This window comes from Passer montanus, unplaced genomic scaffold (genome assembly GCF_014805655.1).
Source record: "Passer montanus isolate IOZ18808 unplaced genomic scaffold, ASM1480565v1 scaffold43, whole genome shotgun sequence".
Taxonomy (NCBI): domain Eukaryota; kingdom Metazoa; phylum Chordata; class Aves; order Passeriformes; family Passeridae; genus Passer; species Passer montanus.
The window spans coordinates 6,544,968-6,682,357 of NW_024369151.1; the positions used below are offsets into that span (position 1 = coordinate 6,544,968).

The following is a 137,390-nucleotide window of genomic DNA, read 5'->3' on the forward strand; positions in this document are numbered from 1 at the left end:
GGGCATGGCACCGTGCCAGGCTGCCTCTCTCCCTGTTTGATGTCACCCTCCTGCCACCACGGGTCAGATCTGGAGGGTTCCATGGTCCCCAGAGGGATTCCCCTGGCACGGACTGTAATTAGCATTAGCTGAGAGCTGCTAATGAGGTCTGGTGATGATCTGGCTTTGCCACCCCATGGAGATGCCTCCACAGGAAGGTGCCCTGACTCGGGTCCAGGGGACTGGGCTGGCTCAGGGCAACAGGAAGGGATGGGACCCCCCACTGGAGGGTCCTGGTGTGGAGGAGTTGGGGTGTCACAGACCCACAACCCAGGCAGGCTGGTGTAAGCAGGAGAGCAGTTAATGCCCCCCATAAATCAGGGTGGGGTGAAGAAGGTGCTGAATCTCTTTCAAAGCCTTTCCCTATTCTCCTCTTGATTTTGGGGCTGCAAGAAAAGCTGTGACCCCTACAAACTGAAGGAAAAAAGCCTCATGCGAGGCACCACAAGCTCATTCCCAGGGCTGAGAAATGGAGGAGCTCAGCTGTGCCCACACAGCTGAAGACGCAAATCCCCAGTCCACAAAGCAATGGAATTGTTTTGGGGATGGAGCACCGGATGGTCCCATCCCCTCTGCCTGGGCACGAGGATGTCCTGCGGGGATCCCAAACTCCACAGCTCTGCCTCACACACGAACATTTCGACATTCCCAGCAGCTTCCACAAGATGGACCTCGGAGCGAGAGGAGGTGCCGGGCAGGGGGACCCGTCCCATCCCATCCCACCCCGTCCCATCCCATCCCGTCCCGTCCCGCCTGCTGCCGCCCTGCCATCCAGAGGAGGCTCAGAGAGAGCCGGGAGAGGCGCGGCATGGCACGGCCTCCCGGGCTCTGCCTGCTGGCCCTGCTGGCCCTGGGGGCGGGGGGCTCGTCCCCGTGCTGGGACCCTCGGGGGCAGCCCCGCCGCTGCATGCCCGTCTTCGAGAACGCCGCCTTCGGCCGGGCCGTCCAGGCCACCAACACGTGCGGGTCGCCCCCGGAGGATTATTGCCTGCACATGGGCACCCAGCACGCCAGCGCCCTGTGCCACCGCTGCGACGCCAGCGACCCCCGGCGCCACCACAACGCCTCCCTCCTCACCGACTTCCACAGCCAGGAGGAGAGCACCTGGTGGCAGAGCCAGTCCATGGCCTTTGGCATCCAGTACCCCAACTCCGTGAACATCACCCTGCGCCTGGGTAAGTGCCAGCAGGAGCCAGTGAATCGAGAGCGGGGGGCAGAGATGGGGGTGGGTGCTGCTGCACCCTGCAGCTCTTCCTGCCAGCGCTGGATTAAGGGCAGGACCCTCCCCAGGGCTTTTTAGGGGGTGTGTGGAGGGAGCTGCTCTCTGCAGAGCACTGAAAGGACTCGGGGAGGGTCTGCCCTGTCCATCAGCCGAGCCCCGGGATGCCAGGAGCTGTGCCTGTGCTGCTTCCCAGCCAGCCATGCTCGGAGTGCCTGCTCCCCCCTTCACCCCAGGCTGCTCTTTCCCCTGATTTTGGAAGTCTGCGGAGCAGGAGCAGATGGTTCCCACCCTGGGAGAGCCTTGCCCGGGGAGGGTGACTGCCATGGGTGCCAAGCCGCTCCTGTTTCTCCCCCGTGCCTGGTATGGCTCAGGGTGCCGAGCTCCAGACACACCGTGCAATCCCAGCAGGTTTCCCCAGCTGGCGTCCGACCCCCTGTGTTTTAAATACCGTGCAAGCCGCCCACCTGGAGGGTACCTAAACCCAAGGGGCATGCCTGGCATTTTAAAAAGGTTTTATAACATTTTCCTGCCATCTAAACCCTCCTGGCTGCTGGCCAGCGCTGTAAAATCTTCATTCTCTGCAGTCTCCTGCCATCTGCATGCCGAAGGCGGGTAGTGGAGGGGCTGCGGCTGGAGCTGCTGAGGGCACAGCTGGGTGTCGGGGTGGCACTGAGCCCTGCTGCTGGCACCCAGCATGGTCGGAGTAGCTGTGGAGGGTCCCGGCAGTGATGGGAGATCCCCGGCTGGGTGAGGTCGCTGCTTTCCCAGCCCCCTGCGGGACCAGGACATCTGGTGCTGTCCCCGGGCTCCATCCTCAGCCTGCCATCCTCGCTCCCTGCTCCTGCCAGCCTCACAGAGGGCATTTGCCGGCCTCTTGTCCACCCAAGGCAGGCTGTCAGATTGTCCCGAACCCGCTGGTGGGTGACCCGGGGCACAGACCACCCGAGTGCAGCCTGTGTGGCTGAGCCAGCAGCTGCCGGGCGACTTTGTGGCCACCAGTCCCAGCTCGGCACAGCGACATGTGCGGGCTCTGCAAGCCCCGGGGCTTCTTTCCCATTCTCTGTCCTTCCTCCAGCTCTTCCCTGGCTCCTCTGTGGTCCTTCTTGGACCCCACACTGGTGTTTCCAGTGGAGCCCAGTCCCTGTGACTGCCCTGCTGTGTCTGTCTGTTAACACAGCCAAGGCTCAAGCATTGCACCATGCTCATCTCCCAGCCTGTCCCTATAGCCCTTCGTGAGCTGGAGCATCTCTGCCATTGTACCCTTCTTCCTGCATGGCTCCTGCATCTTGCCATGCTAAAAAATACCCTCTTGGTGCTTGGCACCTCACTGTCTGACCTTTCCCACAGTTGCCAGGCCCTGCTCTTGTCCCAGCCACAGATGATTTTATTGCAGCCTTAATGCTTTCACTTGGGTTAAGCAGGAAAAGTCCAGCTGCAGTCCCCTGGAATGCAGCCTGGGCTGAGTCCTTGCTCCTGAGCTGCACCAAGTAATTGGGTGTTCCATCCCATGTAGTGTGTCCCCTCAGCCTGCCTGTCTTGCTCAGTCACACCTCTTGTAAGTTCTCCAGCGTGGTTGCCTGGGGAGCTTATTAAATAAGACATGGGATGACTTGGACAAGACCCGTGTTTACCTGCATGTTGTTGATTGGCGTTAATTAGATTGTGCTCCTTTAAATCTCCTCTCTCCATGAGGTTCCAGCCATGGTGCAGTGGGCTCGCAGCTGGTCGATCATCCCAAGTGTCCACAGCTCTTGTATTTGCCCTGTCAGACGTCAGGAAGGAGCCCAAAATATCCGTGGCTTGCAAAGGCAACAGACACCAGGGCTCCTCAGGAAGCAATCTGAATGCCAATGGCTCGTTTTGGAGTGTCTAGATCAGGCACTATCTGTGTCTGTGACTCTGATTTTCCTGTGGGACTAGAGATGACAGGACACATAGGTGACATGACTGTCCCACATGCTCCTTTCCTCCTCTCCAGAATTCTCTTCTTGGAGCCCCAGAGCAGTACAAGCTGCAGTTTGGGCTCAGGGGAAGGCAGGTGCACACTTTGTTCAGGTGAAGCACAGCTGGGAGAGCACCCAGGGGTCCTGGTGCTGCCTGTGCACCCTTCCCAGCATCTGTCCAGCAGCACATCTGGCTTTGGGACATGTCACACCTGAGCAGCAAAGAGGAGACAATCAGCCTGGTTTATTTTCTGGATCTTTGGGGTTTTTTTCCTTAGGAGAAATCGGCTGATTAAAAAGCCTGTCTGGGAAAAGCACATGAAAATTCTCAGACAGGCTTTTTAATCCGCCAAATTTCTCCTCTCACGAAAATTCCTTGGAAAAGTGAATCTGCTCCAGCCCAGCTGGAGGCACCAACATGGGGCTCCCCCAGCGTGGCCGTCCCCTCCCCTCGCACGGGGCCACTTGGGGCAGGGGCAGTTTGTTGACACAGCCCTGCCTTCCCTTCCTCTCCCAGAGGAAACTGCTCGGGAGGTGACGGCCCCGACCTCGCTGTTTTGGTAACAGCCCCCTTGGGACGGCGCTGTCTGGGAACCGGCGCCTGCCAGGCGTGCCCCCTGCGCTGGGTGCAGGACAGGGCCACCCCCCTGCCACCAGCTGGAGCGGTCCCAGAGGCAGGGGAGAAGCACAAGGCAAGGGTGGGACAGCCCCTTCTTGGCCCTCGTCACCTCCGGGTGGGCTGGGAGTGGGTCTGTCCCCCTCTCCGGGCGCTTCCTGCATCCCTGATGGGACGCAGCTGCTTTTCCCAGCGCTGGTAGCCGGCTGCCTCGGCTCCCCCGCAGCAAAGTCGCAGCACATACGCGACAGTATTCATATGGGCCCAATTAAAGGCTTGTTTTCCTAGTCCCGGAATAACCCCTCTAACATTCCCAACTCATTATCTTTTCAAATAAAGCCAAAACCTTGCAGCTAATTGTTTTGTGCTGTCAGGAGTGGTGCTGTTATGGAGCAATTCGGGCTTTGAGCTGGTCCTTCATCTCTGGCAATTAAGTGGGTCTGATGTTCACTTTGGTGTTTTCTCTTTTCCTTTCTGCTAATCCTTTCAAGCTCTTTCAGAGCTCGCCGGACGCCCCAAGGATTGGTGGCTTCTCTTTGTCTCCATCCCAGCAAGGATGGAAGCGATGCCAGGTCCTGGCATGCAGGTCCCTGGGAAGGCATTGGCCTTGACCTTTTCCAGCTCTCCATCCCTAAAGCTCCACCACCCTGGGGATGCTTTCAGTGCTGTGGGCCTTACTCTGCCCAACAGCTGCTGGATGGAGCTTGGATTTAGAACTGCTCTTTGCCCATGCAACCCACCCAGTGCACCACACAAGGGGTGGGCCCTGCACTGGGGCGAGCCAGCTTGGATCTGGACAAGGGTTTGGGCTGCAGCAAGGAGGAGCTGGTGGAGGGCAGCAGGGCGGGGGTGGCGAGTTGTCCATTTTTAGCTGAGGTGGGTGCTGCAGGAGGCTGTTGGGATGACCCAGGCTGCGGTGCCCACCGGGTGGCCAGCAGAGGGTCGCAGCACGGCGTGCCCATCCCCAGGCAAAGCCTACGAGATCACCTATGTGAGGCTGAAGTTCCACACCAGCCGCCCCGAGAGCTTCTCCATCTACAAGCGCAGCCGCGCCGAGGGGCCCTGGGTGCCCTTCCAGTTCTACAGTGCCTCCTGCCAGAAAACCTACGGGAAGCAGCCCCGGCAGTACCTGCGGCCGGGCGAGGACGAGCAGGTGGCCTTCTGCAGCGACGAGTTCAGCGACATCTCCCCCCTCAGCGGGGGCAACGTGGCCTTCTCCACCCTGGAGGGACGGCCCAGCGCCTACAATTTTGATGGAAGCCCAGCACTGCAGGTGCCACTGGGGTGGGAGGGGATGTGGTGCATGGAGCCTTGGGATCAAGGGCATTATTGCACCCAGCCGGGGTAGAAGTGCTGGTGGTGCTGTTGGGATAATCCAGGCTGTGGTGCCCACTGGGTGGCCGGCAGAGGGTTGCAGCATGGTGGGTCTGTCTCCAGGCAAAGCCTACGAGATGCATCCCTGCTTGAAAAGTTGCAGGATGTGTCCCTGTTGGGCTGGGAGCTGGTGGCCCAGACCTCTCCACCAAGGTGGCTTTCCCATGTCCCCTGCAGGAGTGGGTGACAGTCACTGACCTGCTCATCTCCTTGAACCGGCTCAACACGTTTGGGGATGACATCTTCAAGGACCCCAAGGTGTTGCAGTCGTACTACTATGCCATATCTGACTTCTCCGTTGGTGGCAGGTGAGGGGCAGCCAGGCAGAAGTGTGGGGATCTTCTTGGGGCTGCAGGACTGGGGCAGCTGCGCCCCACCTCAGTCTTGTCTGAATTGGGATTTTGGGGCAAACTGCTCAGATGTGGCTTCCTCCATGTGTAAAATGGAGCTGGAAGTGCAGAGATGGGTGATTAAACCTTGGAAACCTCCCATCTGTGCAGAAAGATTTCCCTTTGCCCACTGCCCCACTCCATGTGCCACCAGCTGTATTTGCTTTGTTCTCTCCCAGCCCAATGGCTTTTAATGACACTGGGGCTTGTGTTGCTCCTCCTGTGACCCTGCTGGTTCCTGGGCACTGCAAAAGGGGAGCCATGGGGTTCTAGTGGAAAGATGACCTGAAGCTGCAGAGGCTGCTGGAGGAGCTTGGAGTCAGCATGGCCAGAGAAGCTGGACCAGCTGCCAGCAGGAAAGGGCAGCAGATGTGGGATAGAGATGCAGGTGGCACCCTCCTGGTGCTGCCTCCAGGCTGTGCTGCACATGCCCTTCCCCAGCTGGGACAAGTGGAAAATTTTCCCATCCCTGAGAGTGCTGTCTGCCCCAGGCAGATCTGTAGCTGCTGTCCCACCTCTGGGGTCAGCAGCTGCAGCTGGTTAGCACAGGCCACCCTCAGCGTGTCACCTCCCGACTGCCCAGGCTGGGAGAGCCTCAGGGACATGATGGGTGTCCTCAAGGCCAGCACAGCCCCAGCTGCTCCCACCCCACAGCCAGCCCAGCAGCAGGGTCACACACTGCACAGCCTGGGCACCGTCCCACTGCTGCTGCTGCTGCCCACACTGGTGCTCAGAGCAGCTGCCCCGTGCTGGGGTCTCACTGCAGGTGCAAATGCAATGGCCATGCCAGCGAGTGCGCGCCGGACGAGGCCGGGCAGCTGGTCTGTGTGTGCCAGCACCACACGGCTGGCACCGACTGCGAGCGCTGCCAGCCCTTCTACCAGGACCGGCCCTGGGCGCGCGGCACGGCCGAGGCTGCCAACGAGTGCCTCCGTGAGTATCCCGGGTGGCTCCGTGGCCACAGCCGTGGCTGGCCCCGATGGGCTGTGCTGGTGCTGCATCAGCTCCTCTGGCACCTCCTGCCCTTCCTGCACCTGCTCCGTTTTGGGAGGGATTTGTACCCCAGGGCTCCCCTTCACTGCAGCACCCCGAGTATTTCCATTCCCTTTACCCCACGAGTGCAGCCATCTGCTTTGTACTGCACCCATGTCTGCATCCAAGGGCAGAGGCACCTCTGAAAGCTCTCGCTGCTGAGCCAAGGGGTCCCACCCGGCCAATCCGACCCTACAGGAGGTTGCCATAACCTCCAGTGCCCTCCAGGAGCTCATCCGTCCTCCCTCCTTTCCCGCAGCCTGCAACTGCAGCGGCCGCTCCGAGGAGTGTTTCTACGACCGGGAGCTGTTCCGGCGCAGCGGGCACGGGGGACACTGCCGCAACTGCCGCGACAACACGGCCGGGCCCCACTGCGAGAGCTGCCGGCAGAACTATTACCGCTGGGAGCCGCAGGGAGCCTGCCAGCCCTGCCACTGCCACCCCGCAGGTGCGTGCCAAGCTCCGGCTGCAAAACTACTGCCCCAGCTGGAGTTTGCTGGAGGGATGGTTTTGGTGGATTCTGTCTTGCTCGGGGTTTCCCCATTTTTCTCGGTCTCTCCCCGGCTGGGGTTGAGCCTCAGGGATGGCCTGGGTCCCCGCAGGTTCCCTGCAGCCCCAGTGTGACAACTCGGGGACCTGCGTCTGCAAAGCCAACGTGACGGGCTGGAAGTGCGAGCGCTGCAAGGACGGCTACCACAGCCTCAGCGAGGGTGGCTGCAGGTGAGGAGGAGCCCGGCCCTGGGCAAGGGCAGCGGGATGGGACCGGGGCTCACCTCCTGCCCTCATCTCACCCCATCCAGACCCTGCACCTGTGACCCCGCGGGCAGCGTGGGCACCTGCGACCCCAACACGGGGCACTGCACCTGCAAGGAGAGGGTGGAGGGGCATTTGTGCAACAGGTGAGCACTGTGGCCATCGCATGAGGACAGGAACACTGTCCCTTTCTAGTCCTGAAATTGGTGGCAAGGCTGTGGGGCTGCATTCCTCTGGACCACCGGGACTGGGCTCAGAGGAGCTGTCACCAGTGTCCCACCCAGAGACACTGCCGTGGTTCCCTGCAGCTCTGCCTGCCCTGTTTCCTCCCCGTGTCCAGGTGCCAGCCAGGCTGGTTTAACCTGCAGCCCCACAACCCCATCGGCTGCAGCAGCTGCTTCTGTTACGGCCACTCCAGCGCCTGCAGGGCGGCAGATGGCTACGAGGAGACCCACATCCGCTCCGACTTCAGCCAAGGTAACCACCCAGATGAAACGGAGGGCACTGCTCTGCCAGTTTCAGCCAAAAATGTTTGGGAAGGATGTGGCGGAATGTCCCTCTTTGGGGCTGAGCATCTCCCTTTGGAGCTAACCGGTGATGATGGGTGGAGAGGGATTTCTCTGGCTCGCCCCTGTTTTACTGTTAAACCTCTGCTTCTGCCCCCAGCTCCACGGGGACAGGGTGTCCGTGACCCCTCCATGCCAACCTGCTCCTGGGGCTGTGCGTGGCTCAGGGAGGGCTGTGGGGCCAGGCATGGACATTGCACCACACCAGGGACTGCAGGAGCACTAAAGACCAGCTCAGAAATACAAAAAAAAAAAAAATAGTCCGGAGCCTGCTGGGAACTCCCCCAATCATTCCCTCCTCTCCCCACGCTCGGCGGGGATGCGGCAGCGCGGCTGGACGGGCGGGAGGGAGGTGGTGCTTTTGCCCGGCTGCTGGCAGGGCTGGATGCTGGGGATGCTGGGGAAACCCTGCCATCTGCCGCGCACTCCGGGTGTGCAGCCCGGCTGCGGGGACACCGCGGGACGGGCACCCACGGCGGGCACCCGCTCCGCCTCGCTCTTCCCACATGGGTACGGCTGCGCCAGGCACGGGTGGACCTTAATTGCCTTTAAATCGCGCTGCCAATTGCTGCGCTGCTGGAATGTCTTCCACGGCCTTGAAGCCGAGCCAGGATTTAAAACGAGTCTTTTTTTCCGTCCTCCACGCAGCCAGTCTGGGGCTGCTCCTTTGGGGTCTGGTTTGGCAGTTTCTGAGCTGAGATGTGGCCACAGCACCCTCCTAAATCCCAGCTCCCCAGTCCACAGTGGAGGGGGATCAGATGGAATTTTCTTATACTGGGTGAAAGTATAAATTTGGGATAATTTGATAATAGAGCACAGCCCACTTGAGAGATTTCCAAGTGTTTGTCCTGCAGGGCTGGAAGAAATAACTAACCCTGCAGAGTGAGGGGGAGTTTAACTGGTTTCTTAAGGAAACCAACTTAATGCAAGTATGGCCTGCCTCTTCTGGGCTTCTCCAGCATTCTCCTCGGGCTTCCTGTCCTTTCCAGCCCACAGTAATGTTAGAATGGCAGCACAGGCAGGAGGGCAAAAGTTTAAAGATAATAATTTCCTCCAAATCTAAGAAAATAAATAGATGAGGGGTGGTTAAGGCCACATTCCAGTGCGTGAGAACACAGAGCCCAAGTGGGGCAGGGTGTTACAAAGTGCTGGCCCCTTCCAAGACTCCAGAGAGTGTCGGGAGGAGGCACAGAGCCCCTGAAAGCAGCACCCTGCTGGTGCTGTGCTGGCAGGGACTCTCTGCTCCTTTAGCTGTGCCTGTCACTGTATGCTGTCACACAGGGCTGGAGGGCTGGGCTGCCACAGCTCCAGGCACCACAGACCTGCCTCTGCGCTGGGCTGGCCGGGAGATCATCACCGAGTGGGACGGAGAGGAGCTGGTGGATTTTCTTGCACCAGGTATTGTGTGTGCTGGGTCCCTGGGGGGCTGCTCTGCCGGGAGGACCCCCTGGTGCTCTCATCCCACTGCCATGCTGGTGCAGGAGGCACTGGGCTCCATTCCAGAGCTGAGCATGTTTCTGTAGCTGAGGACAGTGGGGGTATTGGAACAGTGGACCAGGATCCCAGGAGGGCAGGTTGGAGCTGGCACCACTCTAGGAGGGTGACTGTGGCTCCTGCTGGTGGTGGGAATAGAACTGCACTGGCAGTCCTGGCAGAGCTGGTGCCTCCATGTCCTACAGACTTTGCTCCTCTCTGCCCTCACAGAGAAGTTTCTGCAGAACCAGCGCCTCAGTTACGGGCAGCTCCTGTCCCTGCTGCTGGGAGTGGAGAACGGGACAAGAACAGAACGTGGGGTGCCCCTGCTGCAGGTCCAGCTGCTGCTGGAGGGTGAGGGGATGAAGGTCACCATGTCCAGCAGCAAGAGCCAGCTCCAGCATGGAAAGCAGGCTGTCACCTTCAGGTACCCATCACAGAGTTTTGGAAAGACTCAGTGGAATTTAGGGCTCAGTGCCTGATTTGTCTGGGCTGCCCTTTACTGCTCTCTGCCCCACTCAGGGATTTAACTGGCAGTGCCTGGGTGCCAGCCAGGAGCTGAGCTGTCCCACAGCACCCAGCTCAGGCTGGCCCTGTCCTGTCCCCCCCACTCCCTCTCCAACAGGCTGCACGAGGCAGAGGAGGGTGCAGAGCCTTTGCTGTCGGCCTTCAGCTTCCAGCGCCTGCTCTCCAACCTGAGCTCCCTCCGCCTCCGTGTGAGCCGCGGCCCCGTCAGAGGTGGGTGGCTCCACAGAACGTCCCCAGGGGGACAACCTGGGGTGGGACTGGAGACATCAATGCAGCAGCAGGCTCTCGAGGATGAGAGGGATTGTCGGGGGTGTTTTGGGGCAGGGGTTGCCTCCTCTCTGTGAACACCCCTGGGCTCTCAAGGAGGGGTTTTGGGGTCTCCTGTGCCTGTCTGGAGCATTTCAGAGCAGAGCAGGGGATGCACCATCCCATTCCCACACCGTTCTCCCTCTCACAGGCAGGCTGTCCCTGAGCAAGGTCCAGCTCACATCTGCTCGCCCCGGGCCAGGCACACGGGCGGGCTGGGTGGAGGAGTGCACGTGTCCCATGGGATACACCGGGCAGTTCTGCCAGTCCTGTGCACCTGGATTCAAGAGGGAGATCCCATTTGGCGGCCCCTTCGTCAGCTGCGTGCCCTGCACCTGCAACCAGCACGGGCACTGCCACCCCCTCACAGGTGTGCACCCCTCCCCGCCACTCACCTGCTGCTCCTGCGGGGGTGGAACAAATCCGTGCCTTTGCTTGTTCTGAGGGAGCCATTGGTGAGGTTGTGGTTCCCAAAATTTGCAAGTTGAATCGCTTGGGTGGTTCTAGGGACAGGGTTCGTGACTGCAAAGATAGAGATGATTAATTAAGTGCAATAATGGTGGTAATTTATAATTAGAGGAGCATTTTTCATGATACTTTATGACCTCTAAGGAGAAGGGAAGGGTGTTGGTGCTTAGAGTAGGGGAGCAGGGGTCAGGGCAGCAGAGAGGGTTTTGCTAGGCTGGGTCTCACAGGCAGCTTCACAGCCCAATGAGAGGAGCCGGACTGGGTGCAGCTCTGGAATCTGCAAACTGAGGGTTAACCTGATCAGAGAAACAAGGAAAAAAGCAGGAAAACACAGAGGAAAGACACCAGAGGAGCCAGCTCTTGTGCTGCCAGCCCAAACCCTCGGTGGCTGGCTCTCCTCAATAAACGATGCACGGCGGGGATGGAGAGGGCTGGAGGAGGCAGAGTGCTCGGCGAATGCCCCTGCCCTGCCCACAAAACCACGGCAGCAGCTCTGCAAAGCCGCCCTCACTCCGCAGAGCGGGGCTGGCGCCGCCGGCTGCACAATCCCCAGGGATGGGGCCAGACTTTTGATGTTCCGGCCCGGGCGCTGCCAGCCTGCGCACTTCCTTTAGTTCCTTCAGTTTATTTTTCCACTTCTTCCTGCCACCCGCTTTTTCTTTATTTTCCATCGTCTGACTCTGCCTGGATGTGGGGAAAATGGAATAACACCCCCTCCTGCGCAGCCTTCCTGGTATGACCCGACCCCACAGAACTCGGGGGGAAATCCTCCCCCTGACTCCTTTCTCTCCAGTGAAGCAGAGCATCTGCCTGGAGGCGGGGGGTTCCTGGAGCACTCTTCCTCCTCTTCCTCCCTCTCCTGCTCACAGCCGATTTCGGGAGGCTGACTCACGGGCTCGGCTCGCTCTGGAGGAGATGCTCCCCGGTGGGTGCCGGCCCGGCTGCTCGTGTTTTCCAGGGCGGGCTGGAAAGGACGCGCCTCGACGCTCAGAAATGTGTTGTGGATTACGGCAGGCGCCGGCAGCCTCCGCACACATTGATGGTGCTGTCTGTGCCAGCGCTGCCTCGTCCCTGCATCGCCTCCGTGTCCTCTCCAAAACCTTCTCCTTCCACCAAAGACAGGGCGAGGAGGGAAAATATCCCGAGTACTGGTTGGAGATGTGCGACCCCTCGCTTGGAGCTGCACATCCGGCTCTCCATCCCTCCCGCAGTCCCTGCTGTTACTCGGGGTTGGGTTTTCGCGGACCCCCAGCTCTGTTTTCCTCCCCGCAGGGCACTGCCAGTGCTTGCACAACACCGAGGGTCCCTCCTGCGAGCGCTGCAGCCCCGGCTTTTACGGCAACCCCTTCCTCGGGCGCCCTGATGACTGCCAGCCCTGCCCCTGCCCTGGCCGCTCGCCCTGCACCGAGGTGCCCGGCAGTGGGGAGGTGGTCTGCACCCACTGCCCCCCGGGGCAGAGAGGTGAGCCTGGGGCTGCGTGGGCGCAGGGGCTGTGGGCAGCGTGGGCACGGCTGGATCATCCCCACCTTTCCGCCTTCCCCAGGAAAACGCTGTGAGCTCTGTGATGACGGGTTTTTCGGGGACCCCCTGGGGCAGAGAGGCGCCGTGCATCCCTGTGAGCCCTGCCAGTGCCACGGGAACGTGGATCCCAACGCCGTGGGGAACTGTGACCCCGTGTCCGGCCGGTGCCTGCGCTGCCTCCACAACACAATGGGCGACCACTGCCAGAGGTGCCGGCCGGGCTTCTACGGGGATGCGCTGGCTCCCAGCCCTGCTGGGAAGTGTGCACGTACGTACAGGCCCCGGGCACAGCTCACTTGCAGCCAAAATCCTCCCAGCAGTGAAGGCAGAGGGTGGAAGGGGATGCCCAGCAGGTTTAGGGGCTGATGGATGGTCCAGGTTACCCCCACGTGTTCCCCTTTGCCCTCTTGCTCTACTGCCATCCTTCCCCAGATACTCTGGCCTGCAGAGGCTCTTTGGAGCCTTGGCTGATGGGGGAACGTGGTTCTACAGGCCCCAGTGCCCCATTCCTGCAGTCCCATCCACCAGCCCCATGCTGGGATTTAAGGGTTGTTTTGTGTCCCACAGCTTGTGATTGCAACCCCAGTGGCTCAGACCCGAGGCTGGAGGGCTGTGATCCTGGCACGGGCCAGTGCCACTGCCTCCCACACGTGACAGGCAGAGCCTGTGGGCAGTGCCAGCCCGGCTACTACGGCCTGGAGCCCACTGTGGGGTGCAAGAGGTATGTGGGGCATGGCATGGGCTGCCAGGGAGTGGCTCCATGTTCCCAGCTCTGCTCTCTGCATTCATTGCCTGCTCATGACCCTCCACTTCTCATGCCAGCTGTGAGTGCCACCCAACAGGGTCACAGGAGAGCGGGTGCCACGCGCTGACAGGACAGTGCTCCTGCCAACCTGGTGTCACAGGGAAGAAATGTGATCGATGCCAGCACGGCTTCTTCGGCTTCTCTGCCAGGGGCTGCCGAGGTAACGGGAATGGCACTGTGTCTGTGTCCCTAAAGCAGGGCTGGCAGCCACAGTGTGATGTCTTTCTGCCACCACTGCAGCCTGCAACTGCTCCCCGCTGGGCTCCGTCACCCCGCAGTGCCACGAGAACAGCACCTGCCTCTGCCACCCTGGCTTTGTGGGCTACAAGTGTGACCGCTGCCAGGCCAACTTCTTCCTTGAGCCACTGAGCTCCCGCTGCCAGCAGTGTCCTGCCTGCTACGGGCTGGTGAAGGACGAGGTACAGCCTGTGCACTGCTGAGGCAGGCACAGCACCCCACCCCTGCAGTGCCTCACTGTCCCCCCGTGTCCCCCCTGCCCTGCCAGGCTGACCGCCTGAAGGCCAGGCTGCAGGAGATGGAGGAATGGCTGCAGAAGCCAGGCTGTGATGCCCACCCAGGACAGTCTGCCATGCTGGGAGATGCACCCCGTGGAGATGGGCTGCCCAGCTCACACCTCCTGAGAGGTACAGGGGACTCTCCTTCCTTCCGCCTGTTTCACTCTCTGCTCCCTCAGGGTGCTGTGACATGGTGCGGGGGTGCAAGGAGGTCCCAGGTGGGTGCTGGCCTCAGTGTGGTGTGACTAGGGGGGAGGGCAGTGGAGGGGACAATTCTTTTTGGGAGGACAGAGCACTGCAGGATGCTCACACCACTGAGGTCTTGGAGCAGGCAGTGATGGGTGCTACGGGGGGCTGAGCACCAACACATGGGTACCCTTTGGGTGCTGAATTCCTGGGTCCCTCCTGAGCACTAGAAGGGCTGTATTTCCATTTCATTAGTAGGTGTTAGGCAAGGGATGGAGCATGGGGCAGCTCCACAGGGAAGCAGTGAGCCCCGAGCAACCCCAATGGGCAACGAGATGCTTGTGCTGCCCACAGGTGCCTGGGCCACCCTCTTGGTACAGGTGGGGCAGCTGGCAGGGGCACTGAACACTGCACAAGGCCGTCTCACCAACGCCAGCCGAGCCACCAGATGCTCTGAGCATGGACCCCCCAAGACCTGCACCCTGCTCTCGGAGATCGGGGCCGTGCTGCAGTCGGCTCAGCAGGAGATCCTGCACGCTGCAGACACCCTGGCTACCACGGTGGGGGCTCTCAGTGGCCCTGGGCTCCTGAGGGGGGTGGTGGCAATCCTGGGGGGCACTGGGATGTGCTTCCCAGGTCTGTTGGGGTGGGATGTGAGCAGCAGAGTGGGTGAGTGGGAAAGCCTGGGGTCCATGTGGGTATAGCCCTCCTTGCAGGTGAGTCAAGAGGAGGTATTTTCCTTGCTCTAGCCCTTTGGGAGGTTCTTGGTGGTGCTGGGCTGGCAGGGTCCAGGGGTGCCTGCTCCCTGCCAGGGTCTCAATGCTGCTGTTTGCATTCCAAGGAAATTCCTCAGGAAATCCCATGGCAGCCCACAAACTGGAGCCACTGGGCACTGGAGGCTCAGGCTCTGTCCAAGAGGTAAGAGTTGAACAGGCAGAGGAACCTGTCAGCCCAGCTGGGGGTGCAGGGGGCACTCCTTTGCCAGGAGGCCAATCCTGATTTCCTGTCTGGGTGTCCTTGTCCCTGCAGCCACAAGGACTCCGTGGCACAGGTGGAGGCCGTGGTCAGGAGAGCACTGCGTGCCTCCAACGCCAGCTCCGAGCTCCTGCAGCACCTGCTGGAGAGGAACACCACACAGGAGATGCAGAATGAGCTGGAGGCCGGGTGAGGGGCTGGCAGGGCACCCAAGCCCCTTTCCTCTGGCCAGGTCCTTGTTACAGGGCTCAGTCACAGGGACTGGGCACCTGCCAACAGGCACGTGCTGAGCACCTTCAAACTCATCACACCACAGTGCTGTAAAGCAGAGGGACAGGCTGCTGTGTGCTGGGAGGTTCAGGAAAAGGCCCCAGAATTTCCTGCTACATCCATGTCCAGGGCCAAGTTGTCCTCTCCATCCTCCAAGGGACCAGAGGGCCCCAGCTGACAGCAGTGTCCTGTCTGTGCAGGTATGAGGAGATCCAGCGGGCACAGGAGGAGCTGGGTGCTGGCATGGCAAAGGTGGCAGTGGAGGCCAGCAGAGCTTTGACAGCCGTGGAACAGGCACATGCTGACCTGGCTGAGAGACTTTTGCAGGTGGCTGCTCTGAGGGAGGTGAGTAGCACCCAAGCTCCAGCTCCAGCTGGCATCCCTACCTCCTGCTTTACCAGTGCTGCCTTCTGAGCTGGGAGATGATCTCATGCAGCCTTTGGCACTCCTGATCCTGCAGCAGGTGCTGCCAAGGCAGGGTGGAGGCCTGGCACGGGAGCTGGCAGTGCTGGAGCAGGCAGCAGCAGCCCAGGAGCCGCTGGCTCAGCAGGCTGTGGAGGCATCCCGCACACTGGCAGCTGGATTGCACCTGGAGCTGCAAAGGACTCGTGGCTTCAAGCAGGTAAATGCTGCTCATAGGAATGGGGAGCCCCATCCCTGCTGCTTCAGAAACTGGAGGGACCATGCCTGCAGCCTGGGAGCTGGGAGAGGATGTTTTGGGAGACATCTTCCCTTGGGCTCCCAGACATCCCTAAGAGCTTGCCTCCCAAAAGGGACCAAGCTGAATCCCACATTTCCCAGCTGCCCAGCCTCATTTCTCCTCTCTTCTCCTCTCGCAGCTGCAGGACCAGGCTGGCTCTGCTCATGACACAGCCACCATGGCTGTCTCCCGAGGAAAAGCTGTGCTCTCCGAGGCCGAGTCCCTCCTGGCCAGCTTGGAAGGTAAAAGGCACCAGTCAGAGCATGTCCAGCCACAACCTGGCTCTCACAGGTGACAAGGGGAGAAGTGGACAGTTTGGTGATGGCCAGGTTGCTCCCATAGGCATGAAGAAGGCGCTGGGGCATCGGAAGAGTCAGGCTGCCCTGAGGAGGAGGATGGCCACTGTGAGGGACAGAGTGATGGTGGATGCTCAGAGGAAGATTAAACAGGCAGAGAAGACACTGGGAAACTCCCTGTCCATCTCCACCACAGCCCAGAGGACAGCTGGGGAGGCTGAGCAAGTCTCTGAGGAGAGTGCCAAGGTCCGAGCTGAGGGGTTGGGGTGGAGCTGCTGGGCATGGCCAGGCTGGCAGCCATCACCTACAGACCCAGGCTGCTGCAGGCAGGGCTGTGTGTCCCCAGGTGACTGATCCCACCTCTGTCCCTTTGCAGAGAGCACGGGCTGTGCTGCAGGAGAGCAAACAGGCCCTCAAACATGCCAGCCAGCTTGCCACGCGTGCCAATGAGACCCAGTGGGAGCTCTCCCGGCAGGAGCACATGGCTGAGAAGCTCAGGGGAGACCTGGAGGAGGCACAGCAGGTCAGTTGTGTTCCCATGGGCAGGTTGTGTCCTCCAGAGCATGGAAGCAGCTTTGCCCACAGCCCAAAGCATAGGCAACAACCCAGCTTGGGAGCTCCACTGTAGGGACAACACCTTGGGGATGCTCCTGGGATCTCCTCTACCATCCAGCCAAGGGTCACTGGTGTCCCTGATCTGGGTGTCTGTGTCTGTTGAAAGGTGGGGTCAGAGGTGAGTGAGATGGCAAAAAGTCTCCAGGAAGCCCGGGGCTCACTCATGTCGGACATCGAGACCCTGAACAACCTTCTGAACAGCCTAGGTGAGACCTGGGGGGAAATGGGGTGCAGGCTCCAGGGAGAGGGCTGGGCTCTCCTGCTCACTGGTCCTCCTGCTTGATGGCCATCCAGGCCGAGCTGGGTGCTCTTTGGCTGAGATCATCCATGGTCTCAGCAAGGCTTCTTTAAGGCTCCTGTCTTGAGGAAAACCTCATGAAAAATGAATTGGGGCTTGCTGAATGTGTGTGCTGATATTTGCTCTGGGTAAAATGATCTCCCTTGGGATCCTCAGGGGGAGCAAGGCTGGCAAAGTCCATTTGGAACTGAGGGCTGTGCTAGATTGGGTTTGCTCCTTGTTGCTGGTTGGTCTTGCTCCAGTTTCTCCTGCTTTTATCACATGTGTATATTTCTGAGCATTCCAGGACTCTTGCATCCAAGAAACTTTGCAAAAGGGTGGAAAGCATGACCCATTTGTAAGAGTGAGAAGTGCCAGGCCCTGCCTGGAGCCACAGTTCTGTTTGCTTATCTGTGATCAGTGAGAAGCTGCAAAGCCTCCATGCCCTGCTGCTCCCACTCCCTATAGTTTTCCTGATACCATGAAGTACATCCAGAACATCTCCTGTCCACCTCTCTGCTCTCATCCATGTCCTCTCTCTCCTTGCCCAGGTAACCTGGAGCAGGACAAGGAGGTGGACGCAGTGCTGAGCGCAGGGAGGCTGCAGCTGCAGCAGCTGTGGCTGCGCCTGGCCACGCCGGGTCCCCTGGCCAGCCAGCTCAGCCAGCTGCAGCAGGAGGCAGCACGGCAGCAGGAGAAGATCCAAGCATTTGAGAGCGACTTGGCTGAGATCCGGGCTGACAAGCAGAACTTGGAGGACATTTTGCGGAGCCTCCCTGAGAGCTGCGCGAAGTGACAGGTCGCTGGCTGCTGCCACATGTCCCCTGTGCCCACCCTGCAAGGGGAGTGGCAGAGGGAAGGACACTCTGCATTCAGCAGCATCAATCCCTCCCACCACTCCTCACACTGCCCTCTGTCCAGTATCACACCCCAGGTCCTTCTCCACACCCGTCCAGGCTCCACGTCTCAAGCACTCTGCAGCATGACTCCAGCCACCACCTCTGTCCTTGGGATGGGGGACACCCACCTACCAGGGGCACTGATGTTTCTGTGCAGGATATGGAGCCGTTCCAGGGTTGGTCTCTCACTGCAGAGTGAACAAAGAATCCTCACAGATCTCCTCCATCCCTCCTTTCCCACTGCAGCACAGCACACTGGGCAGGAACAGCTTACCAAGTATGCAATGTACCCAAGCTGTACTGCCCGGCACTCCCTCCTGCCCCAGGAGAAGAGAGAGGCTCTCACACGTGCTGGAAGCTGGTCCTGCTGCACAGCACCCTGCAGTGTCATGCTCATGGGCTGTGGTCACAGAGGGGCAGAGAGGAATCCTGGTGAAGCCAGGCAGAGAGCTGCTTGCCGGAGGGCACAGAGCTTGCCTGCTTCCCAAGGGAAGGGAGCTCACAGCAGGGAGGGCTAAATTAATGAGCAGAAACAAAGCAAAGATGGATCCTCACCCAGCTCCTGGAAGGCAGCTGGGACCTCCTCAGCCTGCTCCAATATAAGAGAAGCTCAGGTCTTGCTGTTCTCTTGCTCCAGGGTAAGACAAGGCCACAGCCAGCTCTGCTTGGCCCACTGAATGTCACCAGGCATGGCTACAAAACAGCCAATTGCCACCAATCCCAGGGGTTGGGTGGCAGAGATGCAGTCAAGGGAGGTGTCAGAGCAGCAGCACCCACAGCCCCACCAGCCCCACTGGAGAGGAGCTGGCTGATGGCAGCAGGCTGTGCAGCCAGTGTGGACTGGAGGGGGAACAGCTGGACACCCGCTCCTGCCTGTGTCACTCCCACGGGGTGGCAGAGGTCAGTGGCTGTATTGCCATTAAAGGAAAGGCATTTATGTTCCTCTGTGCTCCCATGTGGGCTGGGCTGCAGAACAAGCCAGGTCCTGGCTCAGCCCACCTTGTGCTGGCTGTGTTGTGACTCCAGGTAGCTGAAGTCACTCCCATGAGACCAGAAACGAGTCCCCAGGCTGGAGCTTGCTTCATTTTTTAACCGGTTTTACCTATGTTTTTTCTGCTCACAGTGCTGCAAATCAGGTTTGCTAAAGTCTTGTGTAATTTATGTAAAATTGCTGCCATCGATGTTGAGTTCCCCCAGCAACATCTCTGGTGGGTCCAGTGGCCTGGAAGGAACACAGGATTCTCCTACTGAAAGCAAAGCATACTGAAAGCAAAGCATCGTCCTTCTAATTCTGCACAAAAGCTGCCCAAGGAGCGGGGTGCCAGAGCTGCAGTGCTGTGGGAGTGTGATGGCAGGGGCTCCCCTGCTGCTGCCCAAGGACAGCTCTGGGAAAGCAAAACCATGGAACAGTGAGAGCACAGCGTGATCCGGCTTGGCCAGAGGCAGGGGGCCGGGGCCACTTACTGTCTCTCTGGGAGGACAATTACACATCTCCAGTGAGCACACAAATTTGCTGCTCTTACAGAAATGCCAAGCCTCTGCTGTGTGCCTGCTGCTGAAGATGTTCATGCTGCCTCCTGCTCTCCATGGAACTCTGTTTTTAGCTGGTGCCACCTGCCTAGAGCTGTATCCATTAAAAATTCTTAATATAACACACAGCTGTTCATCCAGGGTGTGCAGTGGCAGGAGAGCACACTGTACCTGCATTTGTTGCTTTTAAAGAGCAGTGGTTGAGATGAGGCGACGTTTGGGGTGGTGAGGGGCAAACGCCTGAAAATTCCCACTAAACTCCGCGTTAGTACATGATTTTAACATAAGGTGTCAGGCTGACACCGCGGGGGCGTGCGACCCTGGCGGGGACATCACCTCGGCCCATCCCTTTTCCCGCTGCTCGCACTGCAGGGTTAATGCAGCCTGGAAGCGGCTGTGCCATCCCGGCCCTGCCGCTCTGCCGCCGGCACCGGCGGGGCGATGCCGCTCCCAGGGCAGCTCCGCACGATCCCCGGCGTCCCGGGCGGTGCGGACAGAAGGAGCCGGTCCCGTCGCTCACTGCGGGAAGCCCAGAGGCGGCAGTGCCTCCCGCCGTGCTCGGGCACCTGGAGCCCGGCGCGGGGCGATGCGGGCTCCGCCGCCCGCCCGCTGGGGCGGGGAATGGGCGGAGGGCCCGGCCCGGCCCGGCCCTGCCCGCCCCTATTTAAGGCGGTGGCGGGCACGGGCAGGCTCGGTGCGATGGCGGCTCCGCGCCGGCCGAGCGGCGGGGGGCTGCGCAGGGCCCCGCAGGACGGGCGGCTGGAGGAGATCAACAAGGTGGGGCTGGGGCCGCCTCCCGAGCCGACCCCGCGGGAGTGGGGAGGGGGCTGCGGGCGGGGCAAGAGGAGGAGGAGGGGGGCGGTGGGTGCAGGCGGAGCTGGAGACCCCTCTGCCCAAACCCCTTTGGGGAGGGGATCCGGCCGCAGCAGGAAGCGGGGTTCCTGCGGGATCGCTCTCCATCCCCTGGTACTGCTCTCTCGGGCGGCTCTTTGCTCCCCGTGCATCGCGCATCGGCAGGTCCGAGCGGGCTGGTGGGCGCCCGGGGGCTGGCTGCTATGAAATTCCCTTTGGGAACGTGCTCCAGCAAGAATGGGGGCTATTGTTCTCCTGGAGGGTTTCTAGCTACTCTCTGCTGTATCGAGCGCTTCAACTTTTTCTTCCCGGAATGAGAAGTTTCTGCTGCTCGGAGCTGACTCCAGCCTTCCTAGCTTTTCATTGCAGCGGGTGAATGGGTTGCCCAGGATGGTTGGACGTCCCACAAGCCTCGGGCAGGGGGAATGGAACCTCTTGGATTAGTGCAAAGTGCACTGGGCTTCGTGCCCTTCATGCCAGGGTCAGGCAAGGTCCTCTCCCCGAGCTCCAGGCTTACCCCGTCCCTTGCTTGGCATGGTTGTGGGGGCAGTTCTGTTGGCATCCCTCCCAGCTAAGAGCAGTTCTGAGGGTGAAAAGAAGGTTTTAACCTTGAAGCAAACAGTGCTGGGATTTCTTGCACTTCTTAGGTGCTCCTTTAGTTAGTGACACCTTGGTGTTACAAGTGCAGAAATCAAATTGCTGTACAAGATGAGAGCCCAGAGGAGATGGGCTCGCCTTGCCCTCACACTGACTAAACTCTGAAAAGTGGCAATATGTTCCTCCAGTGAGACAGTAGAGGTGAAGTTTAGGTCACTGAGAGGGAATTAAGTCATTAGAAATTATTCAATTAACTAGAAATTAGGATGTGCTGCGGAAAAAGAGATGTCATGGCATAAGGTGTAGAATAAGAGCACTTGGTTAAAAAGGAGCCTTTGTAACTTGCTGCTGGACGACCGACACAGCACACCCTGCACCAAGGCGTGTAGCTGGGTCTAACACACCTCCCCTAGCCAAGGTGGTGCTGGCCCTTGGGCTGAGGCTCAGGGGACTGTGTTGTACCTACTGCTGCAGTTTCTGCCTCTCCAGAGCCGTCCCCCAGCATCACACAGGCACAAGGTGGATACACGAGCCTTCAGCTGGTAGGAGCTGTAGGACTGAGTCTGGGAAGCTGTGCTTCCTGGGATGCTGGGGTGTGCCACTGCTGTGTCCCGAGGCTCAGGGCTGTTCCCACGCAAGGGACAGGTTCCCTATCTCTCCCTTAAGCTGACATCACTTCTGGCCTTTTCTTTGGCTGAGGTTTGGGTGACAAAAATGAAACAAGCTACGTGACTTCCCACTGACAGAGCTGCTTGTTTGCATCCTTGCTGCCCCGTGTGCTGGCTCAGCACTACGAGATGGGGTTTGAGCAGCTGAAAACCAAGCTGCAGATAGCACGGGTGGCAGATGCCCATGGATCCTCAGAAGCCACTGTGCTCTGGGCAGCAACCCCCACGCTGCTGTGCTTTGCCAGCTCTGTGTGGCAATGGGGGAGTGCAGCAAACAGCCTCACACCTCCCTGACAAACAGCTGATACAGAAACTTGGGCTGATACTGTGGCTGGAGCCAGGGAGGGGGTTTCCCCAGCACTGAAGAGCCCTAAGTCTGTAAAACTGTCAAGTGCTCCTAATAAAACCTATCAGGCCAAATTCCTATCAGGCTTAATCTCATTGTCTCATCCTAACAATTAGCTCCCTCCAGCCCTGTTTTCCTGGCTGGTTTCTACCCCAGAGCTCTCTCTGGGATATGGGTCTGGCAGGCAGTAGACTGAGTGCACATGTGCTGCTGAAGGATAGCTGAGTCCTAGTGCTGGCTTCTCTCTTCCAGCCTGGAACTCTCTTCTGGGCTCCCCTCCTGGTTGTTCCTCTCTTTTCGGGCAATGCAATCACATTGTCCAGCCTCGTGCATCAAGGTGGCAGGTCTAATCCAGCACAGATTAGTTTCAACCTTGTTTTACCCTCTAATGCTCTGGGCTGTGGGGAAGGAATTCAGCCTGTTAGAGGGCAGGTGCCTGCTTCTCCCATCAAGGCAGGCACGAGCATCCCTCAACCCTTCCCAGCTCCTGCAGGCAGGGTGGCTGGCATTCAGCACTTAAACATCCCAGGGAGAGCTTGGCCTGCCAGTTGGAGTCACCTTTTTGGGGAGCAAGGATGGATCTGGCTTTGCTCAGGTTGTGGTGCAGGTAGCTGGGACTTGCCTGACTGAGTTTATTGGCTTAGAAAAGTCTCTCAAGAGCTCAAGAAAGGCTGTTCAGGGCAGGAGCGGGGGAGAGGCTTTTAAAGCAGTTCTTATTAATAGATCATTCCCCTTAAAATGGGAACTTAAGCAAAGGGCTTTAGGAGGAACTTCAGCCACTCTGAGTTTGAGTCACAGGCCCTGGGGACTGAATTCCTGTGTGCCATTGTGAGTGTTTTCCTTATCACAGTCACAGCCCAGCTCACACACAATGTGGAGATTGGAATGCCTTTCAAATACAGCCCCTTGTTGCTTCCTTGCACCTGGAGCAGAGCTGTGGTGCTGGTGGGCTCTCCAGCCCCCTGCAGTCGAAACACAAGGGAGCTGAATCCTAATCCTGTGTGCAGTGTCACCTGTGCTGCTCTGTGTCACGCTGCCAGGGGCTGCTGGGCTCCTGGCCATGTGTCCCTCAGCCATCACATATGGATGCATTCCCTTCAGTCTTCACCATTTCTGTGCTGCTTCTTGCTCCCAGAGAGACACTGTGCTGCTTCTTGCTTCCTCACATCCCCTGTCCTGCTGGGAGCTGGAAGCTGCTTGCTGCTCCTGCAGGGCAGCAATGAAGCTGTGACCAGGTGGCCAGGAGGTGTTTTGGCCCTGTTTTGGCTTTCAGTGATGTTTGCCTTCTCCAGAGGCTGTTCAGTGGTGATGGCAGCAGGTAACACTACTCTGGTCTCTGGTGACTCCTGCTGTGCCTGGGCCCAGGTCTCGAAGCTGAATTGTGCCCTTTGTGTTGGGCTGGTAAATGATACCCCTGGGTAGAAATAACTGAGCTAAATGAAACTGAGTTTGCAAAGGAGAGCAAAAGAAGGAACTGGAAATGTTGCTTTTCACCACAGCTCTCAATTTGAGTTGGTGACCATGGTGATGAGGGAAGCCAGTGTCACGCTGGTTTGGTGGCCATGGTCTCTCGTGTCCCATCTGGAGTTTCTGGGGTGGGAGGAGGGGGTGGCAGTCACTTCTGTCCTAGTGGACTTCCTACAAAACCCTAGTTCAGCTGCAGGGAAAAGACTTGCCATAGCAGGGTTAACTGGCAGTGAAGGTTTGAGGATTCCCTGAGCAGTCCGAGCTCCCCTGTCCCAGTGAGGAAGGAGGGAGAGCTCCAGGTGTGTGGGACCCAGAGCACAGGAGCACGATTAGGATGGCCAACAGTGATCAGCACACAAGGCTCTTAGTGACCCACTCCTGCTTTCCCCATGAGCACGGGGAGCAGTGGTGAGGAACACATTCCCAGAGTAGGGAACAGCCTCAGCCCTCCATCCACTAACCCCTCGAGGGGTTTGTCCTGGACAGCCCATGCATGAGCTGTGCAGATGTTAGTGATTTCTACACTGAAGAATGTGGTGTTGTTGCTGAACACAGATCGAGTCATGAAGCTGTGCTGGGCTGGAGCTGGGCGGTGTGGGAGGGCAGGGACAGGAGCAAGACCCTGCTGCTCACAGCTGTGGGGAGTGTTGCTGGCAGGGCACAGCAGAAGAGCTGGCTGTGCATGTTGTGGTCTGTTCTCTTGGGTATCTGAAGGTTTTTGAGATGGGGCTAGGGACAAGTGACCAGAAGTGATTCAGAGCTTCCTCTCCAGCCTGAGCAGGGTAGAGGGGGAAAATGGATATTTGGTAGAAGAGTTCCTAAGCTCAAAATACCAGTCCTCTTGGGCATATGACATTCTGCAAACTTTGCCTGCTCTATTTGCAAGCCCTGTGAGTTTATCTAAGAGTTTGAAATCACAGATAAGAGTGCTTTTTGCAAGGACTAGGAGCCCTTGCTGGAAACAAGTGCCCAATCCACATGCTAAATGTGCTTAAGCAGAGATGTGGGGAGCTGAAACCTTGGGTGAGCAAGAACAGGGGCTTTCATGCAGTTATTCCAAAGGCAGGTGGAGTCCAGTGCTCCCTTAAGCTGCTGGTAGGAAATCTGAGATATCAGAGGGATTCCCCTTGCACTGGAATGTTAATGGCAAGGTGTGGAGGGATTCAGCCCGTTTTCAAGTCTCCTGGTGCTGTTGCTCAGCTGTGACTCTGGGAATTGTGAGTCTTCTGGCTAATGCTGCCTTTAGAGGTGCCCTCTAGGGTGTTTTCCTTTGCATCTTTGACCTTGAGGCTATTTTTTCTGTTTTAGGAGTTTCTCTGTGACCCAAAGTTCAGTAATGAAAAAGACCTGGAGGAGAAGTTGGCAGTGTTCAAAGGTGAGAACTGGAGGGTCGCCCTGTCATTTGAGCCTTACTGTTTGCTCTGAAGCAGATTATTTTCCTCAGCACTTGGATCTCACCAGCCTGAGATTCTCTGCCAAATACAAGTGACTGAGCTGGGATGGATCTTCCCCCTTGCTTGTGGAACTTGGTGAGACTCTCTGGAGAGGTGTTTTCCACACAAGCCTTTGTGCTTCTCCTGCTTGCAGGGCAGGGACTTGTCACCCTACAGACATCCTGCCTGGCAGCTGCTGTTACTACAAAACCTGCTGTGTGGGCAAAACCCTGGGGAGCAGCCCAGGAGGATGGTTTCTGTCTAGTTATCCAGCAAGCAAACTTGCATATGGCATAATGGATGCAATAGCTGGAAACCTTTTTTTTTTTTTTCCAGTAAGAAGGAGGGCCTCATTCCAGAAAGCAGAAGTGTTAGCTGCTTTTTGGAGGAGTTGGGGACTTCCAAAAAGTTTTAGTTCTTTCCCACTCCCCTGACACCAGAGGGAACACAGCACTGATATGTCTAATTCTGGCCAAAGCCTGACTCCAGTGGGTCAGCAGATCTAGGGCTTAGATTTGGGCCTTTTGCTGGGACAGGGGATAGAAAAACAGCCCAAAAGCCTGGAGTCCTCTGGAGCTTGTCCCCAGACTGGTTACAGGACAAGATCTGGCAGGGTTATTCTGGTGTACCCACCTTCTTTCCAAGCAGTGGCTGAAGGCAGTTGGGAAAACATGCCTGCGTCACATTGCCTCGAGGCTTGTGCTCAGCCTGGCTCTAACCAAATAAAACCTGACCTTGCTTCCATTTCAGACATTGTCTGCTATTTCCCTTTGAATTTTGGCTTTGCAATCCAGCAAGGAAGAAGCTGGCTGGCGTTTTGTGATCCCTTACACTGCTGGGCACAGAGGAGCCTCCTGTGCTCCCCAATCTCTTTGTGTTGCCTTTTGTGTAGCTCTGGCTTTTGGCTGCAGCCCCGCATTATTTTTCCCATCACAATTGGGGCTCTTCAAACATTGCAACTGTAGGTCACAGGCGCAGAATTCCCTGTAACGAGAGCCTTTGGCATCTCTTGCTGCTGCCTCGTGAGTTTGTCTCCGTGGCCTGTCCCTCTCTCCAAGGCCTCCTCCAGCTCCCCCAACAATCAGCTCATTGTGTGATGATGGGGGGAATATTTCTTCTCTGCTGTCCTTCCCACTTCCCCCCCCCAGCCTGGGGGAGGCAAAGATGGAGCCCCCATGCAGGGTTTGTGTAAATGTATTTGTGAGGGAGAGACCATGCATAGTTTTTGCCCCACTATATCCCTGCTGCTGGGATGGGAGGGAAACATGAATGTGTGAGCTGAGGCTGATGTAAAGCTGCCTCTGTTCTCTGCACTGTTGGCTAAGTGTCAGCTCAGAAGAAAAGAAAACATGGGCTGGGCATGGACATGGCAGAGCAGGGTTTGTGCCCCAGGCATATGCAGAGGTGCCTGACCCTGGTGAGGGAGGTGGCAGATGAAATGCACAAGGTCATTCTGGTGAGGCAGAGTGTGGGGAGAGGCAGTCCCACATCAAGTATCACTCTGGCCCCTAAACATGTGTGTTACAGCCCCAATTTCTTCTAGGATTGGTTGCCTGATGCTTGAAGGGAGACATTTACTCCAGCCTGAAGCGTGAATATCTTTGGTTTGTACATGATATTTCCATATTCTGTCCTGGTCAGCTGATGGCAGCAGTAATCCATGGGCTGAGACCCAGGTGAAGCCAAGCCATTCCTTTGTCTCCTGCTCATCAGTCCAGTTAACCCAACAATTTCCTTTGGAAGCACAGGTTCTGGGAAGACTCTGTTGTGTGAAATAACCACTCTTCCCTTTGGCTCCTTAAATTAGCCTGCCACTTCTGTGTTCGTGCTCATATGCCTGCTGGTGTCCCTGGAGCAGAGGCAAAAGGTCTTTTCCATTTTCCTTCCCAGGGCAAAGGAGCAGCCTGGAAGGGCTTGGTTAATTTGAGTCCTCCAAGGCTGTTGTGGGGAGCAAGTGCTCACTGCAGGATGATTTCTCCAGCTCAGCATGAATGGATGGTGCCAGCAGGCATCTTGCTCTTTCCATTTAGTAGAGCTGAGGTGATGGGGGCCCCCTGTGGTGCTGGGAGCTGTATGGTCTGTAAGACAGACAAATCCTTGCCTGAAGAGCTTAAAGTCTAAATGGGGAACAGCTATCAAGGGGTGGGGGGTGTGTAGGAAGCTCAGGTGTGCCACTTCAAAGGGCAGAAACTGCACAGGACTGAATTCCTGAATTTTCTAACTCAAATCAGTGCTCTGCCTGTTAGAGCATGCAAGTTTTTGTCCTGCAAAGCTAACCAGACCTCCTGGAGCAGGCTCTGCCTCTCTCTGACAATGCTGGAGTTGCTCAAGTCAGCAGTGTTTGACAGCAGGCTGGAAGGGCAAACAACCTGCTCCAGCATCACTGTGCCCAGGCATGTTCTTGGCTTCACCCTCTTGATGTGGTCCTTGAGCATCTCTCCTGGCAGGTGCTGCTCTGGGAGGGAGCACAGTGACGGGAGCACTGTGGAGTCTGTCCCTCATTATTGCAGGCAACTGCGTCATTTAATCCCCCTTCTAATCCGATCAAGCTTCATCTCGGGAGTGCTCCGGGGTTTGTTTTCCTTGCTACTCCTTCTGGGAGCCTGTTCCAGAGCTTTGTTTTTCTGGCTGGAAACCTTTTAAGGCTGTTCATAGCCAGCTGATACCTTGTTCTCATGCCAGTGTTTTCCTTCAGCTTAAATGAAAAGCAGCCACAATTACAGAAAGCTTAACTCTAGAGCCCTAGAGTTGAGATAAGGGTGCTAAAACCAGGCCTTGAGATGGTCTCCCCCTCTGAACTTTGCAAATTCAGTATATCAATCTTATCACCAAATGCTTTATTTCAGTGCTGTAAGCAGGCAGTGCTCCAAAGCCCTGCCCACCCCCCTGCTCTAGAGTCCTGCTAACTTAATTCTGTGTCTCTTCCAGAGAAATACATGGAGTTTGACCTGAACAACCAAGGTGAAATCGGTGAGTGATTCTGAGGGATGCTGGGCTGCAAGAGCTACAGCCTGTCTGCTGCTGAATCTGCTGATTTGCTCTGCATTCATGGTGTTGAGGAGGAAAACTTGTGGGCTTTTCCTATGTCCAGCCTTGCTTGGATCTTCATTGCCAGCCAGGGGCTTCCTTGGCTCTTCCAGCCCCTGCCTCTCAGCTTCCTCAGTCTCTCCTTGCCTGTGTCAAGATCTAAGCTCTTCTCAGTGCTGTTCTCCTGAAGTTCTGTTGATCTCCTCCACTTCTTTCTGCTCTAAATACTTTTTTTCCTCCTCCCTTTTTCTCCACTGAGGCCTTCTTCTCAGTCCTCTGCTGCGAAGCTGGGAATTCAGAGCTGGGAAGCTGCAGTACTTGGACAATCCTAGGGCTTGTCTGGCTTGAGGCAGGAGCTGTAAAAATCCATGAGCACTTCTGGTGCAGAGAAGCTCTTTGTCTTGCAAGGAAGGGAGCAGAGGGAAGCCAAGGACCTGGGTGTGAGTCTGGCTCAGCTGAGCAGCCCTGCTCTGGGTTCAGAAAGCACCAGTTACACAAAGTTCCAGCCTCCTGCAGGCCTGGAGCTGACACTGAAGTGTAACCACTTGTGTGCTGTGCCCTTCTAGGAGGCAGCTGCCCCGTTCCCCTCCTCCACAAGTCTTCCAGCTGAAGTGAAGCCTGTGTGGAGCTGAAGAGGCCTGACTCAGGGCTTCCGGGAGGGAAGGGGCCCGCAGGTCTCAGCAGGCAGCAGTGCAATGGGAGGAAATGGCCTGTGGCGATGGGCAGGGGCGTCTGCTCCCCACAGCTTGTTTGTCTCCAGCTTTAACCCCGGTGTTGCTTCCCTCCTCCCCATCCTTGTGATTCTTGGCAACACAGTCCGAGCTAGAGAGCACCGTCCCCACGTGCCTCTGGAGCACTTGGAGAGTTGTCTCTCTTCTCTGAGTGTGTGGTGCTTTTATCTTGAGCTGCACAACTGGGAAGGGATGCTCTGTACTGGGCAGAGTGGCACTGAGCAGGGCTGGAAGGCTTCTAGTGGCTTTTGGCAACAGCTTAATGCTGTCAGCCACAGAGTCCATGGGTGAGATGGTCTCAGGTGGGAGCTCATGGCTCTGTCCCTAGGGTTGGTCTGTGCTCAGTGGGCTCACCCCTTGACAGTGGTGATTGCTCTTGTAGATTTGATGTCTGTCAAAAGGATGATGGAGAAGCTGGGGGCTCCGAAGACCCACCTAGAGCTGAAGAGGATGATCTCTGAGGTGACAGGAGGGGTCAGCGACACCATCTCCTACCAGGACTTTGTCAACGTGATGCTTGGGAAACGCTCTGCTGTGCTGAAACTGTGAGTGTCCCGGGGTGGAGCTGGGGAGAGCAGCAGCACCCGAGCTGCTCTGAGGGGAAAGGGGGAAGCACAGGCTGTTCTGTCTGCTGGAGCTGTGCACACTCAGGGTTCAGGGAGATGAGGACCCTTGTGCAGGGGAGTCTGCAGGGTGCCATGAGAGGGTGTACAAGCCCATGGTGAGGCTGAGCAGTGGCGAGTGCTCCCAGCAGAGCTGCCTGCTGTGTGTTAGCACAGGCTTCCTCCCACGTGCTCCATGGGAGCCATCCCCCTCCCTTCCCGAGGGTGGGCAGGCATTCAGCACTGCAGGACTTCTTCCCATCTCTTCCCTGAGGATCCTGCTGGCTTTGGGGACACAGACTTCTCCTGTGGCAGGACTTGAGAGAATGATGGTCCTGCCAGCACCGGTAGTGCTTCTGTATCCCACAGGATGCTCCATCCCTGCCTGATCTTGGAGGGATGGGCAGTAGATGGAGATGGGACACATGCTTGAAACAGCTGGCTCGTGCTGGGAGAGGTTTTCTGTGGTACAGGCTGCCAGCACTAGCCTCCCACGGCCCCCTCTGCCCTCTCAACAGAGCTCTGAAAGTGCTGCTCTAACAAATGGCTTCCAAACCCTTGCTTGGCTCCATCTCCATCGCATTGAAGCCTGGCATTTCCTTTCACAGCTCAGAGGCTGGCCTTGCTTTTGTGTCTGAAACCACCATGAATAGGATCTGATCCTCTCCATCCTCCTTACCCCTTTTTGAAGGCAGCTTTAGAAACACAGCCAGCTTTCCAGGCAGGTTGGGAGGAAGGATCTTGCACCCACCTCTCAAGTGGTTTCTCTAAGCTGGTACTCTGTTTGCTGGCAGATTCTCCCCACTGTGTGCTGTGTCTCTGTTGTGATGCTCTTCTTCCAAGCAGACACAGACTTCTGACATCCCTGCTCCTCCTTTTTCTCCACTGAACCAGACTGAGCCTGCAGCCTGTCGTGTATCTCCCATCCCTCCTCCCAGCTGCAGCAGCTTTCACAAACAGGTCCCTTCTCTTGCTAACAGACACCCCATTGTCTTTTGGATCCTGTAGAGCCGGAGCAGAAATGTAAAACTCGTCCTAAGAGCAGTACAGCCCTTTGATCCATCGAGGCAGCTGGCATTCCCAGCGTAGCTGCAGTCCTCAGGGAGGAAGACAGTGCTAGTGGTTACAAAATGCTTGAGATTCCTACAGGCAGTGCCTTGCTCCTTGTTTTTGCTCTCTCCCCTGGCTGTATTGCTGCTGCTCACTCGGTGTTGGCTTCTGAATGTTCTGTTGTGTGGTTATGTGCAAGGTGGGCCAGGAGTGGTATTTGCTTTTACGCATCAGGAGCACTTGGCATGCACTGAGTGCCCAGGGGATTTCGGAAGTGGCTGTCTAAATAAAATGTGCTAATCCTCTGGGCTCTGAGAGGAAAACCGGCAGAGACTTTGGGAACCCACTCCTGGTAGCTGCTGGAAAAGCCAGCCTGGCAGCACTGCCCTCTGTTGGCTTTTCCTGCTTTGTTAATTATCTGAGTGCCCTTTGTAGGGGAGCCAGATGCTCTTTTTCAGCAGAGAATGCCACCCCCATGATGGATAAATATACATTTGCTTTTTTTTTTTTTTTTTTTTTTTTTTAATTGGCAATATCTGTTGTGTTTTGCAGGGTCATGATGTTTGAAGGAAAAGCCAATGAAAGCAACCCAAAACCTTCTGGTCCACCTCCAGAGAGAGACATAGCCAGCCTCCCTTGAAGAGGACAGGCTGCAAAATGGGCACTGTTTGCTTTGCTGGTCTGTAACAGAGGTTACCTGTGCTTTGTTACTCTTTACTGTGGACAGTCCTAGTTTTCAACTAACCTGCCTTAGAGGAACAGCAAGGGAAGCTGGAGACCCCCAGCTCGTGTCTTTCTGCTGCATCCCTTAGCCAACTTGATCTGTTAGACAGAAGCTGTAGCACCAAGTGTAATGTGAGACCAAAAAGAACAAAAAATATCCTGTGATTTTACTCTTTTCTCTGCCCTTCCTGCATTTCTCAGACGAGGAGCTACTTTGTTCCCAGCATATGGATTCAGAGCTGTGCTTGTCACGACAGGTTCCTAAAGGTTCTTGCTGCCAGACGTGGACAAAGCCCCTGAGAGCAGCTTCATGGGTGCAAAGAAATAAGTGCCTTCTCTGCTCCATCCTCCTATTCCTACTTTGGACTTAGTTCTTCCCCTCCTGACCTCCCCAAAATGCAAGTCAGGCTCCCACATCTGTCTGATCATATGGGGAATGTGCTTGGACACAGAGGTCTGCCTGCACAGCCTGCTGGAGTGGGGACAGTTTCTGTCTGCTCTGGGGGCTCATCCTGCAGGCAGATCTCAGGGTCCAACACCAGCCACTGCAAGTGAGGATGGTTAATGCCACCTTGGGGATCGCCTTCCTCATAAATCCCAACTCGGGCCCCACCAGGAGTGTAACCTCTGGGCAGGTGGTTGTCTGTCCCATCCATGGAGTCCAGAAACAAGCTGTGATGCCTTTGCAGCCCCACAGGATTCCTGGGGCAAGTGAAACCTCCAGGTGAAAGGAAGCTGAGTGACCAAACTGAGCCTGGCCAGAGCAGCTGTAGATGAGGATCTGTCCTCAGGCAGCTGCTCTGTCCCTCTGATTTTTGCAGACCTCCCTGTATGAGTTTCAGCCTGGTGCCCTGGGACTATCCATTTCCCTGATGGATTCATCCTCAAATCTGCAAAATAAGAAGGGCTGTAAATATGGATTGTGAGCTGGGACTGTGCTATCCATGCTCTGGGTACTGTGGTGATTCTTGTTCCATATACAATTTCCGGAATTCAGGTGTTTGCTCTTTGGCCTTTCCCTCCTTTTTTCTTAAATGTTCTTGACAGCTTTTAACTTTTTAAAATAATGGTTTAGTAAGTACATTTTTTAAAGGAAATTGATTAACTCTACTAGGCTGATTGTTCCTGCCAAAAGCTGCACTTTTAAATAATTGAAAAAAACCAACAAAAATATTCTCACTACTGTTTGTGTGAAAACCAAAACTGTAACAGAGAAAAATTATGAGCAAAAGCAGCACCAGTCTACTTCAAGGACTGAAAATAAATCTTTTGAAGCTACACAGTGTGTCAGTGTTTACTGTTATCTCCTCTGAAGTTTGGTCCATATGACTGGTTGAAGATTAAGGGAGCTGGTTTCCAAGTCTGTTAATATAAACCCTTAAACAGATCCTGGAGATAGGTTTGGACTGTCTTGATCTGATCTTTATCTGTAATAACTGACTGAAACCATGGAGTTTGTGTGATGAAATATAGAGGCCACCTCCTGAAAACTGGTGCTTTTTTTCTGACTTACTGAAAAAGAGCAGGTGCCAGTGCTTGTTTTAACTAAGAACTTGTTTATTGAGAGCAGACACTTGCAATGCTTCTCCTGAAGGAAGGGTTTTCTTATTATTCTCTCTGCTTTTGAAGCAATTGCCCAAGGTTCTTGTCTGATGTGAATTATCTAAAGGAGAGACCAGGTTTCCCAGGGAATGACTGTGTGCACTTTTTCCATCTGTTTCTCAAAAGGACAGAATTTCCCTGAGATCACAGCCCCATGTCTGCTTTCTGCTGCCTCTGGGAATGCACCTGCTTTTCTTGGCTGCGTGTTGAAGCTGTTGTTCAGTTAGGAAATAAAGGAAGCATATTACACGAGGGAAACTTGGATGTGGCTTGCCACAGTTCAGGTCACTGCCCAAAGCCATGATTGCTTATCTCTGTGAAAATCCTTGCACTTTTAAGTCCTGGAAAAGAGAATGACCTGCTAGAGCTGGAAACAGCCCTTCTCAAAATGTCCCCATAGGGCTGAGTGCTGGTATTCTGTCTGAGTGGGAGCTGAGCCTCTCAAAACTTGAATAAGCAAAGAAATCGGGGACCTGCTATGATCAAGCCCCCACATTCTGCTTTTGTGTGGTCCTGAAGCACAATAAGGCTCCTCCAGCTCACTCTGTGTTTGCAGCTCAGCCACCCCACACTGGACCTGACCCAGAGCATCCCTGTGCTGCCACTGCAGCCCACACCAAGGATTTTAGCTGAGGGAAAGGATGAAACTGTGTCAGGGTAGGGTTAGGTTGGAATTAGGAAAAGGTTCTTCCCCCAGAGGGTGCTGGGCACTGCCCAGGGAATGGGCACGGCCCCGAGGCTGCCAGAGCTGCAGGATGTTTGGACATGGCTCTGAGGGACAGGGTGGGATTCTGCGGCTCTCCAGGGGTCAGGAGTTGTGGGGGCTCCTGCTCAGGAGCTGTGCAGCGTCAGGAGTTCCATTTAACGATCCTTGAGCGTTCCTTCCAACTCGGCAGTCTCTGATTCCTTAGCCCTTCAGCAACACTCCGATACAGGAGAAGCATCAAATGGGGAGTCTCCGTGATTCCTTAGCCCTTCAGCAACACTCCGATACAGGAGAAGCATCAAATCCCCTCACCAAGGGCTGGTGGCCGGGTGGAGCCGCCGGCCAGGCTCACCATGGCTCGGCAGGGACAGCCGGAGCCCCTGCCGGTTCAGCCGGATCCCCTGCCCGGTGTCAGCGGGGTCGCTCCCCTCAGGGCCGCTCCCCTCAGGGCGGAGCGGGGCACGGCCGTCCTGCGGCTCCCGGCGCCTCAGAACAAATGGAAAAACCAGGGCCAGAGCACACAGCGTTAAGCTCCGCCGGGGGGTTTAGTTTGGACACCGGGAGGGATTTCTTCACAGAAAGGGCGATTAGGTATCGGAACGGGCTGCCCAGAGGGGTGGTGGTCACGGTGCCTGGAGGTGTTGAAGGAACGACACTCTGTGCTGTGGGCTGGGTGACAAGGTGGTGTTGGGCCACAGGTTGGGCTCGATGGTGGCAGAGATATTTTCCCTTCTAACAGACTCTGTGCAAAGAGGGTTTATTAAGCACAGCAGCGGTAGGGGAGGAGCGGCTGGGAGGACCCGGAGCAGCGAGAGCCGCGGCCAGAGCGGCCCCGCCGGAAGCGGAAGCGGCGCGGGGCTCCCGGCGGAGCGCGGGCGGCGGGACCGCGGCCGCGGGGCCGCCATGGGGGACGACATGGACGTGATCCCCGAGCGGGAGATGAAGGTGAGGCACGGGGACAGCGCGGCTGTGAGGGCAGTCCCACGGGGGGAACGGTGGACAGGCTGTTTCACTCGGGCCGGGGGGCCTTGGCTTGGAGCCGGAGGGGAGCGGGGCTTGGAGAAGGCTCGGCCTGGGCTGCGGGAGTTGTGGGGCAGGCTTGGTTGGGACCGTGGGGCTGACGAACCGGGGGGTTCTGCTCAGGGTATGGCGGGGCTTTTTGAGACATCCTTGCAGTGTTTGTGAAACAGAACCGTGGGGTGGTCAGGCTGGAAGGGACCACGGGGGTTCAAAGCTCATCTGGTCAAAGCTGCCTGCTCAGACTGGTTCGTCCCGGAGCCACGGTACAGGATTGAGTCCAAACGGGTCTGGAATAAAAGGTCTGGAATATCTCCAGTGAGGGACGCTCCGCAGCCTTTCTGGGCAATCTTGAGGACTTTCTAGAGTACTATGGTACAATCCTGTGGAAAAGGGAAGGCTGGCATGGCCTTGGTGTGGAAGGATATTTAATGCCTGGGGAGGGAATTAAGATGGTTTGGGTTGGAAGGAACTGTAAAGTTCACATCATTCTAACCCCTGCCACGGGCAGGGACACCTTCCAGCAGACCATGTTGCTCCAAGCCTCATCCAGCCTGGCCTTGAGCAGTTTCAGGGATGAAGGAGAGTTGGAGGAGCCTTGTTTTGGAAGAAGAGTGATATGTTTCTAAATCCTCCCGTCAGCATGCCTTGTGCTGGCACCTCCTGGTCTGGGGGAGTGTGGCTGTGGGGCAGTGTGAGCTGGAGTGTTGCTGTGTAGTGCCAGCCTAGCCCGTCCTGTGTCACCCAGTGTTACTGTCAGCCTGGGTGAGAAGGGACATGGGGGAACAGATTCCTGCAGTGGTTATGGGTCTGTGTGCAGCTGCCTTCTGCCCTCACAGACAGGGTGGTTGGGCTGTTTGTTTTGCAGAAGTTTCTGAGTTCTTACATCCTCCTCAGATTGCAGGAATGTGCTTGTTTAGTGGCAGTTGTTTGGGAATAACTCAGGTGCTTGACTGAGTTACTGGCATGTAGCAAATGTGTGTGTGTGGCAGCAAGTTTTGTTCAGTCCTGTCCCATCTTTTCTTTATTCCTTTCTCTTTTCCTCTGTATCCCTTGGCTGGTTTTGGTGTGCTCCTAAAGTCAGATGTCCCAGGCAGATTTTATGAACACAAGCATTGGGTACAAGTGAGATTTAACCAATGAGGAAAAAAAAAAGTAGTTGATCTCAGTCTTTCATGGATGAGACAGAAAATGCAATGATGGATGAGACAGAAAAAGGCAGAGGCTCCTGCACTTGCTGTCTTAGAGAAGCCAAAGTAAACTGTTCCTCTTGGGCAGCACGTGAACAGCCCCTTCCCCACTCTCTCAAACAGGATTTTCAGTTCAGAGCACTGAAGAAGGTTCGCATCTTTGATGCTCCTGATGATCTTCCCAAAGAGCGCTCCAGCCTCCTCGCAGTGTCCAACAAATATGGGCTGGTCTTTGCTGGAGGGGGGACCAGCCTGCAGATCTTCCACGCCAGGGATCTTCTCATGCAGAAACAGCCGGGAGAAGATCCCAATAAAATTGGTAAGACACACTTGAAACTCATGGGTTTGGCAGAGACAGATTTATGGGGGTTTGTGACATGGAGCTCTTGGCTTCTGTTACAGTTACAGTCCATTCTGTGTCAGGCATTTGAGTTGCCACATTTTCTTGTGGGGGAAGGCAGGAACAATGGTTGGTAGCCATTCTTTGAGCTGTGAGTGCCTGGGATGTGTGAGAGTGGAGGGGACACACTGAGGGAGTTTTCACACTGAGTCACCCACTCTGACTAAATGACTGTCCAGGAGAGGGGAAGCAACCACTGTTCCACCACCTGAGTGCAAAATGGTTTTCATTCTCCTTAGTGGCTGTTCCACTCTCTACATACATAAATAAAGCCAAAAATCTTTCCACTTATTATTACTCAGCTTACTGAGGAAGGAAAGTGATGTTTTCTTTTCTTAGAAATTTGACAACTCTCAGGACTGTATTGATAGAGATGAAGGGATTTGCTTTCATTCAATTTTTGTGTGTTACCTTTGATAGCTGCTGTTAATGGGACTGAGGATTATTGCATAAATTTGTTGTCTCATTTTACAAAAGCAATTCCTGCTATTTAAATTTGTCCCCTTCATTCCATCTTCCTTTCCTTCTGTGTTTTAAGTGGAGAATATTCAGAGTACTGTGGTTCCCATGAAGTTTCCTATGCAGCACCTGGCTCTGAGCTGTGACAATCTCACCCTGTCTGTCTGTATGATGTCCAGTGAGGTCGGGTCCTTCATCAGCTTCTTTGATGTCCGCACATTCCTAAATCAGGTACAGCATGTGCCAAGTGGCTTTGCCTTGGGTTTGGGGCTTTTTTTAGAATACAGCAGAGGAGAAGTGTAGCTGGGGTGGGGTTTTCTGTCTCTGTGAGGGTTGTCTTGTAAAGGAGTGGCTCAAAATCTGCTTGTTTTTGTCAGTTGTTAATTTATAGGCGGGTCAAAACTGCTTTGAACTGTGGCTTCAGGAGAGTTTGGTTTTGTGCTCCACTTTGACTGTCTTGTGTGTTTGTCTTTCCTAAAAGGCAAAACAGCAGAAACATGCATTTGCTTGTCACAAGCTGGCCAAGGACTCAGGAAGTACAGCCATGGTCAACGACCTGAAGTGGAACCCTGCCAGTCCCACCATGGTGGCCATCTGCCTGTCCGATGGCAGCATCTCTGTCCTGCAGGTCACAGACTCTGTGAAGGTCTATGCCACACTCCCATCCTCTGCTGCTGTCACATCTGGTGAGTGGCAGCCTTGTGGGGCATGCAGAATGTTGGACACTAAAGAGGAAACACTGATTAAGTGGTGTATAAACACAGGTTGCTTGTCTCAGGAGGAGGTTTCTTAAAATTCTTCACAGAACAGAAGGGTTTAAACTCAGTGAGACTCAGAAAATGTGTTGGAATAGAATTGCTCTTTCCCAGTTGATTGAAGCAGCTGAGTCTTGTGAGTTACCAAACGTGCCAGCCTGTGGTTTGTGCTGTCTCAGGCTTGACTCATTTCCAGGAAAACATGCAAATAAGCATCATCACCTGTTGGGTTTTGACCTGTGTAGTTTTGCCTTCTCTGTGACCGGATGATGCCTTGTTTGATTCAAAGTCATGATTTTTTTCAGTGGAAAAAATAGCAGTTTTAATTTATTGGTCGTGTTTTTGTGGGGCCTCTCCAGTTCCTCAAGGCAAATGAAATTCTCTTTTTTTTTTTTTTTTTTGCCTAGTGTGTTGGAGCCCAAAGGGAAAACAACTGGCTGCAGGGAGGCAAAATGGCACTGTGGTGCAATATCTGCCTGTGAGTATTGGTGTGTTAAGGCCTTAGGAATTCAGGAGTTTAAAATACGGTACTTTGTTGGTTTGGGTTGTTGGTTGTGGGTTTTTTTGGTTGGTTGATTGGTTTTTAACCACACTACAGAATGTGGTTAGGTGGCACATAGTGTGAGCCATGTGATGCTACCCAAGTGCTTCAGTAATATTCAAGTGTCTTAGGCCAATATTTGGTTTAGATTAAGGTTTGCACTGGTCACTGAAGTCATGATTTCAGAGTGGCCCATGATTGTTAAAGAATGGGTGAGCTCTAAACCAGTTCTCTGGGCTTCCTGCAAAACTTGCAGTTGGGTTTGTTCATTGCCTTTTCTGTCTATTTAAGAGTTGTTTTATTTGCAGAATCTGCAGGAGAAGAAAGTAATCCCTTGTCCTCCCTTTTATGACTCGGACAGTCCTGTTAAAGGTGCATCTTTTTATTACTTTTTAATTTGTTTTCTCTTCAAAATTATTTTGCTTATTGTTCCCCCTGTTGTCTTTAGTTACAGCAGCTGTATAGCCCTGGTTATGAAATTACAGTGTGATTTTCTGTGATTCTTAAGCTTGGTAGTTTAGGAGTTAGTTGCCATTTGCTTGTCATGTCCTTTTGTGTGCTGTGCACAGTTAAAATCAACAAGAAGGTATTTGCTTTCTCTTTCAGTTTTGGATGTACTTTGGATTGGCACGTATGTCTTTGCCATCGTGTATGCAGAGGCTGATGGGACACTGGAGATGTCTCCACAAGTGGTCATAGCCATATTGCCTGTAAGTGCCAGCAGTCACAGTGACACAAGTGTCTGTTGCTTGTTCCTGACTTGTTCATGACAATGGAGAGTTGTTTTTGTTGTTGATATTGGCACCACATAGAATTTGAGTTTGGTACTGCTGTAAATCATGGGATTGAGGTTGGGGGATTAAGTGGAGGGAGTAGGATCCACCTGAAAATCAATGAGTAAATTATTCTCTGCTGAGATCCAATTGTGATGTTATTGGTGTGCCCTGATACTGTCAAATTTAAGCGAGTTTACTTGGATTGTGCATTGGAGGATAAATTATCAATGTTGATTCTACAGAAAAAGGAAGAGAAGCGACCAGAGAAGTTTGTGAATTTCATGGAGCCGTGCTACACGAGCTGCACTGAGAGACAGCATCATTACTTCCTCAATTTTGTGGAGGAATGGTGAGTGGCAGGAATCATGGCAAAGTCCTTCCCTTGGTATGCATATGCATGTCTGAGGAGCTTCTCCATAGATTTATGTTCCTCCTTTTTATAGACCTTGCAGTGGACAGTCATATTGGTTTTAACCTGTTTGTGTCCATGCTTACAGGGATTTAGTTCTGGCAGCTTCAGCAGCTTCCACAGAAGTCAGCATTCTTGCCAGGCAGGGGGATCAGGTAATATTTTCACTCAGTTTTGGAATATATTTTGTGTTGCATCTGTGCAAATGTACATTTTCTTTCTCCAAGTATAACCTATATAAGATCTGGAATACAATGAGATGATGATTTCTTTTTTAAGACATCCCAAAATTAAACAAGCTTCTAAATTGTACTTAATCTGAAGACAATTCTTAGATGAACAAGAGATGTGTGAACCAAGCACCAGCAGTCTTTTTTTCATTATTCACTTGGCAGTCTCAAAATTTGGTCAAACTCACTATAATAAAGTGACTGATGGGAGGTAATCACTTGAAGTTAAGCATTAAAAATGTCTGATCTCTGACATGCAGTGATATATGAGAAGTCACTTACAAATCTGTGAAGGACCCTGATCTTTCTGGCATTTGTTAATTTGACAAATTTAAGTAGATACTCTTTAGCTGGTGTTTCAGCTGTTGTAAGCTGGAGTGCTGAAGAGGGCTTGTCACAGCAAAGCAGTAGTTGATGTAAGAATAATTTTACTTTTTGCAGAACTGGGAATCGTGGGTTTTGGAGGACTCTAGCAGAGCAGAACTTCCTCTGACAGATAAAAGCGATGACACTCTGCCCGTTGGTGTTGCTGTGGACTACACCAGTAACATGCCCATTGTGATCAGTAAGTTTTGTTTACCTTTCTTGTGGAGTAGACCAAAAATCTAGGTATATTTGATATTTTTGAGGGGCAGCCTTGTGCTCAGAGTTCTGGAAGATCTTTCTAAAAGGCAGACTGACACAACTCCTGCTGTTTTAGTACCAAACCCACAGCACGTGGCTTTACTTCTGGGTAAGGATTCAGGGGTAAAGTGTTAAATACATTTTTTTTTCCTGGAGCTTTCTGCATTCTGGGATATGACAACAACAGACATGGCAAACAAAGCTCCTGAGTTACATCTGTCCTCAGAACTGGGATTTTAGTGAGTTTAAAGGTGTTGTGTTCTAACACTGGGGATTTCAGGCTGCCCATGAGGTGTTCTTTATTCTTGTCACTTATGTCCTTTTGCAGAACTGTTTTGTATCAAGTACATTTACATGGATCTAAAGGAAAAGTGGGTTGGTTTCAAAGCCAGAAACAGCAAAGATTGCTGAGGTGAATGCATAGGTTTTAATTCTGCATTAAAGCACAGGGTCTGTACTGCCTAAACCCTGCTGTGCTCTACATCTCAGCTGCATTATTGCTGTACCTTCTGTGCTGCCTGAAGGCCCTTCAAAGCACTTTGTCAAAGTCTGAAGCTACATCTGAGCTATTGTGTTGTATCTCAGTGAATTCTGAGAATTCTACCTTGAAGGCCAGAGACAGATGGAAATAGAGATGCCTTCAGGCAGAGTGGAAGGTACTGCAGTCAGGAGTTCCTGAAGAGCACAGGAGGGTGCCAGTTAACTGAGACCTTTACCTGAAAAAAACCCTACAGCAGGGAATTGAGGTCAAACATTGTACTTGAATGCCAAATTGAATTTGAAGCCTTTTCTCTGTTAATCTATACAGTTACTGGATTAAGAAATCAGTCAGGGCAGATTTTTTTAAAGCCTGTGTTGTGCTGCCTCAGAGTTTTTAAAAAGGTTTTTGGAGAAGCTTTTTGCTAACACATTTTCTGTGTTCTGACACAAGAGTTTGGCTACACATTAATTGGCTTTGCAGTTCACAGCAAGTTTAGGTTGCAGAGAAACCTGATTTGTCCTGGAGCTTGATCCCAAGTGGAACCTGCCCTTCCCTAGCATGGTTTTCCTGAAGAGCCAATAGTAAAGAAAAATGGCTGTTCACTGTGTTGCCTGACAAACAAAGCACCATGATTATAGCAGATTTTTCCGGCACTCTACATTTGTTGGGTTTGGGTTTTTGCTTGTAATTAGGCACAATTAACCATTACAGAATTTTAGAAATACAGAGAGTGTTCTGGGGCCTTTAACTGTTCTGAGAATTTTTTACTGAAGCAGACTCACAAAGCAGCTGCATAAAACACAAGTATTTTATATCAGTGGTTCAGATCACGAGGATATTTGTTTGATGTTGGCTTTCTTTAAAGTTAAAAAGCTTCCTATGTAGCAATTCCATTTTGTAGTTTATGCATATGAATGTTAATGAGGGGACAGAGCCCAATGGAATGTGGGGATTGCTGAAAGGAATTGAAGGAGGGAGCAGAATATCAGTGAGGAAAAATGACTGCTTCAAAATCTGAAAAAACTTGGCACAGGAATTGATGGGTGACAAAGTTGGGCTTTGTCATTCAGGAGATGACATTCAATTGTCAAATAACCCTTTTATGAAACATGAAGTCAGGAACATGAAGGAATACAAAAGGATAAAGAAAGAGATCTGAGCACTGACAGAAGCAAGGGAACAAAGATGTAAATGAAAGCAAGAAGATAGAAATGTAAAAAAATATTGTGTGAAGAGAATCACATGAAGATGGCAATTCCAGCAGGAACAGAATAGGAAGCTTTGACTGCAGGACTTACATGTGTGGTCTCTGGCAGGTGATGAGAAGATCCTTGCTCCAGCTCCAGTTCTGATCCTGCTCTCCACGGATGGTGTGCTCTGCCCATTTCACATGATCAACCAAAACCCAGGAGTCAGGTCACTTATTGTGACCCCGGAGCCGCTGCAGTTGGTGGGGGAGAGAGCTCCAAAGGCAGCAGGTGAGTGCTCCAGGGGCTTAGGGGCACTTGGATTTGTGGATCTTTGTCATACTGATCTGTCAGTTCAGTAGTCAGTCACATGTGGTCACAGAGAACTTTTTTTTCTGCATAATGATAATGGGGAGCAGTCCTTGGGTGTTTTGACTGTTCTCTGTCATTGTGTATGAGTGTGAAAATACCTAGTCCTGTTCACCAAATCACAGAATCATTTAGTTTGGAAAAGACCTTTAAGATCAACCTTTAAACCTGTTTGTTTGTGGGATCTCAAGCACTTTGCAGGCAGTGCACTTAGACTTTCCTGTGCAATCAGCCTTTGGAGAATAGGGCCAAACCAGTTTTAGGAAGTTCTTTGCCCAGCTCTGAGCATGGCCTGCACACTTCAGAGAGGTGATGGTTTTCCTCCATAGTTTTGCCACAGGAGGTCATGATATGAACTAAGGGGTTTGACTGCAGAAAAATCCTATTTAAACAAAATTCTATTTAAATCCTATTTAAAGCTTTCCTCAGCACTGTGAAAATTGTGTCAGCAGGTGAAGAGGAGTAGTTTTGTTTTAGTTATAGATGTGTTTCCCTGTGTAGTGTGATGTAGGCAGGTAAGATGATTGTTTTGCTTGTCTGCATTCATGGAGAAATAATTGCAAATGCACCATTTTCTTCCCTGTGTCCAAATTTGCTTCTCCTTTCCCAGCCAGAAGCTGTTTTTTGGCAGCCTGCCTTCCTGCAGTGCTGGCTACCTTGTATGCTTACTGCCTGTTTTATTTGAGATGGCAGGAACCTCATCAAAATCAATGGAGGAAGGTGAAGCTTTTTCACAGGAAACTGCAGACAACATTAATCTGAACAGATTGTTTTATTGATCAGGACTTTGTACAGTTTCTGTATCACTTGCTGGGATTGGGGACTGCAAGCCCAGCTCTCCCATCTCTCTTCCTCACTGTCCAGTGAGAGAAGCAGTGCTGAGCTGTCCATATCAAACAGACTTGGCCTTGCAATACCTTCTGCCATTACTCAGTGCAGCCAAATGAGCCTCCTCCTTTCCCATTTGTCTTCCTGCAGGGAGTGCTGCCACAAGTCCAACCACTCCTCCAACTTCTCTAAAGCCTGACACAGCACCAGCTGTTGCTCCCACTGTGCCCACCTCAAGTCAGCCTCCAGCAGGGAGTGGAGCAGCTGTTTTTTCCTTCATGCCCTCAGCTGTGAAGACTCCTGGCTCCACAGGCAGTGATCCTCCAGCATATTCCTTTGCCACTGATGCCTCCAAGCAAGCCCAGACTCCTGCTCTGACTGGAGCAGCAACATTCTCCTTCTCCTCTGCTTCTTCCAAGGCATCTGTGACTCCTGTTTCTGTAGGCAGCACTACAGCAGCTCCTGCCACCTCTTTTCCTTTTGGGTCCATGAACTTTAAGCCAGCTGCAGACAGCTCATCTGGGCCATTGCTCTCCACAGCTCCTGCTGCACAGAAGTCATCTTTTGCACCTTCAGCTTCTTCAGTCAAAGTGAACCTCAATGAGAAGTAAATACATTCAGCAGTGAATGCAGGGGCTGGATACTTGTTAAATTGCTGCAGGCATGGATAATGTGTGGTAGTTCTGAAGATGGTGTCTGGCTTTTTGCCCTTACAGAAGTTCCCCACATTCCCAGGAAAGCACTGAGGAAGCCCCTCTTTATCCAAGAGTGTTGTGGCTGTGGAAACCCTCAGTGCTTCCCATACCAGAGGTTTTGTTCTTGGGTACTAGTCAAGGGACAGTACCAAAAATTTAAAGTGATAAATTGCTAGAGACTTGGGTGGGGGTGGGTTATATCTTTGTTTCATAGGCATCAAACAGTGATTCTGTGCTTTGGTTTGATGCAAATCATGGCTAAGGACTGCTGGGAAATCCCTTCTGTCTGGGACTGTTTTAGTGGGCTGGTGATAGCACAAGGTTCTCTGACAGTTTATTGAAGGTTCCTTACCCCCAGCCTGAGAGGAAGCTGGAGCCACAGCTGATGGATTGCTTTGCCACTCTCTGTTCAGCAGAGAAGGTGCCAGACCTTTTGGTTCTGTTCTTAAATGGACACTTGCTCCCTGAGCAGAGGATCTGGAATCTTCAAAGCTTCTTCATGCTGACTGAAAAAAACTAATATTGATTAGAAACTTTGCAAAAAGGGTTTGAGTGTTCTCGGATGTCATATACTCACTCTTTCCTCCAACTCCTGAGACTGACTTGCTCTTTATTTTTAGAAAAAGTGGTTTAAAACACAGAGCTATGTTAATTGGAGCTGCTTTTTAAAGAGAAGAACTTTCATGTAAATGCACCATAAGAAGTTTATGATGGTTTAAATGATTATTTTTGAATTAGAGAAATCTTTACTACACCACAATCTGATGGGAGCTCTTAGGACTTTTTATATTTTGTGTATAAAGCAAATGATACACCAGTGAATTGGCTGAATATTTAAATTGGCTGCCTTGAGGAGCTGAGTTTGCAAATGAATAGAAATTCATATTTTCTTGCAGAATTTCTGCCTGAGCCTTACTCTGAGATGAGCACTGAAGGGCAGCTCAGATTTGCTATAGCTGGAACAAAATGATGAGGTGCATTTGAAGCAGGGTAGTGTTTTTTGCTGGCATTTAGCTTTTGCTCATGGGAGGATCTAAGACAGAAGTCCTTGTGGTTCCATGGATTCAGAAATTATCCTGAATGGCTCCTTCCCACTGTCTCCAGAAGCTACACTTGTGATTTTGTATCTGGAGCTTGAGTAGTTGCTGATCCCAGGGGTGTTCATTCATTCATTCATTCATTCATTCATTCATTCACTCATTCATTTATTCATTCTGTTGCAGGTTCAGTGCTGTAGACACCTCTTCTCCTTCAAGCAGCAGTGGGCAAAGCACCTCCACAATGTTTTCCTTCTCAACCAGCTCTAAAACTGCTCCTGGAGGTGCTCTGAGCCAGTCCATGCCTGCTGCAGCCCCTCCTACCACACCACTGAAGACTTCATCCCCTGTGCCTGCCACAGGTAGGAGTCTGATCCCTATTGTTGGGAATAATGCATTATGAAAAACATTCTAAAAGTTTTAGGACACAGGGAGCTTCATTTGATTTCTTGCTTGTTTTTCCTGTTGTTTTTCCTGCTCCAGAGGCCCTCTCTGATTGGCACACCATCATGATGTGAATCATTTTGTCTTGAAACTGAGCATTTTTTCCATTTGTGCTCTATTTCTCAGAGAGCCACATGTGAAATAATTATATTCAGCTGCTTAAGTTTGCCCAGAAGTTCTGGCATTTTCAGTGTTCTCAATGTTTCTGGGCAGCCACACAAATCAGTGCCTTACCTTCCATCTGCATTGACCAGAGTTCAAAGTAGTCACAAGAGAAGTTGAATGGAAGTGAAAAGGCACCTGAGGAAGGTTCTTGCACTGGGGCCCATAGCACTACTGCTGTTGGGTTTGATAGTGGTGATTGTTTTTGATCACAGCCTGTTTCCTCAAGCTTTATATAAATTACTGTTGTAATTGATCATTTACTGTTGTTCTTGTTAAATTCATCAATTACTGTTGTTCTTATTAAATTCCAGTGGCACGTCCTGCTCAAAATACTCCTTCAACTCCCTTGGTACAGAAGACACCCAAAATCACCCCATCACCAGCAAAGCCAAGCTCTGCTCAGGTAACAGGAACTTGGCTGGGTTCTTTGGAGGGTGAATGTTTTTCATGGCCCATGAATTACTTAGAATTCCTTGGACTGAACTAGTGTTCTTAGGTGAAAGAGTTAGCTAGTTCTGATTTTGAAACAGTAGCAAATCTGTGGTTCTAAACAATGTTCTCTGCATGTCTTTAGAGAGCTGTATTTTGACCTGTGTTATAATCAGGGTGTCTGAATGGAGTTTCTAACATCAGGCTTTTTTTAAATATTCTAAACTCCCTGTTGCAATGGATATATCCTTCATTTTGGTTTTGTCTTTTTTTTCCTCCAGGGCAAATCAGCACTCCCCAGCACAGCTCTAGAGAAACAGACTCACCAGTGGAAGGAGTCAGACCCTGTCATAGCAGGAATCAGGGAGGAGGTGAGATTTTCAAGCACTTCAGTTCAGCTGTGTTCTGATGGTATCTGTAAGTAGTTTAGGAATCTGAATGGAAATTTTTCCTAAGATGATCAGCCTGGTTTGTAGTTTTGTTTGTGTGGCCTGTTCAGTCATCTTCAGTCACTGTGTTGAGAAGATGGAGCATTCTTTCCTGTTAATGTTCAAGAAGAATTTCCTGCTTTGGCTGCAAAGTGACCAGTGTTTACGGTGTAGTTGAGGCATGATCCAAGAGCTGAGACATTTTTTCCAGAGCCTGCTGTGTTTTCAGTGGCTGCCCTTTCTTCCACTTGGCCTTGCAGATTGCCCATTTCCAAAAGGAGATGGAGGAGCTGAAGGCCCGGACTTCCAAAGCCTGTTTCCAAGTTGGAACTCCAGAGGAAATGAAGGTGCTGCGAACTGAGTCAGAGGATCTTCACACCTTCCTCTTGGAAATTAAAGAGACAACAGAGGTGAGCAGGCTATCTTCAAACTGTGAACCAGCAGAGACTGTTCCTCACCTGATGTTCCTCCTTAACCTGCTGCAGCTGAACTGTAGATGGAATATTTGACTTTGTGCTTTCAGGCAGATGCTTGCAGAAGCCCTTGTGCTAGAAGTGGAAATAGAAAATATTACCTTGAACCTTCTCCCATCTGTTCTATTTCACTTTGCAGTCACTTCATGGAGATATCAGTATTCTGAAGACAACCTTGCTGGAGGGATTTGCAGGGGTAGAAGAGGCCAAAGAACAGAACGAACAGAATCGTAGCTCGGGGTATTTACACTTGCTTTATAAGAAACCTTTGGATCCCAAGAGTGAAGCACAGCTTCAGGTATGAATCATGTCAGCCAACTTCTGATAGAGAGCTTTAAATAAAATAAAACTTATGCTTGTGTGTGCAAGTGCTCAGCATTGTTGTTCTGCCCTAAGTATTTGCTGTTTCAGTAAATAGTCTAGTAAATGTGTGGTGAGCTTTGGTTTCCATAAGATTGCAAGAGATGCTGGAAATCCTCTCCTGAAGCTCCTCTCTGTTGTTGCCATTTGCAGTGATGATTCAAAACTCCTTCTGAAGGGGATGTAGTTCACCTGAGATCCATGTCTATTCTAATCTTAGAATGTGGCTCTTGACATCCTGTTCCTTCTCAGCCTGTAGTGTTTGCTCAGGGATTTAGTTAAAAGAATGTTGGGTTTTTTCCTACACTTTATAGAAGAGTTCTTGGAATTATTTTTATCTTCAGCAAGTGCCTTATGGAACAATTTGAAGATTTATTATGACTTACAGAATTGTGTGGTTAATTTCATGGATGGTGGAGCATAAAGCTTAATGATATTCTGAAAGCTGGGGCACAAAGGAAAATAACCAGCAGTACATAAAGAGGCTTTCAAAGACAAGAAAGAAAGTAGGGGTGAAGCACTTTTTGTTACAGCTCTGGTGATGAAGGCTATTTAACCCTAAGCAAAGTAGAGTGAATGTGCCCTACAAATGATACTTGGTCTTTTATACACTGATAAGTTTCCCTCAAGAGGTTTGACTGGCAGGTTGAAGGCATAATTGAATGTCATCTTTGTGGCATTAGGTATCAAGACCATGCATGCAGTTACTAGAAATCAGCTGACACAAAGTAATTTCTTTTAGGTCTGATCTCTAATCTTCACCTGGATTCTGTTGATTGATTCACAGCATTAATTGCATGCCTGCTTTGATGTCCAGCGTGTCTGTGACATTTACAGCTTATGCTTGAGACTTCAGAGAGATGATAATCTTGAAGTATGTGTTTCACTGTGTAGAGAAAGGAACATGAGGAAAGAAGAACACAGTGGGAGAGAAGTGCAAGTGTATTTGAATGGAATGAGACAGCTTTTGGGTCAACTTTGTGGAAGTTTGCTTTGAGAAAGCTGTGTGCTGACTCTGAAATTTTGCTCAGTCTACATCATCCCCATTCTCCTGGGTGAGGAAAGCTCCCTTAGGCACCTTTGTGTCTTAATTTTCAATGAAGTTTTCAAGACCCTGAGACTTTTCTGATGTCTAGCTCTACCAGTTTGGTATCCAGAGAGTTGCTGCCACGTAGGTGCTGGGGAAAGGAAACCTGGGCTTGGCAGTATTTAACACTAAGCCCACAGCAGAACTGGGTTTGCTTTCAGGTTGGAGAGGTCCCACTAGAATTCCATGCTGTATCTTGAAAGCATTTGCAGTACAATTCTTCTCAAGCTGTGTTCCTTGGCTGCTTCATCGTATTTAGGTGAACATTCTGTTGAGATGAGTTGAAACCAGCTGCAGTTCCCATTTCCATTTTACTAGGTTGGAGTCCAAGCCAGGGCCGTGCCATGCCAGGCAGGAGGGATCACAGGAATGAGACTGAGCTCTGGGTTTGTTTAGGGAGCAGAGCTTGGGGCTGGAGGTCTCTGGCATAGCTGATGCAGTTGTGCAGCTGTGTGCTCATGGATAAGTCACTTTACTCTCTGTCCTTGCTTTTTTTTTTTTTAATTGTCCTACCTATAAAAGTCAAATTAATTCTTTGCCTTAATGTGGGAGGTGTGAGCATTTGTGAGTGCTTTCATGAATCATAGTCTGTGAATGCTAATATTCTAGAGCCCTGTGAGCAGCCTGCAAAGCTTTGATCACTTACAATTGTTAGAAGTTTCAGTGTTGTAAGATGGGACCAAATGACTCATGCTCTGGAAGTGGCATTTGAAATAAGGATTGTTTTGTATAATGCCTGGTGTTTGTAAAATCCTTTTTGTAAAAACCTGACAGTGTTTTGCAAATATTATGGACAGTATTTCTCTTAGTTGAGAGCTGAGGTGAAATGTCCAGGGCAAACCCTGGACAGTGTGTACCCTATTGATTGTTATATAAATTTTCACCATGTTGGGTTCTGTTTTGCTGGCAAAACTTTCCAGGCAGAAATACAGGCAAGTGCTCTATGGCTTGGATTGAATGAGCCCAAAGAGTCTTCATCTTCTTCAGCTGAAACTGGGATTTCTGAAATGAATTTAAAACTCCCTTATTTTGCGTGGCAGGAAATCCGGCGCTTGCACCAGTACGTGAAGTTTGCTGTTCAGGATGTGAACGACGTCCTGGATTTGGAGTGGGACCGGCACCTGGAGCAGAAGAGAAAGCAGAAGTAAGTAATTGAAACTGGAGTACAGAACTACATCTGTGAATTGGGAATTAGTCTATAATCAACAAAGACCTTTTTCTGTTTAACAGTATGACCTTTTTCAAGGGGTCTGGGAGTAAAGCTTGTCTCAGACACCTAATGGGAGCCATAGGTTCAGGCTCTCTGGCTTCGTACATGTTACAGGCTTGTTGTGTCTCTGTGCACAGTTCAAATAGTGCTTATAGAAAAACACTGTAAGCTTTGCAGAAATTCATTGATGGCAGCTAATGAAACCTTTCTAATAGATAAAAAATCTTAAAGCAAATGAGCTAAATAAGTAAACTGGCAGCACATTCAAAGGAGAAATCTGTATTTGAAATGAGCTGAACTGCTTTGGTGATTGACCTTAAGTTTCAGTAGCCAGAACCACTAAACCATTGGTGTTTTCTTGCCTGCCTGTGACCCAGATGCACAGAATGGTCCTTATCCCTGTCTCTTGATCTGATCTCTGCAGACGTCTGATAGTCCCTGAGCGAGAGACTTTGTTCAACACCCTGGCAAATAACCGGGAAATCATCAACCAGCAGAGGAAGAGACTGAACCACCTGGTGAACAGCCTGCAGCAGCTGCGCCTCTACAACCAGACATCCCAGTGGAGTGTTCCCAGTGATGCACCTCTGAACAGTGCTCAGAGGTGTGTGAAACATCAATTCCTCCCTCTCTCTTACCCCAGCAATGTGCAGGGGTCCATCCTCCAGAGAATGATGTGTTGTGGGCATGGTATGGGAGGACAGGATGTTCTAAAGATTATACTAAGCTGTGCCCAAGTAGTACAGAATCTCATTGGTTGGATTCTTGGGCACTGTTTGATGCTTAACAGAAATTTCCCCTAAAAGTTTAAAGAGTTTTTTTAGTAAATGGGGTAATAGAGGCTCCAGGCTGAGATACTGCTGGTTGTCTGTCTGACTTCAGGGGAAGAAGTAAATGACTACTGAAGTTTCCAAAATAGTTAAAGGTGCATCACGCGGTATCTAGAGGAACCAATTGTTCTTCCAGATATGCCAGTGGTTCTAGTGGCTACTTTGGCCTGATTTTGTTCCTGCTTTGGTTGGCTTCTTACTGCTGCTGCTGTTTTTTCACTGCTCTGCCTTGTCCCAGTTTTGACAGTGACCTTGAAAGCCTGCGCAACGATTTGATGAAAACTACTTTGAAATCACATGCCAAACCTCTGCCCAAAGCACCTGGTAATTTATTCTTTCTTCCTGCCATAAATGTGAATTACCTTTTTTTTTTTTTGACTTGCAGTTTGACTGTAGACTAATAACTGCCTTCCATTTTCCAGCTAAGTTATCCCCAGTGAAGCAGGCACAGTTGAGGAATTTTCTAGCCAAGAGGAAAACTCCACCAATTAGGTCTACAGCTCCAGGTAAACCTTTAGTGACTATAGAAGTCTGGTAAGATTTCTGGGAGGGTGACTTACTTGCTGTGGAACTGAGAACATGAGATTAGCTTTTGACTATTCAACCCCCACTTCTTTCCTGTTCTCCCATCTGCTCTCAGGAGGACTTGCCTTCACTTGCTGTCTGGTTGAAGGCTGCCTTTCCAGCAGTTAAGAAGGCAAATCCTATCAATGCATTAATAAAACAAGCCAATAAGAGACCATCCAAAATAGGGTGCATTTGTAATGTCTGTTACACTGGATAGTTCCCTCAATTAATACTGAATTTTGGTTTTGATGTTGCAGCAAATTTGTCCCGATCTGCCTTCTTGTCCACAAGATATTATGAAGATTTGGATGAAGTCAGCTCAACATCCTCAGTCTCCCAGTCACTGGAGAATGATGATTCCCAAGCAGTGGACCAGGAAGAAGAGGCTGCCCCAGTCCAAGTCCCTCGTCATGCTCCTGTGGTCCGAACTCCCTCAATCCAGCCTGGTTTGATGGCTCAGTCTCCATCCTTTGGGAAACAGCAGCTCTCCCTGGGTACTTTGTGTGAGTTGTGCTTGCAGTGTCTCTTCTCAATGTGGTCTTTGGGTAGCTTTAACTACTGTATTATCCATTGCCAGTGCTTCAGGCCCTGGAGAAATGAGATTGCAGGATACAGATTTACTTTGCCAGGTTCCCAGTAACAGAGTGGCTTTGTAACCTCATGAACTGGAGCTAAAGGCACTAAAACACCTTGACTCACTGATTGTGTTTTTGTGACAGCCTGGTTCTTTCAAATTGCAGTGGCCTAAAATACTGCCCAAAGACTAAGAAACTGAGTAATACTGCATCTGTGGCCAAGGTTAAGAGTTCTGAGCCCATCAAGTCTCAGTAAGAGCTGCATTTGCATACACTCAGTTTTCCTTGTGCAAGAGAGTTTTTTTTTAATCTCTGCAGCCAGAGAGAAAAATAAGGTGTCAGCAGAAGTGTCTGTTACAGCAAACTGGAAGTCTTCTAATGCATTGAAATGACATCTCTTGAGACTTACTAAATTCCTTGGGATATACCAAAATCTGCCATGGACAGATTGTGTTGATTGTTTGAATGGCCTGCACATGAGTCCTGTCAGATGGAAGCTGTGTACTTGGAAGAACTGCAGTTCAGCAAAGGCTTTCAAAGACTCCCTGATTTATAGAGGAACATTGAACTAATACTTTTGTTAATTTGTTTTTTTTTTAGTGCCTACATCTTCAACCAGAATCATCCCACAAGGGGCAGACAGTACAATGCTTGCAACAAAGACTGTGAAACATGGAGCCCCTGCTCCCACTGTCACTGTTCCAGCACCACAGGCAGCAGCTGCTGCTGCAGCTCTGCAGAGGCAGATGGCTGCTAACCAGTCCCCAGGTAAAAGGATGGCTAATTGCCCAAGTGACCTCTGAGCAGCTGAATGGAGCTTTCACAGGGGTTTAGTGCTCTCAGAGGAGGAGATCATCAAACAAAATGTGGCACACATCTGTAGTTGTTGCACCTCTGAGCTATCCAGTGTTCCTTTGTCTTCCTTTTTCCTGTAAGCTGCTAGTACAAAATACCTGAGAATACCATTTCTTTTAACAGAAGATGTTACAATGTTGGTGAGAGAGAGTTCATAATAATTAGATTTGGTCAGCAAGCAAAAAATGTACCAACTATATAGATTGCTGCCCACTTCTTTTGTCCTTAATGAAATCTGATGTTTCAGGCCAGGTACGCTATATGTGTTCTAGAATCATTCATGGATCATTTTGGAATTATTCAGGCTGTACTGAATGAAATTAAATGCTTAATACGGAGATTTTCTTTACATCTTTACATCGTTTTTTTCCCCTCTCTTTTTTTCTGTTCCTTAAAGCTGTGAGCACCTCCTTGACTGAATCAACTCTGAAGAACGTTCCTCAGGTGGTGAATGTTCGAGAACTCAAGTCTGGTACCCTGACCCCAGCAGTCTCTGCAGTAATAGGGTGAGTGCTGCCCTTCTTTCTGGTGGCCTTTGGTAGCATTTGCATTGGAGCACATCTGCCAGTGGGGAGCAGTAGCAGTGTTTTACTGAGTCTCTCTGTGTAAGACCTAAAATGAGTGCATTTTAGATTGGATTTGTGGATTGAAAGAAAGATCTTCTCAGGTCATTCAAGGAATTGCTAATGGCTTGTCCTGAACAAATGATGAGAGCAGTATTAACCTCCTTCTCCATTTGTCTGTGAAATGCATTTATGTGCATCCTCTCCTTTTGGGATTCAGTGGTTTTACTGCTAATATGAAATTTGGTCCTGGTATCTCTCAAATCACTACCTCTGTTCTGCCTTTTTCAGTGGGGGAATTGCAGCCCTCTGTCACTGAGTGTGGTCTGTGACTTCAGCCTGTCCAGATGTTTTCCTTCTACTTTGTCATCCTTTGCTGAGAGAACTTTATCTGGAGTTATGCCTTTTCTGTCAGTTCCCAGAGTCACCCCTGAAGGGAGGGAGAACTGTGTTCTGGCTTTTCTGGAAGCTTGTATCAAATGTTTTGACATCAGAATTTTGACTGAAGGGTTGGGTGTCACTGAGGGTCAGTCACTTTGGAATCTTACAGAGCTGCAGGGCTCTTCCTCAGGAGTAAACTAGGAACATTGACTTCTGGTATTTAACCTTGAATTTTTTACCATTTCTTGGAGTTAGCTGTAACACTTTGCTTCCCTACTCTGCTTCCTGCAGACAACAGCCAGCTCAGCTCATTCCAGAGATTTCTGCCTTATCACCAAGCTCTGTCACTAGCCTAGGACGAGGCTTTTTCCCTGTCATTGTAATGACCTTGGAAATGTCTTTGCTTGAAGTTCCTGCTGTTGCTTAAGACCAGGGCAGTGCATGGCCAGTTCTGGGCTGGGGAGGCAAGGGCAGCACTGAGAAGTCTGTACAAGGCTGGGCTTACTGCATGAAGAGGGATAAATTCACCACATATCTGATTATATATGGAGTTGCAAATGCTTTATCCATATAACTGTGAGCTGTATGTGCTCCTGGAACAATTGCTGTTGTTGCATCACCACTGGTTTTCACACATTTGTGTGTGCTATTCACTGTCAAAGAAAAAAAGGTGGAATTCCTTTGATTCAGCTTTTTTAAAAGGGTGCAGTCTCACAGTGGTGGTACTCAACTGGACACCTTGACATTTGCTTCATGGTTTCTTTTGCATTTTGAGAAATAGCTTGGGTGCTTTTTACTCTTTCGTTTCTTCCTAAAAGTGATAAACTGGATTGGGGAAGGGAATTGCTACAACTTTTGAAAATCAAATTTGCAGACAGCTCTACTTGGGAATTTTTTGGCTAAAAGTAGTGTTGTGACCAGGAAGAGTTTTCCATCCTCTATTTCATCAGAACTATGATGAAAAAAAGTAGAAAGTACTGACTGTGCACAGAGAGGGTTGTGAGTGAGCAAAATGTAATGAGATTGGTTTTCACTTGAACTGTAGTTAAAGACCTGCCTTACTTTCAAGGAGTTTTAGACTGGCAGTATTGATTGATCTCTCTAATTTATAGAGTACCAGCCAGCTTGATATCTTGGAGGCTTTCTACAGTTTTACTTTATAGCTGACCTCATAAAAATGTACTTTCTAAAAATTCTACCCAAATGAACCGTGCTTGCCAGTCAGATTCAGCACTAAAATGAAGAGCATTCACCCAGCAAAGTTAATTCACCAGTTTTTGCTACTTCAGACATCCTGGCTCTCTTTTGCTGCCACAGCACACTCTTTGGTTGGCAAGCAGGAATGATTTTTCAGTTGTTATCATTTGTTCAGTGGGCTGTGACTGGGTGTGTTGGTGGTCTCAGTCCAGTTACTAATACATAGTTGTCAATGAAAAAAAAAATCATTTCTCCACAACTGAAGTCAAACCCAGCATTTTCACAGCATTAAGTGATCTTGAGATCAAGTCCCACCCTCTCATGAATTTCACAGACTTTCTGTCATTTTCTTTTTTGTTCAGTATAAGCTTGAAATCTACAGCTGCACCATCCCACCACCAACTTTTTCCAGTGTTAATCTTGAAGTTTTCATTGTTGTACTTCTGCTTTGGGCAGAGGGCAAATCCAGGCCAGGCAATGTAGAGAGAGTACTCATGGCTGGAAGGATGGAAGGACTTTCTAGTAAAGCAAAGCTGTTTAAGGCACAAAACCATATCCAAGACCAAATGTCCATGCAAAATGTGTCGTATCAGTGTCCTCTTCCTTTAGAATATGGTAGAAAATTCCTGTGAATTAGCCTGCAGCTGACCAAAGAGTAAATGCAGTTTGGGAATCCTTTAGCAGACAGACAGGATGCCCAAGTTTGCTCACTGTCTGGGATTTGCAGCCTCAGCCAGAGATTGGTTTTTGCCTTAGGGAACTTCTGGTGTGAGTCAAGATGGAAACAACCTGCCTGGGTAAGAAAGCTGGGCTTTGCCACCAAGAGAGTGCAATCATGGTTGAATTTAAGCTTCTGAAATCTTCTGGCAGTGAAGCTCCTGAACCTGGTGGGCCACAGACTTGAGATGCTAAAACTGGTTGGCTGTTGCCAAGTTGCACTGATGTGATTTGTTAGTGCCCCACAGTGCCAAGGTCAGATCCTGCAGCCTGTGAGATGCTGCCATTCTGCAGCAGTTGTCTGGGGTTTTTTATTTCATGGTCAAAAATACCAAACTTACAATGTAGAATACAGGTTAATTTTATCATAGTTCTTTCCATGACTTTGTCAATGTTTATAGTACACTTCAAAGAAAGGAAATGCTCTCTCCACCCCCTCCCAACTTTGCCTCCTTACTCAGCATTTCTAAGCATTGTGTGTACGTGTCTGGACTCCACATTGTGAAGGAAGCTGCTTAAATTTGTTATCCACTAGGCATAAAATTGTAATCCCCTTACCTGCTGATTTTTCATCAACTCCCTGTGAAATAGAAAGCCCTGACTCTCTTCAGAGACAAGAGTGTCTGGAGAAGACTTGATCGTTTCAGTCTAGAGGTTTAAACACATTTACAGACTTCCTTTGTTAAATGTGGCTGATTCATTTAAGAGGTTTATTCTCTAATCAGATTTGTTCTTTTGGAGTTGTGTGTGGAATCTTTAATAGTGGCTCTCGTTCAAGGCTTCTGGTAGCTGTGCTTTCTGAGAGGAGAGGAAATCCTCTTTCAGACTACTTATTCATATAATTGTTTAATTTTTCTTTTTAAGATCATCTGTACCTCACTCTGCAGCCCAGGCAGTCCATCAAGTTTTGGCAACTGTTGCTACAAATCAAGCTAAACAGGTATTTTGATACAGAACCCTTTCCCTGTGGAATACTTACCTGAGCATGCTCAGCAGAGTTTGGGGGTTTAATTTTCATAGCTTGCCCTGCATTCTTGACAAACCATTTCTGTATCTGTGACCTTGACAGTGTGATGCCAGGCATGTCTATGTTATGTCTTGCCTTTTCTCACTTCTGGAGACATGCAGCTTTCTAATGGCCACAGCCTTGCTGCAGTGATGGCTGCAGCTAACAGCAAGGGAAGCTGTATTGGGTACCTACAACTAAATTTCACACCAAAAAAAAGAAAGTTTCAGGGAAGAGAGTTCTTTATTACCCTGTTATTCTACTGAAAATATTGCTTAATAGTTGACAAGCTGCTGAGTTTTGTATCTGTGCATCAAAAAAACCCAATGCAGAAGTCTTTGTCCTCTGCAATATTGAGCTGCTGCCCACGGAGGCTTGCTGACTTGTTGAAAAGGCTGAGGTCTGACCCTGTATTTAAGTGTCAAGACATAATGGGCCCAAGAGTGCAGAGCTCTTCTGAGTGCTGCAGCCACCCACCTCTACTTTATTCTCAAGTCACTGCATGACACTGATAATAGCAAACCAAAGTCAGAAGGACCTTTGTTAATGGACACGCTGCATTGACCTGAAGTGGTGCTGTGTTTTTAGACACCTCTGACAAGCTCAATGAAGAGCCAGACTCCACCTTCCTCTGTGTGTGCACCCTCTCCTATGGCATCCACAGCTGCTCCAACATCATCTGGCAAGATCTCAGGTAAGTTGTCCTCCTCTTGTGGAGATGGAAATAAGGCCTGGATGTCTCTTGCAAGTGTACACAGTCCAGAGAATGCCTCCACTGAGAGGTTGCTGTGCCAGTCCTGAGGGGGAGAATTTATAAAACAAAGGTGCAGAAGTGCAGGAGAGTGTTTTTCTATATTCCCTGTGTTTTGTCTGTTCCTGCATCTAGAATTTAGTGACACAATTCCTTGTTCAGAGTGCACTCAGGCCTTGTAACTCTTATCAGGAAATGCTGAAAGCACATCTTCCACAAGGCTGCTGTGGTTTAACAGCAAATTAAAAGCAGCTCCTTTGTTTTTAAAACATTAAAATCCTACTGATTTTAAACATTTTAAATGTGATTATTTGATTTTTAGACATACAGCTTTATAGGAGTACCTGAACAAGCTTGATCCGATTCCTGTGCAGGATCTGTTGAGCACTGAGCTGTAGGACCAACTTCAGAGCCAGCTCAGACACAGCATCAGTCTCATGGAGTTGGGAAGCTCCTGAAGAAAGGAATGCTCAGTTCACAACTGAACAGGGAAAGGGAAGCATTAGGGGAAGGAAGCAATTGATTTTTAATGTGTATTAGATAATAATGTTGGCATTGGACATGGTTTTATAAGCCTCTTGCATAAATGTCTGAAATCCATCTCTGTTGGTCTTTTGCCTTTAATCCGTGGATGTAGGTTGCCTCTTAGCCAGGGGTAAGAAGCAGTAAAAATAGCTAGGAATCATATTTGACTTGGCAAATGCTTCTTAAATTTTGGTTTATTGAAAATGTCAGCTCCTGAATTTGATAGCACTTCCTTTTTATTAGAAATTTATTAAATTATAGACTGTATGTGCAAGCTAATCCCTGCTTTTCTAATAGATAGATGACAGGGTGCTTTGTTTATTTGTTTTAATTTGTAATTTATTTTAAAAGTATATTTATTTGTTGTTCTTGTAACTTACAGGACAAGGGGCAGTAAAAACAGTTACAGCTGTTTCTTCTACTGTGACATCAGTGCAAGCAACAACTTCACAGCTTAACAAAACGTCCTTGTTTTCTTCTGCAGGGTCTGTATGAGCATTCAGATTTCTTTGTAGTTGACATTAAATTTGAGTATTGGCTGGTACAGCAGGTGTTGCCTACAAGCTGTGCAGTACTGTAAAATGGCACCTGCAGGTGTTGGACTGGGAGGGCAGGGGTTGTACCAGAGTCCTTTGAAGACCTTGTTTGTGGAAGCCTGAGTGAGGTCTGAAGGTCTGTGAGACTGGCACAATATCATGTTGCTGTGAGATTTTTCAGTGTATAACTAATCAAGAGTAAAGGATGACTGGCTTGCTTTTGGGGTTTATCTACAGTGTTGAGCAAGTTCCCTGCTAGGACGTGAGATATGTACTGATGGTCACACTCCCTGAATTACTTATTTATTTTAATGCAGCAGAACAAATTTTGTGTTTTGGCTTGGAAAAGTAATCAGTTCATGAAGGTGACAAGAGGGGCCCCAAGCCATCTGGTGATATCTGTTACATAACAATAACACAAAGCAAGGCACATGTTGTGAACATACAGTTACTTTGAAATCTCTCTTATGGAATGGTATTTCAGGGATGGCAGAAATGTTTATTTGATTATATCTTATGTTTAGGGGAGAGGGATAATTCCTTAGGAATGATTGTTTGAAATTCTGCATGTTTACTGGTCTAACACTCAAGTGAATTTCTCTAAGAAGTTGGCAACATTAAGTATTTCAGAATACACACACATTCAAATGGGTGGTTTCTTTCAGTCTCACCCATTTCTCTGCACGTTTTTTAAGTGGATGCTACCCAAATGCTTTGCTGGGCTCTTCAGAGGGCTACAAGACTCCTTTTGAGTGATGGAAATTCAGATTTAAAAAACAAACAACCCTGCCTTTGTCCCATGTGCAGTGCCTCAGTGTGTAAACCATATGCTAAATGCAGTGCTGTTGTCAGTGATGTCTTAGTCCCACGGCCTGACTTCTATATCAGCAGCTGGTCTTTGAGACTCAGAGAAAGCTTAAAAAGCCTCAGGGAATGAAGATCTCTGCAAGACTCATTATGAAAGATCACAGTGTTTTTGCAAGACAAAATATTTTCAGTGTAAAATAGTCATGATAACTTTTCATTTTTGTCTTGCTCTGAGTGATCTCCTTTTTGATGGATGGTTTTATCCAGTCATTCCCTTCTGCACATGCACTGATTCTTTCCTTTTAGCTCTTTCAGACTCTAGTTGCCCCTTTGTGGTTTCTCCTCTCACCAGTCTCCATCAGGTTTTGTTGCATGGGGAAGAAATACACAGCAGAAAGGAAAGAACATGCAAGGATGAGGGTGGTCAAAAGAACTTTGAACCCTGACTCTCTTTAACCCTCTGGAAGCCTTTTCAGAGAGGGAACAAATGGAGCACAGTGTGTGTGTGTGCTTCTCTCTTCCTGTTTAGCCCTTGGAGAAACTGCTCCTGTGTGCCTGGCTTTGTGCAAGTCTGTACTGGAAATCTGAGCCTCAGAGTTGTGTTCATCATATGGCTGGAAATTTCTGCACTTTGAGCTAAGTCATTCTTTCCCTTTCTCCCCTCTTCTCCTAGGTCTGTATTTAATTTTGGTGGTGTCACATCAGCTGCTTCATCACAGACGTTGCCCAGCCTCGCTCCCTCACAAGGTTAGTTTGGGAGAGTTGTGCAAACAGCATCCCTTCCCTCTTAACAGAGTGTTTACTCTGCCTAACCCATGTGGTTCTTGTTCTCTGTTGCACTTCTATTACTAAAATTGCAATAACATTTCATGCATATGCTGGGTTCTCCCCTGTAATACACAGAAATCTGGGCCACCCACCTATCAATTAAGCAAAATATTTGTTGCCAAGAACATGTAAGAGGCACTAGTTTATGAAAAGGGTAACATCTGTAGTCATTTCCTCTGCTGTTTTTAATCTGTAGATTTTAAGTTGCTGAGGTGGACTGACATAGAACTGTTATGCAGTGAGCATTTAGTAATCAGAGGGAAGTGCTTGGAATGGCTTTGTGTTGCTTCCAAAATTGAAGTGACAATCCATAAGCTGCCTTTTCATGCCCTTCTTGTTGAGTCTCATAAAAGGGAACTGATAAAATCTGCTGTGTAATATTTTGAAGCTTTCTGCCTTTAATTTCAGTCTTGCAGATGAGATCATACAGTCAAAAAATTTGCTCCCAGTGTTGTTGGTTCCTCTGATAAAAGATAGCACCTCTTCTTACACATCTTGGCTCATTTCTATCCTTAGACCATCACAGCTACAGTGATACTCTTGATGTTAAGCAGAGAGAATGAAGTGGGGTTAAAATTTGGAGATTAACATAAAAGCTTAGGTAAATAACACAGACAAAGCAGGAGTGGGAGGTACAGGAGGCAGATTTGTAAACCACAGCATTGTGTGAGGGCAGGTACTTCACTGTGTTCTGTGAACTGGGAGGAGCACCTTTGTCTCTGTAATTGGTAATGGAAGAACTACAGAATGTAATTTCAGGGCCTCAGGAGGGGAAAAAAAGCTACATTATTGAGTGTCAGTTACTTAGATATATTTAATATAGGGGAAAACACAAGGACAATATCAGATCTGGTAAGAAACTTTTGCTCTTTGTTGTTTGATCTCCATGCAGATTTTCTGTGCTTTGTCCAAACACCAGTGAAGTGTTTTCTAGTCAGAATTTGTTTGGTGCTCAGGAATGAAATGACAGTACATTAAATAAAACTAGCCCAGTCTCCCTTAAGACTTCAGGAGTTTCACACTGTTGGACAGCAGTGTAGGTTAGAAATGGAGCTGCTTTGGCAATTACATTTGAGAGTTTTTCTCTAGTTTTTCGAAGCTGAAAACAGGCTGTATCAAAACTGGTTGGTGGTCTATAAATAGCTGAATTTGTAAAGAAAGATTTGATTTTGTAGAAGACTCTTCAAGTGTCAGAAAGTATTTTTATGACCTTAACTGTTCTGAGCCATTAGTTTAAAAAGAAAGTGCTGTAGTAAATGTCAGGAATTTTTTACCTGAACCAAGTAAGAAGAGATGTAAGTGGTGTCAGTAGAAAATTACCTGTAATAACCAGGTCTTTCATGTTTTTATCAAACTGCTGAAAAAGAAATAGGAGCTGAAGGCTGGAGTTGTCTGTACTCAGAGAGAAGGATGGTTAAGTGGAGGCTGTGATGTGACAGTACCAGTGTTTGTCACTGCCACCCTGGCCATAAAGGCTTCAGGTGTCACTGTTGTGTCCTGAATGGAGATGAAGGTTGCAGTTACCTGATGGGCAGAAGCTTTATAGAGCAGTGACAGTCTGTGAAGCACTAAAATGGACCATTATTGCAAGAATGATAAATGAGCTTTGCATACCCTAACTCGATTTTTTACCTCTGTCTCTCTCACTGACAGCCCCTGCAAAAGAATCAGCCCAGCCAGACTCATTTTTGTTTGCTGGGAGTTCCAAACTTGGAGCAATTCCTGAGGGCTCCTTTGTGTTTGGGTCCCACAAATCAGCGAGTGCTCCAGGAGGTGGAGTAGGAGGTAGCTCCTCAGCAGATGGCACCCAGTCAACCAAAGCTGCTGCAGCATCATCTTCTGCTCCCCCCACAACCTCTGGCAAGCTGGATATTGCTCCATCCAAACCAGGAGATCACTTGTTTCAGGGCAGTCTAGCTGGGGAAACTCTTGGGAGCTTCTCAGGACTACGAGTTGGTCAAGTAGATGATAATGCCAAGACCACCAGTAAAGCACCATCTACCAGTGTTTCAGGAACACAGTCAACTAAAGTGTCTACAATAACTTCTGGGTTTACTTTTGCTGCTCCCCTGACTTCAGGAAAAGCTGGAGAAGCTGTTTCAACATCAGTCACGTCAGCTGGCACAGCATCCCTGTCCATCAGCACTAGTGCCACAGGCAGTCTCTTTGGCAATGTCCAGTTAACCAGCACAGGGTCTTCTGGGATGTTTAATCTTGGGGGCTCTGGTGGCAGCAAACCCACCTTTTCATTTGGGATTCAGCAAACAAACAGTATGAGCACTTCCACCTCTGCCCCTTCTACTCTCCCTGCTTCAACATCCCTCTCATTTGGAGGTTTCTCAAGTTCATCACAAACTGCTGTCCCTGCTGCAACTTCCAGCAAGTCTGCAGGGGATGCCAAATTACCACCTGGGTCAGAAAAACCATCTGAAAATGAAGCTGTAGCAGCTGGGTCTTCACCTCCAGTGCCACAGCCCCAGGCACAGCTCTCAGAGCCACTTAAAGAACCAGCCCTACCCCAGGCCACAGCTGGGGACGCCGTCCCAGAGGGCTCTGGCACCACAGTGGCACCACCTGCCCCTGACCCCGTGGCTGCTCCCACCTCCACCAGCGATCTGAAGGCCCCAGTGCCTCCCTCTGCCTCCACAGCCACCCCACCAGAGCAGAATGTCTCAGCAACAACCTCCACAGCAAGTGTTGCTTCTCCTGCAGAAGCCACAGGTGCTCTGGCTGCTACCTCTGATGTTACCACAGGTGTGCAGAGTCCAGCTGTTGGTGCCTCTGTGTTTGCCCCCACTTCTGCAGGCTCCTCAGTGTTCCCTCAGCCACCAAGTTCCAGCTCTTCTGGCTCAGCTTTTACCCAGCCTGCTGGGGAAGCAGCTGCCACTCCTTCCACACCACCCGTTTTTGGACAGCTCCCAGCAGGTACCACAGCATCCTCTCCTTTTGGGCAGCTCACCACCAGCACTCTGTCCACAGCCACTGCCACCACCCAGGCTGCCACCTCAGGCTTTGGTAGCTCTGCTTTTGGCACCACCACCACGGGAGGCTTTGGCCAGCCAGCCTTTGGGCAAGCACCAGTCTTTGGACAACCTGCAAGCAGTTCTTCAAGTGGCTTTACCTTCAGCCAGTCTGGGTTTGGGACAATGCCAGCCTTTGGCCAGCCAGCAGCTTCCACAGCAGCCTCGAGCAGTGGGAATGTTTTTGGAGCCCCAGCCAGCACCAACAGTGCCAGCTCCTTCTCCTTTGGCCAGCCAGCCAGCACGGGTGGGGTGCTCTTTGGGCAGAGCAGCCCTCCTGTGTTTGGGCAGAGCACTGGCTTTGGGCAGGGGGGATCTGTGTTTGGCAGCACTGCTGCTGTCACCACCACCACGTCCTCTGCTGGCTTCAGCTTCTGCCAGGCCTCAGGTAAGAGCAGAGTGTTGTCCCAGTGGCACTATCTGGCTTGGACAGAAAAGCAGGATTGCATTAATGCCTTTTTTTTCCCCCATGGCACCTGATGGGTCTCATTTTTTTGGTATGGTTTTGTTCTGTTTTGTTTTCAATTAGTAAGAGCAAGAGCTGCAGTGTATGTGAGAAGCAGACTAATGTTGGAGGCAAAAGAAGCTTTTGCTCTGCTTCATTATTCATCAGCAGGCCTCTGAATGTAGCCTTGTCATCCAATCCTGCCTTCATTTTATACTTACTAGTCTATCTTAATTTAATTTTGAATTGCATCTTGTCCTGCCTGTTGCACAATAACTGGAAGGGTTGTAAATTGTTGCACCAAAGGGGCAGAGCAGCTCTGAGACCATAACCAAGGCAATGAATAAACACAAGATGCAGCACTTCCTTCAGTGGCCTGCACTGAACACATGCAACAGTGCATGTCCAGCCAGTACACTGACACTAATTCTGTGTCATCAGCTAGGATGGCCAAAAAAAAATAAAAATTAAGCCCTCAAAGTGATGGGTTTGCAGGGAAAAATCTGTTAAATCTGCTTTTGCATTTGGAAACATCTCAAAATTAAACAGGAGCATCAGCTACCTGTCCACACAGTTAAATTGGATTCTTGCACAGACCAAACCTCCTTGGTCAGTCCCTTTTTGTTCTCCACATGCTCAGTGTATTGTTGGGGCTTTTCCAAAGGTTTTTCTGTACAGTCTTCAGAGAGCTCCCAGGGAAAAGTGATAAGTGCATAGTAATAATGGAGAGCATGTATTTCCAAGGAAGAAAAACTAATTAGGTTCATTTAATTAAAAATTATGGCACTGCAGGCAACTGCTTGCTCATTTTAACTACAGTAGCAGAGAACAGTTAAATTGTGGGAAGTGAACTCTGCTCGAGAAAGGTGTTCCTAATTATAGAGATGCAAGTTTTATTACAAAAGGCACATTTAAGTGAACTGGGAAATGGAAAGGGGAGTTCTTTTTTTAATCAAAACATTTCATTATCTTTAACAGGAGTCTTCAGGTAACAAAGCTCAGATCCTCTTTACACAAGGGCAATCAGAATGCTCCAGTCCTTGTGCACGACTTGCAGTATTATTGTAGCCATGTTAACAGAAATCCAATTCTCATAGTGTTAGCAACAGTCCCACAAGTGAAAAGGCCTTCTTCTGTCTGTTTTTAAGTTGGCCAAAGAGAGAATGAGAATGACTTTCATACAAACTTTCAGTGTAATTTATTATTTGTGTGTTGGCACATGCTTTGTACTTGTCCAGCCTAGGTATGTTTGGTAACATCATTTGTATCCCTGTGTTTTGGCATGGAAAACCTGTCCTTATCCTGTCCTGCTCTTACACTCTGGTAATAGTTTTGGTAGTTAATTTTTGTTCTTTCTCTTAGGTTTTGGTTCCAGTAACACAGGTTCTGTGTTTGGGCAAGCAGCAAATACTGGAGGAAGTGTCTTTGGCCAGGCAAGTGTTTATGGCTTTTTGTAGAAACAAAGGACTTTTACATGTGGGGGACTTGGTCAGGGTTCCCTATTTCTGATATATTTTTTAAAATCACAGTTTGATGTGTTAAATAAAATGTGTCCCAGTCTGTACTGGAGATATTGGCTGCTGTGGTAAGCACCAAAGCATCTGCATGAATACTCCAGGGGGTATGGAGACACAAACATTTTATCACATGCAAGATAAGATAGATGCAGTTAAGTCTCCTGCCTTTATTCCATGCTAAGTGGAAAGTAGGGCAAGTGTAGGGCAAGTCTCAAAGGCATTGTTCTGTGCTGTGGACAAGATTTAAGCAGACTTAAATAAAATTTCATGATATTCCATTTTGGAAGGTGATTGCTGGCTGGTTTGTCAGCCCCTTCAGACATCCAGAGAAAAGGCCCAGGCAGAGCAGCCTTGGGGGGAACACATGCTGCTTTGACTTTGCTTAAAATCCCTTTTTTGTCCTTTTTTTGTTCTAGCAGCCATCTTCTTCCAGTGGAAGCTTGTTTGGAGCTGGAAGTGGTGGGAGAGGTGGAGGCTTCTTCAGTGGTTTGGGAGGAAAGCCAAGCCAGGATGCAGCCAATAAGAATCCCTTCAGTTCCTCCAGTGGAGGATTTGGATCTGCAGCTTCTCAGAGTAAGTGAACAAAACAAGAATACAAAATGTGCTGTGATTTCCATCTGCTTTTGTGAGCCCATCTGCTTTTCTGCTGCTAATTGTTTTTGAGTAAATTCTGTGTTAATGTGAAAGGCTTTGAGGGAGTAACCGGAATACGTGTGATGTGTAATCCAGAATTTTCCTTCTAGGTTTATGGAGAGCAAGTAGGGAAGCCATTGAAACAAACAAGCAGATGCAAGAAGTGTGAATGATATCCATATTCTGTAGAAAATTCTTGTCTAAAATGAAGTACTCAAAATTCTTGTCACTGAATTTCTGCCTCCAACGTGGTTGGAAGTTAGAAAGCTTTGATCTTCTCTCATCGCCCTAAGACTACAAATTACAAAGAATCAATATGTGAGGGAGAGAATTTTTGTGAACCTCTGCCTAAAAATTAATCTCTTTATGCAGCACATGCAAAGTACTTTATCAAAATTTGCTGTGACATATGGATAGGCAGGTAGAAAACACAAAGGAGGGGAAGCAGGGGCTGAACATGAAAGTTGGGAAACAAAGGAAAGCTACAAAACTAGTGCTGCAAGTGGTTAGAAGTAGCACTTCAAGCCTTAAGAGAGAAAATCCATTTATTTTATTACATCTTTAATGATCCATTGGGATTAATGGTTGAAGTCAGTTTTCTAACCTTGCTAATTTAATCATTTAATGCAATTCTGGGGTTTGTGATGAAACAAAACAGATGGTTCACCAGAAAAAAGCTTTGGTTGTTCTGTGTCCTGCCTCTAGATGCAAAAACTCCCTGTGGGCTTATGAAGGATGAAGAAAATGAGTTATTTCTCAGTAAAGCTGGAGAAGTTTGGCTCCTACTTTAAGGTCCTGTTAGATAATCTTGTGTAGAAATACTGAGCATTGCCAAAACAGCTGAGAACCTTTAATTTGTGGTTTGCTGATATTTGTGTTGTCTGGAGAGACTGATTGTAGCTGCTGGGATTTCTCACTTGAGGAATTGTCTTTTTGTGACTGGGCCACAGGATGCATCTAAACAAATCATCCCTCCTGGTGATTTACTAGATTGCAGCAATAAAGGGTTGTTAGTGGTCTATCAGATCCAAAATGGATCTTGGTGCAACTACAAAGTCCTGTAGGAATTAGGGAAAACTTGGCTTCTCCCTGTGTTGTTTTCAGTGCGATGTTCATTGTCTGCTTGGGGGTTGTGGAAAGAAAAGTCATTTTCCTTTCTCCTGCTTCAGCTAATGAAGTGCAGTGTAGAATATTGTCTGCTCTGAGTATTGGCTGTTTATAAATATTGTTCATCTCCCCAGATTCTTCAAGCTTATTTGGAAACAGCGGAGCAAAGACTTTTGGCTTTGGCAGCTCCTCCTTTGGAGAGCAGAAGCCTACAGGCACTTTCAGCTCTGGTGGTGGAAGTGTGGCCTCCCAAGGCTTTGGGTTCTCCAGTCCAAACAAAGCAGGTACTTTGGGAATGCACCCACTAGGACAGCCCTCTCTGTCTGGGAGATATTTCCTGTTCCACTTTTAGCTGTCCACAGCCTGGACTTGGTGCATGGACAAGAATTGTCTCTGAACAATTAATAAAACATAATTAATGGCTGAGTGAATGGAGCTTTAGCTGGTGAGTCCAATGCAGAATTTTACTCTCTCTTATGCAGCATCCAATACACCACATCCTCAGGTGTTCATTCCAAAAATTCCCATTGCAATTTCAGAGCTGAGATCTGTGTCATGTAATTCTGGTCTTATGTTCTGTAAAGTCAAGAGTACAGAACATGGAACTGAATACATTTTTCCTATTTTAGATACTTCCTTGGAATATTATCTTACAAACTTTGCTCTGGGTTTTGTAACCTTTTTATCCCCATTTCAGTACTTAAAATAGTGGAGAAAGTAAAGTGAAACATGTTAATATGCTAAAGAGAATGTTTGCTGACCAAAGCTTCAGCCCCTGGGATAAATGCTCTTAAGTTCCTAGAGATAGAGGTAACAGAATATCTGATCTGCATTTAAATAATTCAGGCCTAGCATTTATTTTCTTTTCCAGACCTTTTGTATTTACAGCCAAACAGTATCCATTACCTTGGCATGGACTGGAATTTCACCCTGGGTATTAAAAGGTGCAGTGGTATCCCATCCTCATCCCTGGTCAAATAAAAGAGCAGGTGTCCTTCATGTTCCACAGTGAAACAGACCAATAATATCAGCAGATGAACATAGAAAAAAATAATCTGGGTAGGAATCCATTCAGAGCTGCAGGAGGCAGCCAACCCCTGAACAGAAATTGCCAGGAGCAGAAATAAGTTCTCAATTCCCTGCAGGCAGTTCCACTGACCTGGCATTTAATCCTTCCATTTTAGTTTCCACCACTTAAACCAGAATTAAATCATACCCTACCTCCTGAATCTTTGCATCCCTGAAGCACTTAAAACCCAAGTTTGCATCTACTCTCTGATCTTAAGAGATGGGGGAGACTTGCCAGTTGCAGTTTTCTTTCATGCATTCAGGCACTTCTCTTACCCATATCTCTTGCAACAAAACACCGTGCAGATTGGAATTAGTTCTATAAATTGGTGTCCATGTGGCAGGATGAACACCCCATGTTCTACCTGGAAAGCTGCTCTTTGTTTTCTTCTCTCTGCGTTATTGTTTATGTGATATTCTTGTCCCCTTTTTTGCCTCTGTTTTGCTCAGGTGGCTTCGGTGCTGCTCCAGTGTTTGGCAGCCCTCCCACTTTTGGGGGATCCCCTGGGTTTGGAGGGGTGCCAGCATTCGGTTCAGCCCCAACCTTTTCAAGCCCTCTGGGCTCAACGGGAGGCAAAGTGTTCGGCGAGGGGACGGCAGCAGCCAGCGCTGGAGGATTTGGGTAAGCCAGGGCAAAGAACCTTCTTGCATGACAAGGTTGTGCTTGCTTACCTCTGCTTTCACATCAGGGATATATTCTGTCATTGACTGGTAAGCTCCAAGTGTCCTTGGGTTTGTTTGTTTAAAAGACAAAAAAAATTAAGTATGAAATTAAAACTCGCGCCCCAAAGGAGAGAATGTGTGTGATCATTTTAATGCTGGTAACTCCTGTGTGGAATCTTTAGCTTTTGAGATGTCAGCTTGCAACTGTGTGAGGAAATGCAGGGGTATTTTCTCTGTGTGCATTTAGTGAGTGCAAATCTAGGACTACAAGCTATGCCTAGCAAAGAAAATAACAATTATTGTTATCTGTTACTCTGTCCAGACACTTTATCCTCTGGCTAGATTTGGGCTAGAGATGCTAATGAGAATTCAGGCTGTTCTCTCACCTGTGGGATGAGGCACTTGTAACAGTCTGTGCTCCCAGAGCTCTTTATATTTATCCCTCCCTGATTGTTTTTACCTGTTCCTGTATCCCCTAAGCCTGGGCTTGGCACCAGAGCAGACAGCACATCATTCCTTGCTTTGTTCAGCAAATACAAAATTCCAAACCTTGCCAAGCAGCTTCTGCAGGAGGCAGCAAATGCAGTTCTTCAGCTACCAGCCAGCAACACTCCTTCATGTCCTGCAGCTAGAGTCAGACTGAACAGAGCCAATTAAAAAGAGAAAAACTTCCAGTGAGGAGAGGAAACCGGATGTCTCCCCAATCTTGGTGTTTATATATTTCACAAGTGTTTGTGTCTCTGTCTGGTTTCAGGAGGAGCTGCCTTTATGTAAAGCACAGGGGAGCATCCAGAAGTGTAACTTGTTAATTCCTGTGAGGTGTGGGCAGGTACCCCTGAGCTGGGGCAGGCTTCAGCCAGGTGCTCCTGCTGTCCAGAATGCGCAGAGATTGAGGAGTCCCTCTGGAAAGGGTGAAAATACAGGCAGCTTAATCAAATCTTAGAAAAAGGATGTGTTTGTAGGGATGACTTAGCTTAAATCAGCTGCTGGTTTGTTCAGTTCCAACATCCAGCCATTGTGCTGCAGGATTTTGTACTGAGACTGGATCTGCTTAGTGACAACATGGAGAGCTTAAAGATGAAATGGGATTCAGAACAGGCAGCGTGTTGATGGAAAAGAGGTCTTGCATAAGCAGTCTGCAGACTCAAGAAAGATAACTCAGTGACTTCATTGTGGGAAGCTTTGACAATTTTTTCTGTACTAGAATGGTACAGACTTGATCTGATATTTTCAGAGTTCCCTGAGGATGTTGATTTTTAAAACTTTTAAAGAGTGTGCGAAATTCCCAGGCAGCTTTACAAAATTCCAAATCTCACCACAAAATGTTGGGTAATGGTTTAATTCTGCAGTATAATGTAGCATCTGTACAGGACTTCCATTTCTGCCTTTCTCTTGAAGTGAAACTTTAAAAATTCCAAAGAGGCTGCTTGCAAGTACATGGTGTTGTATTAGCTCCAAGTTCCTGAGAATACTCTGCTGACTTAAATACATGTGATTCATACTGCTTCAATTCTGAAAAATCTGCATCACTCAATAAATTATGGGGGTGTCAGAAATAGAAACCACTACACTTCTTCAGAGCCTGCAGTTCCAACTATTGGTGGGCAAATAATGTTTTGCTTTTATAAACTAACCTCAAGTGCATCTCAGTTGTGTTTTGCACAGCAGCTTTACAAAAGACCTGAAAATCTGGACAAGACAGGTTGGATGAAAATGTTACCAGGCAATGACTGCATTTCATGTCTTTTATGTGTATGGAAAAAAGATCTGTCCATGTTAAGCTGTTTCTTACTTAAACTGTGTGCAGCCTTTCCAACAGGCCTCTTGTTGCAGCTGAAAGGAGCAGTTTGAACCACAAATTTTCTTGTCACTATTTTCACCTCTTCCTTACACAAGGTAGACAGGATTTGTGTTGTAGCATGGTCCTGAGAAGATGGAGCACTCTAAAACCTCTTGTTCTAAACACATCACCCAATCTTGCTGCTTTTTAAAAAACTAAAAAAAAAAAAAAAATCTATTCTGCTTTTTCTGAGAAAACACATTTGTGGTTCTGAGTGCTGCCTGCAAGAGCAGAGTTGAGGAGCCAGAGGTGCAGAGTCACTGAGCTGCCCCTGGTATCTGCTGCTGTCTGTGAGAGCAGTGCACACTTGGCAGTGCCAGGGAGAGGAGAGGTGATGTCCTTTGCCAGGTGAATTGCTTGTCACATTGCTACAAGGGCTGTCTTTTGTCTGGAGTGATAGCTTTTGATGTAGGTCTGTGTTTTGGGTTTTTTAGTCTCCTAGATGTGGATGGATGGAGAGGTGGGTTAACGTGCTGTCAGGTTGTGTTTTAAGTGAGAAATGACAGGAGTTTGTGTGAGGCACAGCCTTGCAGGGAGGTGTCCAGCTCTGCTCAGGTTGCTGCTGGGTTTTAGGATTGTTGTGCACTTGCAGAGCTTGTCATTTGGCAATCTTGTGTCTGCATTTTGCCCAGTTTAAGTTAAACTTGAAGGTCGTTCTTTGAGAACATTTCTTATATTCAGAATGGAAAGAAGGGCAGAGAAACACTGCATGCCATGGTCTCATTAGTATGTCACACCAAGAGCTTTGTGCTGCCTGGTTGGACAGAGTGGGTGGAAAAAGACACATTTCCTTATATAAAAGTGTTTCTCATTTCAGTCCCCAAAGGCAATTAGGGAAGTGATTAGTTAGAGTTGGTGGGGAGAAGTGCCAGGTTGGTGCAGATCTTCAGGGAAGCACTGGAACCTTTTTTGGTTCAAAATGGGCTGGGGAGAGAAGGGAATTGAGAAATCTGCACATTTCTCTGGGCAGTGGGGAAGGTACCCTCTGAAATTTGGGAATCTGGGTTCTGTATCTGGGCTCTGCTTTGTGCTCTGGCTTTGAGCAGCTCACACCAATTCTGTGTTTGCTGCCCTGTTTGTGCAGCAAAACAATGCTGTGCTTTTGGTGAGAACCACACACAGGGGTGAATTAAAATATTCCATTTGATGGCTGGAGTGAGTATTTCCAAGCACCTGAAAACATACCCTGTGTAAGCATGAACATATTTACCTGGTGTGTGTCCAGAATGGGAGCTGAACAGACCTTGCTAGGTACAAAACTCTCTCCCAAAGCAGGCAATCTCTTTCCAAAATGAACAATTATTTATACCAGCTGGTCCCACCTTTAGATGTATCCTCATTTAAGGGGGGCACTGTTATCAGTGTAAGTGAGAAGATGTTTGCAAACTCAGATTTTCTCTTTAAAACCTGCAGGTTTGGTGGTACCAGTAACAACACGGCGTCGTTTGGCACCTTGGCAAACCAGAACACGCCCACATTTGGCTCCCTGTCCCAGCAGGGCACAGGCTTTGGCACACAAAGCAGTGGATTCTCAGCTTTTGGGACAGGTGGAGGAGGTAGGAGCAGCTAAAATCACCCTAACAGCCCCCATGTCTCTGGTTTTCCCTGGAAATGGGGTGGGACTCCTCAGCCCCCTGCCAAAAATCTGCCCAGTGCTGTAGGGAAGGGACCATGTCCAGGAGAATTGAGGTGCAGGGTGGGGTGCAGCACCTTCTCAGCCTTCAGCTCCTAATTCTATCACTGATCTGCTGGGTGCAATGTCAGCACATCACTACTGCTCTACACACCTCATCTCATCATTGCTTTTCCCCCCTTTTTGTGGAGTTGCTCTTTCTCCTCAAAGGAAAATACTGAGAAATAAGGAATATTTCTTCAGTGCTTGGGTATGTGTGCTGTAAGTACTTAGTGTTAGAGGAATATGCACTGAAAAATTGAGCTGGAACACCAACAGCCAGATGTTTTTCTGCTGCAGTTCAGTGAAGGCACAGTGATTTAGGCAGGGCTCAGAGCAGAGCCCTGCAAGGCCACGTTCCCTGGTGGCTGCCTGACACCAGGGGCCTGCATTCAGCACAAACCTCCTCCAGAAAGCAGCTCAGAGAGAGAGGAGCAAACCAGGCACGTTGTCTGCAGGGCTGCTAATGAATGACCTGGCTGATGAGCAGTGAAAGCCAAGCTCTCTTAGGAGGCAGGCAAGTCACTTCTCTTGTAGATGGAGATTTGACTTTCATTGTTTGCCCATCGCTTTTTTCCTGGCCTAAGGCAGGAAAGAAATATTTTTCAATCTGTGTGTAGGAGGGGACATTTACTACAAATTCTAAGCATTCATTTTCCCTTTTGCCAACTATTTTTCTATCTTGCTTTTCTTTCCAGGGTTTGGTTTTGGATCACCTAACACGTAAGTACCATTTTGTGTCTTAACTCTTCCTTAAAAATAGGAGTTGAATCAGAATGAAGAGTGGAATGGTTTACAAGAGCAAACTCTGAAAATAGCATTTAAATACTAGTTCTGATTTCCATTTTGGTGATGCTGCAGAGGCCAAAGTCCAGGCTCAGGGTGTGAGCTTTCCAGAGAGGTTTACCTGTCTCCTAAGAGAAAATTTCCACTTGGATCATGTTCCTTCTCCACCTCTCAGGGACATGATGTGTGTGAATCAGGAGTCTGCTCCATCTATCAGGTTGGAACAAGGAATGAAATAAATTGGTACTTTTGTGGCTGAAGTGAGATGATGATTTACAGTTAAAGGTTAACTCTGTCATCTGCTCTGCCTCTGCCTGGCTGGATCCCTTCCAGCAAGTTTCTTAAACTTTGTTTCCCTGTCAGATAGGGAGAACATGGATCTCTGCAGATGGCAGGCTCTAGAATAAGCACAATTATATCTAGTCAGTGTGTGTTGCTGCAGGCTCAGGTAAAAGAGGCTGGAAATACTTGTGTGTTCTCATAAAAAGCTCCTGGTACTAGGGAGACTGGAGGTTTGATTGAGAGATCTGCTGAATTAATGCTGCCTGAGGGAGGCTCTAGCACTCACTGCTGTGGTTTTCTTTTTCTCTTGCTCCACAGATCTTCCTCTGGATTTAGTGGATGGAGAAGCTAGGGACATCCTGAACTCTTCCTGCAGCTCCTGCATCCATGAGTCACCCACATGATCAATACCCAACCAGCTTTTCTTCTAAATACGACTTCTCAGACTTTTTTTTTTTTTTAAGAAAAAGATTTTGCTTATTTTTATGCAATACTTGCTCTTGCTCTATATTAAACTATTTTATCTGGCTTGATGTTTTCTGTGGTGGAAGGGTTTATTATCTCCCTGCATCAGGAGGAGATGGATGTGTGCTGAGCTCAGCTTTTTCTTGTCCATCCCTTGCCTACACAAAGGAGTAGCTCCCGTTGATTCCTGACATAAAGCAGCACATTTTTCATTAATAGAATCCCTGATTATCCCAGGCTCTGAAGAAGGGGCTGAGGTTTGCCCTGCTAATTTTAAGTCTAGGATGGGGCACATGCTTATCTCAGTGAAGTGCTGAAACTGAGTCATGTGTGAGCCAGAGGCTTAGTGGAGAAATAGGAAATTATCTGGGAAGAAGCTGGCAGTGTGCAGAGCACGTTCCCATGGCAGTAACATTCAGCAAAGAGGTGGGAAGTAAAAGCTCTCCTATTTTTACCTTTCTGTAAATCTTACAGAACTCAAAAAATGGAGCTCAGGTTCTGGGGAAAACTTCTGGCCCTGGAAGCAGACACATGACCTCCACCTAGAGCCATTAGTGATTTTGCTTTTTTTGGCTTTGGTTGTTGGATTCTACTGTTGGATACATTTATTTTTTTTCTAACAGTGATGAGATTGTGCTTTTTCCCTGTAGCTTTGGTTTTAGTCAATTTGGTTTCCCTTTTGGTTTTAGTCTATTTCATTTGTGAAATTCTCATGTGTTTATACTTGAACATACAACAAATGTTTTAAAGAGTGCCCCAAAGACTTCTGGCCAAACACTTTTTTCTCTTTGGAACCTCCATGAACCCTCCCAATGATACAGTCAGGTTTTGTTGCTCTGTGGATAACACATTTGAGAGGGCAGCTCCTGTGTTAGCTGGGTACATGCACATTGGGTGGGGTTTTCTCCTTGGTCCTATTAGGATGTTTTGGGGAGTTCTGCATTTTCTGTTTTCAGCAGATACATTTCTAATGTTTCTTTTTGTCTTTTCTGTCACCTGATACAATGACAGGTGACATTTTCTGGTTTGGTGGACATGTGATCATTTTTGGGAATTGCAAATAATTGGTAACTTCTTGTTTCCATATCCATTATAAACTACTTCTATTTTTCAACAGTTCCTGAAGAAATTGGTCTTTTTTTTTCAATTCATTTCAATTCAGCCTCAAAATGTTTTCCTAACTCCTGTCCTTGCTGAGCCAGGTGTCCTTCCTGTCTCTGCTCCTGGGAATTATCTTAGGCAGATTTCATTTAAAAATGAAGAAATGTGGGCAATTCGGTGTGCAAGGAGGGCTTATTTTTAGCTGTGGAGAAGCTTTGCAAGGCCATGGGCTCCAAGGCTTTTCCATATTCCCTGGATCTCACCCTGGTGTGCCATGGGTCATGTTAGAGGCAGCACTTCTGGGATTTGGGTGTGACATCCCAGCCCCTGTGGGGGAAGAGGGAGAGTTCTGGTGCTCCAGGGACCAGAGCACTGGCACAGAGAATACTCCCAGATGGCTGCTCTGGAGGTGAGGAAAAGCTAAGATGGATTGAGGCATGTCCTTCCCAGTGTGTTCTTGACAAGACAACATTTCTTAAGGCTAGAGGTGACACTGCTGTTGTGCTTTCTTTCCTCTTTATAAATAGCAGCTGGCCCAAACCATTGACCTTAAATTCTTTGCATTAATCTGCTCTCAGTGTGGCATGTGACACCTCCTGGGAGCCCATATCAGCTGTGCTCCCCCAGATAGCTCAGAAGCCTCCTGCTATGGAGAAGATTGGCTTGGCAAGAATGTGGGGCTGGCAGGCTGAGCCATTTAAAGTTTCCCTTTTGGAATGATGGGAGCAGTTGGGGGGTGTCCCTGCTCTGCTGCTTGCTACCTGTTTAACTCCTGGCAAGCCTTTAGAACTACCCCAGACCCTGACAGAACATAGATTTTCTTGCAATTCCTCCCAAATCCTGGCTGGAACAGCCCAGCCCCTTGAACTCCCTGCCCTTGAGAAGCAGGTGCTGCTCCCTGTTTCCATAGCAGCTGCTGGAGGAGCTGAGCAGCTCAGAGAGGCTGATCGTGACCATGAGCCCACAGGAAAATGCACAAAACCCAGCAGAGCTGGCTCTGGAAAATCTGCATTTTCATTAGGTGACTCAAGGAGTTGGTGAGTGTGTGTGGCAGTGGCTTGGTGGCTGTCACAGGCTGGGTCACCTGTGCTAAGTGGCCTCTGGTCATCAGGCCTCTGTCCAGTGCTCTGTGGGTGCACATCCACCACAGAATAAAGCTGCTAATGCAGAAAACCCCAGGCTTGGTACTCCTTGGGGAAGAATTCAAGGACTAGCCAGGTTTGGAGTCTCAGTAGTTTGCCCATGCTGGATAATCCCTGGATAACCAGCAGCCCTCACTCTGTTCTGGAGGAGCTTTGCCTTCTGTGCCTCTTTTTCCCCCAACTCTTTGAGTAGAAATCTTCCAAGGCTTTTATCAAAGGCAAAGTCTTAATTATTTCTAATGAAAGAACACTTATTTTCCCCTCCCCTGAGACCACACTGGCCTCAAGGCAGTGGGGAGCCAAGTGCTGGAAGGGCTCTGCTGTGACAGCACAGGGCTGGTGTCACTGGGGTGGGCAGAAGAGAGCCTCAGGCACAAAAGGATCTCCCCAAACCCATGTGGAGACCAAAACAGGGATTTCTGCTTCCTTGAAAAGAGCAACAAAGAAAAGAGCTTTTTTTTTCTGGAAAAATAAGGCCAAGCCATAGCTTTCTCACAGAGGTAGAAAAATTAATTACTTTAATATCATGTTTGAAAGGCTTTTGCTGTACAATGCTTGGTATTTCAAAATGTGGTCTTGGCCAAATCCCTCTGTCTGGTTTTACCTCCTGGGAAGGGAAGGACATCATTCCCTTGGCCCTTCTGTGCACAGTGGGGAGGTGACCAGAGGACAAATGCCTGTGGCATCCTGCTGCTGTTGAGCTGGGAAGGGATGGCAGGGCTGGAGTTCATCCTCTTCTGCTGGGTCACATCCCTTGCCTTGCCTGTCCCTCCCTCACAGCCCCCTCCTGCCAGGGGCAGAGCTGATGTGCCCCTGACCAAAATCCTGGCACAGGGAGGGACCAGACCATGGGCAGGAAGGGCTGCTCAGCCCCTACAGGAGCTGCTCTGGCTTGTTCAGCCCTGGGAGATGAAGGAGGTTGGAGAAGTGCTGCAGAACATTCCCTTGCTCCAGGTGCTGGGAGCAGGGAGTGAGGCTGGGGCAGGTGAAGGCACCTGGGGAAAGGTGGCAGCACCTCTCCTGCCAGCCCTTTGCCCAGGAATCAGGGCACTGCTCCCTGTCCCTGCCAGCATTCTGGAGCAGAGCTCCCCCTCCCCTCACATGTCCAGGCTTGGAGGCTGAAATGACATTTTATTTATCCCTTCTTAGTTTTCATGTGTCCCTGGTGCATTGCTTCCAGCGTTGCTTACAAGGAAAAATAATCCTGCATGAGGCTTTGGCATGAGTGAGTCTGGGAGTGCCAGGGAAGGTTTTGTTCCTAGATAAATGTCGTGTGCAGCCCCAGGGGCTGGGAAGGGGTGGCTGTGGCTCGCAGGGATGAGCAGCCCTGGGTCAGCAGTGAGTCCTTCCCTGTCCCCCCTCTCACAGCCATGAGGCTCTGGGGTCCTGCAGCCATGGAGAACAGGCACTCAGTGCTTGATTTACCTGACATGGGGGTCAAAGGTTGGACTCCATGACCATGGAGGTCTTTTCCAACCTTTGTGACTCCACGACTTCCTCTCCCAGGGATGAGCTGGGATGTGTCAACACATCTTCCAGCTCTGCACACCTACCCGTGGGCTCAGCTCCCCGGGGGCTCCGTGGGCACTCCCAGCACATTCCTCACCTTGCTCCATCCCCACCTCCTTTCACCTCCTTTTCCTGCAGGTCACAGAGCTCCTCCTCTGCCCGTGTGTGCCTGTCCCCTGCTGCAGAGCCAGGATTGCTCCTGCCTGCCCTTATCTCACGCAGGTTCTGAGCTGCCAGGCTGTGCTGGGACTCCTGTGCTCCCTGACAGGAGATAAGCTCAAGTGCTGGGGCCTGGGCTGCAGCTCTGCCTCCTCCCAGACCCATCCCAGCACGGACAGAGGCACTGAGCCCCCACACCACCTCTCTCAGTCACCTCCACCCAGGGCTCCTCACAGAACCTCCCTGCAGTGCACAGGTGACAGGGAAATGTGGGACAGCCCCAAAGTCGTGAATCATGGTTGAGTCAGAGCTGGCTCTCCAGTGCTGCTCTCCTGGATTTGGGGCAACCCCAAAGTTATTATGAATCGTGGTTGAGTCAGAGCTGGCTCTCCAGTGCTGCTCTCCCATGTTTGGGTTCTTCACACAATCATGGAATGGTTTGGGGAGGAATGGACCTTAAAGCCCATCTCATTCCACCCCCTCCCACACCTCCCACTGTCCCAGATTGCTCCAAGCCCTGTCCAGCCTGGCTTTGGACACTTCCAGGGATGGGGCACCCTGTGCCAGGGCCTCATCACCCTCACAGGAAAATCATTTTTTTCCAGGACTCTACAACCAAAATCTTTGTGGGGACCAATTTACAAAAACTACTAAAGGTATCCCTGAGAATCTCAGTGCAGGTTGTTTCAGGAGCTGTTACAATTATGTGTGAATTCATGGCACTGTATTTTTATTTTATTTTTGATAGGTGCTTCAAGGTTCTTCAGGGCATTGCTAAAAATGCTTGGCTTTAAAACTTGAAAACATGAACGAATGAAAGGCGTATTTGCAGCTGCTGCACATTACCAGCTTAAGGAGATGTGAGAGAAGAAATAGGGAACAAAATCTGATTTGCATCAGCAGAGGAAAGTCCCTGCAGAGTTTCAAGAAGGAACTGTGGAGGTCAGAGGGTTTCTTCAAATGAAGGAACTGTTGCCTCAGTCTGCTTAAAACTGAGGTTAGAAAATCACAAAACCAAGGGACAAGACTTGTAGAAAGGTGAAGTTTGAGATGTGTGGCAGTCAAGGATTCATGTTAGCTCAAGCACCAGAAGGGAGCTCCAGCATCACCCGGGCTGTGCTGGGCTCAGCAGCTTGTGACCTTCCCTGTGCCCTCCTCATCCCCCACAGGGGCTTTTCCAGTCTCCCTGTGCAGGGAGAAGTGACCGGGAGCGTTTGGCTTTTCCAGGATCTCACCAGAGCAGCTGTGAGCTGCCTGGTGTCCCCTCCCCACCCCTCCCTCCCTCCAAAACTGGGACATCTAAATTTAACCTGCTATCAACAGATGAGGCTGGAGTGTTTCCACTGTGGCAAGGAATCCCACTCAGAATCTGTCCTCTGCCCTGCTCAAGCTCCATCCCTGCACGTTCCTTTGCTCGAGCTGGGAGTTTCCTTCCTCCTCCTCCTCCTCCTCACCTGCATTTGTTTGTGTCACTGCCACAGCACTGACACCACAGCAGGTCCTCGCTCTGGTGCTTTTTGGAGGAGCTTGGATGCTGCTTTGCCAGCTGGATCAGAGACCAGCAAAACTTCCCAAAGACCAAAAAAAAAAAGTGAAAAGGAGAAGCGTGTGTCTTGCTTGGGCAGAGAGATGGGATGGGAGCCTGCAGTGGGGTCGGGCTGTGGCAGGAGGAGCTGGAAGGTGCCAGTGGGGCCCTGGGGTTTAAGAGATCAGCAGTGGAGCTGTGCTGGCTGCTTGGCCAGGCACCCCCTGCTCTCCAGAACCCATGTCAGCACTTTACTGGAAAGCAAACAAAACCCAAACGTGAACATTTTCAGGGGCGGGCAGGGAATAATGGAATGAGTACAGGTGGTGTTTGAAAACCAGTCACGGACTGCAGCAGCTTTCACCCTCTCCCCTGCCCAGGGCTCTGCGGTGGTGCCTCTCTCCAGATGTGGTATTTTCAGTGAACATCTGACGGGGTTTTGCTAAAAAACCAAACGGTGTCAGGAAACCAAAGCGTGCAGAAGCTCAGCCCGGCTCCGGCCGCCCCGAGATGTGCAGCAGCCTGCTGATGAAAAATGCAGGATGTTGGCTGGTGTTTTTCAACAGAAACCTCCTGGCTGTGTCCTCTGCAGCCCAAGAGCTGACACGGAGAGAGAACTGGTGGTACACAGGGTGTTTATCGCTGCCTCGAAACGTGAGCGCAGAGCTATTTGTTTAAAAACAGCCACCGCCCAAACGACTCCAGGCAGACACGTTTGAAAATTTCACTTTATTTCTCTGTTATAAAAGCAGGGTTTTGTATTTTACATCTCTGTAAGTGTCCAGACTCGGTACATCTTGGTTTTGTTTTCACAGTATCTCTGCAAGACCAAGGACGATTCTTATTGCTGCGCTGGGAGCCAGGGCAGGAGGGACGGCAGTGCCTCGCCTTCCCCCTGGGTTGGACCCAGCTCGACAGGTCTCTACCCCTCCCCAAGGCTGCTGAGGGTCTGTTCTGACTCCCCGAGGGGCTGCCCCTCTCCTCCCACGTTCATCTCAGTGTCAAGGGTAGGGAAGGAGAACCACGAGGTCTGTGACTCACTCGGCGCCTTGGCCGCGCTCAGCAGCCCCTGGTGCAGGTGAGGGTCTGGGCCAGGGCTGTGCCCACCCTGGACCACGATGGGGCTGTGACAGGATGGCCAGGCTGCACTCTGAGCCCCTGTGGGGGTTTGGGTCTGTAAAGAGCTGAGAGCATCACTGATGGGAAGGGTGAGGCACAGACACGTTCACGTTCATCGGTGTGTCCCGTGCCCAACGCCTTCCCAGTGTATCCTTTGTGTATTCCTGGTTCTGCAAAAAGCTGCCAGAGAAGGAGCTTGATTCACCTCTGCTCATGTGCCACTCTGCCCTGGGTCCCCGGACATTTAAGTCCCCACTGGAACCCTGTCAATCAATCCCTGTTCTAACCACGTGGATATTAACCAGCCTTAGCAACAGCGGTGTCTTAGAGCCCCTGTTACTTCCAGCCATCCTTCCTGCTATAGAAAATCTGTCCCCATCAGCTTTGTAATGAAGCAGCATTGGAAAAACATCACTTTTAATCACAACGCGTGAAATCTCCAGAGAGGCAGCATCACTCTCTGTGCCGTGTCTGGTGATGCAGATGGAGGTGAAGGGGCACATCTTGACCTAGGCACGGGATAAAGGCATTCTTTGGGAAGGGAGAAGTCCATGCAAAGCCGACCCCAACGTGAAATTTGAATTTTGTATTTACTGCTCAGCTGGGTCCGTTCAGTGCAACAGGACAAATTAGCCAGGAGGTTACTATCAAATTGCATGGATGTATCCAGTCCACCAGGTAGAGGGAATAGGAATAGGAGGAACCAGATTTACTTAATGCACTGGGAGACTAAGTCCAACACAAAGCTAAGTGGAAAAGGACGTAGGTGTTCCCTGAATGTGGTTTTTGGTGACTGAGAAGAAATCTTTCCTTGGAATTTCTTTGTGCAGCTAATTAAGACAACTGGGTCCAATTCCTTCGACCCAGGCTGACATCAGTGAGAACTCTAAGTACTCAGCACCTGGAGACAAAGTGAATACCAGACACAAATCCCCCCTCTGCTCCCACCCATGGGACTCAGCAGCAGCCAAGATGCATGAGAGCATGATCAGCTATTCACCCACAGCTCACAGTTTGTCCTCTTCTGCATGTATTGCCTCGGAGAAAATACAGACAAGTCCCAAAGGGCTGTGCCAGTGGAGCTATAGTTGGATCTGAATCCAGGTAAGAAAACGGAGTTTAATACAGAGAATGACTGTGCAAGTCCACGTCTCCCTAGCTTCATCCTTTGTAGTCCCAAAGCCGAGATTCAGGCACCCTTTGGCTTGTGGGTTTGGGTTTGATCCAGTCCAGTTGTTTGCAAGCCGGACTTCCCACCTCGGAGCTCTGCCCATGGAAAGGAGCAGCTCCGTGGCTGAGCATCTCTGAAAGCCAGTGGATGAGGAGGGTGGGCTCCCCTGGAGGCAGGGGAATGGCTGCAGAGCTCCAGGATCCTTGTTTGCTGGTTTGAGGCTGTCTTGGTGGGGGACACAACTCCTGGGCGTGCGTTCCCCAGGCAGGGGTTGGTGTTGAACCTGCTGCCAAAGGAGGTGGTGTGGCTGTGCAGAAGTGAGGAAGGAGAATTTCTTGCTGGTAACGTCCTGTGTGGAAGATGGGGATAGGAATAGCAGCTAATTGTGCCTCTCCGAGGGGAGAGCCTTTTGAGCAGCGTGTGTGGGGTTGTGAGACCTGTTCAGACCAGCTCAGCAGGGCCAGGCTTGTAGCTGGCATGCAGAACTCTCCTTAGTCCCAGCTCTTGAGGCAAGTTGTTAATGGGAAGAAGAAATATTTTCTGGGGGAAGGAGCTGCAGAGGGAAGTGATTTGCCTCAGGCCATGTGCTGGAGCAGGGCAGATCCTCCACTCCCCATCCTGTGCCCTGGCCTCCAGATGCCACCTCTACCACAGAACTTCCTCTGCCTTCAAACCCGTCCCTCCCATTCAAAAGGCTCTTCTGCCTCATCCTCCTCTGCAGAGGAGCATCTGGTTAGCTCAGCAGCCATCTGGTCCTTATTAAAACCTACAGGTTTCACCTCCTCCTCCAAGTGCTCCTTCCTCACTGAGGATCCACACCCAGGGTCAGGCGCTGCCCTGCCTGCACCTTCTCGTGCTTTACCCTTTGCTACAGTGGGTGTTTGTGCCAGGACAGACAGGGACAGCGTCGTGGCCCTGCCTGTACCTCGTTCCTGACAGTCAGGTAGATCATGAGGTCATTGGGAAGAAAATGATCTGTGAATCTCAATGTGATTCATTACCACAGAAGGAAGAGTTTTCCTCAGCTGTTGCTGTGTTTGCCGGGAGTGGGTCCCTGTTATTCTCAGCGGCTGCTCCTGAAATACAGATCTTGCTGGGCAGACTGGGTGGGTAAGATCTGCCCTCTCTGACACCTGTGTGTCTCCAGTGACTTCAGAAGATCCTTTGGACACCCTGCTCTTTGTACAGCCCCGTCACTGGGATTTCACAGCAATCGGGGCCACAGAGCTTCACCCGACAGCAGCAGGCACACGAGCTCTTATCCACGAGAAGGTGAGGCTGTGGGCTGGGAAAACATCCGTGTGTCCTAAAGACAAACCCACTGGGACATCCCCCCCTTTGACTGGTGTTGGCTCCCAGGGCCACAATTCCAGCTGTGAGGTTATTCCCTGTTGAACTGCTAACGGGAGGCTGAGATCACCAGGGGTGAGCAGCACGAGGAGCTTCCAAGCCCTCCTGCAAAGCAGGGAGGAGGCCTGGGAGCTCCCCCTCGAGAGCCATCCAACAGCAGGGTTGTTATTTGCATTGCTTTGAAACTGAGATGATTTCTGTGCTTCCTTGTTCCAGGTTTTAAAAAGAAGATTTTCTTGCTTCTTCCAATTTCATGCCCTTTTTATCCATCAGCCCATGCCACGCTGACAATCTATTCTTTGTTCCAAAACTTTTTCTCCAGAATTCTGTAGAAAGGACATTCTGCCTGGTGGTGTTTTTGTTGGTTTTTGTTTTTTTTTTCAAACATAGCTTTAAGGCAAAAGTTTGGCAATGCAAAGCAAAGTCTACATAAGGCCGCATGACTTGGATTTGCAACTCAGAACCTTACAGCTTAAAAAAAAATGCCTTATCTTAAATAGTTAACTTTTTGCTCCAGGAACCTGTTTCATTCTCAACCAAAAAGAAAAAACAAAAATTCTTAAAATCCCAAATAAAATGTTCTTATTGTTCTGGGCAGTTCTGGACAAGCTAATGAGGCTGAAGTTCAAACAGGAACTAAAATAGGGAAGAAAAAAAAAAGCTATAGGGTAGACATCAGTGTTAGTTTCTTCCCTTAGGAATCCAGTGATGAGACAGACCCAGTCCAAGGTCTCCTCTTTAGCTTTAGCACAGTGAAATCCGTCCCAATGGGAGAAGGTAGAATGGTTGCATTTGTTGAATGAATAAAAAGTGCATTTTGATTTTGCTCAGATTATACGTGTGTATCCTAATACCTAAGTGATTGTTTTGCTTCGGGTTTCGTTTTCTCCCTGTCGGTGCCGGGACGCCGGGCGCGTATTACCGATGTTTTGGGGGTATCACCACGAGTGGTGGTCCATCCTTTGGCCTCCACATGAGTACCTGAGCATCATTGGCATTGGGTTTGACAAGGGCACTGGGTGGTATTGGCTCATTCTTGCTGAGGACCTGGGGCTGCTCTTGAGCAGAGGGCTCCTGCAGCTTGGCACGCTGCCCCAGGGGCCTGCTGGGGTTCACCTCGATGCCCAGCCTCATGCGCCATTTGATAGTCTGCAGGGTCACCATCTCGTTGGTGGCCGTGTTGGTGGCCACCAGCCAGGTGGTGAAGCTCTGATCCCGGTGGATGCTCGTGAGCTTGGCCACGTTGCTGTCGCTGACGGGCACCGCCCACGTCACGCTCGGGTAGAAGTTGTCGTTCATGCTGATGTTGAACTTGGACTCCTTCTTGGTGGGACCCACGATGGTGCAGGTTTCTGTGGTGTTCCCATACCAGGGATAGTTCACTCCGTCTGAGTCGCTGATGGCCTGGATTTTACCGTCCAGTAGGTCTGGAAGCTCCCAACTTGACCTGCCATAATCAATAGCAAATTATGGATAATGAATTAATTAATTCATTTAGAAACATGCCAGACTTTAGAAAGGAGAGGGAAGAGCTGTGGATGCATTCCCTCTCCAGCTTTTACTGGAATTTGTGCCTTTTGTTTCATCCCTGCCATTAAAAGCATCTCATCAGGCCTGCTCTCAATCCCTTCATCCCCTGAATTTCTCTCTGGATGAGCCACTGGCCCTCCCCGCTGCCTGCCTGGCGCTGGCAGTGTAACCCATCCTCCTGCAGCCCTTGGAAGGACCCAGCTGGAGGGCTGCACTCCGGGCTCTGGGCTGGGGATGGTGTTACAGTAATGAGAGAGAATGAGGTTGAGCTGCTTGTGGAACTGCCCGCGCCGCTCACCTGCAGGAGGGACAGAAAGGTCAGAGCTTCCAGCAGGGATAGAAGTGAAAACAGTCCCCTGTCACCTTGTACTGCTTGATGCACAGCTTGGAGTGGGTTTTTTCATTAGCTTCCAATTTAATTTTTAAGATTAGATTTGCCAATAGAAGCAAACTCCTGTAAATGTCTCGGAAGAAGGGTTGGATGTTTGCTCTGAGACGGCACAACCACAGATCACTTGCTCCGTGCACAGCAGCTGTTTTAAGGAGAGTCTTTTAAAAACCAGGCTGGCAGAGGTGCCTCTCATGTACCTTCTCCCTCCTGCTCATGAATCAGCACTCCTCATCACCCAGGGATGATGTCCCAGCCATCGAGGTGGCAGAAGGGGCTGGGTGACAGCAGCAGTGGGGTTTCACCTGACCCTGCCACAGGACTGGCTGTGCTCCAGTCCCCCAAGCCTTGTGGCTCCCTGCTGCAGGCTGGGACTTGGGAAATGATTTATCTTGGAGAGACACAGAGGGGACGCCCTGAGGCTTCTCAGGGTCAGGGTGACTGTCCAAGCCTTTCATAAGTCTGGTGCTGCAGCTTAAAATAGCCCCTTGATTGCAGAGGAGGCTGTGGCTGGGGGTACTGCTCGGCCTGGCTGGCTTTTCCAGCTCTGGGATGAGCTGCTCTGGCCAGGGCTGATGTGACTGTCTCACAAGGCTGTTTTGACTGTTAATTAGTTAATGACCGTGAAGTGCCTCCATGTTTGTACCCGCTGGATCGTTCAGCACTTAGCTGTGTCTGGCTCTGGCTAGAGGATACCCGGGGGATTTAAAGGTCTCTTTTATCATTTTTTTCATGCGAGCAGGGGGTCCTGGCAAACACCTCCCCAGCGGAGGATGAAGTGTGAGACAGGAGGTGGGGTGCCCCGGGGGCTGCAGGATGCCGGGAGCAGCAGGACCAGGGGATGCTCTGAGCAGCAGGACCGGGGGATGCAGGGATGCTCGGAGCCGCAGGACCAGGGGTTATGCAAGCACAACATCTCCCTGCACAGATTTACAGGCTGCTGTCAGCGCCGGCACCGCAGCTGCAGCAATCCCTTCCTCCCGAGCCCATCGCCAGCAGGCAGAGGGAGTCCTTTCCCTGGAAGAAAATTTTTAGTGAAGGCAGCCAAAAGGAGATCCCTGAGCAGTCCTGCCAGGACCCTTGTGCACTGCAGAGATGTTTATACACTCTGCTCTGCAAACCGGAGTCACCCCGGCTCACCACCCCTCGCGCCCTTCAGGCAGAGCTGAGCAGGGGAAGGCTCAGGGAAGGCTCAGGGAAGGCTCAGGGAAGGCTCAGGGAAGGCTCAGGGGGTGCTGGGTGACCCAGCCCTCGCTGCTGGATCAGTGGAGGTCGTGTTCTGCAGCCCCCACCCCACCCTGCTGCACAGCCCAGCTCCGAAACCCCATCTGGGGGCTCCGCTCCCCCTTTCAGCTGCTGGTTTAGGATGACTTTCCATTCAGACAGTGGCTGGTACTCAGCTTGGCTGTCACCCAGGGCTGAGGTGTGACAGAGGCTGACTCTGAGGTGACAGGCGTGGTGCAGCCACAGCATCCCTGCAGGTGCCGAGGTGCCAAACCAGGAGCTGAGATGCCACAGAAGGTCAGAACCCCCTGGGCTGCTCCAGAGCTGGTGGCTGAATGGCAGGAGAACCTGGCAGAGTCTGCTCAGTAAATGCAGGTCCTCTAAGATCTGCTTGTCCCCCATCTTCATTCCCAGTGCCCCAGGTCAGGATGGAATTGCAGGAGCCTCTCGGGATTTGCCCAGGATTTAAGCAAGAGCACAAGGGTGGAGCTGTGCCAGGGCCTGAGCAGGATGGTGCCTGCAGAGCCTGCAGCATCCCAGGACACAGCAGAGCTCAGGGTGGCCCAGGAGGGCACCCAGCTTGAGGAAAGGCGTGGGCAGCAATGGGGAAGGAGAAACTGGCCTGTGTTTCTTCACAGAGCACGCTGTGCCTAATTCTAGCCAGTGTGGTTAACCCCAGGGTTTCAACACCATCATGCTTCATCTGCACAGCTTGGAAAGAGCAAAAAAAGGAGGCCTCATGATGATCCCATGACTGGAGCAGAGCAGAGGCTGACTGGTGGCTGCTGCTGGTGATTGTCCCTCTCCTGATGCTCCAGCAAAGCCTCTGGGCCAGCCAGGCTGGCAGCCTCTGCTTGCAGAGCATGTCCATGGTAAATAATATGCCAACAACTGGATGATTTTGGAAAGAATGCTGTGGAATGATCTTTGGCTGCATCAGCATCTTTCTCTGGTAGTGTCGAGCCAAGGAGAGACCAGAAAGTGCCCAGTAAACACTTTGCTGACAATAGCAGGAAGGAGGCATGAAAAGAAACCAAGCTATCTGGTTTCGTGGGCTCACTGATCAGCTCCAAGATCAGTAGGTTCTGCCTCATAACACTGACAAGCCTGTTTCTACCTCTTCTGAAACCTTCAGAGCCAGATCTCTGCTCAGGCAGAGGCATCGCCAGAGCCTGGAGCTGCCAAGAAACCTCTCTTAACAAATGTCTTCTTGCCACCAGAAGGAACTTTGAGCTATTTCTTGTGGTACAAGCGGAGCCCTGCTGCTGACAGCCAAGCAGCTTTATGTAGGTTTTAGCTTCCCAGTTCTCATTCAGACACTTTTTTCCTCTTCTGTCGCACGGAACGAATCCCCCAGCTCAGCCTGAGCTCCCAGATGTCAGTCCCACAGCACCCACCAGGGCAGTGACAGCAAAGCCAGCCCAGCAGCCCCCAGCCCTGGGCATCCAGCAGTGTGGGACATCCAGGTAACCTTTCCAGACAGGCATTATTGCATCCTCAGCTCTAATTGCTTAAAGCCAGCTCCTAATTAGTCACAGGCCAGATGGACTTGCACAACCTTCTGCTTTCCAACACCTTCCTCTCCAAGCTCCCTGAATAAGAGCAGCCCCTGTGGGACACAGCCCCTGCCTGGTGCATGGAGCAGGGCCATGTGTGGGTGTAGTGAAACTCAGTCTCAGGCATTCCACATCCCTGCTCCTGCCTCCCTGCACCACTGGCCTGCACTGGGGACTCACTGAGAGAAAGAAAACCTGATAGCCAGAGCTGCTTAATCTTAAATTCTCCTTTGCAGTGCCTCTCTCACCTTTTCCAGCATGTCAGGCAAGCCAAGGCAGGGTTCGAGTGAAGAACAGGAAGGAAATTTCAGATGTTGTTCCCCAGCTGACAGAGCTGTGCTGCTGTGGTCCCTCTTCCTCCCACCCTCCAGCTGTGTGTTCCTGCCTCATCTCCTGAACCAGCAGCAGCAGTCAGGGAGTGAAACTAGCACAGAACTGGCATTAGGAAAAAGGGAACAATTTCTGCTGGTTTAGAGGAGCAGATTCAAGTGGACACTCATGTAACTGGGCTAAGGTGGGTGCTCACAGCACAGGTGAGATCCAGGGGCATTGCAGGGCAGCAAAGCCTTTTTCTCTGAGCCCCTGGAGGAGTAAATTCCCACAGTGAACTGACCTCCCTTCACTTTCTTTGGAAAAGATGCCCTTGTGGTTTTTTTTTATTGTGTCCTCCCTCCTGGGGACTGGGGGTTTATTCTCTTGACAATTTGAGTTCATTATGTCCCTGCTGCAGGGCATGGAAGATTTAATCTCACCAGGGAGAGATGCCTGGGAAGATGAAGTGATGATGTAAGGATGCAAGTGTCCCATTGGGTCTTCCAGGGGGAGAAACATCCACAGGGAAACTTCTCCAGATTCTTGGCTGATCATACTCCAACTCCAATTTATTTATCTCTCTCTTTTGCATATCTCCATCTGCACAGCTTCTTGCACATCTCCATGGAGATGAAGGAGGCTGGATAATGCCATTCCAGCATGGCCCAGCACTGACACAGGTTCCACCAGAAACCAGCACCCACCCCAGGGGATGCCAGCAGGGACCTGGTCCAGCTGCTCCTGCTCAGGTCACAGCTCTGGCCTGATCCTGATGCCTCCCTCTGCACAGCAGCATCCTTCCCTAAGGACAAGGGTGAAGTCCAGCATGGGAGGAACAGCAGTTCCAGCCCTGGGGTGCACAGGAGTTTGCCCCAGTCCTGCACGGAGAGGGGTCTGAGCACATCCACATCCTCATGCTGGGGGTTTTCATGTTCCCTGCAGCACCTACTGACTCACATGTAATGTAATGCCAGCAATTATGTGTTAGCTGAGCTCTAATTCTCTCCCTTTAAATTTAAAAATGCTGCATTTAGCCCCCAAATTGTCAGTGCCACTTTAAACGTGCGTGTCTAAATTATCCCCTCTGTAGCTCCCATCCCTATAGCAGCATTATGCACAGCTCCATCTGCTCCAGTATTTCTCAGCTGTTTCCCTCCTCAGTGTAATGGCCAGCTTATGCACAGCTAACAACTTCCCAGCAGAGAAGTGAAAAATTAATCCAAAGCCTGCTGTAAGTATTGGTGCTTCGGCTGGATGATTGATTTTTGATTATTTGGGGGTTTTTGTTGGCCGGTCACCACAGGGATTAAAAACATGGAAGTGGCAGTGGCCTCTCCCTACCATGGAAAGTTGGGACTGTGCTGGCATCAATCGATGCAGCTCTGTGGAGGTCAGTGGGATTACATCCAGTTACACCAGCTAAAGCCTTGGCCCATCCTTTCTCTCAGGTTCCTGTCCTGTCTCTCTCTCTCTCTGTAAAGGTCTTCCAAGCCCATGTTTCAATGAGGTCTTTCCTCCTAAATGCCTTTATTTATAGCCTTCAGATGGCAATGAGTCTATAGAAAGAGAGAGCAGGAACAGACCAATTCCTGCTTGTGTTTGGGTAACTTTTTTTTTTTTTTTTTTTTTTTTTTTTTTTTTTTTTTTTTTTTTCGGTATCAGTTAAATGTCAGTGAACCTCCTAGGGAAAAATCTTTGTTTCCATCATTTTACAGCTAAAAGCTCTCAAATATAGCTGCAGTGTTTAATTCTACCAGTTTACAGCAGCAGCTACTACTCCTTTTTTTTTTTTGTTTTTCTTTTCTTTTTTGTCCCAAAACATTCCAGCAAGGGCAGGCTGTACCAAATCCTTGTTTTAAACACAGGGCAGCTCAGGTGCAGGGAAATAAAAGGCCACACTGAGGTTTGCAGCCCAGGGCAGCACTGGCAGCATCACTCCGTGCCCAGTCCTCTCTATTTCAGTGCATCTGAGCTGCATTTATATAAAGTGGACTTTTCTATTTTCCCTTGCAGCTGGTCGCTAAAGAGAGGATTCCTAAATGAGCCTGAGAATTACACATGCAAATCCCAAAGGCCTGCAATCGGGAACATCTGAGCAACAAATTGTCCTTGCTAGAGATGCTGCTGGAGCCAAGAAAGCCTACAGATTTCGGGCCTGCTGTAAATACTTTTAAAATCAAGCTCAGCCTGCCTGCCTGCACTGCTGCTGTTTGCCAGGTGCCAGTTCTCCTCTCAGGAAAGTTTTTGCTTGAGCAGAGAGGGGACATGGGGACAGGATGGGGGGCAGCCTGTGGCCCGGGGCTGCTCCTGCCGTGCCCTCCCCTCCTTGCAGCCTGGTGTGATGCTGAGATGCTGAACCCGTGTCCTCGGGGCTCAGAGGGGAGGGCAGCAGGGCCGGGCTGTGCGTGCAGATGTTCAGGCTGTCAGCAAGGGGCTGCATTCAGCCAGTCCTGCTCTCCAGCCCGCCGTGCCCCCCTCCTCCCTCAGCACTCCTCATTCAGGGGATTTTTAAGCTGCCCAGACTGACCCTCAGGGGCTGAGCCAGCATCTCCCCGGCTCGGGGCACTCGGGATGAGCAGGGAGAGGATTCTCAGCCCTGACCTTCCCGTCCTTCCTCCCTCACACCCTGGGCAGCATCAGCAGCCCCAGCCACTGACCCACCTGCCAGCACTGGCTCTGCTCAGGGTCTGTCCCTGGACACACACATTTCTGCTGCACAGGAGGCTGCACCTGTGCTGCCCAGCACCGTGAGCTGCAGAATTGCTGCTCTGTGCAGGCATCTGGGGATCAGTGCTGGGGCTGGTGTAGCTGTGGGCCAAAGGCTGCAAGGTTTGGAGAACAAGCTGGTGGAGGACTGGGGAGAGATGACTTTTCTCGGCAGGGAGGTGACATTCTGATTTGACTCATTCCTGTCTCACTATGACTGTCTGACCAGGAACACGAGGATTCCTGGTGTGCAAACAGCCCCTGGCTTCCTCCCACCTCCCATATACACCCATATATTCCCTTTCACATCACCCACGGAGGAGGGCAACGTGAAATTCGCTCCCTGCTCCAAGGTGATGCAGATGATTTATCTACCAACGGGTTAAATCCAGCTTGTGCTTTCCCGTGGGCCGCCTGCTACTGTGGGCAAAGCAAGCAGGATTCCTCCTGTGACGTGAAATGTGCTCCCAAAGCTGGTGGGCTACTGAGCTCCCAGCCACGGCTCACTGCAGCAGCAGCAGCAGCAGAGCAGGGACGGCTCTGTGCCACAAATGTCAGCCCTGGGCTCCCCCTGGGGCTCCTCAGTGGGCGCTTTGGGCATGGGGAGGGGTGCAGGCAAGAGGAGCTGGGGGTCAGGAGAAGCACTCGTGTCAAAGCAGGTCGTGGCAGGGCTGCTCCTGGGGTTTCAGCACCTCCTGTGCAGCCCAAAAGCTGCTGTGGAAGAGTGTTGCTTTTGGGCTCCTACCAGAACAAGTGGGGTTTGGGCAAATCCCCACTCGAAGAGAAAAACACCCACTGCTTTACAAGGGCAGGGACAAGCTCTCCTGTATTTTAAACACATGGGAAAGTCCTGCTAAGTTTCAGAGGGGCTGGGTTTTTCGATATGGATTACAATTTTTGGCTAAATCCACTCTTTCCCAACCAGGCCACGCTCCTCCCGCTGCCTCGCACCCGCGCGCGCCCTCGGAAACACTTACATTCCCTGGTCCCCGTAGTGATTGTAGAATTCCATGTGGCTGCAAGCCTGGATCCAGCCCACGATCCAGGTCTCCTTCTTGGGAAGAGGGGGCACCAACACCTGCGCAGAGGCTCGGAAGTGAGGGGTCCTGTAGCGCAGCACCACGCTGGAGGACTCGTCAATGCTGGTGGGAATGGGATCAATGGAGGCTTTGACTTCAATCACCGAAATGCTTTCCCGGAAAACTTTGGATTTGCAGCTAATACTCTGAATACAGCCCATGGCATACCCCGAGTACAGTCTGACGCAGCTCCTAGGGTACTCCAGCAATCCTGGGGAATATTAGGCATTGAAATTGTCTGGTGCTAGATCAATTACAGATCTCCTTGGTTTGTAATTTCAAAACTGATATCCATAGGATAGAAAATTCATCATGTAAAGCCTTAATTCGAGTATCTGTCTTACAAGTACTGCTTCTATTTCTGAGGTTAGCTGCGCTTCAGAAGCAAAAGGGTCTTTAAAAATTTTTTCCCCTTTTAATGACCCATTAAATCTCTTGCTCAAACAGTCTTTGGGTTAAAAAAAAGTCTCTTGAGTTCAATAAATAAAGGTGGTGTTCTTTGCTGATATATTTAGTCCTTCCTTTGCTCAGATGCAGTCTGTCATTCACCATCAAACATAGGACTAGCCGGTATTTCCCTTTATTCTTTGGATGAAAAGCAGAATGTTGATAGACACATCTATATAAATAATGAAATAGTTTTTAGCCCCAGCTTGTCACAACCGGTGTGGATTTCCACTTCCTGACTTGCAGTTGTTCATAACTTCCTTTCGCACAAAATTACAATAATAACAGAAAGAAACGACGGCTGGAAAATGCAAAAAGTCGCCAAATCTCCGATTCTGGAGGCTCCTCCGCCAGCGACGCCTGGGCTTTGGGGATTAATTTTAATTCTTTTTTTTTTTTTCTTCCCCTTAGAAATAGCCGGACGCGGAGGGAAGCGGCCGCGGTGCCGGTGGGGCCGGCGGCTCCGGGAGCGCAGCGGGGCAGGCGGCGATGGAGCCTCCCCCGCGCCCGCCGGGGCCGTTTTTTTTCGCCTCTTTGCTGGCTGCCCGGGGAGGTGAGCGGAGCAGGATCGGTGCCTCCGCCTCCCGGCTGCCGCAGGCTTCCTCTCCCGCAATACATTCATGCAGCCGGGCACGGCGCCGGCCGCGGGGCTCAGCCTCGCCGGGGGAGCGGGGGGGCGCGGGGGGGCTCCGGCCCCGCTCGCCGCCGCCGCATCGGAAAGGCAACGGGGTCAAACTTTGCAGAAACTCGCTCGCAGCACCCCCTCGGGCGTGCCCGCTGCTGCCCGCGGCACCGGCTGCGGGTCCGGGCACCCCCTCACCACCCCGTCCTCCCTCCTTCGCCCAGTCCCATCCCTCCCCCTGTATTTCGCTTTTAAACTGCAGCTGTTGAAGCTGAACCTCCTTTGCAAAAAAAAACAAAAAAACCCCCAGCATTTCCTCCGACATGTCCGTGAATTGTGGGTAATGTAGTTTTTTTTAAATTTAGAAACGCCTCCTCCCCCCCTTTTATTATTATTATTATTATTATTATTATTATTATTATTATCTTTTAATTTCACTGCAATGTGCTTTTTCCTGGGTTTTCAGATTAAGATTTTTCTCTCCCGGCTGCAGCCTGCTGCTGGGTAGATTTGGTGCCAACCAAAGGGCACCAGAGGGGATGGTCTCCCTGTTTGCAGAACCTGTAGCCTCAGGCTGGATGGGCTGTGATTCCAGCAAGGAATAATGTAAAGCTGTCCGTAGCAGCAGTGGAACAGGGAGTGAGAAGCGTCTGAGGCAGCAGTGGCCTGCGGGAAAGTTGTAAACTTCTATTACAGGCAGTTTTAGGGGTAATGTTGCCAACTGGTCCTGCTGGCCATCAGCTGGCTGAGGATCTGAGCACCAGGGGAGGTGAAATTTTTGGCTTTTGAGCAATAGCTGATGGACATCAGCTCATCAGCTGGGTGAGTGTCTATCACTTGTTTCTAAATAGGAAACCTGGGGAAATGAGAGGTAAAAAAGCCGGTGCTGCTTGTGGTGTGGCAGTGCTGAGCTGCTGTAAATGTCTTTTAGTTCTTCTCACCCTGTACTTTCAGCAGGCTGGATTAGCCCTTAGCAGGTAGGAGAGACCTGAGCTACCAGGTGATCCTAACAAGCAAATATCACAGGATGAGGGGAGGCAGATTTGCTCCTTTCCACCCAAAGCAAGTGGAAAAAACACAGCTTATTGTGATGTTTTCCCTCCTCACGTGTTTCTTGAAGCATTGAGAAGTATTTATTTTAAACTTCCCAGTTGCTGTGAAAGGCACAATTTAGTCACTAATCCTGTGACAGAGAGAAACACTAAGAACCTGCTCAAGTTACAAGCCACTTACTATCATGTAGTACCAGGAAGAATGAAATTAGCATCTTCCGAATGAAATATCCAGCAGCCTCCAGAAGGTGCTGAAATCCTTTGACATTTCCAAGACTCTTTCACACTTTTCAAACAAGCTTGTCACAGTTTCCCAGAGCATCATGAGTCTGGTGAAACTGCATATTCTGCAACTCCAGTTCCACTGAAGCTTCAGCCAGGTCTTGCTTCAACTTGGCTCTCTCTGGTGCGCTGGTCAACTAGGAAATTGCATTATCTCATTCTAATTAAATCAGCTCTTTTGTTGGGTTTTGGGCTCCATCACGCCGCTGTGGGTGATTAAAGCATTATTAGCACATCCCACCCAGCTTTTTTTTGTCCCTGGAAGAATCCCATGCAGGGTTTGCTGGATGCACTTTGGGTGCAAGTGCTGCCGCTTTGGCCAGCTGCTGACAGAGGCTGGCCAAAGGGAAGGGGATGGGGCTGTCACTCCTGTCCCAGCCGCATCCCAGCACGGTTTTCCCGGCCGTGCTGCCGCGTGTGGCCGTGGCTGTGCGGGAATTGTGGCCGGGAGCCCCGCGGGGCAGCGGGAGCACAGCCAGGCTGAGCACAGCAGAGCAGGGCAGGGCACACGGAGCACGCTGGGCATGACCCCTGTGGATCGTGTGTCAGGACTGGAATAGCCCTGCCGGAGCAGGGAGCCTGTCTGCAGGGATATTTATAAACCCCTGGGTGAGTTTTATGGGATGGGGCTTGTCGTGGCCTCAGTGGGATCAGGGATTTTTCCCTCCCAGGCTCAATTTCTCCAGCTGGGACTGTCAGTGACAGCCCACCCTGCTGCAGCAGAGACCAGGCAGTTTTCCTTTCCAGCTCCACCACTGACAGGGCTTTTGCTGGCACTGCATCCATCCCAGCCTGCCCTTCCTGCTCAGGACTGGGGCTGGAGTGCAAGGCTGGAGTCTCACGGGGAGGCTGGGGCACAGAAATTCCCTCCTACCAGTGTCAGCAGAAGAAACAGGCACCAGATTAAATTCACTCCCAGGGCTTTCAAGGTATTTTTTAACCCCTGACAGCTCTCGAGGAACGTGTTCAGTTGTAGCTCAGCATCCCCAGCAGCAGACTGGGCAGGGGTCTCCCTGTTTCTGCAGGGTCCTGGCCACCAGTGCCTTTATCCCTCTGCCCACTGCTGTTTGCAGAGCCCCACATTTGCACGGAGTGGGAAAATCCAGGAGGCCATGCACTGGGAGGTGATGGCCACAGCCAAGTGCTGATGGTTCTCTGCCTGGCCGTGTCAGATAGGCTGAGATTTTCCATGTGCTGGGCTGTGGGGTGAGGGCAGGCAGGTTTGGGACGGGGTGCTGACTGCCCTGGTAGTGGCAGCACAGCCAGGGATCAGGCAGGAGCTGCTGGGTGTTGATGAAGTGGCAGTTCCTGTGTGATTTAAGGGCTGCCACAGCCCCACGTGGTACCTGAGCCAGGAGAGGTTGTGTTTTAAGGGCTGGGTAAGGGTGCCTGAAAAGGGAACAAGCTCTTCCTCCCACTGGGATCATAGAATCACATGGTTTGGGTTGGAAGGGACTTTAAAGGTCACTTAGTCCAACATCCAGCCATTGGCAGTGACACCTTCCACTGTCCCAGGGTGCTCCAAGCCCTGTCCAACCTTGTCCTTGAACACTTCCAGGGATGGGACAGCCACAGCTTTTCTGGGCACCCTGTGCCAGGGCCTCAACACCCTCATTGCACAAAATGTCTTCCCAAAATCCCATCTACCCCTGCTCTCTCTCAGGGTGAAGCCAGTCACTCCATTTCCAGCTCTCCTGGAGCCCCTTTAGGCACTGGAAGAAGCTCTAAGCTTTCCCCGGAGCCTCCTCTTCTGCAGGCTGAACAACCCCAGCTCTCCCAGCCTGGCTCCAGGGCAGAGTTGCTTCAGCCCCTGGAGCATCTCCATGGCCTCCTGTGGACCCACTCCAACAGATCCAGGTCCTTCCTGTGCTGGGGACCCCAGAGCTGGATGCAGTGCTCCAGGTGGGGGCTCACCAGAGCACAGAAGAGGGGCAGAATCACCTCCCTTGACCAGGCATAAGTTCCAAGAGGGTATGAATCAGAAATAAATTGATGTATATTATTTTCCCTTGAAGGAGGAAAAGATGAACAAAGCCCAGGACCTCAGACACTTGCTTGTCCAAGCACTGCTGCCACCTGGATGGTCTGTCAGTCACATGGGCACAGCCTGGGTGCACAGTTCACTGAGGGAATTTTCAGAGCCATGCATAAAAGTGCCAAGAAAATGTAAAATTTGTGTTATTATCTTTGGAAGCCGAGGAGCCACCTTTCATTTAGTACTTAAACTCCCCACTGCAGGTTGGACAAGACCTTTAAAGACAGCTGGGTGCCCAGTTCCCAGGGTTACCTGTGCATCCACTGACCTCTGTAACTGGACAGTTGTGTAGACAAATGTCACTGGCACCAAGAGACGTGGCCGTTCCTCTCCTCAGTGTAATATCCATCTTCAATTCTCCATCCACAGGGGATTTCCAGCCTATTTGCATAGGAATAATCCTGTTCCAGGAGCCTGGGGGTGCTGTGGAGAGCCCATTGTGCAGGGGGGGTGCTGGCAGTGCAGGTGCCCTGGCTCAGGGGGTGCTGCAGCTGGGCTGTCACCCCGCAGGCAGCAGCAGCTGACATGGGGGGTGTCTCCCAGGATGCTGGAGGCTGGCATCCACCCAGCTGCTGCTCAGGGATGCAGGATGATCGTTCAGCCCCGTGAAATGGAGCTGCAGGCTCCAGGGATGCTCCCAGGGATGCTCCCAGGGGCACGGATGTCTCAGGGGGGTCGGCAGGGAGGTGACAGCGATGGAGCACAGCGTGGAGGGACAGCAGGTGTTCCCTGTGCTCCTTGGGGCCTGGCAGAGCCTCCCTCGTCTCCGTGCTGCTGGGGATGGTGGCTGTGCCTCTTTCAGGGGACACAGGCAGCAGCTGTCACCTGCTTTCAGCTGGGGCTGTGCCGCGCCGGTGACGCCGCGGGGACACGTGCGCTATCGAGGCCAGGAGGATGGGAATTCATCAGCAGCTGATCAGGAGGCTGGTGATGCTTCTCCTTCCTCCAGGAACGGGGTGAGTGATGGAAAGCGCTCCAGGGTGCGCCCTGAGAGGGCAGGGAGGGTGGGCTTAGGGGTGCTTTGAAAGGGATCCGTGCCGGGGGGGGATTCAGGGTGCCCAGGTATGGGGGGAGGAGTTGAAGAACAGATTAATCACGGAGATTTGGGGGAGAGCCCCTCGAGGGGAAGTGCCTGAGTGACACCTGGTCTTGGTGCTGCAAAGCCAGGCAGCACAGCCCCCTGAGGAGGGGGATGCCATCATCTCCAGCCCTGACTCTGGTGCTGAAATGTGAATTGCAGCACAAAAAGAACTACGTTTCCCAGTTTCCCTTGCAGCCCAGGGGAATAAGCAATTGGAAGATTTAAATAGACCAGGCCAGAAGCAACCAACCTTTGGCACAATGTTTTTCCCTCCTCTTCTTCATATCTATTGGCTGTCCAAGCTTTTTCCCTGGCACTGGAGTGGCTGCCAAGCCTGGCATTAATTTTCCTTCCAAGCTTGCTAGGCCCATGAAGTAAACAGCCATGTGCATTCCTTACTCTATATTTAACAGCTGCAGTCTGTGCTGGGGGCAACTGCAACAGAGGGGAACCTTTGTAGCTTCCCAAATTCACAGCTTGTGAGGGTGGGAGTGGGGGAAGCTTTCTGCAGGGAGAAGAGGGATTTCTCTCCTTCCCGGTATTTGCAAAGCAGGTTGCGTTAAAGAGAGACTGCAATGCCAGCATCCCAGCCACGGTCCAGGGCCAGAGACAGGAACAACGTCCTCAACAGGGCTGAGTTCCTCTCCCTGAATCAGCCCCTGAAGGGGAACCAGGAGGGCAGGAGCTCCAGCAGGAAGCAGAGCGGCCAGGCCGGGGCAGCCGGGGCCCAGAACGCCGGCCCCAAGGAGCGGCGGCAGTCGCAGCAGCTGCCCGAGGAGGACTGCATGCAGCTCAACCCCTCCTTCAAGGGAATCGCCTTCAACTCGCTGCTGGCCATCGATATCTGCATGTCCAAGAGGCTGGGAGTGTGTGCCAACAGAGCCTCCTCCTGGGGAGGTGCCCGCTCCATGATCAACCTGCTGGGGATAACGGGGCACGGCATCCCCTGGATTGCGGGCACGCTCATCTGCCTGGTGAAGAGCAGCACGCTGGCAGGCCAAGAGGTCCTCATGAACCTGCTGCTAGGTGAGTGGCAAACCTCCCTCCCTGCCGGGAAAGGCCAGCCCTCCTCCCAAGGGACAGCAGCACTGGGACTCCTCGTCTGGCTGCTCCCAGCATCAGGAGCGCTCGGGAAGCAGGGAGTGACCTTTAGGGTAAATGCTGCACTTGTTGGCCCTCCTAGTCCCAGGTGCTGGGGGTGATGGATGGCACAAGAAGGTGTCTAAGAGGGGTGGAGTAACCATGGAAGCTGGGGACAGGCATGGAGCAGGGACAGGCCCCTGGTGCTGCGTGGGGCAGGGTTGTCCTGTCAGACCGAGGGAGTGTCCGTGGTGGGAGGGTGGATACCAGCAGTGGTGTTTTTTATTTAATCTGTGGTCATCTGCCTTGGTGTTTGATAGGATATCATAAAGATATTAGTCTTTAATATCTGGATTCATTCCTGAGGATGTTATTTCCATCCCCTTGTCACCTTCTTGACCAGGCTCCACGTGATGGAGTCCTGTCACCTTCCCTGCTGCAGTTTGCTCTCACATCCTCCTTCCCTTGGGTACCTTTCTTGCTGCTGTCCCCATTTCCATGTGCTAATTTGACCCAGAGGCTGTGTAGGCAGGCTGGGATGCCTCTGGCTCTCCTGCCAGTCCTTCCTTGCATGGTGGTGGTCAGTGTCCCTGTTTCTGGAGGTTGGGATGTGTTGAAGGGTTTGTCCCACCAGGATGAGCTCTAGCTGTGACTTGCCTTAGATCCTGTCCCCAGCCTGCCCAGGCCACGTGTACCTGAGGACCTTGCTCTTCTTTCTCTTCTGCCTTTGGCACAGGGTCCAGTTATCCTATTTTTCCCTGTGACTAAACACCCTCTCCTCTGGCTGTGACCCACCCTGGTGTTCACCCTCCCTAAGAACTCAGCAATCCCACTTTTGGTTGGTAGGACAAATTGAAAACATTGGATTTAGACTCTTTCCTCTTCAGGGAGCATTTTGAGGCACTGTAGGGACACTTTATTTCACAGGCACCACAGGAAAGGGACGTCCTGTCTGCAGGGGCTGACTGTGATGTGACACAGCTCAGCAACGTGGCCCCAGGTTTGGGGTTTTTTTCACAAGTTCATCCTTCAGAGAGGGCTTGAAAAGCACAGTGGTAGCTGCCTTTTCTCCCCCGTGCCTTTGGAGGAGACTGTCCTGGTGCTGTGACATCTCATGGGGGATGAGATGTCCCCGTGGCAGGGAAGCAGCCAGAATAGCTCCAGCGTGATGCAGAGCCCGCCGACATCAGCAGTTCTTGCAGGGGCTCCTCGGTGCTGGGTCAGCCCCTCCTGGGAGGACAGGAGCCATTTAAAAGGGCACGAGGATGAAATAGCAGGTGACTAACAGCGGCCAGCACAGCTTCCAGATGTCTCTTGACCCAAGAGCCTCTGACGGGGTTGGAGCCTGAAAACTGACTGCTTTGACTCCAAAATATTTCAGATCCTTGCAAAGAGCTAGTGCCCCTCTTGGCTTAAAAATAAGGGAGGTTTTCTCATCCTTCTGTTGAGGACAGATGCAAAGCCACTTCAGGGTCATGTTCTAACTTTGTGGAGTGGTGGCTGGGAAAGCTCATCCCTGCATCACTACCCACACCTCCAGGTCTCCTGAGCTCCAATGTGGTGCCCAGGGACAAGCTAGGGGTTCTGGAGTCTTGCATCCTTGCCTAGACACAATACTTGCACCCCTCCTCTCCCCCTGCCAGACAGGAAATAATTGGTGTGAAGGCCAGTTCCATAGGTCTGGCAACCTCCAAAGGGCTCCACTGCTTCCTCTAAAAAGGCAGCACTGACTGGTGGGACTGGCCAAGGTGCCCTCAGCCTCTCTTGTCAGAGCTTCTGCAGGAGGACTTGTGTCACCCCACAGAGCAGATCTCTGCTGTGAGAGTGGCCTTGGGCTGATATTTAAGATTGCAGCCAGAAACTCTGAGTATGTGAGTGGCTGCTGCCATGATATCTGCACTGCTGGTGGAGAAGGAGCCTGGCTGGGAGCCTGGGGCTGGTGGACCTCGACAGGTCCCAAGAAAAGTGGGGTCTTGTGTAGACAGGAAGGTCGTGGCACCACTGCTGTGTCTGGCATCCTTGGTCCCTCTTGCTGCTGCTTTCCTGTAGTTCAAATCCACCAGGACGTGGTGAAAAGCTCTCCTGTTTAGGCACAGGTCAAAGGGAAGGGAACCTCCTGGTGCTTCCCTGCTGGAAGAGGGAAGTTGGGGTTGTCTGTGGCACCCCTTCCCTACCTCCCGGGCTCTCCTCCCTTCCCCTGGCTGGCTGAGGGTTTGATACATCAAGCAGAATTTCTGATGCAGTCTCTGGGCAGGGAGCCAGCCCATCATAGAGCACTTGTTTAGGATTTGCAATCAGGCTTCCAAGGCCAGGAGACAGGAGACTGCTGAAAGGGGACTGGGAACCTGGCAGGGGCACCACTGCAGATGGAGGAGGAGCTCCCACCAGGGCCTTTGCCAGCACATGTGGGGGCATTTCAGGTGAGGGGTCTGACCCTGGGATGCTCCATCCATCCCCACTGCAGATGCTGATTAGCAACCCCAAGCAATGTTTTCCCTCCATGTTTGTCATCTGTGATGGAATTTATTGATTCCCCTTCTCACAGTAATCTTTTCCAGCAAATGCCAAACAGCCAGAGAAGCACACACAGCCTGGTACTGAAAAGATGGAAGAAACCAGATATCTGTGCCCACTGTAAAAATCCCTCTGCCAGGACACACTTTCAGGAAGAATGTCTCAGCATCACCAGCCCTGGCTGAGCCAAAGTCAGGCAGAAGGTTCACAAACCCTTGGCTAAATCGAGAAAATCATAACTCAGGAAATCCCCCAGTTATAAAGTTCATTTTATTTGTCTACCAGTGTTGGAACTTTTAGGACTATTCAAGCTTTTCTCTGCAATCACAAGGGTTTTGTGAAAACTAAGGTGCTTAGAAAGTAATTTGAACTTTGCAGTCGGGCTTGCAGGGGGAAAGCAGTTATAAAACTTTCAGTAAAATGCCCAGATCTGCTTCAGAACCAGACAGAAATTCCATTAAACCCTGGGGGCAGCAGTACCTCGGTTTCTGGTTCTGATCCATCTGGTGAGGATGTGGATCCAAATTTAGTGATTCATTGACTGCAAAGCCAGCAAAGAACATTTGGATCATCGATCTAACCCACGGCAAAATACAGGCTGTAGCACATCCCTTAATTTATTCCTGTTCAATTTGTTAAGGGAAAAAACCCAAACACTCAATCTGATGTGCAGTTACAAGTGAGGGTGAACTTGTCAGAGCCATTTCTGTATTACTGCAGTGGTAGGGATTCTCACAAGTGCTTTTAGTTGGACTCTTCCCTTCATTGCGTCTCCATACCCTTCTCTCTCCAGCTCTTTCAGCCAACATCTCTTCTGCCTTTCAGTATTTTGGATAGTGCTCAAGTAATTTCTTCACCTCCTATTTATTAAGCTAAACAAGATTGATCTCGTTGAACTGATGGTCTTTGCAGATCCAGGCACCTTCTCACTGCAGCGGGGATGGAATGTGGTCACTGGGCATGGAATATGGTTGCCCACCCAAAGTGGTCACTCCAGTGAGGCCCCTCTCTTGTGTTTACAGCCACACCACTGCTGTGTTTAGTTATTTGCCATCCAGCTGGGTGCCTTTGCTGTTGGGAGGTACCTGCTTGGGTCGTCCTTGCATTCTTGCATGTAAAATTGTGTTTGTGCTTGGTTTGAAGTACCAGGAACTGGTTCTGCTGTGGTCACGGCTCTCTGGAACAGGCATCCAGACTGGGAGAAGAGAAAGCCTTTGTCCTCTCTGTGCTTGCTGTCTCAGTGACACTGGTCCCCGTGCTCAGCCACCTCCAGCTGGCTCTGCATCCCCTTGGAGGGGCAGGATGGCTCTTTGGTGCTGTCACTAAGCATTTATCCCGTTAAGCACAGCACTGCCTCAGGGCATGGGTGTATCACCCAGCAGTGTGGGCTGGGGATGGGTGAATGCTGCAGGAGGAAAGGAGGGAGCCCAGGGCAGCTCCTCCGTTCCTGGAGGTCAGCAAGGAGGAAGTTCTTGCTCTGTCCAGCCTTCTTCCTGAATACTGACCTAGCTTTACTCTGACCAGGAGCCAAGCCATGATCTTCTGAAGCATAGTCCCTGCAGACCCCCTAAGAAAGAAAATTATAAATTCGTATATATGGTCAGAACTCTGTGGTCCCATCCTGGCAGCTTCCAAGCAAGACCAGATTTGCAAGAAATTGGTGGATTAGGAAGCAGAGAGAGAAAGAAATGCCTTCACCAAGCCCCTCGAGACCCCAGTGACCCTGTTCTGACAATGCAGACGTGTTTCAGGTATTGTCGTGCTTCTCTTTGGAGGCTGTGTGATGAAAAATCCAGACAGTGCAACCCAGTGCTGGTAAAGGTCACAGGGTGAGATGAGATGAGATGCCCAGGCAGTGCAGAGGAGCTGATCCTGTCAGCTGAGCCTCAGGGCAGCCCAGACCCAGCAGAGAGGCTGGGGAGCTGCACGGCAGATGGATCAGTCTGAACCCAGCAGAGCTGGCTCAGCCCAGAGCCCCAGAGATGGTTTGGGGCCAGATGTGTCTATTTTTTTCCCCTTTCATTCTTGCACTGTGAGAGGAGGGATTTCCTGAGCCAGGCAGGGCAGAGGACATTGCATCAGGGATGGGCAGAGCAGCTCAGGAGCTGCAGAACCATCCCTCCTTGGGCAGCCTGGCACATGGAGGGGGCTCAGCCTCTGTCCCACTCCCCTCCCAGCCCTGCCAGAGCCCACCAAGGTCTCACAGAGCCAGCAGCACGTTTGTCCAGTGAGGTGGAAACATTTCAGTGCCAAATAACCCAACACGAGTGACCCATGGAAGGTGCCAGGCAGAGGGAACAGCACAGATGCCCCTGCATCCAGCATTTAGACACAGGTCCAGCCTGGCATTAAACACTGCTCTTTATCACTCCAGGCTGCTAATCTGCCTCTGTTCTGCCCAGATACAGCAGCTGAAGCCCGTGGTCTTTGGTGGGTGCTGTGCTCAGCCTTCATCCCTTCACAGCTGATGAGCTCAGGCATCGCTGAGCAGCTCTCCCGGCTTCCCTGCCCCCCTTCCTGCCTGCTTCCTCCACAGGAACGTGTCCTGCTCCCTGCAGTGTCCCCTCGGGTAAAGGACAGGCAGGGACAGGCTGGGACTCATCAGGCTGGAGCAGGCCCTGGGGTATTTCCAGGGGCCTGCAGGGTGTCTCCATCAGACCCATGGTCTGATCAGCCCCTGGCTAGCAGGCAGCAGCGATTTGCTCAGGTGCTGGCTGGCTGCTGGGGATGCTGTGAGCCCTGCAGGCAGCAGAGTGCAGCCCTTGGGGAGCGTGCAGCGAGCTGGAGTCCAACCCTGGAGCTGGAATCCAACCCTGGCAGAGCCAACAGCGAAACCCAGCCTGAACGCAGAGCAAAAGAGAAAAGAAGTGCGAGGGCTGTTGAATGGGAAGAGGGGGAATAAACATGGGAAATGAGTCATCCTTGTGTCTGTCACTCCGGGAACAACTTCCCTTTGCCCCTGCCTGCAGCTCAGAGGGGACAGGAGCTGCTCCACTCGGGCAGAGCTGGAGAAGCAGAGGCAGGCTCTGGCCCCAAGGGAGCTCCCAGGAAATGCTGAGTGTGTTTGCCTCAAACACGCCTTGACAGGAGCACTGGCTGGGAAGGGGAAGCTGGGGGAGTGAGGTGAGTTGTTGGGAGGAGCAGCAGGCAGGGAGAGCCCGGGTCTCCTGCTCCGGGTCAGGATGGGTGGAGAATGGGGTGGGAAAGAGAGGAATCCGATGAAATCTCCTTTTTTCCTCCACTTTGAGGAAACCTCCATGCTTTAACCTGGAACAGAGAACCATTTCCATCTGCACAGGGATGCTGGCAGATGCACCTGATCTGGGTGCACACAGTATCACAGCATCAGACCCTTTTTTAAATTTTTTTTTTTTTTTTTTTTTTTTTTTGCCACCCAGCCTCATTGAAAGCAGTGGGGTGGAACTCGAGCCCAGTCTGCACTGAGGCCAAGCAAGGAGCCCAGCCTTTGTGGGCTGGGCCATGTTGCTGCTCCTCAGCCCAAGGCACTTTTCTTCCTGCAGCTCATCCCATACAGTGCTGCAGGTGCTGCTGCATGTGGCTCTGGGACCTGTGCTGCTGCCATGGGGTGCAGGAGCATTTCAAACTCTCAGAGCCCTTCTGGGAGGCAGAGGAGCCTCCTCAGGGCTGCTCAGCTCCTTTTCCCCAGCAGCACGAGCCCTTTTCACTGTGCTCCCCCTCCTGCCTGCATCTCCCCAGCCTGTGCAGCCCCCAGTGAAGAGCTCTGCTCAGTATTTGATGCTGAGCACACATTTCCCAGCTCCCAGGGCACAGTGTTTCCAAGAGGAGAACTCCAGGCAGCCTGTGTTTGCACTCAGGGCTGCTTCTAATCATCTAGAATATAGCAAATCTATTTTTAGTTGTTGTGGGGTTTTATTTTAATTAATTGCACAATTCTGCTTTCCACTATTTTATCACCTCCCCATGACCACTTACCCCACACTGATGTTTGTTCAGCCAAAAAATAACCCCCCTCAAACAGCAAAATGCCTGATTCATTGGCTCTTCAATGTGTCATGCCATCTGTGCTTTTTGTCAGCTCTTACACCCAATAGTGCCACATTTGGGGAACAAAATGGAATGGAGGGGTTCATTTCCAGAGTGGACCTCTTCGAGCTGCCACTGACTCCACTGGAGAGAGGGTGAAGATTCTTTTGAAACCTGCATCTTTCATTAATGTCAACGAGATAAGGCTGCAAACAGCTCATTTTCCAGGTCAGGGAGCCTAATGCCTGCAGGAGATTTGGGAAGTTCAGAAGGAGTAGGAGGGGGCACATAAGTTAAAAGAAAAATGGGGGGGAAAAATAATGAATTCTAATTATGGAACTAAAGAAATGGTTTCCTGGGACTGGTGGCATTTGTCCAGAGCTCACTGATAGATGAGGGTGGGTAATCTGGGCAATAGAGCACCTTCCAAGCCTGTCTTGGAGGGCCAAGACACATGGCCTCAGCAGCTGCAGTGGGGAGCACAAGCCACCTCCAGCAATGAGGTGTCCCCAGCTTGGCTCTGCTCTGTGCACATCTTGTCTGAGGCACATCTGCTCCCACACTGGGATCCTCCTGAGCCCGTGTAATGAGCTCACACTTCATTCCTGGGCATTTCCCTCCCTGTTTTCCTGTCCCCATGTGCTCAGCCGTGGTTCTGGGAGGCTGAGTCCAGCTTGTGACTGTTTCTGAGCCCGAGCTCAAGGCTGGGCTCTGGAGAGCAGCCTTGTCCCCTGCAAGCAGCCCCATGTGTGTGGATCTGGAAGACATCCATCACGTGGATCTGGGCTGCAGGAGCAGATGAGGCCAAGGGCTTTTTTGGCTTTCTCCTCTTTTCCTTCCCCCCCTGCCCCTAGAGCTGCACCCAGGTTGTTTTTCAGCTGTGGTTTTGATAACATGTTTATATAAACACCCCAGCTGGAATCTGCCTCCCTCCCTGGAGACACTGCCTGCCTCCAACCTGGAGCAGACCATGTCCCCAAGGGGGCTCACACCATCCTCAGCCTCCTCCAGCCTTAAGGGACAGCAGCAGAGATGCCACCTCGGGGACAGAAAGGACCTTATGGTGGCAGGGGACATCCAGCTGCTTAAATTCATTTTAAATTCAAGCATTGGGGTTTGGTTTGGTTCTGCTGCTGATGGTTCAGGTTTGTCCTTGTGCCCTGCCTGCACAGGGCTCCTCTCTGCTCACCTCTCTGCTCCTAATGGGCTCCTAATATTTGGTGGTAGGAGCAAGGCAGATAATTGTTTTCCTTTCCTTATTAATAGATATAAAATGCCTGCCCAGGGGGCTCACTTTCAGCTCATTTACTGTGCATCTGATGCCAGATGTTGGCTTTTTACAACGCCAAGGTGATCTCTGATGCTAAAATTGTCACAGGCAAGACAAGACTTGCTCTTTGGTTTTGTGTTTTAAGGAAATTGTAGATGTTAATGTAGGATTTGGGGACTGGGTGGTTTTGTGAGGAAATCTGAAGGATTGTTTCCCTTAACATCAGGTCAACAGGGAAATTCCTGATCTTTTTCAGAAAAATGTGAAAGGAGCAAGAATGGGCAAGAGCTAATCCTTGCTTTAGTCTCAAATACAGCACTACCTGGATTTTACATCCAGTGATGCCTCTGGTTTAAATCCAGTGCTACTCTGGGGGGAAAGGCATGATGAAAAAAAAAATGCTCCACATTAAAATTTCTGGCTCCTCTCATCTCAGCCTCAGTCAGGTGGCACTCTGCCATCCCTGCTGTGCTTTTGACAGCCCCAGGGTCCCCAGAGAGCAGTGCAGGCTGGTGCATCAGCTGCAGGCTGCCTTCCATGGGCTCTCCTGGGGCTGGGTTTGCTCCAGCCCCAGCCAGGGCAGCCTGGAGGATTTGCAGGGCTCTGAGAGGGACCAGGCAAGGACAGAGCCAAGGTGCTGCTGCTGGTTTGCAGGTGGCAGGTGCAAGGCTCAGGGGCTGGGGGTTCATCAGCTGGAACAGTCCCCAGTGCAGACACACCCACCTGCAGCTGGAGCACCGAGGGGACCCGATAAAGTTAACCCCTTAGCTGCCCAATGCTGTGCCCACCCGAGGAGGGAGGATTTGATGTGCATGAAGGGGAGGAAGGAAGCGAGCCAAGGTCTGAGCGGGTATGGAGGTCATGGATTGTCAGGGAATAGGGCTGGGGAGGGGGCTGCTGGCCAGTGGCACTGTCTGTAGCTGTTCCTGAAGGATGGGCCCCTGGCAGCAGCAGCAGCTCTGGCTGCTGATTCACCCTGCCAGTGCTGGCAGCAGCAGGAGAGGGAGGGGGAACAGCAGAGACCAGCACTGGGCAGGGGGACAGCAGAGACCCAGCAGTGGGCAGAGGAAGGGGAGCAGCAGAGACCCCAGGGCAGTGGGACCCCCCGCGCCCCAGGGGCCAGGGCTGGCTGCTGAGGCTGTTTCATAAAGAAATCTCCATGAGAGGAACTGAAAGTGCAAGGGGAAGTGACAGAAAAAGCACCAGACGAGGGATCTTCGGTGTTTTTTTTTTTCTTTTAACGGCAAATTAAGCCCTGGTTTTAATGCTGTCATGCCTTCCAATCTTGAAATGTGGGCAAACGAGGCTTTTTGCTTTCTGTGCATCATTTGACGAAAATCAAAGCTAGCAGTACTGAAGGCCCATTTTATTCATCTTCTGAATGAAAGGATTATTAGAACTGCTCTTTGGCTTGTTCTCCATGCCCTGAACACCTCCATGCACACATGCCTGCATCCCTCGAGTTGCCCTGACATCACCTTTGACCGTAAAAAAATATTGCCAGTGCAAAATACTGACAGGCAGTGGTGACCACCACTCGTTGCTAAAGCACATGGCACTTGTGCTGCTGATCCATGGGCAGGTTTGGTGGGAAATGGTCTCTAGGGAATTTATTGAACACCATGGAGGAGACACTGGGATCTGTTGGGGTGCCCAGACTCCTTCCAGAGCCCTGGCTTGGCTTCTCAGCAATGCAATTGGTGCTGACTTCAGCAGAGCAGCTTGGGCCAGAGTCTTCTCTTGGCAGCACTGGTGCATCATCTCTCTGATGCTTCTGGGTTCCCGAGAATTTGATGAGTCTGGGTTCCCAAGAGAGCAACGTGGGGCTTCAGTTTCACACAGTTCTCGTCCAGGGTGAGATGGGACTGGTGGGAAATGCAGCTGATGAGCTCTGAAAATCATCTCCTGAAGCACTTTGCTGGATCAGGGCTGTGGGGGGGTCACTTAATGGGGTGAGGAGTTGGGCTGGCGTGATTTGGGAAGCTCAGCATGAGCAGAGCCCTGTGTAGCAGGGCAGCCCTGTAATGGTCAGCCAGGCCTGGGCTCACAGCATTTGACCTTAGCAGGGAGCCAGGGTGAGTGGCTGCTCCAGGGCTCCACAGCCTGTGTCTGAAATCCCTCCCTCCCTTTCTCCCCACAGCCAGCTTGTCAAAAAAAAAAAAAAAAAAAATCAGCAAATTTGATGCAAGCACTCTGCTGAGTGTGGTGGGGGTCCTGGTGGGCTGCAGACCTCCCCCTGCTCTCTCCCTGCCTGCTGGTCACATCCAGCAGGAGCTGGGCAGTCCCTGGTTGTCCTTGTCCTCCTAAACCCATTGTTATGCTACAGGCCACTGGTGTGACTGGCCTCCTTGCAGCCCCTTGCCAGCTGCAGCCTCAACACCTTTGTTCAGTGCCACTCATGAACCTTTGCTGTGTGGATCTCCTGCTTTTTGTGTCTGTCCTGGATTCCTGCTATTGCCCATGCCAGGGAGGAGCTGGTACCCAGATCTTTTCCGCTGCTCCACAGCTCTGAGACCCCAGGGCATGCATGACCCGTTGGGCAGAAGGTTCAGGGAGGTCCTGCTGCTCCACTTCCCCATGCAAGATGCCCTGCAGATGAGGGAGAAAAGCAGTGTGCCATAAGGAGAGGGTTTTGCCAGGATAAATACCAGCCCCTTCCCAAAGCAGTGCTGGAGCTGGGGGTGGCACACAGGGAAGGTGGGTGAGCAGAGCTGCTGTGACAGCTCCTCACTTCCATCTCCTGCCAGGTGCTGAGCAGGCAGGTGGAGCTGCCTCCCATGTGCCATCTCATTTCCCATCCCCACCACCACCACAGTCCCATCCATGCTCCTGAAGCCTTGTCAGCTCTCAAGGAATGGTCTTTACCAGGGTCTGGGAACCAAACAATGCCCCTGGCATTCCTGCTGAGGGAGCAGGCTGTGCTGGTGATGGCAGATATGTCCCTGTCATTGCTGCAGGGAGCTGAAATCAGCTCTCTGACTAATAGGAGGGTTGGGGAAAAGCAGATGAGGGGATTAAAGAGAAATAAAATTGATGCTAGGAAATAGAAATGACAGTACCTGTCGGCTGGGACGAGGCGGGTGGGCTGAAGAGGAGGGTGATGTAGACAAGTGCTGATGGGTTTCACTCCTGGAGCTGTTCAGGAAGAAAGGTGGTTTGGTGTAGAGAGCTGCAGCTGCCTGTGCCATCACAAGCCCAGTTTGCTGGGGCTGGGAGGTGTGGTACCCCAAAGCATTTGCACAGGGAAGGGGCTCTGTGGGGTGACTTGTAGGCAGAAAGTCACAGGGAGCAAGAGGTGAGCAGAAACAAGAAATAGGTCGTGGGTGTTTGATGCTTTGGCAAAGGAAGAAGGATGGGATGGGATGGGTGGGGGCTGTCTAGGAGGATGTTGCCCACCCTCCAACACACTGTGGTGCTGTTCCTAACACAGGAGCCCATTTTTCTTTATTGTTCCCCTTGGCTCACTGGCTCCTAATGCTCTTTTCTTAATGAAATCTGGCAGCATGGTGAGGAATCTGCCAGCGTGGTGTGATCCCCTGGCTGCTCTGAGCAGGAGGAGGTGGTGGGCTTGGGAGAGGACAAGGGACAACCCTAGAAAGTGCTGTGGGGCACCTTTCCTCCAGCAACTGCTCACTGCAGCCTGGTCAGCCTGGCACAGAGCCCCAGGCAGAGACCTTGCTGCACGAGATTTCTGAAGCACGAGGTGGAGGCAGTGTCAGGAACACCCAGAGTGGTGGTTTGAGGGCCAAAAGAGTTTCAATTTTAGCTTTGCCAGTTGCTCTCTTCCTGCCCAGGTGGGTTGGTCGCCTCTGTGGTTTGGGGTTCTTCTCTGTCAGAGGGTGACTGTGGTATTTGCCTCCTCTGTGGGCAAACTGGGAGGGTCCATCAACATTTGGGTGGTGACCTGAGGATGGAGAAGTTGTGTAGAGCTGCACCATGGACATCTGACCAGAACCAAAATTTGTATTCAAAGACAATGACAACCCTTTAGTGTTATGCCTTGAAAATTGCCCTCAACTCTTCTGTCTCTCACTGTTCCCTCTCTGTGTCCTGTTTTGTAGCCCTGCTGCTGGATATCATGATCGTGGCAGGCCTGCAGAAGCTGGCCAAGCGGAAGGGCCCGTACGACATCAACCCTGGCCTGTTGGACTACCTGACCATGGACACCTACGCCTTTCCCGCCGGGCACGCCAGCCGCGTGGCCATGCTCTCCAAGTTCTTCCTCAACCACCTGGTGCTGGCCATCCCTCTGCGCATCCTGCTGGTCCTCTGGGCCCTCTGCGTGGGCCTCTCCCGCGTCATGATCGGGCGGCACCACATCACAGACGTCCTCTCCGGCTTCGTTTTCGGCTACTTGCAGTTCAGGCTGGTGGAGTTGATATGGATGTCTTCCAACACGTGTCAGATGTTGATATCCATCTGGTGAACGTGGAGGACTTGGGAGCTAGAAGATACTTTGAGAGTCCCCCTCCCAGTATTTTCTACGTGTTGTTTGTTGGAAGCAGTTGTAACTTCCATGAGTAGTGGTGTTTTATAATGTTGCTTCCCCACCCTTAAAAAAAAAAGTTTCTTGTATTTTAGAAATCAAGGGCCATACCTGTGTTTGGCCATATTCTCAAGCTGTGTTTGGACAGCAGCCTAATTAAGCTTTACAGGTGAAAGAAATGAGCTCCATGTCTGCCTTCTTTAGGTGGCTCACATTGGCACCTTGATATGTCCTCAGGATGGGCAGTGCCTGAGAGCTTCCTGAGAACACATTTGTGAACTTTTTAGATGATAAATTATTTTGGCCACAGTGCTTTTTTTTCTTTTTGTAAGCCCAGCAGTTGTGTCTTGTACGGAGTCAGGACACTGCTGGTGCTTTACAGATAATAAATAATCATAAAAATCCTGCCCTGTTTGGTTCTTATCATGAGGGAGGGGAGAAAACGAGCCCAGTGTGGCTTTGAGATATACACTCAGCATGGAGCAGGTCCTGAAGTCTTGCTGCCCAAGGGGATGCAAACTTTTGCTTTGGGTGGGGTGGGCCTAGGTGGGTGCTCAGGACACTGAAGGAAAACCTGTTCTGTGAGGGTGCATGAGGAGTTTTTGGTCTGGTAAGGGACACACGATGCCCTGACATGGTGCTGTCTCTTCCCATTATTGACAAATGGCCTCCTTGAAGCCTGGTGGATCCTTATCCAGGTGATGGCCATGCTCAGCGTGCTGTCTCCTAAATAGATCCCTCCTCATAACTGCCATAAGAAAATCCCATGTTTTGAACAGAATGTTCCAGTTCTCTGTGGCCTAGCTGTCTCTAGAAGACAGTTTGATGCTTGGCAGGTGATGGATACTATCAGACATAGCATCTTTCCTGACCGGATGAATCCTGCAGAATGGAGAGGTCCTGTCATCTCTGTCCTCCTGTGGATCCCAAGAAAAATTCACCAGGCTTGCAAGGCCAGGGAGGAGTCAGCTGGGTCCTGTGCTGTCATCTCACCCTGCACATTGGGAGCCCTCTTCCTACAGGGGCTGGTGAGAAGAAGACATTCAGCTAATGACTGTTGCAAGCTGCTGACATTTGTTGCTCTTTGATGATTAATATGAAAAGAAGCTAAACAGAAAATCTATCCCTGGCATGTGTCTCCAGCTGGGATGTCAGCACAGAGCCCTGGGAGCTGCTGGCTCCGAGGCTGGAGCAGGAGCATGGTGAGGGGGGCATCCATGTCCTTCAAAGGCAAGCCTCCCACGGAGCTCACAGATGAGCTGTCCCCTGGGAAGGGCTGTCACCGAGCGTGTTGGGAGAGGGGAGAGCTCAGGGTTGTCCCTGGAGGCTGGAGCAGCAGCAGGCAGAGCAGTGGGGGTGGCGGGTGCTGTCCTGCTTCCCTCCTGCTGCTGTGTGTGGGAGCAGGGATGTGCCACCCTCCCATCAGGGTTTTCCTTTGTCAACCTCCTTCTCCTGCGAAGATTTCTGTGAAGAAGTGAGCTGTGGTGCTTTTTCTTCCTTCCAGGCACTATTACACGTGGCAGAGTTTATCCTCATCCCTAGCAAGGACGGCAGCACGTTCTGAGCTCTGGCTGTGGGTGATGCACCAAGGTGCAGCTGGAGATGACAGGTTCCTGAAGGGGCAGGGAGCAGGTGATGCCTTTTCTCCCATGGCTTTGTGGGAAACACTCACTTTGTAGCTCCAGAATTTACTGAACCTTTGCAAATCGATTGGATGATTCTTCAGCCGTGTCACCAGCTCCAGGATTCCTTGCACTTGTGTTGTCTTCCCTTGGAATATCCAGGGTGGCAGAATGGCTTTGTAGGAGTTGCTCCTGATCTTTGCTGGTGTTATCAGGAGAGCATGGCCTGGAGAAGCTGCCAGTGTGGGTTAGATCAGCTGAGCTGGTCTCATCCCAGCACTTGGTTGCAAAGCAAGGCAGGAGAGCAGGGGGAGGTGAGCTGGGGCAACTCCCAGGGGTAAGCTGGGATTCACAGGCTGGGGCTTTCTCCCACAAAGAGTTTCTCCAGGAAATCTTCCTCCTTAGCCCCCTGCAGCCTGTGCCCCTTATCCCCCACAGTACTTCAGTGCCCTGAGCAATGGAAGAGAAGCTTTTGGGAGACCCCCCAACAAGATGCGTGTGAATTTGGGCACAGAGGCACCAGGAGAGGCCTGGCAGAGCCTTACCTTAGCCATGGCTGCCCTCCCAGCAAGCCAAGACATTCCTGATCCCTCTCTCCCTGCCTGCCACACTGGAGGTACTGCTATGTGGATTTGGGCACAGAGGCACCAGGAGAGGCTTGGCAGAGCCTTGCCTTACCAGAGCCTGGCAGAGCCATGGCTGCCCTCCCAGCAAGCCAAGACATTCCTGATCCCTCTCTCCCTGCCTGCCACACTGGAGGTACTGCTCAGAAACAACCGTGGAGAAAAGCAGCTTCTGTCTCTATAGCAACAGCAAGGGATGGATGGTGGGTGCCTGTCCCCTGTCCCTGTGAGCTGGAGCAGGACACTGGGGCTGCTCTGTGCACATGCTCACCGTGGCCATGTGGGGAGACAAAAAGCCAAATGGTTTGAGCTCCTTCAGGATTGTCCAGGAATGTGAGTGTTTTGCCTGAACCTTCAGATCCCCAAATTCAGCCTGAGAGGTGTGGGAGGAGGAGTGGTCCTTCCAAGCCAAGACCTGTCCAACCAGAAGGATTGACGAAGTCCTGACCATGGCATCTTCTGCCTTTCAGTTCATCTGAGAGATTAATTAAGAAAATGGCCAGGAGGAGACAAGTGCAGTGTGTGGGCTGGGGACTGCTGCCATCAGCACTCCGTGGTGCCACTGGGAGAGTCCCAGGCTGTGTGATGATGGTTTCGTGTGTGATCCTGCAGGGGACAGTGAAAGGCCCCTCCTCCCCTCGCCCTAATGCTGATTATGCTCAGCAGCAAAAAGAGATTTTAATTTATTAAATTTTAAAAAAAGAGAAAAAAGGGTTCCAGGGCCAGGGCAAGTGGCAAATCTGGATTATATCTTTGGGCATATGTGGCAATCGCCTGGGGTGTTTAGTTCTCCTCTCCTCAACCTAAGCTGGTGTTTTTTTTCCTGACAAGCTGTTTTGTACATTTATAGCTGGGGCTGTGCTGAAATGAAGGCAGGACAAATCCTTTCCCACATCAGGGCTGTGCTGCCCTCCCTGCCATGGCAGGGTCCTCTCTGTCCCCCAGGACTCACTCATTGTCTGTGTCCTTCTCAGGATGGGATCTATCCCAGTTTTTCTAACAAATTTCAGCTGAAGGTGAGGGACCTGCAGGAGGTGGTGAGGGTGGGTTGGCAGATTTGAGGATTGAGGGCAGAATTAGAAAGGCTGTCACACAAGGTCTCCCGGCAGTAGCACAGGTGTGGCTCTAGTTCACCCCAGGCTGGGTTTTCTTGGGCAAACACACTCCTTTTGTTCAGTCAGGATGTCTCTGAGGGAGGTGAGGGGACCCATGGGTTTATCTGGCTCCCAGAAGCTCAGTGCAGCACCCCAGCTCTTGTCACAGCCCTGACCCTGCTCCCTGCAGCACCACAGGGTGTGCCTGGCAGCCACAAACTCACTTTTGAAGCTCTAAAATTTCGTTCCAATTAGGGAGAATCACCTGGTTTTCAGTTAAGATTTTTAATTAAAGTGCTAATTAACCATGTAATTTCCAAGCTACAAGTTTAATATATTGGGCAAAGCCTAAGGAAATGAGACACACATCCATTCCAGAGGGTGCTGCAACACGAAAGGTACACAAACACAGATGATGCTTTTTGTGTGGTTTTGGTCACCTGAACTAGAGATGCAGCCAGTTCCTGCCTCAGCACACAGAGACATGGACAGGTAGGCTGCAGGTGGGAGCAGGTGACCAAAGATGTGTTTTTCTCTGGTGTTGACCCAAGTGCCTGGCTGATGTGCCTGTGTCTGCAGGCAGTGCTTGATTTTGGGGTGATGCTGGGGCTCTGCCCCCCAGACAGGCAGGGGTGGGGTTGTTTCATTCCGTGCCTCGCTGGGAGCAGCAGAGATCTCCGTGCTGGTTCGTTCCCCAGGACACAGGAGTCAAAGCGGATTAAGGGTCCCTCGGCTGATCACATTTATTTCATTATTTGAGTGAAATCCCTTGTAAATACCGCCTCCCTCCCTTTTCTTTTTATAAAAATAGAAGGCACGAAAGAATTGGAGATTTAGGAAAAGTTAATCACAGGAGTCGCTTGAAATCCATTAACCTCACACAGCCTGAGCGAGGCTGATCCGTGCCCAAACCCTGCTGCAGAGAGGAGATGCTGAATGGCCTGGGGGGGCCCCAATCCTGCCAAAGAACTTTCCCTGAAAAATACCTGGTTCTTAGCAGGCTGGGTGGTATTACAGCCTTTGTTCACAGTCTGGCCATGATGAAGTGCTAATTGCAGTGTTGGAACAAATTGGCTGAAGCTCCCAGGAGGCTCCAGAGCTCTGGGATCACGTGTGGGAACCCTGCAGCAGATGCTGCTGGCCAGCCTGTGGGCTCAGGGCCATTGGAAATGCCAGTGCTCTTCCCTTTACACTGTGATTCCTCTGAGCTTCTCTGGAGGATGGGACTTGGGCTTTGCACAGGGATCTATCCCAGTTTTTCTAACAAATTGCAAACAGGTGCAGCTGGTCTCAATTCCCGAGGAACTGCCCTGAGTCCCCATCCACCAATATCCCCACACCCTTGGGACTCTCTCTGACTTCCTCTCTTTTCCCAGGACCAGCAGTTTTGTGCAAGACTCTCAGTGCTGGTAAGCCAAACCTGCAGAAATTAATTAAACGAAAAGCAATGGGAACAGAAGCTGAGAGCTGAAATGATGGATGTTCATTAAACACTTGCCCAGAGCCCAAATGCTCTGGGCATTCAGTGATGTTTGCTTCCAGCCAAGGAGCTGTGCAATAGTTAACCACACTCAGTGCAGTGGTGATTAAAGAATCAGCCTCTGCTATCTGGGTGTGGGTGCCCTCTCTCCATTGCAATTTGCACCTTGGAGCTGCCAGCACTGGTTTGTCATGGATTGCTTCTCCTGGTTGTGGGGGGCTTTATTTGCTTTAAATCCTGACCCCTGAGTTGTGTATTAATAGCACGGTAATGCGATGCTTTTGTGCCCAGCACAAGCCAGGGGTTATATAAAACACAGATTAATGGGAATCAGCAAAATACAGGAGCATGTGGAGGGATGCCTTGGAAGGGGAGGCAGGAGGGAGGTGGCAGGTCCAGAGGGTAGAGAAGGTGGCTGAGTGGGTTCAGAGCACTTCCTGGCAGGATTTGCTCCGGTAATTGTTCTGCAGCCCCCAATTCAGGCCGTTTCCTGAAGCAGCATGTCTGTGATCAGGGGTCTTTTGTCCCTGGGTGATAACGAGGCAGAAAGGCTGGAAATTTGAGTGGAAATGGCTACTTTTTGCCTTTTTTATTATTTTTTCCCCCCAGCTGATATGCATTTCTGCAGCTGCAAAAAAGCAAACATAGTTCAGGCAGGAAGATGAATGAACAAGCACTCGTCCAAAGGAAAGGCACATCTTTCACCAGGGGTAAATGAACCTCCATTCCCAACTTGGCTTGTTTCTCCTCTCCCATCACAAAAAGCAAGGTGATACTTGGGTTAAGGCTGAGAATTCTCAGGAGCCCCTTTCCCCTCCTGCAGTGATCAGTAGGAGATCAGTGCTGGTTTCTAGGGACACCATACACAACCCACAACAGCAGTTCCTCAGTTTGGGGCAGAAAAACTCCCTCTTGCAGACTCCTCAGCCCAGAAACATTCAAGATGTGCTGAAAGGGCAGCAAGGACGCTGTTCCAAACCCTTCCTCAGAACAAGGGCAGGGCAGGAGAGAACGAAAGCAACAGGTTTCTGGGCACCTGCCTCTGATGTGACCTTCCCTGGGAGAGCATGACCCCGGCAGCTCTGCCCTCCCCGACGGGAAGATGCCTCCCACCCCGGGAGGAAGGCACAGCTGGACTCCAACCATCAATCACGTTCCACCGCGAAGGGCTTGTATGGCTTGCGGGATTCCTGGTGGGGTGACTTTTTTTCAAAGCCTCCTGCAATAACAGCAACCGTTGCTCAGCTTCCTTTCTAGATAACCTTTTTCCTGCTGCCCAACATGCTTATCTGCTGCAGACAGGCTGGCAAGATGAACCGGAAAGCTGATACCTTATCTCTCCCTCTCAAGGAGCCTATTTAAGTGCTGGAATGTGTTGAGATGGTTAATGATTGTTAAAATCCAAGTGAGGAACATGGACCTCAGGACAGGTCCTGCTGGGAGGGAGCACTTAGTCAAAAAGGAGTCTTGAGGGACTACAGCCTTTCCAGGCTCTTCTTTTATCTGCCAAAAGATGCATCACCTAAAATGTAAAATATTTATTTAAAACTAAAGGGTATGGACTGAGTTTCTGGCTAATCTGGGGGTTACCACTGCAGGCTGCTCCCAACTCAATGAGGTTTGCTGTGTCCCTTGGAGATGGTTTTATCTGTTCCCAATTTACTCACTGCAGGAAGTACACTGCCCTGCAAGGGATGCAGTGTGTGATTCCTCGCTCACCCTTTAATCTGGCTGCTGTGGGAAGCAGCAAGATGCTCACACATTCATAAAGGTAAATAGGATTGGAGAGCTATCGGGCTAATTGAAATGAACGGGGCTCAGCGGCTCAGGCAGCCTGATACAATGAAATGAGACCTCTCTGGGGACACAGGAGTCAAGCATAGCTTCAGCACTTCACTTATTTCAGCCACTGCAAGTGGCAGCTACAGCAACAGCAATTGCAGGCACTGGATTTGAGCACTGTGACAGGAGAGGGGCCAGGGAACACCGGCGTGGCCGGGGTGATGTCTGTAACAGCTGCTGGGGGTGGGTGAGAGGCTTATTTTGGTCCTGACCTGGGTGAAAAAATAGCTGTTGGAGATGTTGCCAGCCTGAAACACTGCCAGCAAGAGCCAGAGTGCTCTCCTTCCCGATAGGCAACTGTGTTCCAGCACACCCAGGGGTGGGTAGGATGGGGACAGGGGAGCAGGACCAGACAAACCTTGACACTGATGAGTTGTGGGGCTGAGGAGCTCTGGCAGTGCCCAGATCCCAGCGTGATGGGAGCTCATGTGTGTGCAAGGGGTTCCTGCACCCCCTGCCCTGGCAGCACCCTGAGGGCCAGGCTCAGACCTGGAGATGGTCCTTTGCCTCTCCATCTGCTCTTGGACTGTGTTTGTGAGAGAAGCTCTTCAGCTGCAATGCACACTGCTACCATGGGCTGCTGCATCTGAAAGTTAATCTGTTCCACATCACCGACTACTTTTCCATAGTGATGCATAAGGAATCACCCCAGAGCAGAGCTCAGCCTGTCTCAGCCAAGAGCTTCCAGAGAAACACAGGTGATGCTGTGGCAGCCAGGCTGGGACAATGTGCTTTTTGGGGGGTCTGATCCTATCCCAAGCTAGCTAGAGCTGCCCTATTCCCTGAGGCTTTTGATCCCCTGCAAAACTCTTGAAATTAGACACTGAAATGCAAGATCCTCCAAATTCTCTTTGCATCTTATGAGTTCCTTGGCTCCATCCCATTGTGTAGGAGCAGATGCCAGCCTCAGTCACAGCCTTTTTGGGGGTTGCAGAGAGGACTCTGCAGGGAAGCAGGATGGGAGACCTGTGGTACTCATTTTTCTCTCCATGATGTGATTTGATCACACTGATGAGGAACAGGGCTGTTATGGCTGCTATGTCCTGACATAGCTGATCAATTCTGTGTGTTTCTGCCCCTGCTCTCCTTGTTTAATTCCTTTAGGACAGCACTTGTATTTGTGGGGTCGTTGCAGCTCCAGTCCAAACCCTGCTGGGTGCAGTGACTGCAGGATGGGGCTGAGCTGTCCTGCAGAGAGAACCAGGCCATCTCAGCAGTTGTCCCTGTCAATGTAAAAAGCAGGAATGAGGGAGATCCATCTGAGCTGCTCGGCGCCTGTCTTGTGATCCTGAAACCCAAGAGCCCCCCCTGACTCAGCAGGTTATTAATAACCCCCTGGCTGTGCTCCCACCCTAGCGCCTGCCAGCCCTGGCACCGCCTGGCTCTGCTCCATGGAGAAGTGAGATGCACATCCCAGGCAAGGGCAGGAGCTCCTTCCTGCCAGCCCCCGCACCCCATGCTCACCCACAGGGCTGGGCAGGAATGGTGTGAGGCTCGTGGAAGGGTCTGGAGAGACCCAAGGCTGCACCTCCTGCAGCTCAGGAAAAGCTCCTGCTGAAGTCAGCCTCATTGCATCCTTGTCCCACATCCTGGGTTTTATGTCTAAAATCAGTTTTTTATCCTGTGGTTTTGTTTTGTTTTTTTAATCCCGGTTTTAAAATCAGTTTTTTATCCTGGTTTTTGTGTCTAAAATCAGTTATTGTCCAGGCTGCAGGACAGGTGAGTTGGACCTCCTGGAGTGTGGCATCAGCAGTGCCACCTATCCCCTCCTCAGGCTGGGACACACTGCGTGTCCCCAGGCTGCTGCAAGCCCTGGTGGCACTTGGCCCCTGTGTCTGTTTGGACAGGACAGGGTCTGCCAGCCACTGGGTTTCCATCTGTCTCTGCTGACCCTTTTCTGTGGTCACAGCCTTTGCCTCCTTAGCTCCTCTTCCCAGGCTTGTGAGGGCAAAGCAGATGAGTCACAGATCCCTTGGAGATGAGCTGAGGGGAAAGAATGGCACCTTCAACAAAACTGCGGTGATGATGCAATGTGACTTTGGTCAGCTCCAAAGGGTTGGGTCAGTTCCCAGGCTGCGGGCAGCCTGCTGGGGGTCCCTCAGCACCGGTGGTCCCTGCCAGCCCTGGTGAGCACAGCCCAGGGCTGCCCAGGTTTCCTCGTGTCGGGGTGGGCTGTAGCACACCCGCATCCCCACCACATTACACCAAGAGCCCTGGCCCAGGGGCTCAGCAAAGCTGGGGGTGATTCGGTGTGAGGGTGAGTCCGGCTGTGCCCAGGGGCTGCTGCTCACTCGCCAGGCTCATCAGCGCTGCCTGGATTCCAAACAGCAAAGTGGAGGTGCCCACAGCACCAAACCCACTCCCACGCGGCAAAGCATCTGCTCGACGCCTCTTTGAGGAGGCAAAGCATCCTCTCGGCCGCTTTTTGGAGCACCATCGGGGGTGTGAGCCCGGCGTACCGCGGGGACCCTGGGCTGTCCCCCCGACACAGAGGGTGGAGATGCGGGAACGGCGCTGGCCGCTGCCGGGGCCACCCTCCGAGCCCTCCGGCCAGCGGGGCACGCAGCAGCCGGGACTGGGGACACTGGGGACAGCGGGGCTCGCCCGCCGGCGGCTCCAGGCTGGGTTTGTCGCTCCATCTAGTGGGGACGCGGCGGGATGTCGCCGCCGCCCCGGATGGCGACCCCGGGAGGGCGGCCCCGAGCAGCCCCCGGGACGGCGATGTCCCGGGCACTGCGACACCCCCCGAGTCCCTTGAGCCCCCACCACGAGCCGAAGTCCCGTGGGAAGTTACACCCCGAGCCATGGGGCTGTTCCTGAAGGGAGCAGGGATACAGGGAAGGAGAAGCAGGAGGGATGGTTTTGGGGCGGATGCTGTGTTTTCCCTGAGCAAAAGTAGTTAGCATCCACTGAAATATTTAGGAATTGTGTTAAGAATTAAAGAAGAAGCTGAACTCAAAGGGGACCACGTGTGCTCTCCTGTGACAGAAGGGACAAATCTAGTCATGAGAAAAAAAACACTCAGTAGAGAGTTATTTCATTAATTCCCCAAGAAAAAGAAAATTCTGCAGCTCCAGAGGTGTTCCAAACAACGGCCTTGGTTTCAGGGCTGAGGAAGTGCATCCTGCAGCCTGTTAATTGCAGTTACCATTTCTGTCTCTGCACGTGTGCAGGATTCACATGCTGGCTGGGCTGTGATCATCCCCTCACTGATCAGAGCCACGCTCGGCAGGGACAGGGAGAGCTGGCTTGTTTACAGCAGGGGCTGAAGCTCTACCAAAATCCATCCATTCTCATCAGCTCCAGCGCATTCAGAAGCAGCTGATACTTCCCTTTGTCAGGGTGAAGCAAGATATTTTTGAACTGTGAAACAGCAGCTGTCTTGCCACGCATGGACAGGAGGAATCAGATTGTTGTGATGGAAGGTTGGAACCATGAACCCAAATGCATCCTTGAACTCACATCCTGACCACAACTATAGTCATTATGAGAGTTTCAAGGTAGGAAACAAAATTACTTTGTAGTTTAAATCTGGACTGATCTTCAGATTTAGAGTGAAAGAATTTTGATATGTTTATATTATGAATTGTCATAAGTCAGGTGGATCTAACACAGGAATGTTTTGCCTTCCTCAGAAATATTCCTTTGTGTTTTGAGATACACCTTGGAGAACCCTATATTAAATAACTCTATCCCCTTATTTGTCTTGGATTTTTTTTTTTCCAACCTCTTTGAAGAAGAGGCTTTGATAGAGCAAACAGAGGTGCTAACTGAAAAACACTAAGTCCTTCTATGAGTGTTTTTCTGTGTGTTTTGGAAGTGAGTGTTGTATTGAAAATACACCCAAGTCTTTCCCTGACAAAAGTTTAGTACTTGCACGTCCATCTCCCTATTTCCCCCTCTTTTCTGAAGGTGCTGAAAACTCAGCATGTCACCAACAATCTTTGGAGTCTTTTGAAGAACACAAGCTGTCACATTGTAAGAAAGGTGTGTGATGTTTCTTGATTTTTTTTTCTTGAATCTCTTGCTATTTAAGCAACCAAGGTTTTGTGAAGGCTTCCAAGTGGATGTAGCAAGAAAGGCTAGGCTTTAAAATCTGCCTAAAGAACAGCCTTGCTGTCTTCTGAACAGCCCAGCCAAAGGAAAAATCACTGAGCCAGGATGAGTAGAAGCAGTAGACTTGTTTTGCACTTATGCACAAGGAAAAACTGAAGTCACAGCCGATGAAGTGCCTCCAAAATACTTGCACTATCAGGACAACTGGTGTTTGGGTTTTGTTGCAAGCAAAGCTCAGTGCTCAGGCCAGCTGAAAGCAATTCACTTCTCATTGGAAGAATAGTCTCTTCCTTTTAATCAGCTCTGTTTTAAATGATTTCCATTTTTAGTGCCTTAAATAGTCATTTTGGTTTGTCCTTCAGGCAGCCAGCATTTTCTCATGAAGAATGGAGTGGGTCTGCAGCCTTTAAAAGGACAAACAATAGCCTGGCAAACAAACACGTCCATGGCATCTTGTTTTCATACAGAGCCTGCAACTCCCATGGGTTGCAAAGGAATAAAAATCAACAGCCTCTACCTGATCCAGCAGCTAGAAGAAGCAGTAAGTAACACAATTATTACAAGTAACCCAGTTTGGAATACAGGCCAAGATTCCTGGGTTTTCATACTATTTTTCCACTCCCAGTATTTCATACTCTATTTCAGCTTAGACAGGTGAGAGACTCCAGCTTCCTCTCTCATCAGAATACCTCTTTCTTCTTACAAAGCATCTCTATTGATATTCGGTCTTAAATAAGAGGGGGGAAAATCTTTTATATTTGAGACCCAATGTCCCTTTGTTCTGCTTGAGGTCTGGCTTTCAAAACATTTCCTTATATTTGGATAACACAGCCTCATACGTGGGATTACAGAGAGCTGCCAGACCTACTCATGTCTTCTCTCCTACCTCTCAAATATGACAGCTCAACTCTATTGATGTTCTTGCTGACTGGGTTTTGGGTCCTAAGGCCCTGCTCACTTAGTTGCAGGCTTGAATTTCCCTGTAGCTGTCTCAGATAAGCTAATGAAGTCAGTGCAGGCATGAGGCACTCTTGATTTAGACACAGCTGAATTTGAAATGATTTTCATGCTTCAGGGCATAAACAGCTCCTACCTCATGGAATTATAAAGCATATTTTCCCCTGGACAGGTTATTCCACAGCTGACCATTGAGTGTTTCTCCTGCAGCAGCTGATATTGGCTGCTGCCTGAGACAGATGGAAAACTGGAAGGACTATGACCTGACCCACTAAGGTAAATGTGTACTTTGTGGTGCCAAATGGCTTCTGGATGGGGAACAGAGAAGGATCGCTTTGCTTTTCCAAGTGTGTTGTGGAGTTTTGTGAATGACTGCGAGGGCAGTAAGGCCCTGTCCTGTGGTGCAGGCTGCCGTTTACAGCGGAACAAAGTGATAGCAGAATGGCACAGGAGCATTGAGCCTGTAAATCACCCTGCTTGGTGCAAGGCAGGGGCAGGGATTGATGGATTCAGAGCAAATTTTTGTGGAAGCTGCAGAATATAATAGAAATTCTATTATTTCTAGGAGGCCTTATACCAGAAGATATTTCTGTAGATGTATATCCTATACGAGGGCTCTAAGTCCTCTGTAATGGATATTTTGTGTTTGGCAGATTTCTCATGAGTGGAAGGATGAAGCACACAGAAGGATTTCTCCTCTCACTTGTAATTAGTCCTGCAAGGAGGAAGCAGAACACTCCTGAGCTTGGCTGTTTTGTCCAGGGGATAATTTGGTAAGGACTCTGGAACAGGTGAAAAATCAGAGTGGGTGAGCTGTTTTTCCAGAATGGATCCTGCACAGAGCTATGCACTGAATTTCATGCAGATGAAACCTGTTCTTGTCTCTGCCCAAACTGCTTCTCATTGTTGACACTCCTCCCTCACAGTCTGTTGTGGGTCTAATCCCACCAGCTCTCACTTTACACCAGTTGCTTTAATTTATACTCAGGCTGGTGAGAGGTGGTGCAGGTCTTTTAAAGAGCACCAGAAGGAACTCCTCACCTCATACCAGGGTCTGATCCATGAGTGTCCCCATGCACCTTGTGTAGTTGAGGAGCCACACTCTCCCCTGTGGTGGCAGAGACAAGCTGTGTCCTCTGACTATCGCCAGGGTCTGATCCATGTGTGTCCCCCTGCACCACGTGTAGTTGACCTGGATGTAGAGGAGCCACACTCTCCCCTGTGGTGGCAGAGACAAGCTGTGTCCTCTGACTATCCAGACTGTGCCCAGCTTTGAACAGTGAGGGGGTGGAAAATCCAGCCCTAATACAGTCCTGAGCCAGGCTTGCAGAATTCCAGAGCTGGCTCTGGCACACTGCTGGGCACAGGTGGAAAGCCAGGAGCTCATGGGCAGTGCAGTGTACACACCTGGTAATGAACGTACAATTGTCTTTCACTTGTTTACTTTGGCCTTTTGATCACCACAACAGTTTGCATCATTTTTTTTCTTTAATTGCTGCATCTATTCCCTTGGTCTTGGATCGTTGCCTTGGAGATGCACAGGAGACCTTCAGAGAACTGCTTATTACAGCAGCAGGTGTGGATAGTGCTGACCTGGACAAACCTGTGTGAGTCACCTGCTGATGGTGGGGCTTGTAGGTGTCTGCATGACTCACTGAAAGTGAGGGGATCCCACATTCCTCATCCCCCAAAGGGAAATGGTGATCCCTTTGGGTGGCTTCCTGTGCACCTGTAGCTGTTCCCGTGGAGGACACTGGGGTTTGCATGGGCAGGAAGCAGGTTAGAGGAGCTGTTTTTGTGTGTGTGTACTTGTCTGACCAATGGAGAAAGAAAAAAATAAGTGGACCAGACTAATGCTCCAGCTGCCAGTGAGCTGATGAGAGCAGGAGTTTGGGAATGTTGGGAAGGAGGGTTTGGGCTCCTGTAGGGAGAGAAGTGGAGGGCATTGGCCTCTGTCTCTGGACAGGCAAAAATCTTCTAGAGGGATGACACACCAAAGGGGCAGGAGTGCTGTAATACTTCGACATGCAGAAAAGCACAACCAGGTGATGGTTTTCAGCAGTGCTGTGCATCTCTTGGTAGCTCAGTGCCTGGCAACTTCAATAGCAGTGCAGATCAACTGTAGGAACATCCCATATGGCCCAGAAAGCTGTTCATGCATTTCTTCCCTCTGCATTACTCTTGATGACTGTTTGAGATCAGACAGAGCTCTCATGAGCAGTGATCCGGCTGCTCGGCCTTACGCTGTTCCTGTAACATGGAGAGAGGTGGGAACTGTTCCTCCTGAGGCATTGCCTGCTCTGGGAAATGTGCTGCAAAATTCCTCTAAAGCCACCTTCCCTTCATGGGCAAGGGCATATGGGGTGACAGCATATGACTGGTGACCCATGAATAAGCTAAATAGTGCATTTGCATGAGACCAGCAATTGCCCAGGTGCTTGGCCCATATATGTTTAAAAAAAAAAAAAAAGAATATATATATATATATATATATATGTGTGTGTGTGTGTGTGGGGGCTTGTCCCATATATGTTAAAAAAAAAAAATATATATATATATATATATGTGTGTGTGTGTGTGTGCACAATTTTTATGAACTGCTGGACAGTCCCTAAGAAATAAATGCATGTGTGTACCTGCAGTCTGGCCTTCTGTCACCAAATGTCACACTGACAGACACCTGTGTGTCTGACAGGGAAGGAGAATTAGCAAGAGGCTGCTCTGTCCTTGGGTGCAAGGAGACCGCATCTCCAAAGCTATAAAAGATCCACTGGGCAGAGGAAGTGCAATTTGCAGTAACTTTTACAACACTCTCTTTAGTGCCAATTTCTTGCCAGTGCTGCTGCTGCTGCTCAGGTTGTGTTGACCTGAAGCTCTTTTTGTCTGAAGCAGGGACTGTGTTTGCTGGTGAGGCTGTTGGTATTTTATGGCTCTGTAGAGTGTTTTGTGAGAGGAGTGACTGCCTTGCTCTACTGCATTCATTTCCATCATCCTTGATGACAGAACAAATTAAAAGATATTTCTGGACTGATGTCCTTCCAAGGGGCAGCTCCTCCAGGATGCCTTTGAACCTGCTGCCCATGAAACCATGGGGGAACAGCAGGCAGCCCTCAGTGGTGTTTTCTGGTCCCTTTCAGGCTGGACAGGAATCCTCATAGGCCTGTCATCACCCCACGTCCCTGTCATTGCCCTACGGCTCTGGGGTCATAAAAATGTGAGGGAAAAATTTCCAGTACCCCCTCGGAGACATCGTCCCTGGCACAGAGGGTTCAGGCTGGGGTGGTTGTAGCAATGAACCCTGCAATGACAACCCTTGCCTCATGAGAGGGATGCTCCAGTCCCCCAATCCTCCTGTTGCCATCCTCTGGACACACACCAGCAGCTCGGTGTCCCTCTGAGGGGAACTCACAGAATCACACATTAACTGAGGTTGGAAGGAACCTCTGGAGATCAATGCAGGGTCACCTGGAGCAGGTGACACAGGAATGTGCTCAGGTGGGTTTGGAATGTTTCTGGAGAGGGAAACTCCATGCTCTCCCTGGCTAGCTGTTCCAGAGCTCTGCCACCCTCCACCTAAAGAAATTCTCTCTTATGAGGGGAAACTTTCTCTCTTTATGAGGGGAAACTCATAAAGAACTTCCCCTCTCTTTATGAGGGGAAACTTTCTGTGGTTTAGTTTATGGCCATTGCTCCTCATCCTGTCACCGGGCACCACTGAAGAGAGTCTGGCACCGGGGAGACACTGACATGGACTGCTGAGATCCCTTCTCCAGACTGACCCGGCCCAGCTCCCGCAGCGTCTCCTCACCAGAGAGCTGCTCAGCCCCAAATCCCCTGTGTGCCAACAGGAGCCTCTCCAGCCGCTCCCTGTCCCCCTGAGGGAGCTCCCCCTCAGCGCCGCCCCCGCGCTGCCGGCGGCGCCCTGCAGGCGGCGCTGCGCGGCGGGGCCGGCACGGGAGGAGGGGGAGGAGGAGGAGGCAGCGAGTGCCCGGATCGGCCGCAGCCGCCGCCGCCGCCCCGCGCAATCCGCCGCCATCCGCCGCGCCCCGCGCCCATCGCCCCTCCGCACCCGGCTCCGCAGGCACCCCCGGCTCCCCGCCACCACCACAGGTGGGTATCGGGGGCCGGCGGCGGCGGCGGCCGCGGATATTCGGGGCGGTGAGTGGGGCCGGGGGGGAGGAGGAAGGGGAGGGAGAGGGAAGGTGGGACGAGGCAGCGCTAAAATGGAGCCGGAGCCAGCGGCTGCGGCACCCCGCGGCCTCCCGGCTCGGGCGGGTCCCCCGGGCGGGTTGGGGGGAGACTCAGCCGGGTTTCTCGCTGCTGTAGCCGCCGGTGTTTATTGTGCGAGCCGCCCCCCTTCTCCCTGCGGGGACGGGGCCGCCGCGGGGCCTGGCCGGGCCCATCCTCGGTGGCGCTGGCGGGGCCGCCCGGGCTCGGGGCCCCTTGTCCGGGCTCCGGCCCCCGGGCCGAGCCGCCCCCGCCCCGCTGCGCTCCCCGGCGGCCGCAGCCGGGGCGGGGGGCTCCCCGCCGCAAAGGCAGGTTGTTATTTTTTCGTCGTCTGGAGTGTGACACAAAGATATTTTTGTCGCGCCGTGTGTGTGTGTCTCAGCAAAACAAGGGGGGGGTGGCATCCAGAAGGCTCGGCCGGTTTGTTATTGTGCGGGAGCTACAAAAGGGCCGCTGAGGCCGAAATGCGGCTGGGGCGGGGGTAGCGACGATGGAGTTTGTGCGCTGGGCGAGCTCGTTTGGTAGGTTTGGAAAGATGTTTTAGGGCCTTTTTTTTTTAAATTTTTTTTTTTGTTTTTTTTTTTTTGTTCAAGAAGGAGTTTCTAATTTCTGTGTGGGAGCAGCTGTGGTGCAAGCTGGGGAAACCCTAATGCGGGTCCTGGGACACGTGCTGAACATCTTCTCCAGGGGGTGGTTTTAGGTGTCTTGGTTGTGAATTTAGAGGGTTTTTTCTTTACACAACCCTCCCCGAATCTCCAAATTCAAAGCTGCCGTAAGGGGTTTGAATGAGCTGGAAATTGTGGGGTTTGTTAGGAAAGTTGTTTTGTTTGGTTTCTGTGTTCTGAATGTGCAAAGGGTGTGATACATATTGAGTATCTACTCATCAGATAAATGTTCATATATTGATGTTATTGGTGTTTGGGGTGATATGGTACAATAAACATAAACGTTTAGGGATTTAGTAGTTTTGTTTCTTTCTAGGAACAGGTATAAAGTGTAAGCACATTGCAATATCTGCATCATCTCTTGGGGGAAAGGCATCTCACCCCTTCTAGGACTGAATCCAGATTTACAGTGGAAGTTTTGGTTTTGTTAAGCCTTGTCTTACAGATTCACTTGACGCCTCCACTGGAATGGGCTCTTCCATGATGGATACGTAGCTGCTCCCTGTCTTGGAGAGCCCAAGTTTGGATAATCAACTCCTGATGAGTAGGTTTATCAGATATAAACTGGCCAGGACATTACTTTTGTACTTGCCTTTTCCATGTTCAGTAAAACTAGTGCTCTGAGTCAGAGACTGGGAGTAAAGTCACCTGGAAGAGGTAGGGAAAGTAAGGCCATATTCTGAGAGTGGAATTTAAAGAGAGGATGGAAAGTGATGTTTTCAGGCTGATTTCTGACTGAAAATATTAAATACTTACATGCATTTTTCAGTCCCAGTGAAGCATTGTAAATGAGCCTAGGTTTTATCAGGAGCTCATCTGTGGTCCATGAGATCTTTGTGGGCTCATCATGGGTGATGCTCTTTCTTCTGGGTCTCTGGCTTAAGAAGTTTTTCCTAGTTAGCAGAATATTTTGGAGTTACAATAAGCAACACATCTCCCATAATTTTTTTCTTGTAAAAATTTAAAAGTTTAGGTAAAAGTCATACTCAGAAAAATTGCAGATACTGTTTGGAGTTGCTGCTTTGTTGTTTTAGCCAGCCAGTGTGAGTACATCTGCTGTTAGCTGTATTTTGATTTTGTGCTTAATTTGTTGAGTGCCTTGAGTACAAGTTGACTCTTTTTTTTTTTTGTTCATTAGTCTGGTATGCTTTTCTGCATGGCTGAGTAAACTAGGTATCACACATTTGAGGATGCTTTCAGCAGTCTTCACTGTTAAGAAAACAAATTTTTACATGATTTGACAGATACCTTTCTTAAAAAAAAGAGAAACTAAACCACGTGTTTGGTATGGGTTTCCAAATTTGTCATTATATAGTGCCTTGGTGCCTTATTTTTTCTAAATTCGGAGATTTTTTCTTTGGTCTCACAGTGCATTTTTTGGATGCACTCTGAGCTCTTTTTCTTTTTTCTGTGTGTGCATGAGAGCTTAAAAGGGCAGCTCAGCCAGCTGGCTGAAACTGGGAAAGTGAGCAAATAGTCCATAAAGATGCTGGAGGGGATATGCAGGGTTTAAAAGTATTTTTATTTCAATAAGTGAGTAATATTCCTAAATATTTTGTATTAAAGTTATTTCCCTTTATAGTGACATCTTAATAAAGCCTTTTAATAAAGCCTGACTTCAAAGGCTGATTTATTTGAGCAACCTGAAGGTAGTGGTGGCATTAGAGGCTGTGTTTGTGTGACTGCCTGGGCCATGGCACAGGACAGACCACGCTCAGTGCCCGTGTGTGGCCTCGTCCTGCTGGGGTCACACCTGAGGTGTGGCTGAGGAGAACGAGGACCCCGAGCTGTGCTCTGCAGGTGTGAGATGATGATCCAGGTCAGAATTACCTGCTGTGCAAGAGTGCTTCTTGCTCAAGGCCTTCATTGTGCGTACCTGGGTAATTGAAAGTGTTTAAGAGCAAGCCAGGCTAGGTGTGTTGTTGAAAATAATAGTAAACCTTTTTTTCTTTTTTCATTTATGATGGTAGTCTACAAAGAGATTTTGCTCTTGTGGCATTTTCACTTTAAACTGTGTATTTTCATGTTGGAGGAATAAAAGCAGTATGAGCAGGAGAAACTTAGTGATGCAGGATGGTAACTTTAGGAGAGGGTTTATTCCAAGGGCTGGACCTCTCTGGTTCCCTGTTTCTTTTTACTACGTTCCTCATTTATTCTGCAACTTGGCACTGAGCTGTTGTCTCAGTATCAGGCTTTGCTCCTAAGCTGATCCTGCCTTGTTAAGTGGGTTTTGTTTTTCGTGTGTCACTGACTCATTCTCCTAATAGGTCGATAATTTCACAGCTCCGTATCACTAATTTTTCATTTGGAGCAGAAGAAATAGAATGGTGGTTCTGTCAGGTACCAGACAAGGAGGTGAGAGCACAGAGAACAGGTAAAGGCTGAGGCTGCAGCTCTCTCCATCACACAACAGCCTTTTCTAAGGCTTGGTTACCAAAGGGAAAACACCCTCGGAAGGTGGGTTTTGCATACATCTGGATTGGTTAAAAGTGTTTTTTCTTCCCCCAAAACGATAAAATGGGGCTAAAAGGGGACATTGCATTATATCCAGCTTCACTGAAGCATAGCTTGGGCTCATGTTCTACTAGTAAGTTGTACTAGAATTCAGATGTTCCCTGCATGCACGTGTGCTTCTTGTGCAAAAGTAACAGAGCAGTTGGAGCTTCTGAGCTGTTTATTTCAGAGCAAGGCTATTCAGATACTGATGTGTATAACTGTTTAATCCGGATATGTTTTTTTATCTGGGAGCATTTGGACAGTAACCGAAGTGAACTGGAGGCTGCTTTAGTAGTCCTTTGTTGTTCTGTAATTGCCTGTGGCGCTGGTTGATTGTGAATCTGCTTGTGCTGTGGGGTGTATGGGGACAGAAGGTGTAAAAAGGTGTATATGCAGCTCTGCAGGGGGGTTATTTAACTTGCAGCCAAAATGCAATGTCTGTGGTTTGATTCCAGTGCTTAAATTTTCAGGAGAGTGTTAGTAGGCTGGAAGGGGTGGAAGTGAGGGGTGAGCTCACTGTTCCATCTTTAGGAGACTGCAGGTATTAATTTGTGGGGACTGATGAAAAGTCATACCTTGGGTCAAAGGGAAGAGATAATGACCATGTTTGAAATGGGCAGCTGAGCCAGGTGTGAAGAAATACGGGAAAAATGACTGTGAAGAAAAATGGGAAGAGGATTTGCTAACCCTCTAGGATCTGGCCAAGAGGCCCACTCTGTTGGACTGTAGTATCTCAGGTGTCTGCCAGGCTTCAATTAGCTGTTGGGGTGGGTAGCACCTAAGAGGAGTAAACTACCGAGTCTTTGCAGTTAACAGCCTAACTGAAGAGTTTTGGTGGAGGAATCCTTCCCAGGTAGCCATTGAGACATTTAGATGGGAATTGTAGCTCTGGTATTCCAAGGAGTGAATAGAGACAGATTTGAAGAGCTTGCACTGGGACTTTCCCTCCCCCAGGCACTTAATGTGTGGGAATATAGTGATTTTTTTGGAAGAGTTCTTCTGCTGGGTGAGTTCTTCAGCTCTTCCTACCTGCATGTGGGCTGGGAGGCTGCACAAAAGCCTCGAGTGATCTTGTTCAGAGTTGGGAGTGGGCTGTGAAGCAGGCAGGGGAGTAGGGACATGTTCAAGAGGTGCTCCTTCTTTGGCTACAATAATAACTATGGTTTTATCTTTTATTGAAATAACCAAGCTTCAAGAACCGTCATTCAGAACCAGATTGATGTGATCTTGAGTGTTATTATGGTGTTAATGTTCTGCATCTGAGCTGAGTGTTGCCTCTAATGATGCCTGTGATCCTGTTGTAGTGTAAGCAGTGTATGGGGTTGTTCATTTAGGAGGTTTTGCAGCATTCCCCATCTCAGCATGCAAGGACCTGCTCCTCCCAGAACTTCTCTGGAGCAGGGCTTCATGCTGCTGCTGGCCCCACAGCGTCAGGCAGGCAGAGTGATTCAGAGGGTGCTGTTCAGCCCCAGAAAGTGGGAGATGAAGGCTCTATTTCTTGCTCTGCCACTTAGCATAGCTACAGAGTTCTGCGGTGTCGTTTTCCTATCTGGAAAATAGAAGTGATGACGCTTACACACCTTGTCAGTTATGCACTGCAAATATCTATGTAAATGAAAGCATCTGTGAAATGTTTTCACTTCCTGTCTGGCTCGGAGTAGTCCAGATGTCCTGGGCATAGTCCGAGTTGCTTGGCTCTCCGGAAAACCTAAAGATGTCTGAAGCTTCTTTCTTCAGAGTCCTGAGTCACAACACATATTAGGTGCTTTCTTACCACTTTGTACCTGTGTCCCTTTCCCATCACGTTTCTCTTAACATCCTTGGCGCTCATTTGTGGTGCAAATGGCTTCCATGAATGGGCTTCCTGTAAGGAGAGTTGCTGTGCAATGCTGCATTGCCCTAGTGCTGTTCAGATTGGGAAACGTGGAGGAAGACTTCCTTGGAAGCTTCAGCCTCTGCAGTGTTTATGAACTGCAGGATTGTCATCTTATTAATGGCTTGAACCAGCTGCATCAGTCTTGATGCCTGTGGGAATTGGGAGAAATCTGATAGAGCTATTCAGCTCTTGCCAGGGCAGCTTTGTACCCTGCAGCATGTACCTGCCAGGGGAGCTCCCAGCAGTGCCTGGGGGAGGAACAAGGCCGGAGGGATCTGCTCAGCAGGGATGTAAAGGAACCTCTCCCTTCCTTGTGCATCGAGGGATTGACATTTGCTGCCTGCTGATCAATAGCATTGGGTTTTCTCTCTTCATAAAGAAAACCTTCTGTGCATAACCTGAGTGGGAGCTCAGGCTCTGAAGTCAGCAGACCACCTGAAAGAGTGGAGAGGTGTTGCCAAAGTCCAGATTTTGTTGTGAGGCTCATCAGGCGGAGGGTAAACATCCACATCCCTATTCCAGTGTGATCCTTCCTGAGACTGCAGAGAAAACAGAGCAGCTTACTCAACAGCTGATGGTATTTGTGTGGAAAGAGCTGTGTCTGTTCCTGAAAAAAGGACTGTTAACCCAAAGGACTGCCAGCTTTGCTCTGATTTCATCTCTTGGAGCTGTGACATTTCTGCTTTTCTCTCTGCTTGCTTGCAATAAAATTTATGTTCACTGCTGAGAGATTAAGTTGCTGAGCTTGGGTCTTGGTGATGGATTTGTGAAATGCTTGACAGAGGAGCATTCTCCAGTGGCCAGTGGTGGCCTTGGATGGGTAGTGCTCTCCAAGATAAGCTACTGGCAGCACAGGTATTTCAGCTATGCTGCTCTTGTTGTGTCTCACCTGGTTATATGGGTGTCATGGCTGTGATGACTTTTAAAAGTCTGTGTAGGCAGAAGTATCAGGACTAAGGGACTTTCACAACCTTTACATGCAGTGGTGTTTATTTGTAGTGAGGGAAGAGTCTTTGCTTCCACCTGTCAGACCTAAGGTGTTGTGCAGTGCCTGAGAACAATTTGTGCTTGTGTGGGTGCGTCCTGCCCTTGCAGGCTCCTCGGGAGCAGTAGGCAGGATTGGGTGCACTTTCTGTGCCAGTGGACAGCTTTTTGCACTGGAAAGGGAGTGTTCTGGGCATGGCAGGGGCTGCTGCAGTGCATTTCCTCCTCGTTTGACATTTTCTCTGGGGTCTTGGTGCACAGGTTTGGGTGGCTGAAGCAGGCTGAAGAGATCTGGGACTTCTTGCTGTCTGCAGTCTTAGTTGAGCACACTGTTCCTCTGACTTGGACTGATAGTGCCAGTCCTGTTACCCATCAGGAGATCCCCACCAGCTACTCACAGTCTATTATTGTTGCTCAGGTATCTAAATGCCCAATTTACCTTACAGTTCAGCTGAATGTTGCCAGGAGCTTTCTGAACAAGTTTTGCCAACAGAGCATTACGCCAGGTATTTTTTTTTTTTGTATTTGGATTTAAATTGCTTGCTCATGATCAGCCTCCCTGTTTTGGTGTTGAGGAAACAGGATGTTGTGTCTGTGTGTTCCCCCTGGACACTGAGATCCCAGGAGGGCAGAGTGGAAGGCAGAATCTGTGTTGGAGGCTGGGGGTCGTGTGTTTCAACTCTGACCCTTGGTTGTAGGGGAGTCAGAGTAAAAGTGCAACTGTTAAGGGTACGGGTTTGCACTTGAATGTGAGCCTTCTTGGGCAGAGGCAGCTTGTGGCGATCACGAGGTTGCTTCCCTTTCCTCTTGTACCAGAGAGGCATCTGGATCTGTTGAGGCCACAGGTGATCCTTGTTGAACTGAGCTGTTTGTCCTCCCTGGGTTTTGCCTCTGAAATATGTAACAGCAAAGAAATAAGCTCTTTTACTTCAGTTTATGCTGAGCCTTGTCTTCTTTAACATCTTCCAGGCCTGGATGAGAGGGTAAGGAGTGTAATGTTGGTAGCTGGTGCCTCCAGGTTGTTCCACATGAGACACCTTTCCAGGCCCGGATGAGAGGTTAAGAAGTGTAATGTTGGTAGCTGGTGCCTCCAGGTTGTTCCACATGAGACACCTTCCTGCTTCCCTGCAGGTTATGAAAGCTCTGCAGCACTTCCTCTTGGGTGGGAGATAAGGTTATACCTTCCTGACAAGCTGGCACAAGGGGTTCAGTTCCTTCTCTACAGCATGGTGGGGCAGATGGGTGAAACTGGCTGTTTCTTTGGTGAGCTGTTGTAAACAGACACTCCTTTCAAGGAAAGAATTATCTGCACACCTTGGGTCTTCCTGTTGCTTGAAAAAGAGGGGGAGTTTCATGAGCCCAGGATCTCATAAGTACTTGCTGTGGGCTGTGGACCAGCCTTCTGACTGGGCTTTTTTTTTGCTCTGTGCCATAGTCTTGCATACTCAGGATGAACTATTTCTTTGTCTGCATCCTCAATTACTGGAGGTCAGGGCTCCTTTCCAGGGTGTGGTATTGTCTGTCCAGCTCTCACAGAAAGGACCACAGGACTCATTAATGTTTTTGTGTAAATACAATTGAGCTATTCTCCAGACTCCAGTCTGCTTTATCTGTTTTACAGTAAGTTACAATTCCAGCCTCTCTGGCTGCCTTTGCCTTGCCTGCCTTCCCAGCACTGGAAAAGCCGTTTAGCAGAGAGGTGAAGCTTCTGTATTTTAAGGCCAAACCTGACATTGCAAAGACTTGTTTTCTGTAGAATGTGCAGTGAGTCACTGACAGTAGTTGTGATTCCCAACCTGTTGGCCCATTCAGAAGAGGGGGCAGCAGGTGAGTTTGGTGAAGGCAGAACTGAGAAAATGAGGTCAGGTCATCAGACAGGACATGCCCTTTCTGTCTCCCTTCCCTTTTGTCAGGTTTTACCATTGTCTGTAGGGCTCCACAATGTGGAGTTAATGACAGATCTACTGTCCAGAAGACTCTGCCTCTCCTCTTCATATTCCTGCTCCATGTTTCAAATCCTGGGAGGCTTGACTTTGAGGTCTGAGGATGGGGCTGGACAGCAGGCAAGTCCTCTGGCAGACAGCTTCCAGCAGTATTGCTTGGCTAACAGCATACCTCTGCAACAAATCATGGCAGATACTATCCTGGGCTCCCATTTCCTGAGCCAAGGTTTGTGGGAGATGGAGAGAAGCTGGAATTGTGCAGGATTAAAAGAACTGGTATCACCAAATATGCCCATTGAGCTAAGCAAGGAGGGTCCCTCTTGTGAATCAGGAGCTCAGTGATGGAGGTTTGTTATCTCTTCTCTGCACTGCAGACTCCTGACTTGCTTCTCCCTGTCTGGCAGGATTTGGTGCAGTTTTCTGGCACTATGTTTGGTGTTATATCCAGATCTTGGCAGGGCCTTTTTCAGGTGTACCAGCAAATCTTGGCATCTCCCTCTAGAAGTGATGCAGTAGAATGAGAGCAAGAAGGTTTTTTTTGTGCCTTAGACTCTTGCTACAGCCTCTGCCTGCTGCACAGCTCTTCTGCATTGATCCCATTGACTTTGTACTTGGATGCTGATATTCTCCTCTTGCTCCCTGCCTTACTAAGCAATCTCTGCTGGGAACTGAGTGCTCATCTGGTCCCTTCCTTGGGCCATGGTCCCTGCATGGCCCAAACAGGGCTTCTGCAGGATACAAGTGCATCTGACAGCAAGTCCTGGGCAGGTGATGGCAGTGTCTCACCAGAGCCCTCCCAAGGGCAGCCAGTGGTGTCTTTCATTGCTGAGGCAGGTGGTGAGTGTTTCACAAATAGGTGGTTCTTGGTGGGACGTGTTCCAGAGGTAGTGGTATCTCTGTGTTGACAGATAAATGTTCAGCCATGGAAATAGAAGTAAAATTGACCTGTGTGTGTATTTAAAGAAGAGTGAACATCATTAATCTCCTGTAAAACTATACTGTGTTTTATAAAAGGTTTCACATTGCTGGTAACATTAGGAACCACAATGTATTTCAGTTTAACCTAATTCCAGACACTTTTCTCTTCTGAAAGTACTGTTTACCTTTTCCAACCTGTGAATTTCTGAACAATTTGTATAAAATTACATCAGAAATTTTCCGGCTTGTGAAGAAAAACCTTTTCCCTGTTAATCTCCATTGCTTTTTGTGTTGGTGACTGCTGCTGTGAAGTGAGCAAGGAGTGAAGATCTGCAGTAGTCAGGACTGTGCTCAGTGTAGAGCTCAGTGGTGTGTGAGTAGCTGAAATGATTCTTTTTAGTATGTGTGTTACCTTTCATAAATCTGTTTGCCCTGCTCAGCTAAGGCTGGCTGACTTCCAGATACTCAAGCTCCATTGAAGTCTTGTGAATAAAACACCAGCAGCCCAGCCTCCTGCATACATAGATTTGCAAAGAGCTTTGCAGACAATCCTGTTTGTCAGGAGTCCCTCTGTTTGGCTGGGTTTTCAGCTCAGGGGTTTCCAGTTGTTACCAGTGCCAGTAACTCAAGGTTTTCATGTTTTTTGCAGGACAGACTGTAGCTCCAAGACCTGCATGCTTGTAAGTCTAAGGTCTCAAAGACATTAAAATGTCACTGTTGCTTTCTGGATTAGAATTTACCCCTTTAAAGGCAGTTAGACAGGGTCAATACTCAAAAATTGGATCCAGGGTAGTATGATGTGAACATGACTATGCCTGAACACTGGAGCTCTCTGCCTAAGTGCTTCAGTGCAGTTATTTGTATCCTGGGATCTCTAATGGAACTGGTCATACTGCAGTGTTTTGTGATTGCTCAGACACTCAGTGTTTTGCTGTCTGGTGCTGTCCCTGAATATAGCAGGAGAATGAGAAGAGCTATCCTCCATGCTGAAACTGATAGCAAGCCTTCCCCCACAGACCTCTGTAAACCCAGAGAGAAACCTTGCAGAAATGCTGGTGATTGATTTTTTTATGATTTCTCTGTAACAGGGGATATTGCTTTCTTCAGGGTCAGCTGTCGGGCACGGGAGCCCTGAGCACAGGTCAGAGGCTCTGCCAAGGCTGTCAGTTTTCACTTGTCAGCATCAGCATGTGCCTTCTAGTTCCAGCTCTGATAATAATGAGCATGCAGGCTGGCAGTTCAGTTCTAGATGAACCACGATTTTTATCAGAAATGACTTTGCTCTTCAAAACTAGAAAGCCTTTATGATCCCTACCTGGATTCCCTGCTTAACTGTGTGATGGGAAGATAGTGCAGTGTTGTGCCAGCCTTGGGAGGCTCTGTGGCCTCTTTGAAGTGCTGTGGGTGAACTGGGTGCTGAGTGATCTCCCTGGCTGATAACACCCTTGGAGTAGCTGGGATCTGCAGGAGGGGCAAGGCAGCAAGGTCCTGCCAGTCCAGCAGCTCTGACCCAGCTCATGCTGCTGCAGCCTCTTTGCACAGTGACTGTGGAAATTGCTTCACCTCTCCATGGTCTCGTTTTCCCCTTTGGAGCACTCACATGTCACAGAAACAAAGCTGTGCTTCGAGTCTTCAGAGCATTGAAGGAGTTGAAAGTAAATTCCATTTATCCAGACAGCAGTTTTGTCTGTCCCAAAACGTTTCACAAGGGGCTTTATCCTGACATGTCCCCAGCTTCTCTGTTGTGATGAAGTGGTTGTTTATTCTTCCTGTATCCTTTTAATGATAGAAAATGTAATCAAGAGGCAACTGAGACCTGGTTACATAACTGTTGTCAGGGTTTCTCTTTGGCAGTATTGCCCCGTGTGCTGTTTGCACACTGACTTTCAGGAACTCATGGCTTTTCTGTTAACCAGGTAACTCCTGAATCTGATCTGGGTAGGTGGTTTGTTGTTGTTGGGTTATTTTTAAACACCTTCTAATTTTGTCTGCTTTGAGCTTTCTAAACTTCAGAGTAGATTTTACTGCTTTTATTGTGAGGTTGGTACATGGTTGACATGGTGTGGATAGGCCCTGAGCCAGGCTCCCTCTGCAAGGCTCAATATACCTGTAAAGGCAGGTGGTTGTGCTCTTGCCAGCACAGCACCCTCTGCTCTTTGTTCTGCTCTGGGGCTCCCCACAGCTCTGCCCCTTCAAAAAGCTCATTGTTCTCAGTCCAACTTGTGCTTTCCTGCCAAGTGTATGCTAATCAGTGTGTTTTCTCCCTCTCTTTTATGTCTGTCCTACTAATAAAATACAGTGCAAATGGGCAAGTGAGGGAGGAGCTGTTGTTTTCTTTGGCACATCTGAGCAAAGATGAACCAGACTGGAGCCAAAGATCTGTTTGCTACTCTGCAGGAAGAGGTGCCTCAAGACTGCCAGCCAGCCCTGTTGCCTCCACAAAACCTTCATACTGCAGCCCCATGTGGTGGTCCAGCAGAAATGCTGTGAGGGGCTTCTTGGGGACCCCGGTGTTTTTCCTGAGCATCCTGTGGATGCTGCTGTTGAGTGACAGAAAACACTTTTCCTTCTCTCCCTAAACACCTAGCACAGTCCATGGCTTCTTGCTCCTGACAGATCTGGTTTAAATCCTGCAGTGCAAGAACAAATGCTGTGTAATGCCAGACTTATTGGTCAGACACCTGCCCCATGGGCTTTACTGGGCCAGTTGCAGTTGGCACTGCATTCCCAGCCTGGCTCTGTCCAGCATGTTCACAGTCTGTGCTTTAATTTGTACATAATGTGTGATGGACCAATCCTCTTACCTGCAAATCGTATTTGTAAGGCACTGCTGATGGGAATTGTAGCCTTTGGTCAGATACAGTTTGTTTCAGAAAGAGTGATTGCTGTCTGTGTTGGAAGAGGCTTTCAGCTGGGTGAGTTTCAGAAAGTGTGAGGTGTGGGAAGATCAGAGATATGTGTATGTGTGTATATATACACATGCACATGTATATAGTGTTTTGTTACTCCCAACACAAGAGTTGAAACCCTAGAATGGTTTCATTTTACCCTAACAGATGGTGAAATGAAACTGCCAGCAGTTTTGGGCTTGAAGTAGAGGCTTTACAACAAGAAATCTGGAAATCTAAATTATGTGAGAAAAGGTTACATGAAGCTCCTAGATTTGAGAAAATTTAGAACAGAATGATGCTTTAAAAAAAATGTAAGATAGGTCCATTGAAAGTAAGCAAAGTGTCTTTTCTGACATAAAAGTTTGATGTACAGTGTGAGCACTGCATGTTTCAACTTTATCCCAGGCTCTAAGAGCCAAAAAGTCAAAGTAAGGAGACTGCCTGCATGATGGGTGTTACAGCAAAGATCAGATTGAAAAATTAACAAACCACATCCATTATGGAAAGTGTATTTCAAGCTAAAAATTAAGTTCAAGATGCCAGCAACAGAGGAATACAATTTTTTGGTAATGTGTTTGGAGAACTCATAGTAGAACAGCTGAACTCACAGGCTTAAGAATCTGAATCTGTTACAGTTGA

The 137,390-nt window shown here is 50.4% G+C and overlaps 6 protein-coding genes across 19 annotated transcripts in view; 5 read left to right on the forward strand and 1 right to left on the reverse strand.

The window, feature by feature from the left end:
• Positions 1-801: 801 nt before the first annotated feature.
• LAMC3 (laminin subunit gamma 3) lies at positions 802-19,420 on the forward strand. Of its 5 annotated transcripts, XR_005628788.1 has the most exons (29): positions 802-1,214; positions 4,789-5,093; positions 5,372-5,502; positions 6,350-6,516; positions 6,875-7,063; positions 7,218-7,335; positions 7,416-7,514; positions 7,709-7,845; positions 9,216-9,332; positions 9,639-9,834; positions 10,033-10,145; positions 10,393-10,611; positions 11,982-12,170; positions 12,253-12,498; positions 12,798-12,951; positions 13,053-13,195; positions 13,276-13,454; positions 13,541-13,679; positions 14,091-14,296; positions 14,578-14,654; positions 14,766-14,900; positions 15,182-15,326; positions 15,418-15,603; positions 15,821-15,923; positions 16,024-16,223; positions 16,354-16,500; positions 16,699-16,798; positions 17,421-18,668; positions 18,892-19,420. XR_005628788.1 is itself a non-coding variant. In XM_039720321.1 (28 exons), exons 1-28 carry the CDS (start codon positions 848-850, stop codon positions 17,663-17,665), a joined length of 4,752 nt encoding a protein of 1,583 aa, XP_039576255.1. In that variant the 5' UTR covers positions 802-847; the 3' UTR covers positions 17,666-19,420. The 5 variants fall into 5 exon arrangements, 4 of the variants coding, with proteins under 4 accessions (XP_039576255.1, XP_039576258.1, XP_039576256.1 ...); XM_039720321.1 differs by having other exon boundaries at positions 17,421-19,420; XM_039720324.1 differs by having other exon boundaries at positions 15,445-15,603; positions 17,421-19,420.
• Positions 19,421-19,954: 534 nt separating this feature from the next.
• On the forward strand, positions 19,955-32,076 carry AIF1L (allograft inflammatory factor 1 like). The gene is made up of 5 exons (XM_039720240.1): positions 19,955-20,075; positions 24,537-24,603; positions 27,590-27,631; positions 28,802-28,964; positions 30,624-32,076. The coding sequence occupies exons 1-5, from the start codon at positions 19,998-20,000 to the stop codon at positions 30,709-30,711; spliced, it is 438 nt and encodes a 145-aa protein (XP_039576174.1). The 5' UTR covers positions 19,955-19,997; the 3' UTR covers positions 30,712-32,076.
• A 1,845-nt stretch (positions 32,077-33,921) lies between these two features.
• On the forward strand, positions 33,922-72,400 carry NUP214 (nucleoporin 214). Of its 3 annotated transcripts, none has more exons than XM_039720147.1 (36): positions 33,922-34,047; positions 35,433-35,628; positions 36,248-36,399; positions 36,650-36,854; positions 37,331-37,401; positions 37,773-37,836; positions 38,071-38,174; positions 38,483-38,589; positions 38,738-38,804; positions 39,321-39,444; positions 41,301-41,462; positions 42,519-42,975; positions 44,287-44,462; positions 45,021-45,112; positions 45,420-45,509; positions 45,827-45,976; positions 46,179-46,337; positions 48,527-48,630; positions 49,121-49,300; positions 49,765-49,850; positions 49,949-50,032; positions 50,351-50,596; positions 51,269-51,436; positions 51,921-52,029; positions 55,246-55,321; positions 55,976-56,081; positions 57,046-57,148; positions 58,680-58,753; positions 60,488-62,242; positions 63,662-63,732; positions 64,233-64,389; positions 65,691-65,840; positions 67,075-67,246; positions 70,541-70,683; positions 71,498-71,522; positions 72,186-72,400. In XM_039720147.1, exons 1-36 carry the CDS (start codon positions 34,006-34,008, stop codon positions 72,217-72,219), a joined length of 6,261 nt encoding a protein of 2,086 aa, XP_039576081.1. In that variant the 5' UTR covers positions 33,922-34,005; the 3' UTR covers positions 72,220-72,400. The 3 variants fall into 3 exon arrangements, with proteins under 3 accessions (XP_039576081.1, XP_039576082.1, XP_039576083.1); XM_039720148.1 differs by having other exon boundaries at positions 64,236-64,389; XM_039720149.1 differs by having other exon boundaries at positions 50,351-50,587.
• A 6,078-nt stretch (positions 72,401-78,478) lies between these two features.
• On the reverse strand, positions 78,479-91,166 carry FAM78A (family with sequence similarity 78 member A). The gene is made up of 2 exons (XM_039720123.1): positions 90,102-91,166; positions 78,479-82,855 (listed from the first exon to the last, which is right to left on the reverse strand). Exons 1-2 carry the CDS (start codon positions 90,362-90,364, stop codon positions 82,327-82,329), a joined length of 792 nt encoding a protein of 263 aa, XP_039576057.1. The 5' UTR covers positions 90,365-91,166; the 3' UTR covers positions 78,479-82,326.
• A 4,939-nt stretch (positions 91,167-96,105) lies between these two features.
• On the forward strand, positions 96,106-109,482 carry PLPP7 (phospholipid phosphatase 7 (inactive)). The gene is made up of 2 exons (XM_039720308.1): positions 96,106-96,748; positions 108,653-109,482. Exons 1-2 carry the CDS (start codon positions 96,298-96,300, stop codon positions 109,015-109,017), a joined length of 816 nt encoding a protein of 271 aa, XP_039576242.1. The 5' UTR covers positions 96,106-96,297; the 3' UTR covers positions 109,018-109,482.
• A 15,240-nt stretch (positions 109,483-124,722) lies between these two features.
• Positions 124,723-137,390, forward strand: part of PRRC2B (proline rich coiled-coil 2B) — a 46,542-nt gene continuing 33,874 nt past the window's right edge. For 6 of the 8 annotated variants that reach the window (XR_005628744.1, XR_005628745.1, XR_005628746.1 and 3 more), the window contains exon 1: positions 124,755-124,909. The gene's annotated coding sequence lies outside the window, so the exon portion shown is untranslated. Of the gene's footprint in view, positions 124,910-137,390 lie in introns of all 8 variants that reach the window. The other 2 variants (XM_039720005.1, XM_039720006.1) reach the window with 2 other exon arrangements.

Excerpts from the sequence above, each read along its gene's own strand:
- NUP214 (XM_039720147.1), top strand. The coding sequence starts at position 34,006 with ATGGGGGACGACATGGACGTGATCCCCGAGCGGGAGATGAAG. Across the intron at positions 38,590-38,737 it reads CTCAATTTTGTGGAGGAATG|GGATTTAGTTCTGGCAGCTT; the intron begins GTGAGTGGCAGG and ends CCATGCTTACAG. Across the intron at positions 48,631-49,120 it reads GAGCAGAAGAGAAAGCAGAA|ACGTCTGATAGTCCCTGAGC; the intron begins GTAAGTAATTGA and ends TGATCTCTGCAG.
- LAMC3 (XM_039720321.1), top strand. The coding sequence starts at position 848 with ATGGCACGGCCTCCCGGGCTCTGCCTGCTGGCCCTGCTGGCCCTGGGG. Across the intron at positions 5,094-5,371 it reads ATGGAAGCCCAGCACTGCAG|GAGTGGGTGACAGTCACTGA; the intron begins GTGCCACTGGGG and ends TGTCCCCTGCAG. Across the intron at positions 7,846-9,215 it reads CCGCTCCGACTTCAGCCAAG|GGCTGGAGGGCTGGGCTGCC; the intron begins GTAACCACCCAG and ends GCTGTCACACAG.
- FAM78A (XM_039720123.1), bottom strand. The coding sequence starts at position 90,364 with ATGGGCTGTATTCAGAGTATTAGCTGCAAATCCAAAGTTTTCCGGGAA. Across the intron at positions 82,856-90,101 it reads CACTACGGGGACCAGGGAAT|GTCAAGTTGGGAGCTTCCAG; the intron begins GTAAGTGTTTCC and ends TGATTATGGCAG.
- AIF1L (XM_039720240.1), top strand. The coding sequence starts at position 19,998 with ATGGCGGCTCCGCGCCGGCCGAGCGGCGGGGGGCTGCGCAGGGCCCCG. Across the intron at positions 27,632-28,801 it reads GAACAACCAAGGTGAAATCG|ATTTGATGTCTGTCAAAAGG; the intron begins GTGAGTGATTCT and ends TTGCTCTTGTAG. Across the intron at positions 28,965-30,623 it reads CGCTCTGCTGTGCTGAAACT|GGTCATGATGTTTGAAGGAA; the intron begins GTGAGTGTCCCG and ends TGTGTTTTGCAG.
- PLPP7 (XM_039720308.1), top strand. The coding sequence starts at position 96,298 with ATGCCAGCATCCCAGCCACGGTCCAGGGCCAGAGACAGGAACAACGTC. Across the intron at positions 96,749-108,652 it reads CCTCATGAACCTGCTGCTAG|CCCTGCTGCTGGATATCATG; the intron begins GTGAGTGGCAAA and ends CCTGTTTTGTAG.